Source organism: Pleurodeles waltl, chromosome 12 (genome assembly GCF_031143425.1).
Source record: "Pleurodeles waltl isolate 20211129_DDA chromosome 12, aPleWal1.hap1.20221129, whole genome shotgun sequence".
Lineage (NCBI taxonomy): Eukaryota > Metazoa > Chordata > Amphibia > Caudata > Salamandridae > Pleurodeles > Pleurodeles waltl.
This window is the reverse complement of record NC_090451.1, coordinates 50,142,715-50,286,893: the sequence shown is the minus strand read 5'-3', so window position 1 is coordinate 50,286,893 and position 144,179 is coordinate 50,142,715. Positions and strand designations below refer to the sequence as shown.

At 45.6% G+C, this 144,179-nt stretch overlaps 1 protein-coding gene and 1 long non-coding RNA gene across 2 annotated transcripts; both read left to right on the top strand.

The window, feature by feature from the left end:
* The first annotated feature begins 76,968 nt into the window (after window positions 1-76,968).
* Window positions 76,969-124,966, top strand: IL12RB1 (interleukin 12 receptor subunit beta 1). The gene is made up of 8 exons (XM_069215888.1): window positions 76,969-77,067; window positions 117,884-117,917; window positions 118,391-118,507; window positions 119,898-119,980; window positions 121,137-121,344; window positions 123,248-123,427; window positions 123,933-124,055; window positions 124,734-124,966. The coding sequence occupies exons 1-8, from the start codon at window positions 76,969-76,971 to the stop codon at window positions 124,964-124,966; spliced, it is 1,077 nt and encodes a 358-aa protein (XP_069071989.1).
* A 671-nt stretch (window positions 124,967-125,637) lies between these two features.
* LOC138268314 (uncharacterized) lies at window positions 125,638-128,894 on the top strand. The gene is made up of 3 exons (XR_011199972.1): window positions 125,638-125,777; window positions 127,137-127,233; window positions 128,811-128,894. It is a non-coding gene; the product is annotated as an uncharacterized lncRNA (long non-coding RNA).
* Window positions 128,895-144,179: the final 15,285 nt, after the last annotated feature.

The following is a 144,179-nucleotide window of genomic DNA, read 5'->3' as shown; positions in this document are numbered from 1 at the left end:
TTATGCTATGTTATGCTATACTATACTATGTTATGTTATGCTATTTTATGTTATGTTATGCTGTGTTATAATATGCTATGCTATGTTATACTATACTATGTTATGTTTATGTTATGCTATACTATGTTATGCTATGCTATGTTATGTTATGCTATGCTATACATACTATGTTATGTTATGCTATTTTATGTTATGTTATGCTGTGTTATAATATGCTATGCTATGTTATACTATGCTATGCTATACTATGTTACGTTACATGTATAGTGCTGTTTTACCATTTGTGTGGTTCTGTAGCGCAGACATGAGTGTAGTGCGGCACAGGTTATCACTCCATCTCTCCGGACTCTGGAGGCCTGTGCCCTGGTGCCACCCCCTCAAGCCACTCTGCTTTACCTGGCACCAGTAACCCCTCCAGATAACTCTGTGCAGCTGCTTCGCCCTGAACCCTTCATGAATACCTGCAGTGAGCGGGTTGGGGACTCTCTGTATAGGGCAGCAGGGAACTATGTCACAGAACGCGCAGTGGGGATGTGGCTTATGTAGAGAGTCATGGCTCGAAAGGGTTTAAGTAGTGAAGATGCAAAACCAAGTCTCTCCGGGGAGTGCCATCTAAACTGGTACCTGTACAGTGAGTAAAGTTACTTCAGGCCCCTCCCAGTGCTGTTCATCCTGTGGGTCGTGTCACAAGGGCTCGTGCAATGCACGGTATCACAAGAGGTGCTCACGCAATGAATGATATCGCAATAGGCCTCATCAACCACGTCACAGTGCAGCCATCCAGTGCATAGCATCATAACGACTCATACAATGGATGACATAAGTGCTTAGGGAATAAATGTTATCAGCCAGGCTTCAAGTAAATGTTATTTTATTTATAGTGTTTTATATAGCGTGAGCGTGACCCTTGCGAGTATCAAGCGCTTTACAAATGTTCAGCGTACTGATGGCACAAACAGCACACTCAAGCGTGAGAACAAAGCAAGACCGAATCTCCAGAGAGGTCCCCTCCAAGTCCAGACGAATAGAAGTATGAGATTTACAGCATACATTTGTTCATCAGTATCATTTTAACTTCTTTCTTGAAAGAGGTCGTTGAGGGAGTCATTCTAATTTCAGGGGTATGGAGTTCCAGATTCTAGGATCAATACCTGAGAAGGCTCGGTTGTATGTTTTCTTTTCATAGAATTTTGGTGGTTTCAACAGAAAGGTACTAGTGCTTCTGGATACTCTCAAGCCACCAGATACCTCTAGTTTTTGTGCAAGGTATACCAGGTTATTGAAGTGTAAGGCTTTATAGGTCATGCAAGCAATTGTTAAATGAATCCTCGCCTCATACGGGAGCCAGTTTAGTGATTTTTACATCAGGCGTGATGTGGTTGTTTCTTTTTGATCCTGTGATGAGCCTGGCGGCAGAGCAAAGAGTGGCCATTAGTGATGCCATCTTACTTCTGGGACGGCCGAGGAATGAACACCCATAGCCTATCCCAGGGATCACTAGAGCCTGGACAGCTGACTTGAGGTCATCAGGTGGAAGGAAGTCTTTTAATTTTCTTAGAATATTCCTGAGGAAGTTCGCTCCTTTGGTGGCTGTGCTGATCTGCTCCTGCATGTTCAAGTTCTTGCTGAGTGTTGTTCCCAGAGATCTCATTGAATCGATAATGTGAGGTACGCAGTTAAGAGCTGTTAGTTGTTTCATCCATTCTGAGATGTCCAGGGAGGGAGGACGGGGCGATAAGCAGGAATTCTGTTTTGAGAGCGTTAAGTTTGAGATGGTTATAAGTTAGACAGTTTTGGGGTTTTGTAAGGTTGTGTTGAGAGATCTAATCTCAACAGGGGAAGGGGTTTTCAGGTACAATTGGGTGTCATCAGCATACATCTGATAGAGAATGTTAGATAACTTTAACAATTTGATTAGAGGTTCCATGAACACATTGAAGAGAGAGGGTAAGAGCGTGGGCCAAAGTGGGACCCCTAACGTGACCACTGGGGCTTTGGATAAAGACTTACTTACCCTGAATTGTTGTGTTCTGTTGTGGAGAAAAGAAGTGAACAAGTTAAGGATAGAACCATCCTACGTTCAAGTAGTTCTAGTAGGCTGTCATGTTTGACCGTGTCAAAGGCTGATGAGAGGTTGAGGAAGATCAGAAGGCAAGATTCATTCCGATCCAACATGTTTAGAGCATCATCAACTATTTGTGTGAGTGCCGATTCAGTGCTGTGGCCCTGATGGAAACCTGATTGGAATTGGTCTAGGAGGTTGTATGGTACTATGTGTTTGCAAAGTTGTGTATGGATGCATTTCTCAAGGAGTTTCGCCAGTGTCGGAATGTTAGAGATTGGGTGGAAGTTGATCCACCATGGATTTTTTTTTTAAATGGGGGGTAACCTACCCCGCTTTAAGGCAGTCGGGGATCAATCCTTGAAGTACTGATGCATTAACAATCTTGGTCCAAAGAAGGAGTAAGTATATTTGATCTCACTGAAGATATTCGATGGAAGAGGGTCACTGAAGTGGTTTGAGGGTTTTAGTGTTGTAACGATTTTGAGAATGGCGCTTTCGTCAAAGATTTCGAATATGCTCCAAGACGCATTGTTTTTGTGGGCGTGCAATGAGCACCCTGGTGAGTCACCGAACAGGGGAGGGTGGGCGCTGATATGCGGTGATAAGCAGGTGCTCCCTAGCTGACTGCAAATCAGTTTCAATACTTCTTGTCTTTTCAGTGAAGAAGGAGGTAAACTCCTCACAGTTTGGTTGTGCATTAGACCCAATCGGGAAAAGGGTTTGGTTGCCTGTTGGATTGTAGCCTAAGATCAAACAATTTTTTGGACAATTCTAGATTCATCTAATTGGGTTGTAAAGAAATTTGCTTTATAACTTCTGATATGTTTGTTTTAGATGTTCTTCTGAGATCTCAGTTGTTTAAGGTGTTCTAATGTCAGTGGGAGTCTCCACGATTATTCAGCAAACCTGGGGTTATGTCTTCCTGAATTTAAGCGATCATTGAACCATGGTTTGGGTTCTCTGGTGGGCATTCGTATTCGCTGAAGAGGTGCTGTTGAGTCAGGAATATGCAGCATGGAGTTGTTCTAATGGCCAGTGAGCACATGGACGTCTGCCATATCCACGGGAGGTGTCAGGGTGTTCTTGCCGAGGGACTTCAGATCATTCATGTTCATGGTGCGCGTGCTCCTTTTCCAGCATTTGGGTTTCTTTAGTTGAGGATTTTTTGTCGTCACTAGTTCTAAAATGCAAAAGGTGATGCAGTGATGATCTGTCCAGTTGCCGATGACAGATTCCATTTAGATGGTATTACTTTTGGCAATGATAAGGTCCAAAGTCGAACCCAGGTTGTGGGCAGGACTATCGCAGATTTGAGTCAGATTGTGGTCCTAAGGCTGTTAAAAGCAGGGTTGTAGGGGTCGTTCCAGTGGAGGATGAAATCTCAGCGGAAGATCTGGGTGCAGTGATGTCCTGCGTTGATTGAGATAGTTTACATGATTTGCTCTATGAATGTGGTGTTATCTCCTGGTGGGTGGTAGAACGTGTGCAGTTTGCATATGTATTGTTGTTGCTCAAAATATGAACACATAAGTATCTGCATGAGGATAAGGCAATGGTATGAGACTGTTTCACTGAGGAAGTACTACGATGTATGCAACCAGTACCACCACCTGGTCTGCTGGACATATCTAGTCTTATGATGTCATGGTTAGGTAGAACTAGTAAGTCCAGGATAGGTGTGGAGGAGTCATTTAGCCATGTTTCGGTCAAGATAAGATTCAAGCACATGCGCAAGGATGAGGTCCGCAATGTCCGCCACGCGCATCACTGCCGACCTGTAGTTCAGTAGCATTTGTTTCAAGAATGGTTTAGTATCAGACGAGGTATATTGAGTGATGGGCACTTGCTTAAGGTTCGACAAGTTTACGGCTCTATGACTGGGTCTCGGTTCTCTGCGTGGGTTTGTAAGGATAGTTTGAATTTGATCCAAATCGACTTTTTTACCGGAGTAGGTGGAATCATATGAAAGTAGGAGGGACTGAATGTCACTGTCAGAGACATGATCATTTATTCTGAAGGGTCGAGTGCATGTGTTGGGGTTAGGGATTGTTCCCCATCTCATTTGGGAGGGAGCCGAAATAGATGAGGTCGCGTAAGCTGTGAGGTGTGATGGTACTTTAGTGCAATAGTTATTATCCAGACCATGGGTGTGACTATTCTTCACAGGAGTTTTGTTGCCCCACCGGTTGTTCACCAATTCTGAGGTGATGCGTAGTAGACTTTGTAGATCTGTCTTCAGTAGATGTAGGTTATGTGTGACCTCGTGCAGTCTGCATTCCAGAAAAGAATGAGCACAGGCGGCCTTTTTTTGCTTCAAAGAGCCATGAGGTAGGGGGGTGTGCAAGGCGTTGGAGTTAGCATGTTGTTGGCCTAGGGGCACAGCGGTGGAAGTGGAATTGACAGTGGAGTGGGGCGTGAGGGGGGGAGTTGTAGAGCATATGAAGTGGTTAGTGGGGATGCTGATGTAATATGTGGAAAGGTACAGTCCACATAGCATAGAGAGAGATCTCAGTTGGGGTGCTGGAAGTGCCATGAGTGCATTCAAAGTGTTTCCGAGTGAGTATTCAACCGCTGAAGGGATCGTTGGGGTGTTATTATTATTTCCGTGGTTGTGTGTCTCTGTGATCGCTGATCTCGAGGTGTAGTAAGTATGTGTTCTAGTAGGTACGTTTATAGAAGCGGACTCAAATTCAGAAGTTGGTGGTGTTGATTAGGCGTAGATTGTGTTGCATACCATTCTATGTATAAGTCATGTTACAATGCGTTCATCCAATAAATCATATCTCGACGGCTCATGCAATGAATGATATCACAATAGGCGCTTCTCCAGCGAATTATGTCACAATACTGCTAGCCTACAAAATCATGTCACAACAGCTCATGCAGTGAATGATATCACAATAGGTATTTCTCAGTGAATTATGTTATAATACAACTAGTGTTAGAAATTATGTCTCTAGTTGTCAAATGTGTACACCCTTTTCCAAGTAGGGACCACAATCCTTGTCAGGGTAAGTCACAACACAATCTAAATTATCCTGTGCTCACCCTCTGGTAGCTTGGCACAGAGCAAGCAGGCTTAACTTAGAAGGCAATGTGTAGAGTATTTGTGCAATAACTCATACATTAGCAGAGTGAAAAAAACACAAAAAGTACTCCACACCATAATAGGAAAATAGATCATATTTATCTGAATAAAATAAGACCAAAACAACAAGAATCTGATATGCACATGTCGAGATATCACTTTTTAAAGGTTTAAATGAGTCTCAATCCTTAAGAATCAGTGGTTGTGTCTTTGTAACACACAGTACTTGAAATGCATCAAAAATAGCAACGCACAGTGCCCGCAGAGGAGGAGATGTGTTGAAAAATAAGGTGCTGTATGGGATTTTCCGGTGCTGCACCGACAATGCTCTGTTTCTTTCCACGCTGTAAGTTGATGTGTTGATTTCCAGGAGCGCAGCCTTGGTTCCTCACTGCGTTGTGGGGATATTTTGACGTCCAGGGACGATGCGTTGAACAGCCTTGATGTTCTGGTAGAAGGAGCAGGTGCTGCATATATCCGGTTGGCAATGTGGTGAATTTTCAGCTGTGAGGCAGGCACTGCGTTGATTTCTGCAGGCGTTGCGCTGATTTTCTGACATACGGGAATTTTCTCCTTTATGGCCCTGAGACTTCAGAACAGGAGGCAAGTTCAATCCAAGCCCTTGGAAAGCACTGGAGTGCACTGGTGGGGAAGGCAGAGTCCTTCCAGCAGAGTCAGAGGTTTGCAGGCAACAGGGCAACACGCAGGGGAGCAGTCCTTCTCAACAAAGCATTCCAGATGAGTCTTTTGGGTAGCCGGCAGTCCCTCTGACAGAGTCCAGGTGTAGATCCAGAAGTGTCTGATTTGGTAGGGTCAGAGACCCATTATATATACCCAAAAATACCTTTGAAGTGGGAGAAACTTCAAAGAGTGGTTTTGAAGTACACAAGGTCCACTTTCAACCCAGTCCTGTCTGCCAGGATCCCTGTGTATGTGTGTGGGGGGGTTATCAGTCCTTTGTGTGAGGGCAGGCTACTGGCCTTTGAAGTGTAAGAGAGAGCCCCTCCACCCTTTCTGCCCAGGGAGACCCATTCAGTATGCAGCTGAATGCAGATGTGACTGTGTCCTGTGTTTATGGCTGTCTGGGTGAAATGCACAAGGGGAGCTGTCAACCAGCACAGACCAGACATGGATTTTTGACAGGCTGTAAGGCACAGATGGCAGTAAGTGCAGCGAAATGCCCACTTTCTAAAAGTGGCATTTCTAAAATACTAGCATTAAATCCAACTTTACCAGTAAGCAGGATTTCCTATTACCATTCTTCCCATACTAAACATGACAGGGCTACTCCTTTCAGGTCAGAATCTGCCACTTAAAAGTATATAAGGGCAGTTCTAATGCTGGCCTATGAGAGGAGCAGACCTAACAGTAGTGGAAAACAAATTTGTGAGTTTTCCCTAACCAGGACATGTAAAACATAATTAGTTGTCCTGCCTTTTACTTTTATAGCACCCTGCCCTATGGGTTACCTAGGTCCTACCTTAGGGGTGACTTATATGTAGAAAAAGGGGAGTTTAAGGTTTGGCAAGTCATTTTAAATGCCAAGTCGAAGTGTCAGTGAGACTGCACACACAGGCCTTGCAATGGCAGGTCTGAGACATGGTTAAGGGGCTACTTATGTAGGTGGTACAATCAGTGCTGCAGGCCCACTAGTTGCATTTCATTTACAGGCCTGGGCACATATAGTGAACTTTACTATGGACTTACAAGTAAATCAAATATGCCAATTGGTAGAAACCAATGTTACCATGTTTAGGGGAGAGAGTGCACGCACTTTAGCACTGGTCAGCAGGGGTAAAGTGCGCAGAGTCCTAAAACCAGCAAAAACAGGGTCAGAAAAATGGAGGGAGACAGGCAAAAAGTTGGTGGATGAGCACCCTAAGGCTGTTAGATCTAACAGCTAGTCTAGTAAATCATGTCACAGGGCTCATGCCGTGAATGATATCATAAAAGGCGTTTCGCCAGTGAATAATGTCACAATGCAGCTAGTTTAGTAATTCATGTCATGATGGCTCATGCAGTGAATGATAACACAATAGGCACTTCTCCAGTGAATGATGTTACAAAACAGCGAGTTTAGTAAATCATGTCACAAGGGTTCAAGCAGTGAATGAAATCACAACAGATAGTTCTCCCGTGTATGACGTCACAATATGGCTAGTCTAGTTAATCATGTCTCAAGGACTCATGCAGTGAATGATATCACAATAGGTGCTTCTCCAGTGAATGATGTCACAAAACGGCTAGTCTATTAAATCATGTCACAACGGCTCATCCAGCGAATTATATCACAATAGGTGCTTCTCCAGTGAATGATGTCACAATCTGGCTAGTCTAGTAAATCATTTCACAAAGGCTCATGCAGTGAATGATATCACAATAGGTGCTTCTCCAGTGAGTGGTATCACAACAGGCTCTTCTCCAGTAAACAATGTCACAATACAGCTAGTCTAGTAAATTATGTCACAAGGGCTCATGCAGTGAATGATATCACAATAGGCGCTCATCCACTGAATCATGTCACAATAGGTGCTTCTCTAGTGAATGATGTCACAATACGGCAAGTCTAGTAAATCAATGCACAAGGGCTCATGCAGTGTTGACATCACAAAAGGTGCTCCTCCAGTGAGTGGTATCACACCAGGCTATTCTACAGTGGATGATGTAACAATACTGCTAGTGGAAACAAGTTGTTTCTGTTATCATCTAGTCTCATGATTGCATGTTATAATATCAAACTATTATCCAATGGAGTTCCGGTTGGAATGATCACTAATAGAAGGTAAAATAAAGTACAGAGCAGCAGGCACTGGAGAAAGCTACAGCTGGAGACTAGCTAGGCCAAAAACTGGCAACGCAGGCATGGTGGGACAAGGATAGCTCTCAGCACAGGATGCCCTATGCAACAGCCTGTGTGCCCTATGCCAAGACACTGCCCTGTCAGGACGATGCTCGAGATGCTTGTTGCAGAGCAGGAAAAGTTGTGCCTTCTGGCCATCTCCTTGGTTCTTGCTCCTCGTGTTCTCGAGCTTGTCGATGATTGTACTACTGAAGATCAACCCTGATGATTCTACTACTGAAGATCGATCCCGATGATTGTACTACTGAAGATCGATCCCGATGATTCTACTACTGAAGTTTGATCCCGATAATTTTACTACTGAAGATCGATCCCGATGATTCTACTACTGAAGATCGATCCCGATGATTCTACTACTGAAGATCGATCCCGATGATTCTACTACTGAAGATCGATCCCGATGATTCTACTACTGAAGGTCAATCCCGATGATTGTACTACTGAAGATCGATCCCGATGATTCTACTACTGAAGATCCCGATGATTCTACTACTGAAGATCGATCCGGAAGATTGTACTACTGAAGATCGATCCCGATGATTCTACTACTGAAGATCCCGATGATTCTACTACTGAAGATCGATCCGGAAGATTGTACTACTGAAGATCGATCCCGATGATTCTATTACTGAAGATCAATCCCGATGATTGTACTACGGAAGATCGATCCTGATGATTGTACTACGGAAGATCGATCCTGATGATTGTACTACTGAAGATCGAGCCCGATGATTGTACTACTGAAGATCGATCCCGATGATTCTACTACTGAAGATCGATCCTGATGATTCTACTACTGAAGATCAATCCCCATGATTGTACTACTGAAGATCGATCCCGATGATTCTACTACTGAAGATCCCGATGATTCAACTACTGAAGATCGATCCGGAAGAACATTGAGGAGAGACTATTGAGGGACAAAATATCAAAGAGAAGTATAGATTTACTATTCTTAACTCCACATCTAGTTTCCTTGATGACATTTAGGAGCCGACATTGTGAGTTCAATATATGCTCTAGTCGATACTAAAACTTTGATAGTATGGAAGAACACTTCACAATGTAACTAGTGATGCTCATGACTTGTTTAGTGAACCCAAGCACAAGAAAACATTTTTCATTTTGATGATGGGAAGGAACAACTCAGAGTTTATAAGCTGGGGATGTTGACTTTCAGAGGTAGCGGGGAGTTATCGTGGGGAGATAGGGATTGCCACACAAACTCTATAAGAGGTCTTTGTTCAACATGGACTTACAAACTTTATTTACATCAGGCCATGATTTTCATTAGATTTCAATAAACACAAGGAATGCAAGTCTTTTTATTTTAAAACAATCAGAGATGGAAAAGAACAGTCGCAGCTCGCACTGCATGGAAGGGGCGGGCGGCGCGGCAGGGAGGTTGAGGGGGGCTCTGGTAGGAATAAAAATGAAATTTAAATAAATAAACAAACAAACACCTCCTCCGTCCCGCCGTGCCGCTCCTCTACTCTCCTCCGTTGCTGGAGGCAGGCAGGCACAGGCTCCCAGCCTGCCCTGCGGCCAATCCTGATGCTGCTCAGAGCAGCGTAAGGATTGGCTGGGAGCGCCCAGCCAGGGCGCTCCCAGGCAGACTGGGAGCCTGTGCAGGCTCTCTCCAGCCCGGCAACTGTGTTGCTGGGCTGGTGAGAGCCTACTGCGCATGTGTGTTTGGCCGGCCGAGACGACTGACCAAACACACATGCGCTCTGAGGGGGAGTGCTGTGCACTCCCCCTGACTCCTCGTCACCCTGTGGCCCCGCCCCTTTATAAGGAAATTATAATAAACACTGTTTATTATTGTTTCCTTGTAAAGGTTTGCACCTGCCGCTGCTGGTGGGGGGCGACGCACCTCGGCCCAAATGGAGGAACCGCTCCTGGAAAAGTGAAAAGCACAACAAGATAGAAAGAAGGTGGAAATTTCATCAGAACTAAAACAGGTGATGAAGGGGACAACAGAGTTTAATTAAAACCATTTACCCCTTTTCCGCTTCTGAGACTCACGTCACAGATTCTGTATTTATGCACAGAACACGCTATGAAGCCAATTCCCTGCGGAATCTGTAAGTGTGGGAAGTAGTACTACAGGAGGGGTCTTTTATGTACTCATAACTCCGAAACGTCCAACCTCCTACTAGTAACAGTGCAACGAAGGCCTAGTCCTTTTTTGTACTAACTGTGTATGAATATTCCCTGAATAGTCCCATTTTATTCCCATTTTAGATGTTTTAGTGCCAAGACCACAAGGCAGACAAGAGTATGTAAAAGAGTACTGCAGGAGTTACTTTAAATACTCCAGCACCACAGGGAAGTAATCCACAGTAGCTGGGTACAGTGCTTAATTTGTGCTTGTTGTTTCCGGTGCTGAGCACCGGCACTTATTTTTTAGGGCCGGGGCTTATTTTTCTGCCTCAAGCATTTGCTGCGAGCAAAAGACACATATGGGAAAGAGGGAGGGAGGGAAAACGAAAAAGTGTCAGAAAGGGAGAAAGCAGAAAGCTGCAAGAGTGAACTGAAGGGGCAGGGAGTGGCTTTATTTGGATTGAAGGGGCTCGACATGGTTTAAGGATTACGCCGCCTCAGTATTTCGGGTTCACGCATTTAATTGCAGCAGCCGCGTGTTTAAGAGGACTGCTTTGGGCACCGACATCTTTATATTTACAAATTAAGCACTGGCTGGGTATCTGTGTGAAGATTTATCCCAGGCTGGTGCAATGAGTACAAAGCTGTCGAAGAGGCAGCGGAAAATGGAGGTGTTTCTTTGCAAATAAGTATTGAGGAGGACTAGTGTGGAGGCTTTGAGGACAAATTAACAATGAGTACAAACAGACAAAGGTTGCAGGACAGAAGAAGTGAAAAGACTTCAGTTATATCTTGAATATGGGGAATTCAGTTTTAAAACACCCTTTAAAAAAAAAAAAATTCTTATCCAGCAATTGGACGCTGACCCTTGCCATTTGCTAATTTGCATGTCGGCTTTTTCAAGCTTTCATGCACTAAATAGGTATTTTTACAATAGGTTAGTGCCTCTAGTTTTTACATTAATTGTATTCATCATTGTGCATATGGCCTAAAGTCTAGCTATATTGTGTACCAGTGTGTCTGTTCTGTTTATACACCACAGCCTGACCCAGGAGCACACAGTGCATGGAGGAAACAGGAATAACAGGTGTGAACAATCCCTAAATAGAATCCCTAAGGCGCAGTGAAGCCCACAGGGGGAAAGAAGCTGGTGATGTATTTCTCCATCTCTTTTTATTTTACAAAATACAGGCGTAGCCTGCAGCAGGAACACCACCTGGAAATAAACCTGTGGCAACGAAAGTGTACATCATCGTGCAAACAACTTACGGACTCTGCCTGCTGGACCCTGCAGACTCCATTTTGTTTCATGCTGGGCAGTAAACAAAGCCATTGAACTCCGTAAACTTGTAATTGTGATTCTATAGCGCAAGCATAGCTAGAAAGCCACGAAGCGCTGTACTCGGAAAGTGACCATGCAAATTATGAATCATATGGACTTTTTCTTTTAGCTTCCAAACCAATTGATGAGCACTTCTGGGTTTATGGTAATTTTTCAACATTTCAGTCTTTATTTACCCATATTTATTATCTGCTTTCGTTATGGTATCTGTATTTATTTATATTTATTTTGAGATTTAAAAAAAAAAAAACTACATTTAAAAAAGCTGTTACTAGTAAATTTCCACATCCACCAAATGTGTTTACTTTAAATAGTCATATATTATAAATCTGTACACTTTTATTAAAACGTAAGCATTGCTCTATGAGAACATTTTGCACTTCTAAAGCAATTTAAGGTTCATTAACAAAACTCTTTTTTTAAAATCTACTACCTGACAAACTCTCCAGATATAAGCATTGCATTCATAAGTGTCAACATGAGGAATAACTGAAAAATACACCTGTTTTCAATTTTTACCCATATTTAGAAATAAATATAGTTAGGGAGGTGGGTGTTTTGCAGTCTCTGTTTAACTATAATAAATCGGAATAAAGACATCCGTGAGAGCTTTAATCATGTTCTTTCTATGCAAAACTTTATGCACAGAGGACCCGGTAAAGAGACGGCATTAGTTACCACGAATTTACAACAGGGTCAAAGCAAATGTTTCAAGTTACAAACAAGGGCATTAAGAGAAACAGTTAGGAGAAAAAGGAAAAATATTAATTGAAAAAATGTATTAAACAGAAAGAGACACTTAGATCAGGGAGACTCCGTGTAGAATAGGCATATGAAATAGTCCATTCTGCACTGCAATGCAAGCTCTCCATCGGAGGCGGATTGATACACAAAACAGCCAACAGCATGAGGTGAACGGGTCACACTAGAGCCTGCAGAGCAGCTGTGCTGCCAAGCCAGGGTTAAAATGTAAACACAGACTGCAGCAGCGAGTAATGAGGGTAGAAACGAGCAGCGCAGACAGGAACAGAGCCCAGACCTTTCCTGTGATACTCACTTCTCCAGTAGAGGGCGAACACGCACCTGCTGTAAGAGAAACAGAGGTAGGGTGGGGAGCCTGTGACGAAGAAGAGGCAGACCTAGGGTAAAGTCAGAGCCTGTGATGAATGAGGCAGAAGCAGGGTAAAGTCAGAGCCTGTGATGAATGAGACAGAAGCAGGGTAAAGTCAGAGCCTGTGAGGTCTAAGGGAAGAAGCAGGGTAAAGTCAGAGCCTGTGATGTCTAAGGGAAGAAGTAGGGTAAAGTCAGAGCCTGTGTTGCCTAAAGGAAGAAGTAGGGTAACGTCAGAGCCTATGATGTCTAGGGAAGGGGCAGGGTAAAGTCAGAGCCTGTGATGCCTAAGGGAAGAAGTAGGGTAAAGTCAGAGCCTGTGATGTCTAAGGGAAGAAGTAGGGTAAAGTCAGAGCCTGTGATGAATGAGACAGAAGCAGGGTAAAGTCAGAGCCTGTGAGGTCTAAGGGAAGAAGCAGGGGAAAGTCAGAGCCTGTGATGTCTAAGGGGTGAAGCATGGTAAAGTCAGAGCCTGTGATGTCTAAAGGAAGAAGTAGGGTATAGTCAGATCCTGTGATGTCTAGGGAAGGAGCAGGGTAAAGTCAGAGCCTGTGATGCCTAAGGGAAGAAGTAGGGTAAAGTCAGAGCCTGTGTTGCCTAAGGGAAGAAGTAGGGTAAAGTCATAGCCTGTAATGTCTAAGGGAAGAAGTAGGGTAAAGTCAGAGCCTGCGATGAATGAGACAGAAGCAGGGTAAAGTCAGAGCCTGTGATGTCTAGTGGGAGAAGCAGGGTAAAGTCAGAGCCTGTGATGTCTAAGGGGTGAAGCATGGTAAAGTCAGAGCCTGTGATGTCTAAAGGAAGAAGCAGGGTAAAGTCAGAGCCTGTGATGTCTAGGGGGAGAAGAAGGGTGAGAAGCAGGGTAAAGTCAGAGCCTGTGACAGAAGCAGGGTAAGGTCAGAGCCTGTGATACAGCGAGTGGAAGAGGTCCTGGGCCAAGAGCCCTGGATGGGTGGAGTGAGAAGGGAGACAGAGGGCATGTGATGAAGGGAGGAAGGAGGGAGTGCCGATGGTAACAGGAGGGCTAGAAGCAGGGGGAGAGAGGAAGAGACAGAGGCAGTCAGGAGCCAAGGGACAAGAGACCGGAAGGGACAGAGGCAGTCAGGAGCCAAGGGATGAAGGAGGGAGAGACAGAGACAGCCAGGAACCAAGAGACAGGGGGCAGGAAGAAACAGTCATGAACAAAGGGACAGGAGAGACAGAGAACATCATGAACTAAGGGACAAGAGATAGGAAGAGACAGCGACAGTCATGAACCAAGCGACAAGAGACAGTCGTGAACCAAGGGACAAGAGAAAGGAAGAGACATTGACATGAACCAAGAGACAGGAGAGAGATGGGAATAGGGGCATGAACCAAGGGACAAGAGACAGGAAGAGACAGAGACAGTCATGAGCCAAGGGACAGGACACAGGAAGAGACAGAGACAGTCATGAACCAAGGGACAAGAGACAGGAAGAGACAGAGACAGTCATGAAACAAGAGACAGGAGAGAGCAAGGGTCACGGGCAGTCAGGAGCCAAGGGACAAGAGACAGGAAGAGACAGCGGCAGTCAGGAGCCAAGGGACAAGAGACAGGAAGAGACAGAGGCAGTCAGGAGCCAAGGGACAAGAGACAGGAAGAGTCAGAGGCAGTCATGAACCAAGAGACAGGAGGCAGGAAGAGACAGTCATGAACAAAGGGATAGGAGACACAGGAAGAGACCGAGACAGCCAGGAACCAAGGGATGAAGGAGGGAGAGACAGAGACAGTCATGAACCACAAGACGGGACAGAGAGAGAAAGAGAGAGAGAGAGAGAGAGTAGTGAACCAAGGGACGGGAGAGAGGAAGAGACAGAGGCAGTCAGGAGCCAAGGGACAAGAGACCGGAAGGGACAGAGGCAGTCAGGAGCCAAGGGATGACGGAGGGAATGACAGAGATAGTCATGAACTACAAGAGGGGAGAGAGCGAGAAAGAGAGAGAGAGTACTGAACCAAGGGACGGGAGAGAGGAAGAGACAGAGGCAGCCAGGAACCAGGAGACAAGAGGCACGAAGAGACAGTCATGAACAAAGGGACAGGAGACACAGGAAGAGACAGAGACCACCATGAACCAAGGGACAAGATACAGGAAGAGTCAGAGACAGTCATGAACCAAGTGACAAGAGACAGTCGTGAACCAAGGGACAAGAGACAGGAAGAGACATTGACATGAACTAAGAGACAGGCGAGAGATGCGGATAAGGGTATGAACCAAGGGACAAGAGACAGGAAGAGACAGAGACAGTCATGAACCAAGGGACAAGAGACAGGGAGAGACAGAGACAGTCATGAACCAAAGGACAGGCCACAGGAAGAGACAGTCATGAACCAAGAGACAGGAGAGAGCGAGGGTCACGGGCAGTCAGGAACCAAGAGACAGGAAGAGATAGAGGCAGTCAGGAGCCAAGGGACAAGAGACAGGAAGAGACAGAGGCAGTCAGGAGCCCAAGGACAAGAGACAGGAAGTGACAGAGACAGTAGAAAGCTAGAGTCGGAGGCAGTCAAGAACCAAGGGACAAGGCAAAGGAAGAGACAGACAGTCATGAACCAAGAGGCAGGAGAGAGAGGGACAGACGGAGCCAGTCATGAACCAAGAGACAGGTGAGAGAGAGCAAGTCATGAATCAAGGTAGGGGAGAGAGGAAAAGACAGCCATGAACCAAGGGAGAAGAGACGAATCCAGTCAGGAACCAAGAGACAGGAGGCAAGAAGAGACAGTCATGAACCAAGGGACAAAAGATGGGAAGAGACGGATCCATTCAGGAACCAAGAGACTGGAGGCAGGAAGAGACAGTCATGAACAATAGACAGGAGACACAGGAAGCGACAGAGACTATCATGAACCAAGGGATAGGAGAGAAGAGAAGACCGAGACAGTTGTGAACCGAGAGACAGGGGAGAGAGAGGGACAGACAGGTCCAATCATGAACCAAGAGACAAGAGAGAGACGGTAAGACAGAGCCAGTGATGAAGGAAGAGAGAGGAGAGAGAGAGAGTCGTGAATCAAGGGAGGGGAGAGAGGAAGAGACAGTCATGAACCAAGGGAGAAGAGGGATCAAGTCATGAACCAAGGGACAAGAGAGAGGAAGAGACAGAGACAGTCATGAACCAAGGGACAAGAGACAGGGAGAGACAGAGACAGCCATGAACCTAAGGGCGTGAGAAGGGGGGCTGACACCCCGAGTGTGTTTCACTCAGCAGGGCAGGGTGGCAGTGGTTAAACAGGGGTGCGTGACCTGTCGGCGCGGTTTGCCCTCACCCCGCAGCGCTGCTCTCTCTTTCTGTTGTCTTTGGACCCCTCAGAGGGCCTTATCTCGGAGCCATTTCATTTCACTAATTAGTTCTGCATTCAAGCTTGTCTGAGAGGGGAGCGGGGCTCTGTTATCTCTCTGTTGACACCGAGATATCCTGAATATCGATCCCGTGGCTGTCCCTGCCGCCTGTCCTAACCGAGAGGAACCGCAACCAATCCTGTCACACTCTAAACTGAAGGCAGCTCAGCGATCGAGGCTCCTCTCGCCACATGAGCCTCGACTCATCCAGTGAAGGGCTCTTGAACCTTCGATTAGAGCTTTCCCGCTCCACGGGGAGTGGGCGGAGAACCCACGTCAGATAACGGAGATGATTCAAATATGAGTGAATTTAATAATCAGACAAAAACAAATTGTTACAGATTACAAGCTCTCGTCTGCACAGAGCTTCCCGGAAGGGACTGCGAACGTGGACGTGAAGGGAGAGCGCCGAGAGGAGGATGTTTTTTTTCTTTCTTGTTTTATTCATTTGGGGGCGTTTCTTTGTGCAGGAACAGCGTCAATGGTGCAGTAGGTGCAGTGACACCGATTCCAGTGGAGTAAAAAGTCCCCTGCGCCCAAAATGTAGCTGCTTTTTATTACCAAACCAGGGACATTTTTCTTGCTTGTTGCATTACAGGCAAAGCAGCATTGCAGCACATGGATGCTGTCAGTGCCAGGTACTCTGCGTTTGTATTACTGAAAGCCCCTGCAGTGCCTAACGTCTTCATGTGTAAATAGTGGTTTTGGTGCAGAGAGGGCAAAAATGTCACAGAGGGCACCAATTTGTAGACCTTTTCTTAATTTTTTTAAGTTATATCTACACGAGGTGGCCTCCAAAGGACAGGTGATGCTATAGAAAGCCTCTAGTTAAATATTACCTTAAAGTTACTATAAGTCATGGTTCTCAGTTTTTTATGCCAGAAGACTGAGAGACCAAGTAAGCCCTGTTGAGACCTGAGTTGGTGAAATGCTTGTCGCACAAATATCTCAACAGCCAACGCTGACGTCTTGAGATTAGGAACGGGCCAGGAGCTAATACCCGAAAAAGAATGTATGTAAAACCACGCATGTTCTGTTTTTTAACATGCCAGTTCTGTCTCTGCTTACATTTAAGGGCATTTAAGATTATATGACAAAACTTTAAAATGTTTTCGCCATGTTTTCCACTCTGTTAGAGATGGGGTCTCTAGTTGGCAGTAGGTTTGCACCCTGTCCAAGTAGGGACCCTCACTCTAGTCAGGATAAGGGAGATACCCGCTCAGATAACCCCTGCTCACCCCCTTGGTAGCTTGGCACGAGCAGTCAGGCTTATCTCAGAAGCAATGTGTAAAGCATTTGCACATAACACACAGTAATAAGTGAAAACACTACAAAAGGACACCACACCAGTTTTACAAATATAGCCAACATTTATCTTTAAAACAAGACCAAATACGATAAACATCCAACATACAGTAATAAAAATATGAATTCTGCAAGATTTACTCAAAAGTACAGTTCCTTGAAGTCGATAGCTCCACCTGGGTCTATCATGGCTTGTGATCAACAAAACCAACAGTTTCAGCCGGCTGTGGTGTCGCGGGCCAGCTACAGTGTCAGGAAGAACCGCAAACAGTACCTTGGATTTGTGGGGCGTCGTGATCCTCACGGTGAGCTCCGGAGAGCGGCATCGCAGATGTTGCAGTGTCGGGTCGGGTGTCGGTGCAGGAGACGTCGGGCCCTTGAGGTCACACGCGTTGCAGATCGAACTCCAGGCTGATGAAGACAGGTGCGCCGGCGTGGATGGCGTCGTGGGCTGCGGTGCAAAGAGGGACGATGCGATGTGCGGTGCCCACAGGTCACGGTGCAGGCAGAGGCTCAGTGACTGTGTCCAGCGTCATCAGTGACACCAGGGCTGCGGTGTGAAGTGGGGCAGTGCAATCTGTGGTGTCCAAAGGGCATGGTGCAGGCAGCATCGTCGTCGTAGTTGCAGAAGCGCTGTCATCGGTAGTCACAAGCCGGCAGTGCGAGACGGGATGGTGCTTCGTGACCCTCACGAGCGGTGTTCACAGGCCACAGTGCAGGCAGGGATGCCTGGTGACAACACCGGAGTCAACGGTACTGGTGTCATTGGACCAGGGCCACGGTGTGGGATGGGACGGTGCTTCGTGCTCCTCATGAGCGGTATCAACTGGCCTCGGTGCAGGCAGCGGCGCCGGTGTCAGCAGGAGCGTTGTCGTCTGGGATGCCCAGGCTGCAGCGTGAGCAGGCAATGCCGGAGTACGGGCCAACAGGTCACGGTGCGAGCAGCAGCTCGGTGAAGTTGTCTGAGGATGGTGTCGGTGAGACCAGGGTTACGGTGCGAAGCGGGGCAATGCGACTCCGTGTGGCGTCGGCAGGTCACGGTGCAGGCCAGCAGCTTCGTTGGCGGCGTTGCAGTGGTTTCCCCTCTTGACCAGCACAAAACGCACAGTTCCCAGTGCTGCAGCTCGAGGAAACTGAAGTCTGGTGTCCCTGAGACTTCCAACAGGAGGCAAGCTCTATTCCAAGCCTTTGGAGAATATTCTCAAGCAGGACACACAGCAAAGTTCACCCTTTGCACTCTTTTCAGGCAGAAGCAGCAACTGCAGGCCAGTCCCACAGAGCAACACAGCAAAGGGACAGCACTCCTCCTCCTACACTTCCACTCTTCTCCTGGGCAGAGGTTCCTCTTAATTCCAGAAAGATTCTAAAAGTCTGGGGTCTTGAGCGTCAAGATGGCGGCTGCACCTTAAAGGTGCTCCGGACCCCTCCGTCATCCGCTCAGGAAAAGTGCACGAATTGGCCCTACCCGGAGGAGGGATGAGACGGCGGAGGATCGGGGCAACCTCCGGAGCAGAGGAGTCGTGGTCCGGTGTTCGAGGACCCGGGAAGAGCGGAGATCGGACGGAGCGTCCCACAAGCAAAATGGCGGGCGCTCAGAACGCATAACCGCCGCCGGTGAAGCGGCGGCGGTCGGAGGTGATCGGCCTGAGGGGGAAAAGCCAAAGACGGCGCACTGGTCCGACGATGCTGGGCAGGCTGGGGGGGAGAAAGGAGACCCTCGGCTTCTGATGCCTCGCGCCCAACTGACAGGTGCGTAGAAGACAGAAGCAGTGGAGCCAAGAAGCCTCGGCTAGGGAGGGCCCGCTCCCCCGTGGACGGCGGGAAGTGGCGCTGAACCAGAGGGACTGAGACAGGCCTGGAGTTCCCGGGAATGCTGAGAGCGCCCTGAAGGACGAAGGCGGATAACGGGGACCTTCTCATCGCTTCCTCCTCGTCCCCTTCGTGACGGTGAGCGGCCCCCCCCCCCCTTTTTTTCGAGATATACTGGGGAGGACGCCGGGGCCTAGGGACAAGGGGAGAGTGAATTATCGTTTCCTCCCCCCCCTCCCTTCGTGACTAACAATCCTCAGTCACAAGGAAATAAGGAACTGAGAGGTGGACAAGGCGATGAATAGAGCCTTTCGGTAAGGCTGACATAAAGAAAGACTGAGGCCCATGTGACGGATAGATGAATTAGGACACACCAACAAAAGTGAGCACAAGGGCAGAAATGGGCACCCCGGTAGAAACCGAGGAATAAGCGGCAAGGAAATATCCCGCAAGCTGGCCCAACAAGGTAGTTAAATGGGCAGAGATAGGCAAACCCGCCCGCCGCGGCGCAAACACGCATTGACCAATTTGCCACGGGGCCCAACGGAGCCTCGAAAGAGGACCGAAAGACCGGAAATGGTGACGGGAAACAAACCGGGAACAGTGATCTGGCAGCTATTCTTCAAGCAATACATTCCTCCCAAGAGGCGGTGGAGGGCAAAATGGGGGAAGTGAGGGTGGACGTGACCCTGGTGCGCCAAGACCTTCGCAATGCTACAGCGAGGATTGCAGAAACAGAGTCCAGGATCTCTACGGTGGAGGACGAGCTGGCGACCCTCAAAGCACAAGTATCAACTCTAACAACCCGGACAGCGGAACTATATCGAAGGGCAGAGGATGCTGAAAATAGATACCGCTGCAACAACCTCAGAATCGTGGGACTGTCCGAAAACACCGCCGCGTCCTCTCTGGCCATATTCCTGGAGGACTGGTTCTGGTCCTGGCTGCCCCGGGACCTTCTGACACCCTGATTTGCGATCGAACGTGCCCATCGGGCCCTACAAGCCAAACCCCCACCAGGCTCTCCACCAAGGCCAGTGATCCTTGGACCTCTTCAACTTCAGAGACAGAGATGCGATACTCCAGGCGGCAAGAACAAAAGGAGAACTGCATTGTGATGGATCCAAAGTTATGGTGTTTCCAGATTATACCAAGACGTTCAAATGCAACGCCGTTCGTTTATAGAAATAAAACAAAAACTAAGGGCAATGGAAGTGCCGTACCGTCTTCTCTTCCTGGCTAAGCTAAGGGTGGTTCTCGGCAACAAGACCCACTTCTTTGAATCCCCAGATCAGGCCTGGAGGTGGCTGACCGAAGAGGTCCCGATGGGTCCCAATGAGGGAGAACGACGGCTGGCACTCTCGGGTCAGCAAAGGAGCATCCGGCAGCGACAGCCCCGGAAGTCTCGCCAAAGAACTCGTTCCAGGAGGCGCAGGGAGGGGGGGGAGACGATCTCGGGTTCCCCTCGAGGATCCGCTGAGGAATCAACCCAAAGGCAGGGGGTAGAAGTGAGACCGAGAGACAAAGAAATGAACCAGACCCCCCCGGATCCTGGAGAACAGCTCCCCGGAACAGTGGACGAATCGGATCTCTAACAGAGTCCAGTAATCTGAGTCCTCCTCCGGAGAGAGAGGAAAGATAGACCTGAAAGGCCAGAGACCAAGGAGATGGTCATCGAGCTTGGAGTCAAGCATTACAAAACTTAAGCACTTCTTAATCCGCAAAAATGGAGGGGTCCACCATAGCTCAGACACTAGCAGTTAGCAGCTCGTTATGTTTGGGAACGGGCTGTTGGTATTGGGCGACAGATGCTTCTGGGGGGAAGTATGGGGTGGGATGGGAGTTGCTGGACTTGTTTGGTTCTATCCAGACAACAGGCTGTTGTTATTGTTCGGAATAGTTAATGTAGGTCTAGGGTCTCCAATACCGGCAGGGAACAATAGTAATAGGACATTCAAACACAGACACACTAGGAAGGATCCAGGGGAGAAACTGCGGGGTCGGGACAGGGATGGAGGAGAGGGAAGGAAGGGGGATGACTCACATAATATCGTGGAACGTCAACGGGCTCCTTGACAAGATTAAGAGATCAGCAGTACTCACATACATTCATAGACACAATCCTAACATACTTCTGATGCAGGAAACACACCTCTTGGGGAATCACTGCCCCTTCTTAGCCCGCAAGGGATTTGACAGGGTATTCCATGCAGGGTTTACAAGAGGCTCAAGGGGGGTTGCTGTACTGCTACATCACTCCCTACCCCTGGTGGTGAGACAAGAATGGAGAGACCCGCTAGGGAGGTACGTGGCAATCTCAGGCTTGATAGAAGGCCAGATAATGATTATTTTAAGCGCTTATGCCCCGCCAAACTTGATACGTAAAACTCTAGGTGATTTGACAAGGTTATTAGCAGAACTACCCCCCGGGAAAACGGTAATAGGGGGCGATTTCAATGCAGTCCCAAACCCAGATCTAGATACAAGCGGGGGACCTTCGGCTCATAGACAGGCATTGTCTGCTAGTCTGGAAGGGTGGAGGGCATCAACAGGGCTCTGCGATGTATGGAAGGCATGGCACCCGAGAAGCAAACAATTCACGCATAGGTCGGCAGCCCACGGCACACAGTCCAGAATAGACTTGGTATTTGTGTCAGTCAGGGATTGTGGGCACCTCACCCACATCGAGATCCTACCGCGTGGGATCTATGACCACGCGCCGGTTCGGCTTAGGATGGGCCTGGCTGACCCGCTGATCCGCCCCATATGGAGATTAAACGCATGGCATTTGCAAGATGAAGAAGTGGTAGATAGTTTAAGGGTGTCGTTGCGCGACTACTTCAACACTAATGAGGGCTCAGTGAGATCACCAGGAATCCTATGGGCTGCAAGTAAGATAGTAATGAGAGGGATAGCCAAGGGCCTGATCCGTGCTCGAGAACACGCCCGAAACTCCAGAATCACACAACTGGAGGCTCGTGCCACTCTTCTTGAGAGAGAACAGGAATCTCACTCAGACGAACAAATAACCAGAAACCTCTTGTTGATTCAGGAAGAAATACGCAGTCTATCCCTAGAAACGGCAAAACACATGTGGCGCGCCTCCACGGCTCGAGTATACGGTTGGGGTAATAAAACAGGGAAACTACTGTATTGGTTGGTTTCCCAACAACAAGCTCCCCGAATCGTCCCTGAGATAGACAGTGAACGGGGGGAACGAGTGGTGGAGCTCCAGGAGGTGGCCGAAACATTCGCCCAATATTATAAGAACCTATACCGAGCCACAAGTACAGAGGTTAGGGACTCCCCAGACGGGTCCCTGACAGACTCGTCACTCCCGGTTCTGCCTACGGTAGACATACGTGGAGGAACAGTTCACGGAAGCGGAAATTAACGAGGCCATAGCGGCAATGGGGGTGGGGAAAACTCCAGGGCCTGATGAGTTTCCCCCAGAATACTATAAAAGATTCAAAGAGGAGCTGGTCCCCCATCTAATGAATCTCTATACTGAGGTGGACCAAAAGGGCTTCTTCCCGGACGGTCTAGACATTGCCACCATTGTTGTGTTGCCTAAGACCCAACCCCCCTCCCTCTCCTGCGCAGACTACAGACCCATATCTCTCATTAATAGTGAAATAAAAATCTATGCCACAATGTTGGCCTCCCGCCTCAAAAGGGTGATGCCCTTACTGGTGCACCCAGATCAATGCGGCTTCATGACCGGACGTAGCACGCGCCACTGTATACGAAGGCTCCAAGTGGCTCTTGCAGGGCGACACCGCTTACCCCAGCAACTAGCTCTCCTATTCATCGATTTTGAAAAGGCATTTGACTCAGTGAACTGGGAATTCCTTTTCGAGGTACTCCGGCGGGCCAGCTTTGGGCCACGGTTTCGTAGACTGGTCCAGGCCCTGTATACCAGACCCATGGCGCGGGTGCGGGTCAATGGAGTCTTGTCCTCGGCCTTTCCGATACAGCGGGGAACGAGACAGGGCTGCCCCCTCTCCCCTCTCCTCTTTGCTCTGGCCATTGAGCCCTTGGCGGGAATGTTGAGAGATGATCCGATTTACCAGGGATGGAGATGGGGCCCCTCTTATGAAGATCGAGTGGCCTTATACGCGGACGATGTCCTGCTATGCATGGCGGACCCGGGAGTGACCGGACCCCGAAGCTTCCAGTTACTGCGACACTTCGAAGAAACCTCGGGGCTCAAAATGAACCCGTCCAAATCGGTGCTGGTCCCCTTGACGCAGTCGAGAGACTGCTTTGACTGTGCAGGAGGCGGTTCCACTGCGTCGGTTACGTTTTAAATACTTGGGGATATGGGTCGCACTGCTCCCTGAGTTGTCCTGGTCCCTGAATTTAAACCCACTGATGTCTTGTATACGGGAAGACCTTGGGCATTGGCATTCTCTACCTCTGAATATTCTGGGCCGTATTGCCCTGTACAAGATGATGATCCTACCTCGCCTCTTATATGTGGTCCAGAACTTACCATTTAGCATTCCACGCTTGTGGTTTAAAAAACTGGACGGAATCACCACCCCCTTCACTTGGGGGGGAACGAGACATAAAGTAGCAACCTGGAACTGCCGAAGAGACATACATGACGGGGGGTTGGGCATGGTTGACCCCTACCTGTACTACCTGGCAACACAGCTCCTGGTGGTGCATGACTGGTTCAACTGAGGCTGGTCAGATCCAGCATATCAGGTAGAATTAGACGCCCTAGGATATCCCCATATCCTAGATGTGTTATATGGGGCCCCAATCCCCATGAATCTGGAGCCCATCACCAGAGCGGTAGTTTTGGCATGGAGAGCGGGTCTAAGGCATACTGGCTGGAGCAAAGTGGTCACTCGGCAAACACCGTTGTGGCATGGCAGATGGCTGAGAGAGAGTTGGAGGGGTTCAGGAATTGGGACACACTGGGAATATCCCTGGTTGGGGACGTATGGAAAGGAAGCTTGATGAAGTCCTTTGATGAAATGCAGCAAGAATTCCAACTATCCCCGAAACAATTCTTTAAATATCTCCAGCTCCGACATGCCCTCACTAGGCACTTGAAAGAACTATCCCATATACCAGAGTTCAACCTGGTTGAAGCCAAAACACTAATGGGCAACCTGGGGAGGAAGGGGGTCTCTCAAATCTATAGAATGCTGATCACAAACACTCCAGGGGATCTAGATCATCTCAGGAAAGGGTGGGAGAAATGGGTGGGTCCACTTGAAGAGGAAGACTGGGTGGAAGCACTGATGGCCCCCCGAACGCTGGTAGTGTAGACGAGGTTAAGGGTGACTCAATTCTTCTTCCTTCACAAAGCATATCTGACTCCAAACAGATTGTACAAAATGGGTGCCCTTGGCTCTAGTCGGTGCCCAAGATGCAAAGAGGACAAAGCTGACTTCTATCATATGATTTGGTCCTGCCCAATGATTCAGAGGTTCTGGAAGGGGATAAACCAGGAGCTGAATAAAGCCTTGGGATCACCACAGGTACTGACTCCTAAAACAATACTATTGGGGATGATGAGTGATATGGAGGGATCTAGAACAGATAAAACATTGGTTGGAACGTCGACTGCGGTAGCAAAGAGAGATATAGCAGCCGCTTGGATGAGCACCAAAGGTCCTTCCCTTCAGATATGGAGGAAGGGGGTGGACTGGTGTGCAGCCCAAGAAAAAGTGGTGTATGAATCAAGGGGATGCCCTCACAAGTATGAAAGAATATGGGGGAAATGGGTGGGACTCCTAAGCTAAGATAAGGGGCTTAGAACAAATGTATACCCTTGTTATTCTTACCTTGTTTCTACCCTGGCAAACTGTGACGAAGTGACTTCTTACAGATGTTTGAAACATTGAAATGTCAGACCAGAATATATTGTCCAACCGGTGTGAAAGAGATCAAGTTTTGCTAGGTATTTGTTTTCCTTATTTGTACCTTTTCAAAACAATACAAATTTGATTATAAAAAAAAAAAAAAAAAGTCTGGGGTCCTGGGCTTCCTCTTATACACTTTTTTTGCCTTTGAAGTTGGCAAACTTCAAAGCAAAGTCTTGCATGTTTGCCAGATCCTTCCTTGTCCAGACCAGGCCCCAGACGCACACCAGGGGGTCGGAGATGGCATTGTGTGAGGGCAGGCACAGTCCATCCAGGTGTGAATGACCACTCCTCCATCCCCTCTAGGCTAGTCAGGATATGCACGCTATTCCCCACCCCCTTTGTGTCACTCTCTAGAGAGGTGCAAAACAGCCCAACTGTCAAACTGACCCAGACAGACAATCCACAAACAGGCAGAGTCACAGAATGGTTTAAGGAAGAAAATGCATACTTTCTAAAAGTGGCAGTTTCAAACAGACAATTAAAAAAAAAAAAAACTTCAATAAAAGATGTATTTTTAAATTGTGAGTTCAGAGACCCTAAACTCCATATTTTATCTACTCTCAAAGGGAATCTGAACTTTAGGCATATTTAAACTGAGCCCCCATGTTAACCTATGAGAGAGATAGGCCTTGCACAGTGAAAACCTATTTTGGCAGTATTTCACTGTTGGGACAAATAAAAACACACTAGTATATGTCCTACCTTGAACATACACTGCACCCTGCCCCTGGGGCTACCTATGGCGTACCTTAGGGGTGCCTGACATGTAGTAAAAGGGAAGGTTTAGGCTTGGCAAGTGGGTACACTTGCCAAGTCGAATTGGCAGTTTAAAGCTGCACACACAGACACTGCAGTGGCAGGTCTGAGGCATGTTTAAAGGGCTACTTATGTGGGTGGCATAATCAGTGCTTCAGGCCCACTAGTAGCTTTTGATTTACAGGCCCCTGGCACCTCTAGTGCACTTTACCAGGGACTCAGATCTGCCAAGTATGGGTCAACCAATCAAAAGTACAATTTACACAGAGAGCATATGCACTTTAGCACTGTTTAGCAGTGGTAAAGTGTCCAGAGTCCTAAAGCCAACAAACGCTGGTCAGAAAAATTAGGAGGAAGTAGGCAAAAAGATTGGGTTATGATCCTGCAAAAAGGGCCAGGTGCAACACACTTTTATTAGGTTTTTTTAATTTTGCAAAGGACTGACCTCTGTGTCCTGAACAAACACAGTTCCTCAATCCCTAGCGCTTAGATTGCGGCCCTGTGTTTCTAGTGCAAGAACCACATTCAGTCTTGGTTGCCTCAAGGGATACTCTGCTGCGTGATGCCAGGGTGTGATGCCACACTCTGTGTGTGTTGTTGCTCACAGCTGCCCACACACTCCTCCTTCAGCACACAGTAGCACATGCATGGTTTTATTTGAAAGCCCCACAAGTCGATCAGTCCCGTCATTTGGTGTTTGACAGTCATGTGTGCTTTCTTGGCTTCAGCAGTGTGGTCAAAACTTCTTTGTGCCGGTGTGTTCTGGTGGCTGGTAACACCACTTATTTCTAGGCATCAGCACTGGTGCCAGCCAAGCAAACGATTGTGGTTTCTTCCTTTTAGTGGTTAGCAGAGCGGAGAAGAAAGCTTGTTTGAAAATCCGAACTCATGATAAATCTTTTGTGCCTAGGTGCCTTGCATTTCCATTCTTGTTGTTATTAGTACGATAGTTACTGAAAGGCACTGGCATTCAGCAGTGCTGGCATTGGGCAGGGGATGGCAGAGTTGGGCTTATGCTCTAGGTAACATGCACATGGACATCAATTCACCAAGATGCCAGTCCTAGCCGAAGTAATTCAGGCATTGTACCCATCATTTTCCTGTATCCTTCAGTGCAATGCCCCAGGTGGGACATGTATGCCCAGACTTGCGTACCATGCTCACTGTGCCACTGGAACCAAGCTGCACCTGAATAAAGAGGCTTAAATAGTTTGAAACCGGTCTGGGCTTCTTCTTCAGAGGAGACATGGCCTAACAGGTAAGGGTGGATTGTTCGTTTTGGACTGGGACCAAGGCTTATTTGCATATGGTGGTGTCCTGGCATGGCATGGTGGGCAAGCACATGATGGATAGGCATGTGGCATGGAGTAGTTATCAGTGACTGAGATTAATCAAACCTTCCATCTGTCCCTTTTTTGTACGTGTCTTTTTTGTATACTTCAGTGGGGGCAGAAGTGATACCACACACCCTTTAACCAAGAAAATAACACAGGGTGTTTCTCTGGTCCATCCTCACTGGTTCAACAACCCACAGGACTGTTGGATTCTACTTACTTTCTGCAACCTTAGGTAGGAGGTGCACTGCCCTGGGTGAACAGTGACAAGCCAGGGGTAGCAATTGCAGTGCCCTGGGTGGGGGTAGCAATTGCAGTGCCCTGGGTGGGCAGTGACAAGCCAGGGGTAGCAAGTGCAGTGCCATGTGTAGGCAGTGACAAGCCAGGGGTAGCAAGTGCAGTGTCATGAATAGGAAGTGACACTCCGGGGCAGCAGGTGCAGTGTCATGGGTAGGCAGTGACATCCCAGTGGTAGCAGGTGCAGTGCCTTGTGTAGGCATTGACATGCCAGGGGTAGCAGGTGCAGTGCCATAGGTAGGCATTGACAAGCCAAGGGTAGCAGGTGCAGTGTCATGGGTGGGCGGTGACAAGCTAGGGGTAGCAGGTGCAGTACCATGGGTAGGCAGTGACACTCCAGGGGTAGCAGGTGCAGTACCATGAGTAGGCATTGACACTCCAGGGGTAGCAGGTGCAGTGACATGTGTAGGCATTGACACACCAGGGCCAGCAGGTGTAGTGCCATGGGTAGGCAGTGAAACACCAGGGGCAGCAGGTGCAGGGCCTTGGGTAGGCAGTGACACTTCAGGGGTAGCAGGTGCAGTGACATGTGTAGGCATTGACACACCAGGGGCAGTAGGTGTAGTGTCATGGGTCGGCAGTGAAACATCAGGGGTAGCAGGTGCAGGGCCCTTGGTAGGTAGTGACACTCCACTGGTAGCAGGTGCAGTGCCATTGGTAGGCATTGACACACCAGTGGTAGCAGGTGCAGTGCCAAGGGTAGGTAGTGTCACTCCAGGGGTAGCAGGTGCAGTGACATGTGTAGGCATTGACACACCAGGGGCAGCAGGTGTAGTGTCATGGGTAGGCAGTGAAACATCAGGGGTAGCAGGTAGTGACACTCCACTGGTAGCAGGTGCAGTGCCATTGGTAGGCAATGACACACCAGGGGTAGCAGGTGCAGGGCCCTGGGTAGGCAGTGACACTCCACAGGTAGCAGGTGCAGTGCCATGTGTAGGTAGTGACACATCGGGGTAGCAGATGCAGTGCGCTGGGTGGGCAGTGACAAGCAGGTGTAGCAAGTGCAGTCCCATGTGTGGGCAGGAACAAGCTAGGGGTAGCAGGTGCAGTGTCCTGGGTGGGCAGTGACAAGCCAAGCATAGCAGGTGCAGTGCCATGGGTGGACAGTGACAAGCCAGAGTTAGCAAGTGCAGTGACATGGGTTTGCGGTGACAAGTCAAGGGTAGCAAATGCATTGTCAAGGATGGGTAGCGACAAGGCAAGGGTAGCAAGTGCATTGCCATTGGTGGGTATTGGCAAGGCAAGGGTAGCAAGTGCAGTGCCATGGGCAGGTAGTGCCAATTCAAGGGTAGCAGGTGCAGTGCCGTGCCATGAGTAGGCAGTGACCAGCTAGGGGCAGCAAGTGAAGTGCCATGGGTAGGCAGTAATAAGTTAGAGGTGGCAATGGAAGACCAATGAGTAAGCAATGACATTCCAAGGGTAGCAGGTGCAGTGCCATGGGTAGGCAGTGACACTCCAGGGGCAGCAGGCGCAGTGCCATGGGTAGGCAGTGACACTTCAGGGATAGCAGGCGCAGTGCCATGGGTAGGCAGTGATACTTCAGGGATAGCAGGTGCAGTGCCATGGATAAGCAGTGACACTCCTGGGACAGCAGGTGCAGTGTGCCATGTGTAGGCAGGGACACACCAGGGGCAGCAGGGGCAGTGCCATGGGTGGGCAGTGACATGCCAGGGGCAGCAGGCGCAGTGCCATGTGTAGGCAGTGACACTCCAGGGATAGCAGGTGCAGTCCCATGGGTAGGCAGTGACACTTCAGGGATAGCAGGGGCAGTGACATGGGTAGGCAGTGACACTCCAGGGACAGCAGGTGCAGTGTGCCATGGGTAGGCAGTAACACTCCAGGGGTAGCAGGTGCAGTGCCTTGGGTAGGCAGTGACACTCCAGGGATAGCAGGCGCAGTGCCCTGCGTAGGCAGTGACACTCCAGGATAGCAGGTGCAGTGTGCCATGGGTAGGCAGTGACACTCCAGGGGTAGCAGGTGCAGTGCCATAGGTGGGCAGTGGCACTCCAGGGATAGCAGGTGCAGTGCCTTGGGTGGGCAGTGACACTCCAGGGGTAGCAGGTGCAGTGCCTTGGGTAGGCAGTGACACTCCAGGGGTAGCAGGTGCAGTGTGCCATGGGTAGGCAGTGACACTCCAGGGGTAGCAGGTGCAGTGCCATAGGTGGGCAGTGGCACTCCAGGGACATCAGGTGCAGTGCCATTGGTAGGCAGTGACACTCCAGGGGTAGCAGGTGCAGTGTGCCATGGGTAGGCAGTGACACGCCAGGGGCAGGAGGTGCCTTGCCATTGGTTGGCAGTGACATTCCAGGGTTAGCAATGTCACTGCCACTGTACCAAAGAGCCTTCAGCTGTGTAATTTCCGGTTTATTTACTCATCGAGAATTTGGGTTCCACTGTGTGTGCTGCCCATGTTGTTGTATAGAAGGAGTGGGCTCCACTGGGCAGAAGGCCTGGTGTTGTGTTCTGTGTGGAAGGTGTACACCCAGTGCTTAATTTGAGCTAGGGGCTTCCAATGCTCGGCACCGGCACTTAATTAGCAACACCGGTACTTGTAATAGTCTGCCCCATGGTGGTGGTGTCTGGCTAATTTAGAGATCACCACAACAACAGTTAATTAATTCCGTATACATTAAAAATGACTAATAGCTGCCGCCCAAGTCATGTTTATAGCTTTGGGGCCAGGAATAGTCTGAATAGTCACACTTGTGTGAGTGTAATGATTAGTAGTTGTGTTGGCTGTGTCACTGGTAGCACTGCCAAGGGCAGTGTCTGGTGGAAGCTGCGGGCCTTGGCACTTATTGTTTTTACAAATTAAGCACTGTCAAGCCTCTGGGAGGGCAGTGCATTTAATATGTGCGGAGACTGCCAGCTCCACAAGGTGGGAAGCCTGTTGTTCTCTGTTGTGTGGGGAGTGCACACCCCTCTGGGAGGGCTGTCCACTTGCTGTATGGAGAGTGCATGCCCCACAGAGTGGGAAGCCTGTTCTGTGTTGTGTGGGGTTGCACATCCCTCTAGAGGGCTGTCCAGTTGCTGTATGGAGAGTGCATGCCCCACAGAGTGGGAAGCCTGTTCTGTGTTGTGTGGGGTTGCACATCCCTCTAGAGGGCTGTCCAGTTGCTGTATGGAGAGACGGAGGCCTGCTGTCTGTGTTGTGTGGGGAGTGCACACCCCTCTGGGAGGGCTGTCCAGTTGCTGTATGGAGAGACGGAGGCCTGCTGTCTGTGTTGTGTGGGGCGTGAGGACTTCACAGGGTTGAATGACCTTTCTGTTGCTCCAGGACTGCCCTGAATGTGAATGTGTGGATATCTCGGGGCTGCTTGGGGCACCCCTGCAGGGTGCCAGCGGGGATTACCAAGCTGAGCAGAAATGAAAGGGAGGCGCCATAAATATTCAGAACCCAGTCCTGTTGGAGAAGGGCCTTTCCGGTGCTGCCCGGAAGCACTGGTGACCTCATCTGTTTATTTTCACTTCGAATACAGACCACAAAGAAGGATGCTCTGTCCTTTGGGGGGCAGAGGCGGAAACACCTCACTAGCCAGAGAAATCCAAATGTAGTTTTGGGAAAGGTAACAAAGAGCCCCGCAGATTCCTGTGTTACGTCACCAAGGTGATTGGAATTAAGAGTTTTCAGAAAAAAAAGTCCCCTTTCCACATACGGAAAACAGATATGTTAATAAAACGGGCGTGCATGGACCACACGTGCATCAGGTTATACATGGTGCAATGCGAATGAGGAATAACATCGGTCCAAGCACAATTTCATTTTTACAACTTGAAAAAAAATGGTTCCAGGTGAGTGCCTGTATGTAACTTTTGGCCTGATTTAGAGTTTGGCTGACAGTGTACACTGTTACATATGCAACGGGGTACCCCTAAAGCCTCGGTAGGCCCACCTCATTTAGAGACCAGAGGACCTCAGGCATCCTACTTACAGAGCCCGCATTGGGTCTCTCTAGGGCAGACGTCCTCCTATGACCCTATGAAGTGGGAGCTGGGGGAGGGACATTATTATACTGTCAATGTCCCTTAGGGTGGACTGTGTAGTGCCTTCATTTCTCCTGTCCATCACCGCTAACAAAAACCTGGTGGGGAGGAACCAGAAAAAGCAATATTGAACCACATACCCTGGAAGAAATTCTCAGTGCGTGGAAGTGATTTGTTTTTTGTATTTCAGAAAAAAAACTCCCACTTTTAGGAGTTAGTTTCGACAAAACAAAAAATAAAAAAAAGCTTGGTGGATGCCCTTTAAAACATATAGCGGCCGTCCTCCAAACTTTTAGTTTGTGTCTCTACATTTCCCACCACTGGCATCTCCCTCCCCTTGTGTTTTTAGGGTCGATGCGTTTGCGCATGCGGATCACTTGCGAGAAGCTGTAGTAGTTAGAAAAGGGCTCAGAGCCCCGCCCATGTCACGTCAGTGTCTTTCAATGGTTCGTGGGCTTGCCTTTTAAAACCTGCTTGCTTTCATTAGTGAAAGGCATGCATACGTCATGCCTTTTCCGGTGGTTAGCCCTCTTCGAGCGCAGCGACCAAGTACTGAAAACAGACGAGGCTTGCTGTTTTCCGTCCCGTTTGTGGACTACTTTTTCTTTTTTTCACAGTGCGATCTTGCTTGTTTAGCAGCGCAATCGCGCTAGTTTTTTTTCTCCATTTAATGAGGCAAGAAAAGTCCGGTTGGGAGTTTACAACTGCTAATAGCTCTAACTCTGAGAAATGCGAGACCCGTTGCATTGCAAATGCTTGTTTCCACTTTTTGTCCATCGTAGGTGTCTTCCTGAGTCAGTATTTGTGCACCTCGCCATCCCAAAGTCAGTGTCTTGCTATCCCAGTGTTAATGTCTTCCTGTTCTCAGAGGCACTGTCTCCCTGTCACACGGTGTGTGTTTCTCTGACTCCCAAAATCAGTGCCTCCTTGGCCAGTTGATGTGTGTAGCTCTCACATGTAGGTGTATTCTAGTCTCAATGCAAGCAGCTCAGTGTCTCCTGCACTAATATTTGGTTCTCCCACTCCCAATGTTCATATTATGTCTGCCATGGTTGGTGTCTCCTTGCACCGGTGTGCTGGTCTCTCTGTGTCTTATTGCCAGGGCCACTGGAACTATGCACCAGGGGTGGACCAAATTATGTGGCAGCGTTGACTAAAGTATGCAGCAAGAAAAGGCAAATTATGCGCCACAATGCTGCAAATGTTGCATTAATATTACCTCATTATTTTAGCATGTGTACACATATTGACACTATCTGGGCAAAGGTTCCACCTCATTAGTACCTCTTAGACACCCAAATATAGAAATAAGTAACAGAAAGGTGGTGTGAAGGGCCTTTCACTGCGCAGCAACATGTGTTCCCGTGTTTGTAGTGACTTGTCATCCGTGTGAGCTACAAACAATATTTTTGCTGAAATCTGCAAATTATGCAGATAATGGATTTTGTGGCAATTAAAGCTAATCCAGAATTATGCGGAAATGCAGCAGCCACAAAATCGCATAACTCCTGTGGCCCTGATCATAGGCTTTGTGTCCCTCCAAATGTTAGTGTCTTCCACAGTCGGTGTCGCCCTATCCCAGTGTTTCTGCGTCTCTCATTAACCCATAATCAGTCTCTCCTGGTGTTATTTCATGTCTCCTGTAAAGGGTCCCATCGCCCATGTCTCACCTTGCTTTTTCAGTCTTCCTCTTACCAGGTATTTTTCTCCCTGCAAACTGTGACTACTGTTAATACAGAGAGGAACTAAGACACATGGATACAGAGTAATGTGCCCAGGATCACACGATTTGGTTAAGTGCATATAGCATACAAAAATGTTATCACACAAACGGTATATGACCTATTGTACTGTGATTATTTTGCTGTGTACAGCTTCTATTGTCGATAAGGATATTTGTTTTGCTAAAAAAAAAATTGTATCCAAAAAATAAAGCAGGGTCGCTGGGGTTGAAACTCAGGTTCCTGTACTCAATAAGTAAGAACCGGAGTCACATCCCATCCTGTGGATGACACACCACGCAAATCATGGTCCTGAATGAAGAAAAAAAAACTTTGAAACTGTTAACAGAATCCAGAGATACCAACAGTGGTTTACAAAGTATTTCGACTACAACATCTAAATGTAGGCATCTTATTGGCTATGTAAAAAAGTAAAGGTGTATGTAGTCAGCGCGCATGATGAATGGGCAGTGTATTTCAAAGACAGTTGCCTCTATTTTTTCTTTTCCTTGTGTTTTTGCATTGTTGGCTTTTTTGTTTCTTTTTTCATATACTTTTATTTCCTTAAGAAAGTCTTGTGCTATTTGGACTAGTGACTAAAGCACCTTAGATTATTACATGCATTGCTTAGGTTAATGCATGCATTGCACCACTTTGTAACCCCTTGCACCACATTATGCCTGCGCCAGACATAATGTATGCTAAGGGGGCGTTCCGACTCAAGGAGGCCCGAAAAAATGGTGCAGTGAAGTTTACACCATTTCACTGCGCCATTTTTTCCATTATTTTAAACGTCTGCTCAGCGCAGGCATTAAAATGAAGCACCCATTTTAATCAGTAGGCCTCCCTGTGCGTTGCTGCAGTAGCGTCAACATTTTTTAGGCTAATGCAGCAAAGCTCCACAAGAGCATAAAAAATGTTGACACTATTGCCCTAACGACTGCCATGGTGTGCCGCATTATAAATACGACGTAACTATGGTGTTGTTTGGTAGGACAGGGGCGACGCAGGAAAAGTGACGCATCGGGACCGATGTGCAAACATTCTTGTAAATATGCCCCATAGTGCTTAATTTGTAAAAAAAGAATGAGTGCCGGTGCCCAAAGCTCTGATGAGAAGCCCACAGGCGGCACTATAAAATGTCAGTGCACTGAATGCCAAGGCTGTGTAGTCTTGAATCCACCTCACTCCTCTTTAATCCACCACCAAACACCCTCTGCCCCTTCATCTCTCTCTTGCAGGTTCCTGCTTTCTCCCCTTGTGACTGTTTTCCATCTGTCTCTTCTTCTTTCAACTGTGTGTGTTGTTCTGTCTCTTGTTCTCGTGAAATGTCTGATGAGGAAAAATAAGTGGCAGTCCCCAAAAATTAGTGCTGGTGCCACCCCACCGGTAACCACCGGCTCAAATTAAGCACTTATAACACAGCAGAGCATGTAGAGGAGTGTGAACAATTACACAATACGAACCAACGCAGCCTAACAACACAAAACTCAGAACAACACCTAACATATAGCCTAGGATAAAATTACAGGACACAAATCACACCCAGTAACGTAGCACTACACCTGAGTCATATACAATAGTCAAGGATACTGGAATTATGCAGTTGTGCAGGCACTGTTTTTTCCCCGCATAGTTATGGATTTACCGCTTTGCCAAATAATTAATTATTTGCTGTATAACCTGCAGATTTCAACAACAAAAAATGTTTCTAGGTCAAACGGATCAAACCTTACTAAAAGTGCTGCAATATGTTTTCGTGCACAGTGGAAGGCCCCTGGTAAAGGCTAACTGGCCATCTTTCAGTTGCTTATTTTTGTATTTGGCTCTTAAACTGGTACTACTGAGGTGAAACATTTGCCCAGACGGTATTACCATGTGTAAAAAATGACAAAATATTGAAGTAATACTATTAAAAAATGTGCCACGGTATGCCGCATAATTTCCATTTTATTGCTGAATAATTTAGTCACCCCTACCACATAAGTCGTACACCCCCCCCCCCCCCCCCCCCCCCGCCCCATAACTCCATTGGTCCGGACAATAGGGCAGCAGAACACAAACATACCTAACACAGACAACCACTTGGAATGAAAAAAAACGAGCTGACCTGTGACACAAATTAGTACATGACAGCTCGCAACACCATTGCCTGTAACCTACTGTCGGAACCGCACAACTCCAAACGCGACCTGTTGGTTTGTGTTATGCCCCTCCCACATTCCCTCCAAGGTTACGAGGTACTCACCTGAAGCCCCCGCCGCCTCAGGATGCTGCATTCATCCATCGCCGCCTCTCGCAGCCTCCTCAGTCCTGGTGCAGAAAGCGCCTCGTGCACGCTGGAGCGATGCACGGTGCTCACTCCGAAGACCAGCGCTCATTCCCTGCCCGGTACTCACTGAGGTGCCTCCTTGTTATCCCTACACAGTACTCACTGAAGGGGCGGGCTTACTTTCCGCTCATGCACGGTTCTTACACTAGGTGTCTCCTTCCCGCTCATGCACGGTTCTCACTACAGCCTTGCACGAGGGCTCACGGTGGTGCCCATCTCCAGCCCCGCACGGCGCCCGCTCCAGCCCCGCTCCCTTTGCCAGCTCGCACGGACAGCAGCAGTCCCTGCCTGTGCCCCTGGATTGGCAGCAGGCAGTCAGCTGACGTGCCCCATTAATGAGCAGGCAGCGCCTGCAGCCTGGCACTGGGTGGGCGCTGGAGCTGGCGGACGGGTCCGCGGACGTGCGTGTCTGGCACCAAGGTCTGCTGTGAACGGACAGCAGGGCGTGCGTGACGCAGACATCCCGTCCTATCCTGCGGCGAATGCACGTGGGCCGTTCACTGTATCAGAGCGCCTTAAATCAGGAATAACCTTTCAAGCGCTAGGAAGCTCCGCACATCAACAATTGTGCGTCTTCTTTTTTAATGATAGGTGCCCGTGGTAGTAGAGAGCTGTTACCACACAGAGCCAAGAGCTGGGTGCATGTCACAATATTGTGATGGAAATATCGACCTACAAAAATATTCCATCAGCAATACCCAGGACAACCATTTGCTAAATAAAAATAGGGACGTATACATTGACTATTCTTTAATGCACATCTCTTACTTTGATGAGTTACTATTCTTAGCTCCACATCTACGTACCTTCATGATAAAGCGCTAGCCGAGATTGTGAATGTGCCTTTTTTGTAGGTTGGTATTACATCCACAGTTTTGTGATCCCGTCCAACAAAAAAGTTAATAGCCACTGTCCGGGGTTGAGTTCTAGTGGACATGGTCTGATCAAAACAGGAAGTGTCTTCTAGGAGCTTTGCACATACAAGGCCAATGCCACTTAGAGGACATCAGAAGTTGCTACCAGTGACTATTTTTCGATGGCTCCTTTGTAAAGAGCTGGTGGAGCACGCGTTGACCGTCTCAATATCACATTCAAGTTTGTAGCAATCATTAAATCCTATTTAACAACTGGACGCATTGTGTAGGTGAGCACTGAGCACAACGGACCAGGTTAGGTGGCGTAGACGTAAAACCCAGAGATCTTTCCTCGTCTTTAGTGATGCAAGATCAACGCAACTCATCTGAGGCATGCAGCCATGATCAACTAGACATGGATCGATGACTAATCCGGTAGAGATGGTGTTAGGACCATTAATCAGTTTCACAGAAGAAGCTGATGGGTCCATGGCAGAGTGGACATAGTAGGTACATCCAGGAGGCTGGAGACAAATCTGTGAGGGTGGGGTGGGTTGAGATGACATCCATTCCTAAAGAGGATAACAGGTGGCAAGGTATGAACCATAAAAATCCCTCAGTCCGTGCATAGTCTCTGAAATCAGGCTCAGCGTCTTACATCCAAAGCATGTCCATTTCAACAAATCTGTAAACTTCGTACTTGTATAGCGCACTACTCACCCGTTAGGGTCACAAGGCACTGTACGCATACCACTGTGGAACCCCCTCCTGGCTTTTCCCTGTGAGGTGCCCACTCCCAGGCAACCTCCAAGGTGAAGCCAGGCATCCCAGCGCTGTTGGGGCCGTTGTGGAGATTAAGCAAGCTATTGCCCAGAGTTACAAAGTGGGACCCATGAATTAGATTAGGCACCAATGTGAGAATTATCAGGTCCGAGGAAATTGAGTCCAAGACCCGCAGAGGCAGGAATTGAACCCTGGTCCCAGGCCAGATTTCTGCATCAGAGTCTGCCACTCTAACCATTGAGCCACACTTCTCCACAATACTGCAGTTGCCCAATTCTGAGCACACCATCTTGTGGAACTCTTACTCATAGGTGCAGTCAGCTAGCGTGGGGAGCACTTATAGAAGGCCAAGGGTGTAGCTTCAGGGGGTGTTTGGGATGTTACCCCACATTAATAAACCTGTGATCTAGTAAATAGTTGGATACAGGTGTTTTAAATCAGGTATGGTGTTGTTGGAAATCCTGAAGCTCCCACTCCGCTAATCTTACAGACCAAACCAAGCTACGCCCCTGTAGAAGGCAATGCATTCTTTAGAAGAGAAGCATGGAAGGTAGGTGACACCACTCAGCTAACTGGTAATTGTAATTAGGATTGCAGGACAAAATGTATGAATCATAACAGAAGGAATTGATAGAAACTTAGTTTTAGGGCCTGATTATGACTTTGGCGGATGGGATACTCCGACACAAAGGATATATCCTATAGAACTTGTAAAATGGTGGGCGGGATATCCGTCATGTTTGGGACACAGTATCCCATCTGCCAAGGTTGTAATCAGGCCCTTAGTGTCTTCCTAATGCTGCTGCACTTGATCTCACACTCCATTTAGTCTTTTTACTCTGCTATTGTCTGCAGAAAATGATGCTGATGGAGACAACATGGGAAATACACAGGGCTGCTCAGCAGACAATCACTTGAAAGGTGAGAAGACGATAATGGATGAGAGTTGTTGCATGCATATTCACCCATGTATCTTAATGATGTATTATATAACACAGAAAGTATTTTTTCAGTGTTTGATTGGATCTTTCCATCTGCCCACTGGCCTGTGGATTATGCATTGAAAAATTAAAAATGTATGTCAAGAGGCTCTCTTGTCAATATTTAACAGTAAACTAATTTCTCTGGCATTGAATGTAGTGTAAGAAAATGTGTATGTGATGCAACTTCATGAATCAAAAGCACATAGTTTGTTAGCTGTGCATTTAAACTTTCATGTGAACAAGGGAACAAACTAGAAGAAATATTTAATGATGGCAAATTGAATCAATTTTCTGTATAAAGAAGGGCATGTGGTTATGGAATTCATTGGAGAAGATCAAATAGTACTAGTAGTGAATATACACTCATCTGACGAACTTAGTGAGTGTTCAATCCCTTACATTCTACTTCTCTTTGAATATACTTTGCTGTCTCTCATTGACTACATCCACAAAAAAATCTGTCACTATGTGTTAAGTTTTGGTACATGGCTATCCTATCACTACTATTGGTATCAGAAAACCCTTAGAGTAAATAATCCTCTGGTGTAGTAAAATCACAATGCGATGCATCTTCAGTGTAAACAACCATGATGTCCTTCGTGCTCAAACATCAAAAGTGGCTAAATCATAGGTTTAGCATCCATTGCAGTTGTTATGGAACAAGCTGAATTTCTTTTTGATTTTATTTACCATTTGAAAGGAACAAAATGTCACCACCGAAAACACTGAATGGTTTACCTACTGCAAGAAAATGCTTGATCAAGGGTAGGAACCTTTGTTTTTTAAGCTACAGTTTTGTAAAATTACTGGTAAATGTGACAGAGGTAATTCATTTGGAATCAATCACAGTATTTTCTGTAATTTCACATTAAATTGGATGGACGTATGCAGTTTGGATGAAAGGAAACTCTGGGAAACATTTACTAAGATATTGTTGTTTTTCCTAGTTGAATGTGAGCATGTTCTTTCACCAGAGTTTGGGTACAGTGAAACCAACCATTCACACAAAATGGTATACCACATACTAAGAACAACACAGATATTTTGCATGGCTACAATTTTGTAATTACCCATGCTATTTTATTGTATTGTTTTGTATACGCATTTTTAGTGACCCATGCCCATTTCAAGGCACAAAGATCTTCTCAGTGGATGGGTGGTCGGATGTTTGATGGGTTGTACTTGGTTTGTAGTGCAGATCTATAGTGTGGTGTGTGTGAGAAGAGTTGGTTGTCATGTGAAATAGGAGTAAATCAAAGAGAGGTGAGAGACACAGTTGCATGTGCTGATCCCAGCCACCACTGTGCGGGCTGCTGTATTTGTGGAGACAGTCAGCGTCTGGCACTAGCTCCTTACGGCTCATCCAGGTCTGTAAGATCTTGGTTAATTCTAGGTGATCATGGACATTTCTTTTATTTGCTGGTGCAAAGGTCCATAGGTCTATGGGGAATGGCTATAGGTTTGGCTCTTTTCTGAATGGTATAGGCCTTTAAAATCTGTTTGTACAAAATGATCACGTGGAACAAGAAGGCGCACATCCTTCTGAGAGCAGGGCATCACATCTTTACCAGGTTGCTGGTAGGTGGGTCATGCCCATAGGGTTTGCAGTTACATAGCTTCATCTCCTGAGAAAGGAACAGTTGATACTCTCGGTTTAGCTGCACGCTCTCCAATAACCTTCCATTCCTACTGTATAAGAATCGAACAAGTGACCTGAAGATGAAAGGAGAGGAGACCCTGGTGTTAATACAGCCGCCGATTGTGAGACTGGTGAACAGCAGGAGAGGGCAATGGAGAGAGAGGAACTGTAGGCCAGGAGATACTCAATCCTGAGAAGGTCCAGGAACCGAAGGAACCAAGCCTAATGAGCAACAGATACCAACCACCACGGCTCACGTGGTAAAATTACCAGAAGCCCACCAAGGAGCAAGCAACTCCTGCCTATGCAAGGTCTGAAGGCCCCACAAGCAAGAAAGGTTAAGGAGAAGATACATTCTTTAGGGGGTCTTCATGCATAATATATGTCCAGAGGAAGTATGTGCAGGGGAGTCTAAGTTTGTGTTAAGAAATGTTTTGCACATACATAAGACCATATTAAACCACTCAGCGATGCATATAAAGTTGACATTAAGCGCTATTTGGAAATGACGATGTGGTGAACAAGAGCCTTGAACTACACAATGCCAGGGTTTGAAGAGGGAGCTATAGAGCGCTTTAAAACGCTGTGGTTCTATATAGATCCCTGAAGAAGGGGCCTGCACTAGGTTCCTAGGAGAACCAGAAGATGAACCAGTCAGTGATTCCCCCTTGGATTTTTTGAATGTGAGCTAAACTCGTGGCTCAGAGTTAACCCTGCATGAAAGCCTCATTTACAACATGGGTTTGTAATTTACCATACCTAGAGGCAGCTGTATAATGACGTAGGCATCTCGGAGGGGCCCAGGTGGAGGTAGGTGTGGGAGGAGTGTCCAAGAAGGGCCACTTTTCAAAAGTTCATAGTCTCTGGGTGGCCACTTAGATCGTTAGCATTTATAGTGGTGGTGGAACAATTTTCAAAGTGAGGGTGCTGACGTCCGTGTTACGTCAATGAAGTCATAGGAGTTTTGAAAAATCCAGGAGCTAAACACACCAGAGCAAATGAGTCAAGAGAAAGGAGGTCGAGGAGTGAGTGTCCTGTGGTGCACTTTGGGGTGTTTGGACAAAATATCGGACACACAGATATCATGGGACAGAATATCGTGTCAAAAATATATCGAGCAAAACAATACCACGAAGGTAATTTTCTATGGCCTAACTAAACTATATATAAGTCCACAAATACGTACCTTGACGACATATATATATGTCTTAAAGATACGTAGAAGGGGAGTTTAGAATAGTAAATCTATCCTTACCTATTTGCACTTACCTTCTTGACAGTCTTATCCTCGATGTTTTTGATACGATATTCTGTTCATACGATATTTGTGTTTCTGATATTCTGTCACTGATCCGCACACTGGAGGAGACTGACCCAGGTATATGGCTGAAGCAGTGCTTAGTTTGTGCTTGTGGTTTTCGGTGAGGGCACTTATTCTTGAGGGCCGGCAGTTATTATTCTCATTGAAGCATTTACTGCGAGCGAAAGACACATATGGGAAAGACGGAGGAAGAGAAAAACGAAAAAGCGTCACAATGGGAGAAAGCAGAAAACTGCAAGAGTGAGCTGGAGGGGCAGTGAGTGGCTGTAAATGGATTAAAGAGGCCCAAGATGGCTTCAGGATTCCTCTGCCGCAGTATTCTCTGCTTTCACATTTAATGCAGCAGCCGCGTGTTTAAGAGGAGGGCTTTGGGCACCGGCACGCTTTTATTTACAAATTAAGCAGTGGACTGTAGCAGGGTGCCCTGAGGTAGTGGTTCTGCAGAGAGCACATTTCCATTGAAATGGACTCTTGAAATGGCCTCTACATGTGCGTCAGTCATGCAGCTTTACTGCCGAACATATGTGGTGCGCAAACCATAACGCGGAAATCGGATTTCTGAACATATTTACCACGCAAGTAAAGTGTCTTGGATTGTTTTAATGCTCTGAACAGTTTTGTTTCGACCACATTCCAAAATAACAAAAAAACACGATGTCCCACGTTGTTAATTTTCTATCTGTTGATATGTTGTGAAATACCTGGGAGGTTCTTTACAATAATTCAAAAATGTAAAATGCGGTTGCTTCCCCCTGTTGCAACCCGTCGCCAGGGGTTCGCTCAGTTGCTGCTATCAGTCCCAAACCAACCCTCGATGCGTGACGGGCGCGCTCACCTCAGGCCGCCTTTAGGCGCTTTCTTCTACCGCGTGCACCACTTCCGTGTTGTCTTCCAGACGGAAGAGGAGCAGGTCACACATTTACTCGCGGCTTGTTGGGCAGGGCCCGCTCTGACCTGCTAATCTGCGGTTACCTGGCCTGGTTCGGCAACATCGGAGTGATCGCCTCATACCAGGCGCCCCTAGCAGCCAGGCACCCAGCGCTTGCTGTGCGGAGAAGGACTCGTCTAAACACCCACCTCTGACCGAAAGAATCAACATTCAATTTACGCATTCATCCAGGGAATGCTTTTATTCTCCTCCAAGAAACCAATCAACGTATTTATCCATGTGTCCTTCTAGCCACAGAGCTATCTATTTGAGAGTCTCTCTCTCCATCCAGTCATTTAACCCCACCCACTCATTCATCCTTCCATCCATTCATCCATCCATCCAACCAACCAACCAGCCAACCAATCCTTCCGTCCCAGGACCCGCCCACACATCCATCCACTATTTAACCCTGCAAAGGAACACCTTTTGCAGCCACCCGTCTCTATAGCCACCCACTCTATTTGCCATCTCTCTTACCACCCAAATCTCCACCCGGCCATCTTGGCAATAAGCAATGTATTTCTCCGAGCATCACTTTCACAGGGATCTTTCTGTCCAGTCAATGTTCTCGTCTGTCACCCAACTTTTCTCCACTAGCCGGCTCTCTACACATCAAACTCTCATCCATTTAGCGGTCCAGTCATCCATCTATTCATCTCCCTCTCTTCTCCACCTCGCCCTCTCTCACGCTAAGAATTCGATACAAATGTGACCCCTGCACTGTGCACTTGAGGGTGGTATGAAAGAGGCATGGGAAGTGTGGCAGTACAGGGGTAGCATGGCTTGGCACCTACTCCCTGGGTCTGATCTTTGGAGATGAGATAGCTCGGCTTCTGTCAGCCTCTGTGCATGCTGCTGCATGCATGGACTGCTTTCTTTAGTTGGCAGTGGTTGGTTCTTATTTGGCACTACTAATATTTTAATATAAAATCAGTTCTCTTCCTAGTACTTGAATTGTGCTGAAGATGGTCTCCTTGGAGCACGAGATGGCCTCACTGGAACTGATGAAGGCCGGCTTGGAGCTTACGGGGCCTCTCTGGAGCTCAGCATGGCCTCCATGGAGCTGAAGGTGGCCGCTCTGGAAGTGAAGATGGCCCCCTTGGAGCTGAAAAGGGTCTCTTTGGAGCTGAAGGTGCCCCTGTGGAGCTGAAGGTGCCTCCATGGAGCTGAAGGTGTCTCTGTGGCGCTGAAGATGGCCTACCTCGACCTTAAGAAATCTGCTCTGGAGCGGAAGATGGCCTCCGTGGCACTGAATATGCCTCCTTGGAACTGAAAATGTCTTCTTTGGAGCTAAAGATGTTCTCTTTAGAGCTGAAGATGACCTCCCAGGGGTTTATACGTGTGGAGCTGTTGTAGATCTGCTGGTAGGGCTTCCTTATGGGCTATGTTCCACCCACTGATTTTGTCACTAGTTTGGTACAAGGACACATCAAGCAGACGTCTGTGCGAGGGCAGTGACTGGGCAAGTGACAGTGTAGGGAACACAAAGAGCTTGCGTAGAGTGTGAACAGGAGTGGGCGAAGCCTAAAAGTTATAGACTAGGTCACCGTCCCTTAACCTTGGGATGGAGCGAGAATTGGACAACCATGACTTTTGGTCGATGCAAGCACTGTACGAGCTCACACACCACCAAGGTGGCCCGGCAGGGTGATTTTTACCACCTTCTGGGGTCTCTGGGAAGGGTCCACAAACAGACACCATTGCAGCGCTAACATTTCTGTATAGAAAAGCCCTCCAATTATAGATTGATTGCTATATTTGGGTCTCAAAGATGTGAGAATATCCCTCCAATGGGCTGAGGAGTAATCATTGAAATAAGATTTATAATAAAAGAAGGATCTTTACAAACACCAATTTCGGCTGCAATTATTATCAGCCATTATAGGGCCCGATTTAGAGTTTGATGGGGCGGGTACTCCATCGTAACAGCAGTAGAGTACCCTCTTCACCAAACTCTCAGGTTGCTAACTCACTTTATGGCTGTGTGGGCCGACAGTATGATAACGAAAAAGCCTACTCTGGGTCTACCACTTACGTCCTCATACGATGGCCCAACAGGGTATGGGCTCTCAGCAGTAAGTCATCTGATCGACCACCCAATTTATAGAGGGTGTTTGCATGTTTTTTTTTTAGTTTCCATCACAGCCAGGTAACAAAATGAGCCCCGCACCTAGGGAGAATACTCCCATTGTGAAGGGCCATTGGTTATCCATTTTTGTAAAACGAACCTCCACTTTGGGAGGTTGTTTTTGAAAAATGTAAAATTACTAAAAGTTTGGTGTAAGCCTCCATCACCAATCACTGATGCGTACCAAATTTTACAACGGCTTTGAATGAACTGTTGTGATGGTGATTCGTAGAAAACATTAGTGTTCGGCACCGGTCAGCATAAACTCCTAGCTTGGAGGGTGGAGTAAAGGCAGGGTGGTGGGTGTAAACATCTCTGTTCACTAAGTGCTAAACCTGGGCCCATGTTTTTTTAGGTCGAGCGCACAAGCACTCTGGCCTGCTGTAATTGATCTGTGGGCTTTTAACCACGCCCACCGCACGCCTATCACTATCACTCGTTTGTGGGCTTGCCTTTCAAATCTCCTTTGTTATTGGTAAATGCTTTACGTTTGTCCCTCCTTGGGGCAGTTTTGTTACAGCCGTGGCTGTCGACCCAGATACATGAATAATTGCACGTTTGCCAATACGATTGACTGCTAGCGAACTCCTTTTTCTTTTTGTGTTTCTCCTTCACGTTCACGCTCATGGCAGCCGTGGCACTTTGAATCGTCTCGCTTATGTCAACTGTTTTATTTTTCATTTTCAATTTACGTGGCAAGAAAAGTCCGGTTAGGAATTTACAACGCTAACAGCTCTAACTCGAGCAAATGCGAGACCCATTGCATTGCTAATGCTTGTTATAATATAGGTAAACAGATTGCAGTCTAGGTGAAGAGACAAACTGCTTGTTACTTGAAAACATTATCAGAATGTCATAGGCCAGAAAATGCACCCACACCCAATATAATCCTGGGCATTCTAGGGCTATAATACTACTTCCTGTGATGTCACTACATCCTCTAATCAGGGCACCTACTTGCTTTTATAGGACTTTTGTATATCTGTGTACATGAGTACATAAATGTACTTCAAAACATTGCAGAGTATATTTCGTCCCCATACTAAAATATTTTAAAACATTGCAGAATGCATCCCAATCTTGGGCTCAAATGAGCTAAAACGTAGACAATAGACATAGAAGCAAGGTTATTTTCCACAGGCGCGCTATTCAAGAATGGGCAATTTCTTGGCCTGAGGGGGCCGCCCCCTGTGAAAGGGCGCCATCACCCCAAGAATGGCGGGATTGTGGAGCAGCTGTTGGGGCGCCGTGCTGCGCCTTTCAAGGGTCTCTCGAGTGTGACCATGGCAGTCGGGAGGGCACGTGGCGGTGAGCCCTGTGCCTGTCGGTCTGTGGAGGAACTGGGACGGGCGAAGAAGAGGCCCTTTGTCCGGCTCACGTGCTCCGTCCGCGTGCCCCCCAGCTCAGTGTTCTAGGAGTCTGCGCATCCGGGCACTTCTGTGGACAAAGATGGAGAAAAATACCCACTGTGTTATTAAAGTGGCCGTGTCGTGTTTAACACACCGCAGCACCCGAGCGTGACTAACATCTGGAAAATGTTCCCCACTTGAACACAAAAAACGCAGGTGAATCAAAGCCAACAAAGAAAGAAAGTGCAGGGCGAAAGAGATCTTTTAATGTGAGACGTGACCAGGACCGTTTCTACGGTGGGCCAGGCCCACCCACATATGACCTTTGGCCTTCCCAGTAACAGCAAAATAAGCCACAGAGAAAGCACCTGTTAAGTGGTTCCTCCATGTTGGCAAATGTGTTTTTTACACTTTTGTTTAATTATCAGTCAAGGGTTCAAGTGAAATCCGTAGAATACATTTTATAGTGCACTGTTTTAATAACAGCTGTTTTCCTTGTGTACTGATAAGGAGGTAAGTACCACCTTTAGGTGATTTTCTCTATTTTTCTTCTGTCCGAGAGGAAGCGCTGGGCATGCCTGTGAAAAGGAAACAGCCCAGGGACCTTAGCTCATGTCTGAGACAAGCTGCAGTGGGAGGTGTGCGCTGGGGAAGAGGAGTCAGGGGTTTACCTCCCAATGATGCACCAGGTGCAGTGGCACCAGAGCCCAGGTTGTAGGCCACCTCCAGAATTGTCGGAAATTGGGCACACATTGGCCCACCCAAACGCATCCTTGGCCCATCCAGACATTAATTCCTGGAACCGGGCCTGGGCATGACATTGAAATTAGTTACTGACACTATGTGCGAGACAGATAACGAACAGGGGCGTAGCTTGGCCAGTACGATTGGGGGGTGTGAGCTTCATATTTTCCAACTATCACACTGGCACATAACGTTAAAATGCTTTATACGTCAAGCAGGGTGCACAAGGCAGGCTTAAGGGGAAGTGGAAAGGGAGCGGAATGCATATTAGTAGGAGTACTCAGTGAGAGACAGCACATTATTTTTATGAAATAACAACCATTTTTTAAGTCTTTCCAAGCAGAGAGAGGGAGAGAGTGCGTGTTAGGGAAACTACTTTTCAACCCTCCTCAGAGTGACACAAAGAAAACACAAACACCAGGCAAGGCTCCGGAACAGATGAAATGTTTGTGGAGGTACCAATGTTTATTGGCAGGCCAAGGCAGAAGGCAGACGCACATCCCAGTGTTACGTCTTACAAGCTGGCATCTTCTGCCCTGAAGCATATAAGTCAGGCAGTCATATATGTTAATAAGTGCTGTCACAGCAAAACCCCAAAAGGGGACATAGTCCAAACATGGGCACGCACATACAAAATAAATGCTGCATATACAAAACTTCAAGCCCACAGAGTAAAATTATACATAATGCAGTGTGGGAATGAACAAGTGAACATACAACAGGTGGACCCTAAAGAAAAGGGGGCTGAGTTGCTGACTGTCTGAACTTAAAGGGTGTGACCTGCTAAACTTAACAAGGTGGCTTGGAGAGGTTTGTTTGCACAGCTGGCATAAGTGTCAGAGAGGTGAGCAGGGAAGTCTTGGGGCAGTGCTAAAATAGTAATGTGGATGAGTGGAGCCCACCTGTGAATGAGAGGAGCAAGCATCTTAGTAAGAGAAAAGAATAAATAGCGTACTGGGACTCAGATAATGGTGGAGAGAATTGGAACTAAAGTATCATATCTATAGGTACATACATGTGTATATATATATATATATACATATATATATATATATATATATATATATATATATATATATATATATATATATATGTGTGTGTGTGTGTGTGTGTGTGTGTGTGTTTATATATATATATATATATATTTTCTTTTTCTTCAACAATGTGTGTGAGTTTTTTTGTCTGTGTGTAAAAATCCCAGGTGAAATCCGACAGACACCTCACTGTATCCAACTGACTGAAAACACCTGTACCCAACTATTTATCACAAAATACATTAATGAGGTGGGTGGAACACTCCTAAACACCTCCAACCTAGGCCCATAACAATGGACCACAGTCGAGCCTGAATGCGTCCCTCCTGAGGCAAGATACCTGCCGCAAGTCTATGGCAGGGTGGCAATATAAGAGCCACCAGCAGGCCAACATGCACCTTTAAAGGCCCAAACTTGGGGTGTGTGAAATTTGTGTTATTTTCTTTTGTGTAAATATGAGATGTTTTAGGAAACATTATGTGAAATATAAATCCAACATTTTTTGGTACATTTCAGTGCAAAATGCGTCCATGCGTTCATTTTGGACTTGAGGAAACATTTTGTGGTAAAAAAAAAAGAAGCGCTGTGAACAATGGCCACTGGGATTGTGGTTGTTTACATTGCTCCCATGCTCTCACTATAGGCTTTTTGTTTAAAGCTCTTTAATTACTCGAACATGGCGTAAATTTGGGAATTTAGTGTAAGTGGCATAACTCGAAATGCCAGAAATCATGCAAAGTTACATTGGAATCATAAAAAGTTCACCCAGACCTGAAGCACACCTACTTCATTGTCATCTTGAGCACAAATGTTAATCCAGAGAGATGTGGTTTGTACGTTCATCATCTTTTGTCTTCAGAACTTCCTCACTATACTGTTTTGAACCATCAGCTCACGAGGACGGGTAGTGGGAAAGTGACTACACAGTGCGCCCACCATACAAGAAAGGTTAATCGATTTTATGGAACACTGAAAAGTAAAATATCTAACAGATGTGAAGAACCAGGAGTTAAATGGCCTGATGCCCTGACCCTAATGTCAGTGATTAAGATTTATATGATTTTAGAATATTGCAAATGTCTGATTCATTGTATTGGAAATATGATCACCAGCTCGACCGAAACAAGTGATCGATGTACCAAGACCGCGTTTTCCTCCAGGTTCTGGGTAAATGCACACAGGACCTCAAACCTTCTTGTTGCTGGCTGTGTTCCAATGTGTCCACACGCTCAACTGGGGGTGTCCCCATAATTCCTGCCCTTTTTATAGTGAGGGGAGTAATGCACTCCCACAGGCACTTCTTATCTGAGTGCAATACTTACCCAACTTGTGCCAAGTTGAGTAACTGATTGTGCCCTTGCCCGTTCTAGAAGTTTTGCCAAACCCTTCCATTCACTAAACTTCACTGTCCATGGACTCTTTTATGAGGAAGAGAACTGCAGCATTTGCAGGAGACACGGTAAGTGCCACATGACTATTCGTCACTGTCTAGACACTGTTCCATTCCTGATCTTCACCCAAGCTGACATTCCCAGAACTACCTTTCCTTCTGGAGTGCTGTTCAACAGCTTTGGTGTTGCTTGCCAAACCCAGACTTACTATGTTTGTGGCTACCCAAAGACTGGTCTGGTTTATGCTATCCCAGGTATGCGGTACCCACCATTAGACAATACACCACAGCCCCTTCTGCCACGCGCAGAAGGGAGAAATGAGTCCCTTCTTTGACTGTGTGACGCTACACCATCTTAGTAGCAAGCTACAGCTCATTCTTCAAAGAGATTTGACAAGTTACTGGAAGAAGTGGCCAATCCGACTGCAAACGTTGTCGAGCTGTTGAAAACCAATAAGTGGTATTAGGAACTTTAAGTTTACAGAACAGGGTGGCTCTCGACTTCATTAGTGGTTAATGGGGGAGTCTGAGCCCTTACTGGTGTTGAATGCTGTACTTATGTTTCTGTCAACTTTATTGTTTTAGAAACATTTCAACAGAATACGGGAAGGTGTCAAAGACTTGTACGCAATGGACAACAGGTTTGAGTGGTGGGGACTTTAATCCAGATGGCAAAGCATGTGGCGGTTGGGTATGAAATACTGAGGGCTGTCTTGGTTGTTGCTGTGGGCCTTCTGATAGTACACATTTGTATCAACGTTTATATTGCTTCTATAAAAGCTCTTGTAGGCAAAGGAGCTTCCCCAATTTGCACCTTAATGGCTTATGATGACAAGGATGAAGACTGACCATCAGTTATGTTGTGTTTTGTGCGCTCATAAACATAATGGGCACATTTCAGTGGTTTTACATGTTTGAGCCAGAAACATAACTCATCTTTTGAGATGTTTTTGCAGTGAATTTATAAATGTATGTATCATACTGCAGAGCTTTACCACTGTTGCCGCTACTAGCATTATGCGGCATTGAGGACCAAATTATGCAGCAAGAGTTTATAATATGTACAACCAAAAATGCATATTTTCTGGCAGTGTTATTTTCAAGCCTTTGGGCTAAATGCAACATTTCATGTTAAATCTGCAATTCATCGAAAGTATGTGGCAATTTATGTGGAAAATGTGGGAAACCCATAACCATGCACTAACCGCTGGAACTATAGAGTTACGTTATTCCTCTGGGCCCTACCATTATCCATTGTTTGATCAACAATTTATTCATGAAATGGAACAAAATGAACATTCAAATATAACTAGTTGCAATTGTTAGTTGTCGTTTGAAAAAAACCCTGCTTTTTAATGTAACTACCCAGAAATAACCATGTAATATAAAATGAAAACAGGAAGATGTTATATGGTCCAAGCTCACAGAAATGTGTTGTGTGTCTGATTGTCTTTGGTGTGGCCAAAGTTGTTGTATAGTGACATGCTGTTTAGTTGTCTAGAAAAATATATGGGCAAAACGCAATGGCCAGACTTAGGTGCCACAATCCCTGGTGGCTAAATTAATGTTTCCAGCCGGTATCTCCACACCGAAATAAGTCTATTACAAGTTGTTAGCCCTAGAATGAGAAAAAACATGGGGGCATATTTATACTATGTTTGCGCTGAATTTGTGTCATTTGTTTTATGCAAATTCAGTGCAAACTTAACTCCATATTTATATTTTGACACTAGACACGTCTAGCGTCAAAATATTTGAGTTAGCACCATTTTTTGGATTCGTGCACCTACCTTGCGTCAATGAGATGCAAGGTAGGCGTTCCCATCTAAAAAATGGTGCTAGCCGCATAGCCCCATATTTATCCCCTGTGCTAAAATGATGCACAGGTGGGAGGAGGGGCTCAATAACGGTGCAAAGCTTGCTTTGTACCATTATTTAACGCCTGGGTCAGACCAGGCGTTAGGGGACCTGTGGACCCATTTCCATTGTAAAACACCATGGAATGGGCCTACAGGTGCCCACCCCAAATCTCAGGAACGCCCCCAACCCACACCAGAGGGACACCAGAGGTTGGGGGACCCCATCCCTGATAAGTAGGGCAAGTATAGGTAAGTAGTAAAAAAAAAAACAATTAAGTGCCATTGGGGGCCCTTACATGGGTGCCCCTTGCATGGTACTGGGTGCAGTGGCCATACCCAGGAGACCCTGGTCTCCTGTGCTGGCCATTGGGGTGGTGGGCATGACCCCTGTCTTTTCAAAGACCGGAGTCGTGTGGTATGGAAGGTATGGAAGGTTTTGCATCAGGAAATGACGCTAGACTGGTCAGAGGCATTGTTTTTGCCTCTAACCAGCCTAGCGTAATTTTTTGAGACAAAACCCCCCACCCCGTACCGCCACCGGGGTAATTTTTTCTGACACTAGCCCACACTGAGCGCCGGCTTGTGGGATTCCATAAATTTGGCACCCGGCTGGCGCTTTGGAATGATGCAAGCTGGCGCTATACTTTTTGCCGCAAAACTGCAGCATCCCATGCCCTCCTGTGAAGTACGCGGCAGGAAACACGTATGAGGTTTTTGTGTGATCACTGAGTACACTAACCTCTGTTCTAATGTTTTTATATACGCATTTGTGATTTAATATCCTAATTAAAAATATTTTCTATTTTGATAACTGATCAGAGGCTAGTTTGTTTGACATTCTTATTTTTTTTTTGCATTTATGCGTTCATGTCATTTCATTCACAAAAGTCTTTAGCAATGAGTCTGCGGTGAACCAGTGTTTGAACATGAACTAATGAAAGCTCCTGAATTTCAGACAGAGGTGGTAGGGGCAGAGGTGGAATTATTTAGATCAGAGTTTGTCTTACTAATGCAAGGCTCTTAGTTTTCATAAAAGAGAGTAGATTTGTGCACACCGGATGATAAGACACTGCTGTCTGTAATTATAATTCGAAAGACAGCAGCCTGGCAAAGCTTTGATGCATGAATGCATGAGCTGGCAAGAAATGAAACACACTTGAGTTTATAATTCATGAAGCAGGGGACCCCCTTCACACAGCAGGCCCTCTGATGTATGTGTGTTATCATGTCAATCTTATTTGGTTCCCACGGGTGTTTTCTTCCACATGGTTTTGCTGACAGTGGAATAACAGAATTAGTTGTCAATGTACCATTGCAGGAGCACATAGAAGTCAAGATCTGGAGGTTCTGGGAATGGGGGACTGAATGCAGTGCCTGACCAAAGATCACATCCTACACTGAGAACCCACTGAGCATGGCCTAAGGTGTTAGATGAAATCCAGCCATTAGGAGGTCTGGGGATGGGACATGAGCTTTGGCGATGGCCTGTGAATGGAGCCCGATGGACATGGCTGAAGGCAAGGTCGGATTCGGAAGACGGGCCCTGGGCCAATACCTCTGGGTCACCTGTTGGCCGTTTTTTTAGGGGCTCGGTAAACTGGCCCAAGAAACGTACTTTATTCCCCAGTCCCGAGAGGTGACTTTAATGTGGCAACACTATCTTGTTCATTCCTCAGCCGTGCTGTAAATTGAGTCTGGGGGCCACGTGTTGCTCTAGCCCTTGGGGCATTCTCACCTCAGCCCCCCGCGTTGGGTGGCTGGCAGTGTCATCCCCCACAGGGCTGTCATGTTCAGGACATGGTGGGTGTGTGGAGGGTGGGCGTATAGTGTGGGGCCTCTCAGGGGGCCAGGTGATTCTGTGCATGTGGATCACTCTCACTTAAGCCCCCGCATGAAGCAGTAGTGTTCTTTTTTGACCCCTCACTTGCCAGGTCATTGCCTTGAGGCTACAGTGTGTGGGGGAGAGTGTCAGTAAGGGGAGTGGCCTCCCTAGTGGCCAGGTGTTGTCACCTTGGTCCCAGTGTCTTTTAGGCCTTGGTTGGGGAGGAGAGGGTTGTGTAAATGTGGCTGTAGCGCTATGGTTACAGCTGCAGACGTTGGAACCCAGTTTGAGTCTCAGCATCAGCTCAACATCCTCTAATTCTGGGCAAATCACTTAAGGCCTGATTTAGATTTCAATGGACGGGTTACTCAGTCACAACAGTGATGGATAATCCGTCCCCATAATATAAATCCCATAGGATATAATGAGATTTATATTTCAGCAGACATGCTATCTGTCACCGTTGTGACAGAGTAATCCGTCCGCTCAAACCTAAATCAGGCCCTTTATCTCCCCGTACCTAAAATAAAAATGAATTTGATCTTATGTAATGTACCTACTGCTCATATACATTGCTGCAATGCCTTTGGGCAAAGTTCACTCTATAAAACTACAAAAACTACAAAACAAAATCACCAGCCAGATTTCAATGAAACTAACCAGATGGTGATCCATGAAAGGGACGATCAGGGAATCTGGGCCACGGTTTTGGGAGTGCTCGGGCCTAATTGTGAACCCATCTGACCCTGGCTGAAGGCCAGGCCCTCTGGGCTCTGGGGACAGCAGCCTAGGAGCAGGAAAACTTCAAAGGCCACCACGTGTTATTAGAGCCAACTGGTCCCAACTAGAGGCTGTCTCCAGTGAGATATGGTGTGAGGGGCACCAGGCGTAAGACCTACCCAGAGCTTCCTAGAACTGGACGAAGGTCACGCCGCCTACACTTTGGGCCCATTTGGCTTTGAAATGGATGCCCCCCTCAAGGTCACCTATATGATATTCCTCTTCATACTGTATAACAATAAACACATGCTCGTTTTCCTGATTTGATAACTAGCTGAACGATTTGGCTTAAACTGATCCAATGCAATGTGATCCATCCGGTATATCTCACTGCGAATACCCTTCATAAAATATATGCCGGTGGGGCACCAGTTTGCCCCCGCTGTTCGATGAATGGTGCAGATTTTATACACATGATTTGGAACTGTGGGGAAAACATGACTATCGGCAGACTGACTGAGAGGTTGAATGTGGCAACTGGATGGGACATCATTAGGGAGCCCAAACAATGTCTTCTGGGGATGTTGTCAATCCATAAAAACGAGACATTGAGTAGGAAATTTGTAATCCTGGTCCTAGTGTTGGCAAAGAGACGACTGGCCATTTACTGGCTGTGCCCAGTAAGTGCAGACCTGGCTAACGGATATGGCTGAATGGGCAGTGGCTGAGGAAGTGCGCATGCGTAGGTGTCAGTAGGGTGAAAAAGTGGAAGACGACCTAAGAGCTTTGGCAGCTATGCCGGCGGATCTGCTTGATCCCCCAGAAAGCAGACCACCATGAGTCCTGTACCAGGGGATCGGTTTTGACTATGGGTGGATCTGGTGGGTTGGATGAAGGACCACGTGGCGTAAATGTCACCGCACTCACCTGCGGCCACACTGCGGGGGAAGCTGATCCCTTATGCCTAAAGATGATACAAGCGTGTGTGAACTCTAACCTGATGTTTCGCTTGCAGCCAATTTAATGGACATTATGATGGGTGACAACAAAATGATAGAAAGTGGGTGGGGGGGATACAGGAACTGATGTAGAGTTGTAAGAAACGAGTTACTCTCTACCTTGTACATTTTATTTATCTTTATTTTCAACTGCACTGCTTGTTCTATTGTCTTGGAAATGGCAATAAAAAGTATATAAAAAAAAAAAACTAGCTGAAGGACTTGGCCATGGCCGGCCTTGATGTCGTCACTCGTCATCACGCTTCAGTGGTGGCTGTTCCCACTTCTCCTTCATTGGCACTCGTGGCACGCGGACGGTGCACCTCAGTCCCCCCCCAGCCAACGGCTAGCAAGGATCAAACTGCACTGTTTACCGTACTCTCACTTAGGTGCAGCAACGCCTACTTGGCGGTTTCTAGCAGCCTCGTCTGTTAAACTGCACTCTGACACTTCTTAGGGTGCATAGAGCGGGCTACTCATATGCATTAATAGAAACTTGAAGGATATTGTACCAGGCTGCAGAGGGATGGGGAGGTGCAATGTTACCTAATATCCATCGTAGGTCTTGCATGGATTTTGTAGCTACTTGGGTGGATGGTCCTGAGCCTCCACTTCTATTTTTTCCAATAACTTTGACCTCTTTTTAGTAAATTTTCTTTTAACAAAATTCACTGCTTGGGACAGATCTGAGGCCTCCCCTCAGGCAATGTGTCCTTCCCTACACTTATGTGTGACAGCCTTCCTGGTGCATTTACATGTAATAAGCCGGAGTAGGGCAAAGGGTGTGGACAAAAGTTTAAATTAAAATAATTTTTCAAACCCATAGCTGTTTCCAAGGAGTCGCACCCTTAGGGTGAGCCTTTTATATCAACACACCTTTCATGGACTACATGACAGCTGCTTCTTTGGCTGACATCAGAATGTAATACAGTGAGTGTTCACAGCCAGGAAATGCACTTCAAGCTCCATTTTTTACCAGAAACAGTTTTATGTTTCAGAAAGTCGGATTACCCCTGGTTTTAAATGAGTGATATAATCTAAAAATTGCAGGAGGCTGTCAGTGCATCAGTCGTCTAATGTGGTTGAAAATCAAGTACAGTCATTGGCAAATCGACTAGGTCTGGCTTGCATTTTGAGTTACCATCTCGGATCAGTAAATTAAACAAAATGTCCTCCTCATCACTTTATTTGCGTATGCATGTGTGGTGACGCATGCATGCACTTTTGTGATAATGCAAGCATGCGCCTGTGAAATAAAATGTGGACTGGGTCACCGTTCATCATAGTGCTTTTTCAATTTTTTCCCTAAATTCTGCTTGACGTTACAGCGTCACTGATGCTTCACAGCACTGGCAAACACCACAGTCAAATCCCATAAGTCTAAAAGGCAAGACCGCTTGGCTTTGCCAATGCTTGTTTCTATTACCATGTGTGCTTGTTAGCTTTGAGTTTGTACGGTCACGCGCAGTTGGCCTATTTAAATGATTCTCGGCAGACTGTGGCCTTTGCATCATTGTGTGACTTGAAGTTCTTGAATCATAATGTGCAAAACATTTGGGGCAAACCACAGCCTGGCAGTGTGGAACCTTCTGAGCCTCAGAACTCATAAACCTACTAACTGCATCTGCAGCCCATTTCCACTTGCGAGAAAGGAGGTCTTGTAAGAAGGGCCACTCTTCATGGTTTACTCGTTAAAGATCCATGGACGATGGAGCACTTGTAGGGTTTGCTAGTAAAGATTTTCAGTGCTCCGCAAGGTTCACTGCTAAGGCAAAACTTCTTGCTAAGTAAGTTTTACTAGTGGCATTTAAAATTTTTTTTTGTGAAATATGTTTTTAGCTGATATGTTCATTGCTGCCCTTTTGAACTTTGCACAGATTTTTGAATAAGTGTGTATGCTCTAAGATTGATGTAGCATGAACCAAGCTAGGAAGCAACAAGGCACTTTACAATAAAGCCCCGGGGCACAAGTGATTTGGCCAGAGTCACACCATGTTGAGCCTAGCAGGTGAGTTTGGTAAATGGGAAATTTTTATTGAAAATATGCATTTTATTTTCTGTGTAGGGGGCATTATTTGTTTTTTTTTCTCTCACTCAGGTTTTACCTGGTGGTGACGGACACAAAAGTGCACATCACACTATCCAATCGGGAATAGGTCAGGTGGTGTAAGGCCCTTCCTCCTCCAACGCCTTCTCCATTGGGCCAACCAGGGCGCCGCCTACAGAAACCTAACATGGACCAAGGTTTTGGCAAACATGGAGCTCTGTTAATGTTTGTAATGGAGAACCCTGTCCACTGAACTCTGTATCAGGCCTCCGGCCTTAACAGTCCCCCAGACAGCTCCCACCAGACCCACACGTGACTCTCAAGACGCCCAAGGTCATCTTGCAACAGACACTAACATTGGGGACCGTTTGCAAGAGCGTCATCTCAAGTCAATGGGCACCATGCAAACCAAAGCACTAGCTCTACCAACCCCATGTAAGGGTAGCCCCTTTTCCTCTTTGTATCACCGTGCTCTACGGGGGCCAATACGACTATTGAACTTGCCCATAAAAAGCTAGCACACTCACCCTTTCTCAATGTGGCCATGGCCGCTTTGAGGAATGAGAAAATAACTTTATGTGTGCTTTAAGGAGCCTTGAAAAAGCCCTTGGCATATTTCCCAGAGCAAAACACGTCAGTGGAAACAGTTCGAAACTACGTATCAGTGCCTAATAAACAGAAACTTCAATATCCGTTGAGATTGACTCAGATTTCATTTTTTCATGTTTCCCCATCACGCTGGAAGTGCAAATTCCACAGTTGCAGGAGAAAGTAGGTCTCAGGTAGAGCCATGCATGCATCGAAAGTCCGCCAACCTCACCGTACGTCCCCACCTCAGACACGCAGTTGATCCTTATGTCTTCTGCACTTCCACGGCTGCTGACGTACTCTCCTCCATTTCCTCTCGTGGTTATCCTGTGGCTTGTGTCATGCTCATGGTGGCTTCATGCTCGGGGGATTTTTTGTGTCTTACTTTTCTGAAAAGGTTAAAACTAGCACACAGATATTCCTGTCTCACTTACCTTGTTGCATGTCACCATGAGCACCTCGGTGCGTCGCTTACCAGAAGTACAAGTGAAACGCAATGGGCTAGTTATGTTCTTACTCGAACTACCTTAAAAGGGTGAACAAGGGCTTGATGCGTGCTTTCTTACGCTGAAGATGCTCACGACAAGGGAAGGCAATCCAAGGCACTCATGATCGGAGGAAGCCCAAGCCCGGCATCTTCTGCGATGCCGACATGTGCCGCCGAGCAGCTGGGATGACGAGGTGCCTGATGCTCCTAACAGTGGTCCTCTTCCCCACGGGTAAGTGTCATTGGGCTGAAAATTGTCCTCAAACCATTGGTCTGAGCTCTGATTGGCTTGTTGGCTATGGATGTCAAATGGGACTATTTTACTATGATTGGCACAGTTAGTACATCTAGTCTTATGGACAACGAAAGTAGAGGCAGGAACACAAGTAAACATTACTTTTAAAGTCCTGTTTACTCTCTGTAGATTACACTCCTTTCTTTGGACACTCAGTAGAGTAAAGAATGTTGAGGGGACAAATGTAGTACATGTTTGGAGAAAGGGGTGGGCTTAGAAGTTGGGCTGCAGGAAAGCAGATCTTCCACAGGTAGAGGAAGGGCCTAGACATGTTCTGCAAATCACCCCATCTCTTGGCTGATTTAATCGAGTATGAGACTCATGGCCAGACGCAGTCTACATCTCAATGCGCAACTGATAGATCACTAGCACTAGTCGCAGTAAAACTAGGCTTCTAGAATGTTCTACTGGCAGGTCCGGCAGAGAGGCTGATGAGTTGACTGCAATATGTTTCAAACAACTAAGCTAGATTCAACAGCAAATTAGAGATGTCACAGGAGACAGCCCTGCCCTGGCTCCCCAAGCACAATTCACCTCGAAACTGCTCAGCATCACACACAGGACCACCTATGGAGATGTTACACAATGCATCACAAACAAAGCCACCTATGGAGATGTTACACAATGCATCACACACTAAAGCCACCTATGGAGATGTTACACAATGCACCATAGACAAAGCCACCTATGGAGATGTTACACAATGCATCACACACTAAAGCCACCTATGGAGATGTTACACAATGCACCATAGACAAAGCCACCTATGGAGATGTTACACAATGCATCACACACTAAAGCCACCTATGGAGATGTTACACAATGCACCACACACAAAGCCACTTATGGAGATGTTACAAAATCCATCACACACAAAGCCATCTATGGAGATGTTACACTATGCACCATAGACAAAGCCACCTATGGAGATGTTACACAATGCACCATAGACAAAGCCACCTATGGAGATGTTACACAATGCACCATAGACAAAGCCACCTATGGAGGTGTTACACAATGCATCACACACTAAAGCCACCTATGGAGATGTTACACAATGCACCACACACAAAGCCACTTATGGAGATGTTACAAAATCCATCACACACAAAGCCATCTATGGAGATGTTACACTATGCATCACACACAAAGCCATCTATGATGATGTTACACAATGCATCACACACAGAACCACCTATGGAGATGTCACACTATGCATCACACACAGAACCACCTATGGAGATATCACACAATACATCATACACAGAACAATGTGCAATAGCTCAAAAGATGAATGGGAATACCTACATGCCAGTATCACCTTCAAAACCTGATGCATCACCTGCAAGGAAGAAACAGCTGTAAACTCACATCCCTACTGACACATTCTCTACGTCATGAGCTCCATAGAGCCCTGGAAGTTAGGACATCACTAGCTTTGAAATAATCAAGAAGGAAAAACGGAAAGACGCGGGGACCTAGAAACAAGCCTTCTTAGTAGTTGCGTAAAGAAACTTGAGGGGGCTCCCCTGCAAAGTACATAGAGACCCACCTGGACCCAGTCATGAGCTCCTAGGCCAGGGGCCTGCTGCCTGTGCACAGTGTACTGTGCTAAGGGCCGCCCTGGAGCTCACGCCACCCTCCCCCACACGGTGAGGACCCCGGGGGCTAATGTTATGTCATTGCTTCATAAGGTAAGCACCAGCACTGTTTCGATCAATTACTACCACCCGTAGGCTCGCCCACTCACTTCCACATTTCAGAAAGTTGCATAGATATAGGAGAGGAGATTGGTTGAGGGCGCTGATTGCCAGGTAGTGAGTTTTATGTTGCTGCTCCTGGGAGTGACCAATTTTGAGTTTATGATTATTATAATCCTGTAGTTTCCAGGCTCCTGTGGCCATAAATGCAGCAGAGGTAGAGAGGGGGGGGGGTGATCACAGAATCACAGACTGGGCAGTGATCCTACTTAGAGAGGGATCACAGATGGGTCAGTGATCCCACTTAGAGAGGGATCACGGAATCACAGATGGGGCAGCGAATTCATTTATAGAGGGATCACAGGATCACCAATGGGCAGTGATCACGCTTAGCAAGGCATCACAGATTACTGATGGGCTGTGATCCAACTTAGAGAGGGATCACATGATTACTGATGGGACAGTGATCCCACTTAGAGGGGGATCCCAGAATTACTGATGGGCTTTGATCCAACATAGAGAGGGATCACAGGATCACTGAGGGACAGTGATCCTGCTCAGAGAGGGATCACAGATGGGGCAGTGATCCTACTTTGCGAGTGTTTTCATAATCAATGATGGGGCAATGATCTCACAGAATTCAGCAAGCGTTGGATTGTTCACCCACTAATAGGGAACGTGAGCTGGGTTTAGACTGTCGTGAGACAGGTTACTTTTACCCTACTGATGATGTGTTGTTGCAATAGCAATTCTTGCTCTGTTAGAGAGATCACAGGATCACTGATGGGGAGTGATCCTGATCAGAGAGGGATCGCAGGATCACTGAGGGGACTGTGGTCCTGTTTACAGAGCAGGCTGAACCTGCTGTTCGAAATGCGGACTGGAGATAGAATTACCGCTCTCTCCTTGTAGGATAATTATCAACTCTTAAGGTGAACGATGTGTTGAACTTACTTTTATTGTTTTCAATACAAAACTGCATTTATACTGTAAACCGTGGCTCTATCTTGATGGGTACAGGTATTAGGCGTAGCTGACACGTGTTTCGCTACAAGCCAGTAGGCTACTGAAATTTATCAAGGCAAAATGGCATTCTTCCAAGTATGTGCCCATAATGTAACATGCATATTAAGAGGACTGTCTAGGGAACCAGCTATTTACAATCATAATCAAAGAAGCTTGGGTCATGTTATTATTACTGCACAACTAGAAAAGAATGTTTTGGTAGGAATTGCTCATCTTCATAAATCACTTAAATGATTGTGCCATAGACAACCAACTTCCCACAGGAGGTCCTTTGGCGCAACTATTCACACATTGAAGGGTCTACAAAGTTCTACCAAGTAGGAACACAACATATGTTCTTACTTTTCTCCACTCTTTAAGCTACACAGAAACTAAACTTTGAACATGCGCTCTCCTAACCTCTCAAAAAAGTAAATACCGCCAAGCATCAGACACAATCGATGACCGCTCTAGTTCCCCTATGGAAGGTGCCTTATGATAACATGCCGCAGTGCCGTAGAAATGGCCGCTAGCGCGATACAAATGCGACCAACATAACGTTACTTATTTCAGCCACCCTGAACACATCCACAATTTCATATGCCACTGTCACAGAAGGCAGTGTAGGTATGATAAATAGTATGCCCATCCAAAAAAGACACCACTATATCAAGGACATCATTTAGAGATAGCTTCTCTACTGACCCCTGGCACTGCCTTTGTGACCCCTGGCCTCAGAGGTGGCAAAATCAGAACCAGAAACTCAGGGGTAGATCTTCCTTATGGACCTTGGTTGGAGCTCGACTTTCCTTGTTTTCTGTCAAATGTTAGTGTAATAAAGAATGGAGTACAATTAGCTGGCATATGACTCTCATTAGCAGCTGAAGTAAATAAAAAACATGTGTGTGTGTAAGCAAGTGCTTAATTTGTGTTTGTTGTTTCCCGTGTGGGTCACCAGCACTTATTTTTGAGGCCCGGCACTTAATTTTCTGCCATAAGCATTTACTGTGAGCAAAAGACACAAATGGGAAAGACAGAGGAAGAGAAAGATGGAAAAGCGTCACAAAGGGAGAAAGCAGAAAGCTGCAAGAGTGAGCTGAAGTGGCAGGGGGTGGCTGTAAATGGATTAAAGAGGCCCGAGGTGGCTTCAGGATCACACTGTCTCAAAATTTCTTGGTCGCACATTTAAATGCAGCAACCACATGTTTAAGAGGAGAGCTTTGAGTACTGGCACGTTTTTATTGACAAATTAAGCACTGGTGTAAGCATGTGTGTGTGAGTGAAAGTAAAGGTCAGATGGCATGTGATATCACTTCCGATACCCCTGGCATTTTGGTGAATTGACGTTCATGCATTATATGGGTACTTCTGAAGTACATGGAATGTTTAAAAAAAATGCACCATTTTATTCGGCCATCATATGCTCATTTATGAAGCCATTTGTGGTTCTTCATAAGATGATTTTGACTGAGACCAAAAATACACAACAGATATGACAGTATTTCCATTTTATGGAGCACTTCCGGTGAAGATGCTCCCTCCAACCACGTGAGCATCTCTTCTGCCTCTGCTGCCCAGAGGGATCCATGTCTGCTTCTAAACTCACTTGAGCGTGAGACAAAAATCGCAAGTGAGACTTTTGCAGCGGAAGATGTCACCAAGGGAGGACAGATATGAGGTGACAGCCTGCCATTTCTTGTCTGAAGCCCCACTGTCAGTGTCCTGGGCTACTATTTGCTGCGGGGGAGGCAACGCAGACAGTGGAATTCCAGGGTCCCTATTCACTGACATAAATTCAGTAGAAAACATATGTTTCTAAATTATTTGAACTTTTTTTCAGCCTGCCAGGAATTCCGAAAGAGATTTCTGGCAGGAGTAAACCCATTTACAGCGTTGGCGAGCTCTGTCGCGAGTGTGGAGATCTTCACAGCCATACATTTCACTCGCGGGGTGGGAAGTGCGCATTCTGAGGCCTGGCTTGCAATAGAAGTTTTGGGAATGTCCACATGACATGGGTTCACAGCAGAGCCACTGGAATCATGTGATTTTGCAGGTGTGGCAATTTTCACAAAATTGCAGATATGCCACATTTGCCACATAATCCACCACCTGCCGCATCATCTGCAGATTTTAACAAAAAAAATGTTTCTATCTCAAACAGTTCAATAGTTACTAAAAATGCAGCGATCCGGGTTGCTGCTCTGTGGAAGGCTCTTCGCAAAGCTGAACTGGTCACCGTTCTGTTGCTTATTACTATATTCTGGTGTTAAAATGGTACAAATGAGGTGCAACCAATGCCCAGACAGTATTACCAAGTTTAACAAGCATTTGCAATGCAATAGGTCTTGCATTTGTGAGATTTGGAGCTATTGGTGTTGTAATGTCTTTTACCTATGTGTTTTGATTTGGAGTGTAGTGGATGTATGCCAGGTGCCACAGCAAACCTCCGAGGCCTGTGGTTGCAGGAGAGAGGACACAACAAGGCCGCCATCTTGGGAGTGTTTTTGCTTCATTCCTACAGGCAGGCTGTGATACCCTGGAGATGCAACCCTTTCTAGTTAGTGTGTTTACCTAAACTTTTATAGCACCAAACAAACCACAAAGAGGCACCTTTGTGGCATTTAAACCGGAGAACAACAGGGTGAAAAGATTTAGGAGCAAAGAAAAGGGGGCAGACATATATTTCTGTGTCTTAAACTTTTAAAGGAATTATTCCTTTACAATGGCAATACCCACCTAAAGTTTAAAAACATTGACTATATACAAAGAGAATAACAGAAGAGGCAGCTTAACTGAATAGGAGGCTTCAGATGTGTGCAGATTGGTGAAACGGAGTTGAGTGGTAGATGGGCCATCAGGACCGGTTCCAGAGGGGCGACAACCGTGACCTTGGGTCAGTGTTTTAAATGGAAATACAGAACGGCTGGCACTCTGTACTCATTTAAAGCACTCCCTTGGGTTATTAGTCATATGACAGCCCTCGGCTCAGGACTGGACTCTGCAGAGCAGATACATATACCTGAATCTCCTGGGCCTTGACGATGCCTTTTGGGTGCATACATTTGTGAAATGGCTGCTGGTTTTGAAGCCAGAATTATCTCTGTTGGGGTGGCTACTCAAAATGTGAAGTATTGGTCTTGCCATCTGCACCACTCGGAGTAGATCGGGAAGCCTAGGTTTGGACGATAAAGTGTTTTTTTGCCTAGACCAGTGGTGCCCATTGAGGTCTTACAAGGCTGGTTCATTGGCATTTTCTCAGGGTATGAAAATAATTCAAATGTATGTTTTTTGGGGGAATCCAAGTCCAGAACCATGTCAGAGTTTATTGATACCCACATAAGATAATTTACATAAAAATAATGTATATGGAACTTATTTACACAGTGGTTACCCTGTAAACCTGGCATGGTTCCTGCCTGTTTGTTTTCTTATACAAAAAAGACTTCAGTCACAACAACACATTTGGGTTACATAAGTACAAGCAGTAGCTGGTCCTGGTAGCCACAGTTTGTGAAACAACAATTCTCCTGTTTAAAACATCTCCTGCCCACGGAGTCTTTACTGTTACCATCCAGGATTGACTTGAGTTTGAGGATTGAGATGTAGTCCTTGGGGTGTGTATGCATATCAACAAACACGCGGATCGTCCTATAGACACGGGGAGGCGTGGTGAAGCACTGAGAGGAACATTAGTAGAAGCAAGAGTGAGAAAAGGGCCACTTGATGGGGTCGGACAGATATTTTCTCGACATTGATTTTCCATGTACTTGGTAACCACGGCAATCAGAAATAATGCATAGAGTTTACATCAAACGATGCATGGGAACATAGCCTGGGATTGGAAGAGGGGAGAGCAGGTTAAACATTACTAGACGGTGACAGAGGATGCGTGCATCGTTATACACAGGAGTCCAGAGGGTGATGGGGAAGTCCTCTGCACCTGTGACAGCAAATGTGGGGGTATTCGAGGTGGGGCCTCTTCAAAGCAGTGCTATTTGAGTGCTGTTTTAGACAGTGCTTCCGAAAGTGGCATCTGGAAGGTCGCAGTAGCTGTGAGGGGACTGTCAAAGCCATGACACCGGTGAATTCTGAGAGGAAGGAGAGATAGAGTTTGCTCCACTTTTGTGCCCTTTTCTCTCACTCTGGCACCCTTGTGTTAGCTTCTTTGTGCTACAGGGTTAGGAAAATGGCTGCCGTGACTAACTGAACTCTATTTGAAGAGCCACAATTTACATCCAAATGCTAAATGTTTTTTGCTATCAAGCATGAGGCCGTGAAGTGCTTGGGTCTGGAGTCACGACTCAATTTCCATCATTTTGGAGACAACACCTTTCACCATCCTCTTGCCTAGAACTAACCTATATGCTTGGTTGGTGACCCTATCAAGGATGTCAAGAGCACGTGCTATCGCCTAGTGTTAAGCTCTACTCGAAGTAAGTTGGTTAATGCACCGACTGCAGAGTTCGTGACTGAACGAGTATGTCACAGCTTAATTCCTGACATAGCTTTTTCACCTCTTCATCTCTGCAATGTTGATGCAAATGAATTATAGCGATTTTGTTAAGAATAGCACCTGCTTTGCAGCGCTATGAAATGGCAGAACCTGTATTACTAAGCTCTATATAAAAAAATAAGTTATTCCCAGACTGCCTCAACACACACCAGATAAAGAATCCTAGGGGAGGGGATGTGGCATAAGGGCCAGAGCTGCTGACCTTGGAGCTGGAGAACACAGTTTGAGTCTTGGCGCTGGCTGAACATCCAGTGATTCTGGGCAAATCACTTAATCTCCCTTTCCTACCAAAAATGAATGTGTTCTTGTGTAATGTAACTGGTGCTAACATAAAGCGCTGTAATACCTTTGTATCGAGTTTGCACTATTTAAAAATGTAAAAATAAAAAATAAAGTGCCCCAATACCTTTGTGTCGAGTTCGCGCTACCTAAAACTGCAAAAAAAATAAAAATATATATATATATATATAAAGACCCCGCAGATATCGCTAAGAAACAGCAAAATGCCCGACAACAAGGAAGAGGAAGAAGCAACATACCACCATGAGCACAAGGAGGCAAGGCAAAAGAAAACAAGGGGGCAGGGGGCAAGCGATCACGGTGGCACAGGAGTTAACAAGCAACAGTGGGAGGAGGGTGATTAGGTGGTGGGACAAGCAAGAATACAGCATGGGGGAGTGCGATTTAAGCCCTATGGATGGAGCTGTAAAGTGCATGTACAGTGCCCTGAGCTCATCATTTTAGGAACATTGACTCACAGGACCAGGAAACCAAGGGAAAAAAACTCCCTCAAAGAACAGATAAACACGACAAAGCGTAATTATACGGTAGTTAGTCCCGGCTCCCAAAGAGAAAAAGGATGGACAAAGAGGCATGACTGACCACTAGCAAGCAAGGATTTTTTAATGAGACTGAAACAAACAATTGAAATGGCTTTAAGCCCACTGAAGTAAGAATACTAAAAATATACAATAGGCCGTACGCTGACGTTAGACCTCAAAATGGTGAAATACTGAAGCATTACTATTAGAAAATGTGCCACATTATGCCACATAATTTTCCTTTTCTTGATGCATAATTTTTCTCAATCCTGCCACACATCTGACCTCTTTCCGCATAATTCCAGTGGCCTTATTTAACAGTACCTCTTCTCCCCTCCCTTTCGACCTTGGAAAGGATATTACATTTACTTTCCCTTCAGGAAGGCTAGGGGAGCGGACCACCTCCAGGTTTGCTGGAGGTTTGAGGGAAGGCCGTTCTCAGGGAGAAAAATATTTCCCAATGACAAAAAGTGTGTGCGCAGGAGATCCTAATATCTCTGCATGTGATGCAATGTGTGACATCCTACTATCCCTGTGCAATGTTTTCCATGATGGAAATAGGATTCCGTAGGAAAAATCACCCGACCTTTGGAGGAGTACACCTGGTCACCTTTGCCTGAAGCAGCTTTTCCAGGCCTACTCCTAGGCATGTTGGTGAGCAGCAAAAAGTAGAAACACCATGTTCAGGAGGGGCTTTTTGGATGTATTTTTCCTACTTTTATTGGGACTCAGGTACCTGTTCTGTAGGAAAACAGCTGGTCAGCCAGTGGTCCGCTGGAGCCAGAGCCTTTCATGCAGCTGACTTTATATCCTCATCTGGATTTACAAACCAGACGTAAGGGATGGTTTATTAATATTTTGCACTGGGTGTGCATCACAAAATGACACAAACTGGTCCAACATTTTTATTTGGAATTTACTTTCCAGGGCAAAACTTGTTTTGCGCTGGTAAGTTGCTTGAAAGTAACACAAAACAGTGTTGCATTGTTTTGCACTGGGGGGAGGGGGGTGGTAGATAGGCATTCCCATACACCCACACATGGTTGTTGATGCTAAGCCCCATCTACTGACAATAATAGGATTTTGTGCCAACACAAAATGCCTCTTTGAGGCAGATGTAAAAAAAAAAAAAGAGAATTGTTTCACTTCTCCAAATATTTCTGACTTTGCACGTGTGCCACACTGTATAGCACACATCGAAAGTGGAAAACGTTTTAAAGTTTGTCCAGGCACGGAATTTGTACTGAAAGGGGAACTCTTTCAGCACAAAATCTATTCTAGACATGATGCCGACACCTTTGTACAAAGGTGCAAAGGAGCGTATGTGGCGCTACGCAGCCTGCTTGCGCTCCAACGCTAGGGATGAAGCAGAATAGTGCAATATGTAGTCAAGTACTGCTTTTTTCCTCTCAAGCAAAGCAGCACAACAACTTCAGTTGCTGCATTGCATCAGTTTTAGTAAATATACCCCCACGTTTCCTTGCTTGGACGGCACCCTATTTACCATTCCATTACATCATTTACTCCCAGCACTCCAGACACCAGCTCAGACATACAGGGGATGGAGACATACAGGATTCTATATGAATACTATTTTACAAACTACAAAATGCCTTTGTGAATGGGCTCCTACAAGTCCAAACACTCATATGTTGAGGCTCCATCCAGTTGAAGCCATTTGGTAACTGGCCAGCTGGAAGTGAACCAGGGTTTCTGCAGACCAGCAGGCCTGTGTGAAGGACGGCAACTCAAGTCACTGTGTGAGAAAATGAACTACGTCCCTTCCAGGGACATGTCAACAGGAAGCTGAGGCCACGTTCTAGACGCCAGACACTTTTTCACATCAGAGACACCGTTTTGCAGAAATGCCTCTCCAGCATGAAGTAATGAGTGGTCCTGCATGCCCCAGTGCTGTGGCCCACGGTCAGACGTCTGTCACGTCATACGTGTGACTTCATGCACATACTACAGTGTGCAACGACAGACACAGTCAGCAGACATCATTGACGCTGGCTCCACTAGGACAGAGACACCAAAAGTAAGGTAGGAGCAGTGAATGAGGGGCAGTGTGTGTCAGGACTCAATTCACAAAGAGTTTTCTAAGGAGTATATACTAAGTGCTACAAACAAAAATTCACACGGAATCTCTGTGAAGCTGGTCTAAGTCTGGAGTGATACAGGAGTAAGTCACTGCAAAATCTTTGTGAAACTGGTGTTTGTGTGCCTGTTGTGTGTACCTGAACGCAATTTTGAATCACCTTTGCAGATACACTCAAACTCTTCCCACAGAGCCCATCAGCTCTCAGGGTCTGACGCATCACACGCCACCAGCTATGCATGGCACATGGAGTAGACTCTTACTCAACCACTGGGAAGACCATTGAAGCCTCCACCTCATAATCGAGCCGGTGGCAATGCTGTAGCCTGCAGGGTGCACCAGAACCCGCGCAAAGTTCACTGACTGCACAGTGGACAGTGAACATTGCGAGGGTGCTGGCCAGGTGGGCCCCTGCACTGCCCATGCCAAGTGAATGGGCAGTGCAGGGTCCCCTTGGAGCCCCCCTCACCTGTTTTCTGCCAATCTTTTCATGGCGGTGGTACTGCCATAAAACCTCTAGCAGAGAACAAGGTTGTAATCCCCAAGGCAGCGGAACTTGCAGCTCTTCCCTGGCGGATTCGGACCGTCACCATCCTCCAGACCGCTGGGATCTGAGATCCTGGCGGAGCTGGCGGTGCCACCGCCAGGGTTGTAATGTGGCAGTCGGACCGCAGCACTGGCGATAGTCTAGGGTGCCACCGCAGGTGTGGCGCTCTATAGACCGCCACACTCATAATAGGGCCCATTGTGTGGATGCACAAAAGGTCCAAAGAAGAAGAGGATGTCTGAGCTTGGATGACCAGACTACCTCTCATTCACTGGGGTTGGAAAGTGTTCTGGTCCTAACAGAATGTAATAATCAGTATCTGTTGGAGCACCAAACTGTACCATTCAATTGGATCTGGCTAATACTAATTTAGGCACAAGGAGGTTAATGTTTTGACCAGAATCACAATTTAGGGAGGTGGAGAAGTCAAAATTAGAACTTTGGCCTACTTTTATGTGCACTAAACATAGAAAGATAGACAACAACTGTTGTTAACTACAAAATAACAAAAAAGAGACAATTAAAAAGATAAAATAATGAAGGTTTAAGGACCACATCTAATAAATATGTGGATGTGTTGTCATTAGAATAATTCGAAAGGAAATTTGTCAATGTTAGGCACCAGCAGTCTCTTCACACAAGAGATGCTGTTTTGCAGAAATTACTTTCTAAGAAGTAACTCATTGAATATCTCAGCGCTTGGGCGCTTAGTTAGTTTTTTTATGTATGATGTAATTTCATGTTATTTCTTTCTCTTCCTGTCTTTTCTTATTGTGATTTTACATTTTTCATGCCTAATCGTGTTATTTTGTAAAAAGGCTCAAATGTATATCAGCTTCTAAATAAGTATGTTTTCTAGTATTTAAAGCATCTGGGTGATCTTGGAAATTATATTTACATTTTCCTCCTTTATACTATTGTTATAGAATGCTATATTTTTGTTCGAGTGTTCTCATATATTATCACAACCACGTTTTAATGTATCATTGTTGAAACAGCTATCCCCATTTAGGATGTTTTGATGCTACTTTATACTTCTCCACCAAATATATTCTTCTAATCAGATTTATTGTGGATATGACCTAGTAAACTTATTAAATCTGGCTTATAAGGACTAGATGCTCCTGGTTGTTTCGCAGCAGACCATATCTCACAGGTACAAACTCAGGCTTATTTCTCACAGTGGTGTGACAAAATGTGAGGGGGGACTTGCATATATGCAGGAGGGGCCCCTTACATTCACATCAGTAGAGGCTGAGGGCCCCCCCTCCAGAATGGGCAAGCCTGCCCCACTGCACCGCGGCGCTGCGGGGGCCTCTGTTACACTCCTGATTTCTCAGTAACCTATGGCTGGTGTGACTCCTCCCCTTCCTACTAGGTTCCAGGAAGGGGCTGAACCAAGAGCTCACTTCCTGGATCATTCTACGTGTGAGTCAAAGGTTGCTTGCCTTACAGCGAAAAGCATGGCTGCCACGTATGGGTCTTTCAGCTGCCACATACGCCCCCTAGGGCTTCGGCACATCTGGAGGATGAGCAGTTCACGTTAGTAGGTCTGGAGGGCAAACATGAGATGTGCTAACCTGCAACTCACTGTTAACCAGAAGCAAAGGCTGTAAGGAACTCACAACCAAAAGAGACGCACAACTACACAAACTTGAACTTAAGCAAAGAATTGTTCACCTTTTTGTTCAGTAGTCTGGGGGTTTAACCCCTTTTCCTTTCTGTCCCAGATGTCCGCACACCGGGTTATATGCATGGTATATATTCTCTGATGATGATTTCAAGTGGAGACTTGTTCATGACCATAGGTTAGTCATGATGTTTTGTTACACTTTGATAGGAAGAGACAAAATAACAACTTCTTGTAAGCTTGAGCGTGCTTGCCTTGGTTTGTACAGTTGTCATTCTTGAAATTATTAGGGTGCTGTAGATACTCTCTTGAAGGAATGATGAGGAGATGCGTGCAATGTACAAGAACTTTCTCTTCACGTCACTTTGTCGGTCTGCTGTGGGTGCCTTATGGAACATTCGAAGGAGTGCATCAGAAAGACACTTCAAAGACACTACTATGTGAAGCTTACCACAACATCAAGTCTGTTATATCTACACAGCACGACCTACTCTACTACGCTGGCAATGCATGTGTAAAGTTAGGTAATAAGAGTAAGTGTTAGGGACAGGTAAAGGGCAGGGATAGGCTTAGACCAGCGTAAGTGGTTGAGCTAGTTGTACAATAATATTGCGGGTTAATTCAACTATATACAAAGCTAGTTGAGACAGTTGGTAGGTCGCGCGTGCAAGCTCTCTGTATCAGTATCAAAGGATAGATTTAAAAAATGTATCAGCTTGGGATGACTCCTGGTAACCCACATCGCTCAGCGTCCCAACTACTCCGACTGACCACGCCCATAACCTGGGAATGATCCTCGACTCCTCCTTAATAATGACCCGACAGGAAAATGCAGGTATCTCTTCCTGCTGGCACACACTCTGCCAACTACACAAAATCTTCAAATGGATCCCAGATGACTGCCACAAGATAGTCACCCACGCCCTAGTCACAAGCAAGCTTGACTACGGCAACGCACTGTACGCCGGCACCGCGACAAAGAACATCAGGAAACTGCAGCTCATCCAAAACGCCACAGCCAGACTCGTCCTGAACCTCCCCCACCAGGAACACATCTCCCAACACCTGAGACTCCTCCATTGGTTCCCAGTGGAGAAGCGAATGAACTTCAAAGTACTCACCCACACCTACAAGGCCCTTCACAACATCAGACGGGCCTACCTGAATCATCGCATCTCTTTCCATAACCCCGCAAGTCCCCTTCGATCCACCCAGTAGGCACTGGCCACCATTCCACACATCTGGAAAACCAACGCTAAAGGAAGATCTTTCATCTACCTCGCAGCCAAAATCTGGAACAACCTACCCCCGCACCTCCGACAATGCCCATCACTCACCATCTTCAGGAAGAACCTCGAGACATGACTTTTCGAATGAGGCCCAGACCCTCCACCAGCGCCTTGAGACCCTCACAGGTGAGTAGTTTTGTTTTGCAAAAACATATTGATTGATTGGGCTTTTAACCACACCCACCGCACGCCCATCACTTTCACTCGTTCGTGGGCTTGCCTTTCAAAAACCCATTGTTATCAGTGGTCAATGCTTTAGGTGTGTCCCTCCTTGGGACAGCTGTATTACCGCCGTGGCCCTCAACCCTGTTATATGGATAATTCCAATTTTGCCAATACGTTTGACTGCAAGCAAACTTATTTTTCATTTTGTGTCTCTCCTTCGCGCTCACGCTGATGGCAGCCACAGTGCTTTGAATCGGCTTGCTTATGTCAACTGTTTTACTTTTCATTTTCAATTTATGTGGCACGAAAAGTCTGTTTAGGAATTTACAACGCGTATAGCTCTAACTCGAGCAAACGTGAGACCGATTGCATTGCAAATGCTTGTTTTTATTTGGTGATAGGTGAATGTAGGGGCACTTCAGACACTAACCAATGGCAGGAAATGTTACTTCTTTCATGGAGTATGTTTTCTCAAGGAGTCTTCAGCACAGAAGGGAGTCCAACAAAAGAGGCAGGGAAAGATCATGGTATGAATATGTAAGCGCATAGAGATAGCTTCACTTGATGTGCCTACAGCTGTCTGACAAGATGAGAGGTCAAAGGCCAGATGAAAGGTCAAAGACCAGATGAGCAGAGGTTTTCTATGAAGAGTGAATTGATGGATTTGCGTTGAGCCAGGAGGTTGTAAGTGGCTTTGGGTGGGATGGAAAACCTGTATGCGCTGTAAACAATATGTTTGAATTTTGCACAGATCTACAAGCCTGTGAAGAAAATGATGGTGCAGGCGAAGGTGATAATGAATGCCAGCACAGGAGTACAGGTAGGTGCCACACAATAGGGTGTAATTAAGGGGTGGTGGTTCACAAGGAGTGAGAGAGTTTTGGTTTTCTTTGGAAACAAGGAGAAGTCTTCTTGGTTTCTTTTAATCAAATGTTATCATCTTGGTGTTTGGGGGTCATTTAAAGTTTGGGGGGGCCAGCCACCTAATCATCGAGGCAGAGGGGGCCATGCCTCTGCTAGATTCTTTGATGACCCAAACATGTCCAGGTACAATCCATTGCCCCAACATCTCTGCATTTATCCGGCTGTGTATGCCCTTCCGATTCCCCTTGGTTGGAGACATATTTCAACTTTTCTCCAGAAAAATATCCTGTAGGGAAATGATAACTGGCTATGCTTACTTTCCTGCCTCTACAAGTTTGACCTTTGGTCACAATCTGTAAGGAGATTCATGTTTTTTTCAGTTTCAGCATCATTAATGTTTAGAACATGGATTGTTGGAAACCGCAGAAGTGAATGTCACATGCACAGAATATTACAGAGCATTGAGGCACACAGAATATCACACAGATGGGGTTACTCAAAACACAGAGAGCCTCCTTCCGACTTCGGCGGTCCTTTCACAGGACTGCCGAAGCCACTGCAGGCAAAAGACCGCCAGTACTGGAGGTATGTTGCCCGCCATATTAGAAGTGTTTCTCTGAGCCAGTGGGCGAAAACTGTGTTTTCGCCCACTGACCCAGTGGAACACTCACCACAACATTGATGCCAGCTCGTGATTGAGCTGGCGGCAATGTTGTGGTGCGTCGGGAGCGGCATCACCCGTCGTGCATTTCACTGCATGCGCAATGGGGCTGTGCGTACTCCCCAGGGCAGTGCTGCCTTGGGGGATTACAACTGCCAGGGCTGCCAGGCGGCAGGCTGGCTGCAGCCTGGTGGTGTCGGCGGTTGGACCATGGTGGCTCCACCAGGGTCATAATGGGGCGGTCAGACCGCCCTGTCTGCGGCGGTCCGACTGCCATCGCGAGGCTGGCGGTCTTAAGACCACCAGCCTTGTAATGAGGCCCAGCATGTAATTTGGGATAGGACATCCCACAGCCCAGACTAGCACAAGTACTGAACCCAGAGCACAGGGTATGAAGGAAATGCAACCACTCAGAGCAAAACACGTGACTGGGCTGGATCACATGGAACATGTAATAACCTACGCTATAGAATAATGAAGAACGTGGTATATGACAGACTTTGCATTTTCCAAGCAATACATTATCACAGTGCATCAGTGAATATCACAAATGGAAACACATCACTGACATTGGACAGTGTGCTCCAATCAAAGATAGCAATTGTGTAGGTCATAACTAAATATCTATTTCTTCCAATGATCACATCTCCTAGAAATCAATAAACAAATGTTTAACAACAAATAAAAGTATGGCCAGTGGTCGGTGGAATTGTTTTCACTCATTCTGCATTTTGATCTTTCGTTTTCAAAAACTATCTGGTCGAGAACATATTTTGGTTTCCTCGCGTTTTTTTCCAAAGTTCGCGGATATGAAAAACTTTAAATTTCCTATTAACTGAACCTATTTGGTTTACATTGTTTGAGTTTTTGACAAAGCTTGGATTACACATCTCAATATAAATCTGTATACAGTGGTATTTATCTGCATGTAACATGAGAATGAAGCCAAACATGTAGCTCATGAAATGGGAGATTTGTTTTCTCTGCATGTTTTTTGACATGCATGTAAACCATATCCGGAAGCCTGCGAGTCACACTGCTGGGTAACATAGAATTATATTGATTCTGTAAAAAAAAAAAAGATTAAAAAACAGGAAAAAATGTTGAGTGGGTGCCTTGAACAGGTATCTGAAATAAGTGAGGAATCCGAATGATACCTAATTTGATTTTTTCGAGCTGATGGCATTCCGGATGAATGTGTCTGTGAAGAAAATGTTGAGCAGCGCCTAAGAACCACGGTAAATTGGAACAGAAATAGAGGTGTGTTACCTTAATATATCCATATGTGTCCAATAATGACACTCTAAAACTAGTAACAACCTTAGGAACACAAGTGTTGTGCTGAAGCTGTTTCTTCTTTCTTCAAAATAATCCCAATTGTCAGCCTGACAATAGTGATTATTTTAAAGAAAGAATAAACTCTTTGGATAAGACTCATAAGTCCAGCTGTCAGGACTTGTGAGTCTTATCCAAAGAGTTCTGAAGACAATTTACCTCACTGTACCTCACTCTCCAGAGCGCCTGCGCTGGACACAAACACCAGAGGGGGGTGGGAATGGATAAGAGAGAGAAAGATAGAGAGGGGAGATACAGAGAGAGAGAGAGAGAGAGAGAGAGAGAAGTAGAGAGCAAGAGAGAGACAGAAACAGAGAGCATGAGAGAGATAGAATGAAAGCGATAGAGAGAGTGAGCGATAAAGTGAGAGAGAGTGAATGAGTGAGAGAGAGTAAGAGAGCGATAGAGAGGGAGAGAGAGAGGGGGAGGGGGAGGGAGGGAGAAAGAGAGACCACATGCCCAAGCCTTCTTCAATGCAGCTGTCTCTGGGGTTACGTCTCTGGTCACAGTACGGGTATATTCATGGAGACTCTCAGGAGGTGAATAGACATACTAGTCGGAAACGGTACATGCAGCGTTTTAGTATTAACCAAAGCCCCCTGATATCCAGAATGCATATATAATAAGCGGTGCTTAATTTGTAAATAAAAACGAGCTGGTGTCCAAAGCCCTCCTCTTACACACGCGGCTGCTACACTTAAATGTGCGAGCATGGAATACTGAGGCAGCGCTATCCTGAAGCCATCTCCGGCATCTTTAATCCATTTACGGCCACTCCCTGCCACTTCAGCTCACTCTTGCAGCTTTCTACTTTTTTCCCTTTGTGGTGCTTTTTCGTTTTTCTCTTCCTCCTCCTTTCCCAGATGTGTCTTTTGCACACAGTGAATGCTTGAGGCAGAAAAATAAGTGCCGGCCCTCAAAAATACGTGCAGGGCTCGGCACCGAAAACCACTGGCTCAAATAAAGCACTGATAATAGGCATGACTACTCACCATATGCAGAAAGTTGGGCTACACTGAACCTAAGCCATGTGGAAGTGAAGTGGGTAAGTCTCAAATTCAGGAAAGGAATCCTGGGTAGAGAAAGTGGAGAACACAGCAGAACAAGAAAACAGAGTCCAAACAGCAAGAATCTGGCCTGACTCTTCACAGAGGGAAGTGTGAATTCCCGAAGGATAAATTGCAATTCTTTGGCTATGTGTTCTCCTCGGAGGGAGTTGCGCCAGACCCTGACAAAGGTGCAGATATCAAGAATTCTCCCCAGCCCACCAATGTGACTGAAGTCTGCAGTTTTCTGGGTGTGGTGAACTATTGCGGAAGGTTGATCAGAGACCTGACGTCCCTCACACAACCACTAAGAGACTTGTCCAAAGCCAACACGTTGTGGTCCTGGGGCCCGGCCCTTGAGGAGGCGTTCCAGGCGACTAAAGATGCCTTGTCAGCAGACACGACCCTGTGATATTTTGACCCCAGGAAGGACACCACCATAGCTGTGGATGCCAGCCCAACAAGGCTAGGAGCTGTACTCCTACAGAAACAGTGGCGTAGCCTCACATCTGATGCGATACCGCGTCCGTCAAGAGTTGACTGTTAGCAGGGAAGGATGCCTCTTCAGAGGACATCGGCTAGCGATTCCCACATGTCTGACCGACAGGGCGGTTCAACTAGCTCACGCTGGCCATCAAGGTATGGTTAAGACTAAGAGTCAGTTGAGAACTAAGGTGGGGTTCCCGATGATGGACATAAAAGGTGAAGAGCTAGTACACTCCTGCCGCAGGTGTCAGGTAACAGGAGACCCAACGTGCAGGTCCCAGTAGAAACCGAAGAACGACCCACAAGACCTTGGTTTGCAGCCAGCCTTGATTTCGGGACCCTTCCTGATGGAAAGCACATGATGGTACTGATTGACTATTTCTCTTGATATCCAGAAGTAGAGGTTGTACAGTCTTTAGCAGCGGAGGAAGTGATACCTAAGTTAGAAAAGATCATTGAAACTCATGGAGTGATACAAGAAGTAAGAACAGATAATGGTCCACCATTTCAAGGAACGCAATTTGCTGAATACCTTACATCTCTTGGCATTAAACACCGGAAAATAACGCCCCGATGGCCACAAGCTAACGGGGTGGTGGAAAGGTTCATGTGAACGCTGAACAAAGTAGCACGAATCGCTGTTGTGATGCATGAAATGCCGGAACTAGCGATGTATTCATTCCTGCGAGATTACCGTCAAACACCAAACTCTACTACTTGGGTGGCCCGAGTCACCTGTCCATGGGTCGGGTGGTCACAGGTGTTATTCCCCACCATGAGTCTTGGACTCCGGAGACAGTTGACCGAAACAAGGAGTATTTCAAAAGAAAGCATTCCAATGACCACACCAGTGTTCGGCGGCGATATCGCCTGTCAGACTTGCAAGTGGGGAATAGAGTTCTCCTAAAAGACAGATTCCCAGGCAGCAAGTTTCAAGCAAAGTATGAAGATCGCCCGTGGATTGTAACTCGGCGACATGGCTCATTAATAGTTGCTCAGAGAGGGACAGAACAAGTTGGCCGAAACATTTCTCATTTAAAAAAGTTCTGTTCCCAACCATCTACCACTGATGTAGACGTTGTCAATAACCCTGTCTTGGTCGACGGAGATGAAGTCTCAGATGATGACCTGATGAGAGGTGGGAGTGGAGGTCCTGAGTCCCCGGATCCTGAGGATAACTTAGGTGCCAGGCGTAACACTGACCTGTCGCCATCCAAGTGAACTGTGGAGGCACGGTATGAGTTGAGACGGAACCCCACCCCCTCGACTCGTTTGCGAGATTACCTTCTCTGAATGTTTCCGGTTCCAATGTAATACAGTTTGAACTATATTTGTTTTGTTTTGTGCTTTGGGAGGGATGTAGTGTTGCACCTGTGATGTAACGGTGTCGCGACCACTACCAATGGTGGATTGTTTGAGAGGGGTGTTTTATGGTGACCCCTCTAGTTTACTATTGTATGGACGTGGCCTAAGGGTCACGTGGGTTTAACTAATAATGGAGCGGCCCGCGGAGAGAGAGACCTGCTCTAGTCTCTCCGTGGGCACTTTCGAGGGACTGCAGGAAGTGGCGTGTAGGAGGCGGATTGGAGGACAGGTAAGTGGGGGTGGGATTTAGGTAAGGTTTAAAAGGGGGGTGGGAGGGAGGGTCGGCCTCTTTCCGCGCCGACCGCTGTTTAGGGGAGAGCGGAGTTTGACCACCCACCCACCCGGCATTTAAAGGGGATAGGAATGGTATGGGGACATCGGAGAGACATTGGGGGGTAGATAGAGAGGTGACGATGGATGGGGATAGAGAGTCAGTTAGGGCAGGTGGCATTGTGAAGGTGGCAGAAGATGGGGGAGAGCCAGATGCGGGCTTGTCCACCCTTCCAAGGGGAATTACAAGGAGGTGAAGGAGCAGAGTGAGGCGGTATGCTCAAAGCAAGTAGGGCATGTGACGAATAGGGGAGGGTCTAGGGGAGGAGAAGTGAAGAGAGGTTAGCCTGTCCTAAATAAATGACCTTTTGCACTATTGGAAGTGTCACTGTATGTGTGTCCCCCGAATGTTGGTGCGGCCCTTCGGGCATGGTCACAGTGCATGCCAAGTAACTGCAGCACCGGAGCCCGAGCCCACCGTGTCATGATGGAGCCGGCGTGTCCCTGAAGCCCGACCACTTCACCGTCAGCATAACTGGCAAGGAGGTCAAAGAGCCCTGAAAGGAACACCACAGCAGCATGTCTGGGCCAAAACAAGATCCAAAGTGCAAGGTCAGAGCAAGCAGCCACAGAGGTCAAAGGACCCAGGACAAGAACAGCAACAAACTAGCAGCAACTGAGCAGACCCCTAATGCCTTCGTGATGTTTAAATATTTAAATACTGCCACAGCCTGCCGTGACCAGGGAGCCCCACCCTTGACACTCCCTGCGCCCCAGCCACAGTCAGCCGGTACTGCACAGCCTTAAAGGGACAGACTTCACAGGCCTTCTAGCAGCCATCGTCAGACTTCAGACATCCCTCGCTTCCGGACAGCAGCCGCAGTTTAGTGTAACACCGAAGCTTTCCGGCTCTCTCTGCATACATTTTCATTCATATGTGAAAAAAGGGTATAGCGGTCCCAGCGTCAGCTATAGGCTCCCGTCTATGCCGTGTCTGTCGGGGGATATTAAAAGCCAGGACCTCTGCCTAGGGTGACCAGACGTCCCGGATTTCCCCGGAAAGTCCCGGTTTTTAGAAGACTTTCCCGGTGTCCCGACGCTTCCCTTACTTTTAAAGAAATGTCCCTTTTTTTGGGACAAAGGTCAGATTATGTAGGGAAGCATAAATTCAAGGTACGCTCTCCTTTAACAGACACTACAAAGTATGCAATAATTAAAGTAATTCCCTGTTACTGTCAGGCAACACAGTCCCCTGTCTGGTCCCAGCAGAGAGATGGAGTGGGGGAGCAGAGAGAGGTGGGTTGGGGGTGCAGGGTGGGAGTTCAAGCCATAGCTAATTTTATATGTGTAATTTTGTAAATGTGTGTGTATATATATATATATATATATATATAAACACACACACACCTATAGGCACACATTCACAAAGCTATGCAAAAAAAAACGGGACAGGCCAGATATAAAAGTGAGTGTAAAGTTGTTAGTCCTTCTTTTATGTCTGACCTGTCCCGGTTTTTGCTCCTCAATATCTGGTCACCCCGCCTCTGGCTCTATGACAAATTGTTCTCTTGGTTAATGCTGACATCAAGATCTTTCACACCAGAGACACGAGTAGCATTGTATTTCGGAGCCAGCATGACGGCATAAGCAGTGTGCCAAAACCTGTACGCGCGGAAGCCACGGAGCAAGGGGGAATATGACGGCACGGACAGTTACATATTTTAGGACCAAGCTACAATGTAAGATCTGCTTTTCATGAAAATGTCATTGAAAATGGAGGTCCTATAAGATTTTTGTTTTTAAGAACATATTCTGCAGAAACAAAATGAGAGGCGCACCCCAAAACTTTCCCACTCAGTCCTTGAGCAGGTCAGGCAGCTCAGCATCCCTTTTTCCCAGTGGCGTAACAAAGGTCCCCGCAGCCACCAACGGTGCTGTGTGTGTGTGTGTGTGTGGGGGGGGGGGGGGGGGCGGTGGCGAGCTCCAGGTGTGCCCCACAGCACAGTGTACTATGCAGGGGCGGCAGGCTCCTTTCTGGGTCCAGAGGGGAGGGCGCCCCCTTTGCAAGGGGGACCCACACGTTTGTTACGCCACCGCCTTTTCTTCAGCAATCCTATATCTCATTAGTTATAGGCCTAAAAGGGGCACGATGCACTAACAGTTCGTAGGAAGTCACCCTGAATGACCTTTGACCCCTACCCGTTATATAGTGAGAAATGACATCACAGGAAGTGGCAGTACTGATGATGCATCACACACTATGGCATAGAAATGGTCAGTGGTATTTGGAACCAATTTACACACAAAAATCAGTATAATACTAACATATCCAACGAAAGTACACCCACATATTTCACAGGAACAGACCTAGCAACAAAATTCTTCAGATTAATATGCTTGCTATAACCCCACTGACATTTAAGGTGTGTAACATGTCTTTCCTTCACCCTGGCTTTTCCCACCAGATTTGTCTGTTTTTTATTCAATATTTAAACAGTCAGAGACACCCATTTCACCATTGTCACATGCGGTTTCTTAATATGAAGAGAGTTTTCATCTATAAGAGAGTGAAGCTACCCTGCTACAACTTAGCTCAGTTCCCCACTTCCCCTTCACCCTGTAGAATAAGGTATTAATCAATCAATCAGTTTTTGCAGCGTGCAACTACTCCCCGTGAGGGTCTCAAGGCTCTGGGTGGGAGCCAGGGGGATGGACAGAGCCTCATCCGAAGAGCCACGTCTTGAGGTTCTTCCTGAAGATGGTGAGCGATGGGCTGTGTCGGAGGTGCAGGGGGAGGTCGTTCCAGCTCTTTACTGCAGTGTAGGTAAAGGACCTTCCTCCGGGCGGTGGTTTTCCATATGCGTGGGACGGTGGCCAGTGCCTGCTGGGCCGGGTGGACGGATCTGGGGGGTTGTGGAAGGGGACGCTGTGATTTAGGTAGGCCGGTCCGATGTTGTGAATGGCTTTGTAGGTGTGGGTGAGTATCCTGAAGATGATTTGTTTCTCCCCCCCGGAGCCAGTGGAGGGTCCTCAGCTGCTGCAAAATATGTTCCTGGCGAGGGAGGTTAAGGAGGAGTCTGGCGGCGGCGTTTTGGATGAGTTGCAGTTTTCTGATTTGTTTTGCTGTGGTGCCGGCGTAGAGTGCGTTGCCGTAGTTGAGCTCGCTTGTGACTAAGGCGAGGGTGACTGTCCTGCGGTAGTCTACTGGGATCCATTTGAAAATCTTTTGGAGTTGGCCTCATCCGGGTTTTCAGTGAGGGATATGATGAGTTGTGTGTCATCGACGTATGACGTATGACACGATGGAGGTATAAATAGGGCCAATGGAATTTTGCAATTCTGCAGTGATTTTTGCATTAGAATGTATTTACAGCATTTGCCACATCATCCATTATCTGAGGCATAATCTGCAGATTTGAGCAAAACAAGTTTCTACCTCAAACGGATCAAAAGTTACAAAAAATACAGCTGCTTGAGTTCCTGAGCACCAGAACGCTTTTTGTAAAGTTGGGCTGGTCATCTTTAAGCTGTTTCTCATTGTGTATGGCTGCTAAATTATTACTAATAAGGTACAACTTTATTACTTGGTGCAAAATTGTCAAAATAATGAAGTAAGACTATCATAAAATGTGCTGCACTCCGCCGCATAATTTGCTCTTTTTGCCGCATAATTTGTTCAACTCTGCCACATAATTCCGGTGGCCCTGTGTATAAATAGAGCTCCACGTATGCAACTACAGCAATGTAAAATTCCTTCCCGGCCTTACACTCTACCCCTCGCTTGCGGGCTTGTGTAATTTCATACTCCTTAGTAGGCCTGGGCTATGCATGTATTATTTTTTTTACCTATGTGCATGACGTTGGATGTTAAAGAGTAAACATCTGTGCGAGTGAAACGGTGTCAAACCAGATGCCACAATGTTGTAAAAGCAGGCGGTCGGGTGAGGGGGTGCAGAACTTCCCTGTGCCTCCCCCACCACATCCTTTTTGGCACACAAACTTGAATTTTCTCTCTGCTCTCTCTGTTCTATGCATAGCGCTTGGTTACTCCATAGCTAAGTTAGCACTATGTAGGTTCCAACACATACGTAGATACAAAGGCAACACATGCCTGCCCTAGTAACAGATGTAATTTAGGTAAACATTCAGGGAGGCCTGCTCTAAATCCTGGTAACTCATACTGAAATACTGATGTGGTGCTCAGCGCCTCACTGGCTCTTTCATGTTATGTTAACTGTCATTCTACAGGGCGTCTGTGCCACAAGTGTGCTTCAAAGCACAGTAGGTTTGTAAGGTTGGGCTGTGAGTGCCTGCAAACAGGCCATGCACTCGCATTAAGTGCTGGTACAGAAACACTTGCGATAAATAATACTGAAACTTTAAATACAGAATACAAAATATCACCTAAGGGTGGAGTACAAAGAAACAATGTAATTGACAGCAAGTTGTACAGATGGGCAAGGTAGTGCTTAATTTGTAAATAAGAACGTGCCGGTGCTCAAAGCTCTCCTCTGAAACACGCGGCTGCTGCAATTAAATGTGCGAACACGTAATACTGAGGCAGCGTAATCCTGAAGCCATCTCAGGTCTCTTTATTCTATTTACAGCCCCACCCTGCCCCTTCAGCTCACTCATGCAGCTTTCTGCTTTCTCCCATTGTGACGCTTTTTCGTTTTTCTCTTCCTCCGTCTTTCCCTTATGTGCCTTTTGCTCGCAGTAAATGCTTTTTTTTTTTTAAAGATGTTTTTATTGAGTCAAATACAAGAACATTAAATTAACATTGCCAGGACAGAGATATGCAGTTGTGAACATATATGCATAAGGAACATTGGACTTATAAATGCATATTAAACATGTAAATGAATTAGGCATATACAGCAATATAGTATCAAAGACTCCAAGTTTGAATAAAGAAAGAAGAAAGAGAGAGGGAGAGGGAGAAGAGCTATAGGGATAGAAAAGGGAATCAAGTGATAGCCATGTGGAGCGAGAGGTAATAGACATTAGTTACAGCGAATATAAGATGAAATAAGTATATATAAGAAAAAAACCAGGAAATATATTGACATTTTTAAAAAAGAGGCGAAGAATACATTTCCTTCGCAGTGCGTGAGAGATAGTTACTTAATGGCAACCATAGCTGATGACGTTTGAAGAAAGTTCCTGTTGAATCAAGCTTGGAGCTGTCAAGCCTATGATGATAACATACAGAATTCCACCACTGTCTGAGAGTAATGTTCTCCAAAGATTTCCAGTTAGAAGTAATAATAGAGATTGCAATAGAAAGCAAAAGGTCCACCAATTTTTCAAGAGGCCTGAATGAACTCCAGATATCGTGTATGCCTCCCAAAAACAGTAATTCATATGACATTGGTAAGGAGATCTGAGCTATTGCTGAAATGCGAGACCATATTGAGGACCAAAAAGTAGATAGGGATGGACAGGAAAAAAACATGTGAAAGTCAGTACCCTGATGAGTGTGGCAGCGCCAACAATTGTCATTATGTGCAAGTGTGAGTTTGTAAAGGCGTACAGGAGTGTAGAAAAGTCTATTAAAAAAAAAATATAGGGTCTGTGTGAGGCTTGCAGTGCGTGCAGTGGAATGTATCTTATACCATATTCTATCTCATAAAGAAGTTGGCCAAACAACACCAAGATCTGATTCCCACAATGTCTCAATAGGTGATTTGAGTCTAGGTGAAACAGACGTTCTGAAAAATTTATAAATTCCAGCTGCCCTAGGATAATTAGAAGTTACGATCGGGTGTGGAGATGATGCAAGAGTAGAATGATTATGATCTATACGTTTATTGAGGGCCTCTTGGACTAGAGTAGAAAGAATGATATATTGGGATTTCATGTGAATAGGGAGATTATAAATTTCTGAGAGAGTAGTAAAAGGGATGAGAGACTCTGTTAAAGAATTGATTAATGTGGGTAAGATGCGAAATAAAAAAAGGTTTCAGTAAGTTGACACGAATGGAAGATAATGCTGGGCAACCGGAATTTTGGGGGGTTAGACATAAATATAATGTGTTTATGGGAAAAGGGAGAAATAAATGTTTCTTCCAAAGAGAACCATAGCTTTTGAGGGGCATCATTGAGTGTAGATAAATAGGGATGTATTTGCTTAATGCCAAAAGATTTGTGATAAGTTAAAAAGTCAGGAAAATTAACTCCACCTTGTACTTTAGGAAGTTTTAATTTCGAGCGAGAGATTCTGGATTGTTTACCGTTTCACAGGAACTTGGATAAAATGTTATCAATTGAACTAAAAAGTAGTTTAAGTATCTTAATAGGAAGCATCATAAGGAAGAAGTTAATGATAGGGAGAAGCATCATCTTAATGGTGTGAAAGCAGCCCCACCACGTGAGATATAACGGAGACCATTTCTGTGTGAGATCTACAAGCTTTGCAGATAAGATTTCTAAATTAGTCCTTAACGTATCCTTGAGAGTAGTGCAGTACCATACCCCCAGGCATTTAATCTTAGAAGAATTCCAAGATAATCCTGCATCAAGGAATACAGAGCCAGTGCAATGAGCATTAAGTGGTAAGACCACTGTTTTGTCTATATTAAGTATATTGCCAGATACATCAGAATATAAATTGAGCTCATGCAGGAATGCAGGAAGAGAAGTGTCAGGGTGAGACATGAACAAAAGAATATCATCAGCATATGCCATACATTTGATGTGTGCATTATTAATTTGAAACCCCGTAAGTTGTTCAGACGTTTTTAATTGGTATAGAAAAGGTTCGAGAGCCAAAATAAATAGTAAATGAGATAATGGGCATCCCTGATGAGTACCCCTTTTAAGAGGGGAAAAAAGGAGATCGGATACCATTTGTTATAACCGAGGAACATGGTGAGGAATAAAGAATGGATATAAAATGTTGGAATTTAGTACCTAGTCCATGCCATTCCAATGCTTTCGACAAGAAACCCCTGTAGACCCTATGGAAGGCCTTTTCCGCATCCAATGATAAAGCTGCCAGAGGAATCTTAAGTTTAGATGCCTTGTTAATAATATTTAAAAAAGTACAGGAATTATCTGCTACATTTCTATTAGGGATAAAATCAGATTGATGAGAATCAATAAGGTCAGGTATATATGGGAGTAAACGGAGAGCTAAAACTTTGGCATAGAGTTTACAATCAGTATTAATTAAAGATATGGGTCTATAATTTTTACAGTCAGTCGCATCCCTATCTTTTTTGGGAATAAGACAAATCATGGGCTCCGTAAATGAGCCAGATGCAGAACCTGACATTATAAAGTGATGAAGTAAGTGAAAGAGTGTGGGGAAGAGAGACTTAGCAAACTGAATAAAGAATTCTACTGTGAAGCCATCTGGGCCTGGAGCCTTACCCTTGGGGAGAGATTGTAAAGCTGTATATAGTTCGGTAAGTTGTAGGGGTTGGTCTAAAGATGAGAGGTCAGTCTGCAATGGGTCCCTTGGCTTGAGATTAGAGAAATATTGGTTGAGAGACTCAACTGTTGTTAAATATCGAGCTAGAAGAGAACCAGCTTTATTGTTACCACCATAATATCTGGCATTTATTTTCAGGAGGGTGCCGCATGCTTGTTCAGTGGTATATTGGTTAAACTCCATTTTAGCTGAGACTAGTGCTTCAAGATGTGATTTACTAGTTTTGTGAGTATAGTATTCATGTTCTAGGGACTTTATATTTTCAAGGATGGAAGTTGATTTTTGTTGAGCAGACTTTTTTTTGAGTGAGCGTAACTTATGATGAAACCCCTAGAGGCTGCTTTGAATGCATCCCACACAAAATGAAATGATAGTTGATCACTATTGTTGATGTGGAAGTATTCTTCTATAAACTTACTATAGGAAGCAATAAAAGTAGCATCTGAAAGTAGAGAGTTATTAAACCTCCATGAAGATGTTTTAGAACCATTAAGAAAAAGATCAAGGTCAGTAATCACAGGTGCGTGATCTGAGATCAAAATAGCACAGATTTCAGAGTTTACCTTATGTTGCAATAAACCTTTACTCAGAAAGATATAATCAAGCCTAGAATGGGAATGGTGGGTAGGAGAATAAAAAGAGTATTCCAAGAGGTCGGGATTGCATACTCTCCAGGAATCAGAGAGAGAATGCTGTAAAATAAAGTTTTTAAAAGCTTTGTGGGAGGCATGTGGAATGAAAAGTGATGTGGAACGTCTGTCCAAAAATGGATCGAGAATTTAATTCTATTAGTAAATTGTTTGAGGAATGTTCAGAGACAATATGTGAAAGATTCTTCCAAAGATTTGGATCCGGATGGGTGGGGCCGTATATATTTAGGATAGTAAGAGAAATATTGTCAATTGTAAATGTAACAAGTACCCAGCAACCTTCTGTATCTTGATGCTGTGAAATTATGGTGGGTTTGAGAGATTTATGACAGAGTATAATTACCCCATTTTTGTTTGTGGTGGAAGGGGAGTAGAAAATGCCCCCCACCCATTGTTTTTTAAGCTTAATTGCATCAGAGTCGTTGAGGTGAGTCTCTTGCAACAAAGCAATGTGGCATTTCAAACGAGATAGGTGAGATAAGACACGCTGACGTTTAATGGGGTGTTTAAGCCCCTTAACATTCCAAGTAACAGTTCTAAGTTACATGACAAGAAGATTTAATAAACAACTGCTGTAACAAGGAAAAAACTAGGCATATCAATTTTGAAAAAGCAAAGAAATGGGAAATAAACAAGATAGTAAAGAAAAAGAAAAGGAGGAAGATGACCTCCAGAAGTTGTATATACATGGATGTGGCAATACAGGGATTAAAGTCCAAGAAAGCTAAAGAACACAAGATAGAAAGTGAATATCCCGAAAGGTAGAGGGACAGCGGAAAACCTGAAAAGACAGGCAAGAGTAGCTTCAGCACAAGAAAAGTGATATTAGATATTAAAACATATGAAGGCGTGTTTCATGGAATTAAAAAAAAACATACAAACGAAAAATGTACCATTCAGGAGACCAAATAACGTAATAACTACAGTAAAGGAGTGTGACATGAAGAACAATAAAAATCAAAGCTTACCAGTGGAACGTGTAGGAGAACAATTTGGATGGTGAGAAAGGGATACGGTTGGGAAAGGAACATGAGGATTGCACAAAGAACACTATCTAAAAAAGAAAATAAGAAGATGCAGAGAAGAAAAACCATGGATATAAATACTAAACATAACCATTACTACTAAACTGTCTAGAAAAAAAGAAAAAAAAGAAAGGACATTAAAGACAAATTAAATTATATCTTCAAGTAATTGCAGATGCTCCTAGTTCCATTGCTTCTGTTTTGTGTTGGTTAATAAAAGTTTGTAGTGCTGAAGGTTCCTCAAATGAGTAAGATTTGTCCTGGAATGTAATTTTGAAAAGGCATGGGTGAAGAAGGCCATATCGAATATTCAAGGATTTGAGTTGTGGAGGTAAGTCCAAAAACTGTTTGCGACGTGCAGCTGTAGCAGGAGAGAAGTCTTGTGTGAAAAACACTTTATGACCTGACCATAGCAAAGAGCCCATCTTTTTGGCTTCCAAGAGTATTTGCATCAAGTCAGTAAATTGGAGAAAGAGAATAATAATTCCTCTAGGATGTGCACGAGGGCCAGTTGAAGTCTGTGGACCTAAACGATGTGCCCATTGGATAGAGAAGGGAGAGGTAGGAGGCAAGCGAAGAATTGAAGGTATTGCTGTTTGAAGGAATGCAATCATGTTATAGCCTTCCGAACCTTAACCTTCTGGAATCCCAAAAAGGCGAAGATTATTTCTCCTATTTCTGTTTTCTAAGTTTTCAGTAAGCCTTTTAAGTTGAGCTATGTCCTTGGAGATCTGAGGATTGACAGTGTTACAATCTTCAAGGTTACTGACTCTCTGTTCCAGAGTACAAAGTCGTTGTTCGTGTTGGGACCATTGCTCCTCAATACGTTGCAAAGAGGCATTAGTGTCCATCATAAAGGGCTTTAGTGCACGCAATTCCTCCATGACATCATCTAGAGTAAGATGTGTAGGTGATTTTGAGGGAGAATCAAGGTCTTTTTTGGGCGCTTGACGGAGGAGGTGTTAGATGGTTTTTTCGCAATTGCGCCAGCAGCATGAGATGAAGAGGCGATATCCTTTAAAGAGACTGTAGCACTATCCATTGTTAAAGCTGATGGTAGAGAAGATTTAGTTATATGTGTGCGCACCACTCAAAGAGGATTATTAGACTTGGAGGAAGATGATGACTGGCTACTCTTAGAATTATGTGGTCTCCCCATAAAAGCCAGCAGCAATTTGGTAATATGAAGCCAGCAATGTGAGATGTTGATGAAATTATATTACGATGAGAAGCTGCTGCGAGAAGTTTCCAACAACAGAGCAAAATATAATAAAAAATATATAAAAAGAAAATCCTAAATTATTCTCTCATAACAGGCATGACAGAATACCACAAGAGCAAAGTACTTTACTGCGCATAGTCAAACAATTGGTGACTAGTTTTAAGGGAACCTTCTGAAAAGTAAAAATCCACTCGGTCAAAGGAAAGCATTTACCATATTATGAAGAGCAATTTGAAAGAGCTCCTTGACAACAAGAGCTGCCAGTGAATACTAAAAGTTGAAAACCTCAGCTAAATGTGTTTGAAGAGAGAGGTCAAAAGTTCAGCTGGCTGTCAGAAGGTAATAAATATTCTATTGCAGAGGAAATTAGATTTGTAGAATCACATCCAGGCAAGCAGTTAAAAGTCAAATAGAAACATCTCTGTGAAAGTTTAGGTTTGTGCAGAGGCTTATGGAGTGACAAATGACGCAGATAAATAATTACCTCAGGCCCTCACTTGAAGACTCTGAAATGACTTCAAAACTAGATGTCTCTGTAAGATAAAGGCATATTTATGCAACGGCAGAGCTCCGGTGCTCAAAAATGCTGAAGAAATTAATCATTTTGATGTGAAAACATCTCCTTCTTTCCAGCAGCGGCCATGACCTCCAGCCATGCCCCCAGTAAATGCTTAAGACAGGAAAATAAGTGCCGGCCCTCGAAACAACAAGCACAAATGAAGCACTGGGGCAAGCGCAGAAGCTCTATAAGAAGTAGGTGGGCTGACTGGCAAGGAACTCTCCTGCTTACACCTGTCAGGGGACCGCCCACCAGGGCCGGACGACGAATTAAAATCAGCCATGGCAAAAATGTCCAAACCAGCCCCGCTCCCTTCCGTCTCTCGAAACTCTCTCCGTGAATGTCGAGTCACCAAGACACAGGGGTAGAAGAAGTGATCGCAAACACTTTCTGACCTCAATGACATCAGAGAAAGTCACAACATGTGACATTTGACCCTAAATCCCAAGAAAAGAAAAAATGGCACACGACCTTTATCCTTATGAAACTATAATAATTGGCATCATTGAAGCCTAGTGTATATCTCAAACATAAAAAGTATAGCTAAATCACAGGAGAAGCACAACAAAAAGAGATTTTAAAAAACAATAGTGGTCAGGCACCCTATTCTAATTCATAGGGACGAAAAATGACATGTGAACTGTGATGTTGGTTTGATTTACTCCTTTTTAGGTCGAGCGCACAATCGCTTAGACCTGTTTTAAGTATTGTGGGCTTTTAACCGCGCCCACTGCACACCTATCACACTCACTCGTTCATGGGCTTGCCTTTCAAAAATCCTTTTTTATCATTGGAAAATGCTTTATGTTTGTCCCGCCTTGGGGAGGTTTTGTTGCAGCCTTCGACACCGGCCCTGTTACATGGATAATTGCACTCTTGCTGATACGTTTGACTGTGAGCGAACTTCTTTATCCTTTTGTGTTGCTCCTTCGCACTTACGCCTATGGCGGCTGTGGCACTTTGAATCGGCTTGCTTATGTCAACTGTTTTACTTTTTATTTTCAATTTATGTGTCAAGAAAAGTCCAGTTAGGAACTTACAACACTAATAGCTCTAACTCGAGCAAATGCGAGACCCATCGCTTTGCAAATGCTTGTTATTGTTAATAAGATTGCACATCATTTCTTGTAAGGCACTATCGTACTTGCAGAGCACAGAAGTGACGGTTCTGCTCAGAAACATATTTTTTCACATATTCACAATAGACTGTGACAACAGTTTTAAACAAGCATTTGCAATGAAATAGGTCTTGCATTAGCTTGAGTTAGAGCTATTGGTGTTGTAAATTCATAACTGGACTTTTCTTGTCACATAAACTGATCAACTCTGCCGCATAATTTTGTGTTTTCTTGCCACATAATTACAGTGGCCCTGCATATAACTAAAGCACTTCCATGTACCGTTCTTCCTTCAATACAATCCTCCCCCATCCGATTTCTCACAGGCTACCATTGATTTGACATCACTTACTAAATGCGTGCTGCAAACTATCTACTTACGCATCATGAGGGGCTCGCATCCTGGTACACGGATGGGCTTAAGAAGAAGCAGCAGAGAAAGGGTTAACAATTCCACGGCATCACAAGCCAGCGAGCTCCAATATAAACAGAACCGTTCTCCAACCTCCACACCAAAGCAAATCAATGGTGCACTCTAGAGAGGAGCATGCTTATTCTCACAAAAGTGGTATATGCTCTATACTTTATCATGCATGTCGCATGTACAATACGTCTTTTAAAAACCGAGAATGCACAAAATGGCGTCCAGTGCTTGAGTAGGCAACCTACATATGAAAGGTAAAAACAATAACAGGCGATGCACAGGAAAAGACGTAAGGACAGCAAGCTGTCGAAAAATATTTAATAACAGGGAATGTTTTCCAAATAGAAATATTACATTCCCCGGTGAGAGCGCCCAAAAACACTGCACACTCCAGCCAACCTCCTAGAGTGCATAACACACACACAAGATGCTGACTTGTGTGTCGCTCCAAGTGTCTTGGTTCGTGTGCAATGTTAGCGGTCCTGCTTTTTCAGTCACTAGCACCGCGTGTACCTGGACAAGTATGCACATACTTCTTGTAGCAGAAAAGGTGAAACTACAAGTCCCAGCATGCTTGGCTGAAGATCAGGATTGCTCTAAAGGAAATGAAAGACGAAAGCTATGTTTCAGCCAATGTTTTTTTATTCACCTGCCAACAAGCTCAGAAAGAAACTCAGCAATTCATTTGCTGTGCTTCTGTGTGTTTCGGATCCCTCAAAAGTTGTCATGAGCACATTTCAGAAAAGCTCTGTATTTGTGTGGACCATGATTTATGCCAAATTAGCAGCCTTAGCTTGTGTAATACGGACTATTGACCATCATCGGTAGTAGCAATGTAGTATAGAATCCACCCCTCCCCCCAAGTTGGAGATTAAAAGTTAGTACAGTTTAGGCAGCAAAGTGTCCCTTAATTTCCTCCACTGAGAAACGGCTGTCAGCCATGGTAAACCGCACACACCGTCTCTAAAATGGAAACTTTATTTGCGGGTGACAAGAAGAAGTAGGGGGCTTGTTAGAAATAGGGTCTCTAGTTGGCAGTCGATTTGCACCCTGTCCAAGTAGGGACCCTCACTCTAGTCAGGATAAGGGAGATACCCGCTCAGATAACCCCTGCTCACCCCTTTGGTAGCTTGGCACGAGCAGTCAGGCTTATCTCAGAAGCAATGTGTAAAGCATTTGCACATAACACACAGTAATAAGTGAAAGCACTACAAAAGGACACCACACCAGTTTTAGAAAAATAGCCAATGTTTATCTATATAAAACAAGACCAAATACGATAAAAATCCAATATACAGTAAGAAAAATATGAATTCTGCAAGAGTTACTCAAAACTACAGTTCCTTGAAGTCGATAGCTCCACCTGGGGCTATCACGGCATCGTGCTCAACAAAACCAACAGTTTAGGCCGGCCGTAGCGCTGCCGGCCAGCTATGGTGTCGGGGACACCCGCAAACAGTACCTTGGATTTGCAGGGAGTTGCGATCCTCGCGGCGAGCTCCGGAGAGCGGCGTCACTGATGTCGCGGTGTCGGTTCCGGAGTCGGTTCCGGAGTCGTCGGGCCCTTGAGGTCACACGCGTTGCAGATCGAACTCCAGGCTGATGAAGTCAGGTGTGCCGGCGTAAATGGCGTTGGGGCTGCGGTACGAAGCGGGATGATGCGCCGTGCGGTGCCCACACGTCACGGTGCAGGCAGCGGCTCGGTGATGGCGTCCAGTGGCGTCGGTGAGACCAGGGCTGCGGTGTAAAGCGGGGCGGTGCGACGTGCAGTGTCCACAGGTCATGGTGCAGGCAGCGGCGTAGTCGTTGCTGAAGCGTTATCGTCGGTAGGCCCAAGCCAGAGGTGCGGGACGGGACGGTGCTTCGTGACCCTCACGCGCCGTGTCCACAGGCCATGGTGCAGGCAGGATGCCTGGTGACGCCACAGGAGTCGATGGTGCTGGCGTCGGTGGACCGGGACTGCGGTGCGGGATGGGACGGTACTTCGTGTACCTCGCGAGCGGTGTCCACAAGCCACAGTGCAGGCAGCGGCGCCAGTGTCAGCAGGAGCGGCGTTGTTGGGGATGCCTAGGCTGCAGTGTGAGTAGGTGATGCCGGAGTGTGGGGCCCATAGGTCGCGGTGCGAGCAGAGGCTTGGTGAAGTAGTCCGATGACAGCGCCGGTGAGACCAGGATCGCGGTGCGAAGCGTGGCAGTGCGACTCCATGTGGCGTCAGCAGGTCACGGTGCAGGCCAGCGGCATCATTGGCGGCGTTGCAGTGGTTTCTCCTCTTGAACAGCACAAAACACACAGTTCCCAGGGCTGCAAGTTGAGGAAACTGACGTCTTTGGTGTCCCTGAGACTTCCAATAGGAGGCAAGCTCTACTCCAAGCCCTTGGAGAATTTTCTCAAGCAGGACACACAGCAAAGTTCACCCTCTGCACTCTTTTCAGGGAGAAGCAGCAACTGCAGGCCAGTCCAGCAAAGCAACACAGCAAAGGGACAGTACTCCTCCTCCAGCTCTTCAGCTCTTCTCCTGGGCAGAGGTTCCTCTTGATTCCAGAAAGATTCTAAAAGTCTGGGGTTTTGGGTCTTCTTCTTATACTCAATTCTGCCTTTGAAGTTGGCAAACTTCAAAGCAAAGTCTCAAGTGTTTGCAAGATCCTTCCTTGTCCAGGCCAGGCCCCAGACGCACACCAGTGGGTCGGAGACTGCATTGTGTGAGGGCAAGCACAGTCCTTTCAGGTGTGAACGACCACTCCTCCTCTCCCCTCCAGCACAGATGGCTAATCAAGATATGCAGGCTACACCCCAGCCCCTTTGTGTCACTGTCTAGAGGAGAGGTGTGAACAGCCCAGCTGTCAAACTGACCCAGACAGGGAATCCACAAACAGGCAGAGTCACAGAATGGATTAAGCAAGAAAAAAATGCCTATTTTCCAAAAGTGGTATTTTCAAACAGACAATTTAAAAACAAACTTCACTAAAAGATGTCTTTTTAAATTGTGAGTTCAGAGACCCTAAGCTCCACATTTTTATCTACTCTCAAAGGGAATCTGCGCTTTAAGGATATTAAAGGCAGCTCCCATGTTAACCTATGAGAGGGATAGGCCTTGCACAGTGAAAACCGAATTTTGCAGTATTTCACTGTTAGGACATATAAAACACACTAGTATATGTCCTAACTTAAACATACACTTCACCCCACCGCTGGGGCTACCTAGGGCCTAACTTAGGGGCGCCTTACATATAGTAAAAGGGAAGGTTGAGGCCTGGCAAGTGGGTACACTTGCCAAGTCAAATTGGCAGTTTGAAACTGCACACACAGACACTGCAGTGGCAGGTCTGAGTCATGTTTACAGGGCTATGACTGTGGGTGGCACAACCAGTGCTGCAGGCCCACTAGTAGCATTTGATTTACAGGCCCTGGGCACCTCTAGTGCACTTTACTCGGGACTTACCAGTAAATCTAATATGCCACTCATGGATAAATCAATCAACTGCACAATTTCTATAGGGAGCAATTTCACTCTAGCACTGATTATCAGTGGTGAAGTGCGCAGAGACATTAAACCAACAAAAACAGACCTGAAAAAATAGGAGGAAGAAGGCAAAAGGTTTGAGGATAACCCTGCAAAAAGGGCCAGTTCCAAAAGGGCTCCATTTCCTCGCACTGACAAATCTACATGGAGGCTGATAGTCCTCTTTATTAAATGGAATTTTTAAAAACATCTGGACACATCACAATTAATTGGGGTTAGTGTGTGGTTGTGTTTAAAACATCCAGCCCAACAGTACAGCATTTACACTAACATCAATGAAAAAGCGATCTTCCCTTGCTATCTGCACTGGATCGCAGGCAGGCACACTCCAAGGAAGGGCGGGAGCCAGGCAGCTGAGAGAGGGTGCAGAGAGCCCACAAAGTCCAAATGTGGCCAAGATAACAGCCTGATTTATAGCCTTGTTTACAGCTAAGCTAAACTCAGAGATAGAATGCTCTGCAAATGAAGCATGAGCAGGAAGTGAAGTAAAATAAAAGTCCCCTACAGACCAGATAAACAGGACAAAGCGTAGTTGGTCGATGCTCCCGCACAGAAAAAGGAGGGACAAAAAAGCATGACTGACCACCAGCAAGCAAGGATTTTTAAATGACACTTAAAGTAAAGAATGAAACAGCTTTAAGCCAACAGTGAGTATATTAAAAGTATACACAAGGTCCAACGCTAAGCTTGACCTAAAAATTGTGTATTTTTAATTTGTTTACTTTTATTTTGCATTATAACAAGTTTGCATTCCATTTAAAGTGTAGTCTCTCAGTGAGACCTGCAAGACGTAAACGTTCACCAGGGCACTGTTTATCTTCTGTGCCTGGTGCTGCTTTTGCCACCTTGAACCCAGGAGTCATAAAATTAGTCCTATGGGTCGCAAAAGGCAAGGCAGGAGTCGTAGCTGCGACAGCTGGCATCTCCTAAATGGTGTCCATGTCTCTGCCTCCTTTTCTCTTTCTCGTCCCTGTCCTCTCTCTCACTCTCCTACAGCCTCCCTTCTCCCACTCTGTGTCTGCTGAAATTACTTGGGAAAGCTGGAGAAAGTGGTAATGTCAACAAAGCTCCCCTGCCTTAAAAAACAGCCTCCAGTGGTTCTTGACAACTGGAAAAAGGCAAAGTGGAAAAAACGGTCAGTCCAGTCCTACCGCTTATCCAATCTATAAGTCGCAAATGTTTTACTGAAAGTGCATGAACCGTATTTTTAATGTACTTTTGGCAAAACAGAATGATGCGTGGGTCGCCATGTTGTTTTGGAATTATGTTGTAGTTGGAGGGCCAAATTATGCGGCAGTTTAAACTAAATTATGCGACGTAGTGTGACACATTGTATGTTAGTATTACTTCATTTCTTTGTTATTTTTAGGTCAAGCGCACAAGCGCTTTGACCTGCTGTAATCTATCTGTGGGCTTTTAACCACACCCACTGCACACCCTTCACTATCACTTGTTCATGGGCTTGCCTTTCAGAAATCCTTTGCTATCATTGGTAAATGCTTTGTGTTTGTCCCTCCTTGGAGCGGCTTTGTTATTGCCTTGGCCATCGACCATGTTATCTGGATAATTGCATGATTGACGTTATGTTTGATCACAAGCAAACTTATTTTTCCTTTTGTATCTCTCTCCTTCACGCTCATTGCGGCCATGGCACCTTGGAATCAGCTCGCTTATGTCAACTGTTTTACTTTTCATTTTCAATTTTTGTGGCAAGAAAAGTCCAGTTAGGAGTTTACACTGTTAATAGCTCTAACTCGACCCATTGCATTGCAAATGCTTGTTAAATTTGTTAACACTGGCGGGTGTTGGTTGCATCTCAGAAGAACCAGGGCAACACAAAAACATAGCAGTAGGCAACAGAAAGGTAAACCACTCAAGGTTTGCAAAGGGTCTTCAGCTGCGCACCAACATGTGTACATGCATTTTTAGAAACTGTTGAACCGTTTGGGCTAGATACGTTTTTTGTTAAAATCTGCAGATTATGCAGCAGATGGTGGATTATGTGGCAAATGAGGCAAATCTATACTTATGGGAAAAAGCCGCAGCAGCACAGTCACAAGGTTCCAGTGGATCTGGATATCTAGTCTGCCATATTACAAGTTCATTAGGGTGTAATGCACTTGTAGTAAGGCAGACGGGATATAAAATAAGTTTGTGACGGAGTAGACCATTCGCCAAACTCTAAATGAGACCTACAGTTCCTTAAAGAGCTTAGAAGTAGCAAGGGACTCCATGCTGGCACTATAAATCATCAAAAATACATAAAACATAAAACTACTGAACCTATAGAGTGAATTAGTGATAACACCAGGACTGTTGAGTTAATTCTGTTCGTGTGGGTTATTGACATGGAGGTACACATAATGTGGGGCATCTGTTGCACACTGTACTGGGTTTTTAGGCCAGCCTCGTGCTCTAGATTTAAATATCATGCATTTGTTGCAAGCAGAAATCTCACATTAGTAAAGTGAATCTGTGCAAGGTGAAAACAGTGCTTAATTTGTAACTAAAAATGTGCCAGTGCTCAAAGTTCTCCTGTTGAAATTAAATGTGCAAACACAGAATAGTGAGGCGGCCTAATCCTGAAGCCACCTCGGGCCTCTTCAATCCATTTACAGCCACTCCCTGCCCCTTCAGCTCACTCTTGCAGCTTTCTCCCTTTGTGACGCTTTTTCGTTTTTGTTTCCTCCGTCTTTCCCATATGTGTCTGTGTCTTGTAGTAAATGCTCGAGGCAGAAAAATAAGTGCCAGCCCTCAAAAATAAGAGCCAGTGCCCGCACCAGAAATCACTGGCTCAAATTAAGGACTGTGTGAAAACCAGTAATGATAAACAAAGTTTCTCACAATACTGCACCAAAAGGTAAAAGCCTACAGGAATAGTGTGCCAAGAGAACAATGTGTCCTTTTGACACACCTCACAGTCTGTATGTCACCCAGAGCACCACAGCAGGAAAAGATGTGCCTTTGTCACAGGGTGCTAAGAAATAGCCTCTCCAAAAATAAATAGTTCCCTTCTGAAATACTGGGCTAAAGGAAAAGTACCTATTACTGTGAGCCATGAACTGCAGTGATGCCACCTAATGTGCCCCTAGCTGTGCCACGAAAAATTAGTTGTGCTGCAGAAAAGCCACCTCATTATTTCACTAATAGGTTTAAGATTGTCCATCAGAACACAATTATTGTGCCACAGAACAGGAACCTCAATGTGCCAGGGAATATTCCTACGCATGATGGGGGAAAGGGACGTGTGTGGCCTTTGGCGGTGCGCAGAATGGGCTTGCAGTCTGTGCCATGTTGGATGCAGGGCCTGCCTGCAGCCATGCGCTCAGCCACCCATGAGCATTCGCCAAAGGGTGGGCACAGCAGAGGTTGACAGTAAAATTAGTTGTTAAAAAAAAATCTAGAAATTCACTGGAAAAAACACAGTTAAAAACTGAGGAGCAGATTTAGACTTTGCCGGATGGGGTGTAGTCGGTCAGAGTGACACCCATGTGATGGGAGTTTTCCACAAGGCTGTTAGAATCATTCTTTTTCCCATTCCTCGGCAGAAGGTTCTTCGTGTGGTGATAGACAGAAAAAGTACACCAAACCATCCACCCTAAATAGAGTTGGTGATGTATTGGTGCTCCTGCGACAACAGCTGCTCCGTCGGGCCACTGGTGGAAGTTTTCCATCAACAGAGCCAACTGGGGCAATGCTGATGGAAACCTTATGGTCTGCCCATCCCTAAATGAGGAAGGGGAACTGAGAGTTTGGCACACAGGATACTCTGTCTGCCAAGCTGTAAATCTGGCCATGAGTTTTGGTTTTGACTCAAACATGCACAACCACTGAAATTCTCCAGGTTTGGCTTGCAATGCACATCTGCCCACCATAGCAAACAGCATGGGGTAAGAGGCCAGCCCACTTGAGCTCAAGCCTCCCTTTACACTGACAGAATTTCCCTTGTGCGCATGTGCATATCCACATAAAACAGTCCACTTTAGTACCAAGGCTGGTGAGTCAACATATTCTTTCATTTCATGTTATTTTTTTCAAATCAAATTTCAAAATGGGTCTTTTTAAAAAAAAAATGTTCTATGCCTAATATATATATTTGCCAAAAATAATTAAAAAGCAACAGGCTAGCCATGTGCTTACCTCTTAGCTTTGTCAATGCTTTGCTGCCGCTGTTTTCATGTGCTAACTTTCAGAACTTTGCCAGGGCATCTGTGGTCGTGATTTCCTGGAAACTGTCAGATGGAACCACATGGCTTGCCATGAATGTGGTGTTCTGAGCAAGAAGTGTGTGTGGTTTTTGTTGCTCTGTATGTTAGGGCTGGTGGTGGATCTTCTAATAATCTGTGCTCTGTGGAATATCCCACATTACAATTAATGGGTGCCTCATTTGTGTCACAGTGTTAAAGTTATTGACTTTTGTACTCAAGTTCTTCTTTAGGAAGTCTACCCAGTGTGCTGAAACTTACTTCTGTTGGTGGCAGATTGCTAACTTATCTGACTAAAGGTGGTACTTTCCCGTGGCTGTCCCGTCGACGACGAATGCTAGGAAGTGGTTAGGAGTACGACGGTGATCTTCACAGGCTCGCCTGTGGCTGTAAGGTGTAGTGACTTCCTGGCTGGGCTTGAGATGCTAGGTGATTGTTCTTCTGTTAAGAAATAAAAAAAAGATTACATGCATTAAAGGGTTTCTGCGCTTGCAAACCATGTGGTTTGCTAAATCGCGGGCTTCGGACTACATTGTCCTATGTTGCAAAGTACAAACATATATTGTGATTCACAATTATCTTTTTGACACATTCTGACTCCCTGTGATTTGGAAAGAGCTGGGGCATGCAAAGTTTATCCCCACTCTATAAAAAGTGCAACAAAAGTTACAAAGACCCAGAATCACAATTGCTGTTGCAACCCAATGATGACATACCGACTTCCCAAAGGAGGGGATATTGCACGTACAAAGCGAAAGCTGTCCGCGAGGAACGGCTCCAACTTTGTGGATGCCATCACAGCGGGGGAACACGTGGGGGCACCAGGCGGGTGTTCTGATGCTCCTCCCAATGCCGATTACATTCAGGAAGAGGGGCCGCAATCAAAAAATTCAATTTTTCAAATATGAATGGAGTAATGTAGGTCAGTAGTATATTGGAGGCCTTTATTTCCATTTCACCAGCATTCAGGGAATTCATTAATGGAATTTTTGTCTCATCAATATTAATAGAGCAAATATTTTGTGAATCCAACAGAATGACATTTTTGTGTCATAACATACGTATGTATCTGTGTCAGCACAGAAATTATCTTGGTTCACAGGGCAAATGCTTTGCAGTTAAGCAGCCTGAAATTACAATATCAGGGTCTTAGCGTAGTAGTTTTAAAACTTTTTTCCAATGATTGAGTCCTGCATGAGAAGTGGGAGAGCTCACAAAAACATTTCTCAGAATATCTGAGTGGAAGGAGAGAAATACCCTCTTCCTTGGTGCTCTTCACTGTATTGTTTGCATGTTAATCAGAGAAGGAGTCCTAAATTGAAAAATACATTTAAAATTAATTTCAATAGACAATTGCAAGAGTTTTGAAAATAAAAACTTTCACCCTACCTAATAATATGTTCCAATATGTTAGCACTAGGATTGAGGGCACTGAATGGCCAGAGTAGACTATACCATCAAAGAAAGGATTAACAGTAAACATATCTAGCACAGATGCAAAATTAATGTCATAACATTCAAACTCTCTCTAAAGACACACACAACCCGAAGGCTGTCTAAGTAGATTCCCATTACATTAAAAGTCACAGAATGGAAACATTCATCTACAAATGCAAGGAGCTTGATTGCTCCATCCTCGGGGGCACAGCTAGCCCTCAGAGATGACACATTCTAAGTAAAATTAGATCCAGAGGTATCCTTCAGATTAAACAGAATATGTGTATTATGCCATAAGCATTGACATGCTGAGATCAAGCGATATCCTTCAAAGGATGTACATTTAGGCCCTCATTACCACCCTGGCGGTCGGTGTTAAAGCGGCGGTAAAACCGCCAGCAGGCCGGCGGAAAAAAAAATGGAATCACGACCATGGCGGAAACCGCCAACATAGACAGCCACTTTAACACTCCGACCGCAACGGCGGTACAAACAAACACCGCGGCGGTAACCGCCAACAGACAGGCGGAAGACAATGTACCGCCCACAGTATTACAACAGGCCAATCCGCCACCTTTTCTGGGGCGGATTCACCGCAAACAAAAACACGGCGGAAACAGGACTTGGAAGGGAAAACGCTCACCTGTACACACCCCACGAGGAACCAGGACGCCATGGAGCCAGACCTCCATGTTCTACCTGCCTTTGTCTTCCTGCTCCTCTACCAGGAGCACGAACGCCGGCGGCGAAGACCACGGTGAGTACTGCACCTACAACACAGGGGAGGAGGGAGGGAAAAGAGAGTGACACACACACGCAACACCCCCACCCACTACAACACACACACAAATACATGTTGATGCATTATAGTTACACCCCCCAAACCCTCTGGAAGAATGCAAAGACAAAAGGAAATTATTGTAACGATTGTAATCAATTATAATCCAGTACTCAAAAATATATATACACTATTAACAAATATATACACCAAGAATACAAGTCCAGGTACTGCACCATTTATAGTCCGTGGACGACTGGGCCCAAAATGCATGGGCGAGGCCCACACTCGATACCCGATCAAAACAGAGAGAACACTGCTGGGGCATCAGATAGAAATACAACAGGCACCTCAGGGGGAAGGGAAGGGGGGGCACCTCAGCCTGATGAGTGCACGACGCCAGCTCCACGAGGGGGCTCCATGCCCACTGCTGTATCCTGTGGAGTGCAAAGCCACAGTCTCTCAAGTCTCTCCAGTGGGTTGTTTGCCCACTGTTCCATCCTGGGGGGTGCAAAGACGCCACAGTCTCACAAGTGGATAACAGTCTCCACTGGTTCTGAAGGGGGCTGGGTGCGCAGAGTGCTTCATCCTGCTCGTGGCTGCCTCAGTAGCGGCGGTGCTTGCGGCGCTCATTGGCCTGCGGTGCTGGTGGGTGGCTCAGTGAGCGTGATGCTGGCGGCGGTGTCCTTGGCAGCGGTGCTGGTGGCGGCGGTGTCCTTGGCAGCGGTGCTGGTGGCGGCGGTGGCGGCGGTGTCCTTGGCAGCGGTGCTGGTGGCGGCTGTGTTCTTGGCAGCGGTGCTGCTGGCGGCGGTGTCCTTGGCATCGGTGCTGCTGGCGGCGGTGGCGGCGGTGTCCTTGGCAGCGGTGCTGGTGGCGGCGGTGTCCTGGGCAGCAGTGCTGGTGGCGGCGGTGTCCTTGGCAGCGCTACTGCTGGCGGCGGTGTCCTTGGCAGCGCTACTGCTGGTGGCGGTGGCGGCGGTGTCCGTGGCAGCGGTGCTGGTGGCGGCGGTGTCCTGGGCAGCAGTGCTGCTGACGGCGGTGTCCTGGGCAGCGGTGCTGGTGGCGGCGGTGTCCTGGGCAGCGGTGCTGGTGGCGGCGGTGTCCTGGGCAGCGGTGCTGGTGGCGGTGGGGTCCTTGGCAGCAGTGCTGGTGGCGGCGGTGGTGGCGGTGTCCTTGGCAGCGGTGCTGGTGGCGGCTGTGTCCTTGGCAGCGGTGCTGCTGGCGGTGGTGTCCTTGGCAGCGGTGCTGCTGGCGGCGGTGGCGGCGGTGTCCTTGGCAGCGGTGCTGGTGGCAGCGGTGTCCTGGGCAGCGGTGCTGGTGGCGGCGGTGTCCTTGGCAGTGCTACTGCTGGCGGCGGTGTCCTTGGCAGCAGTGCTGCTGGTGGCGGTGGTGGTGGTGTCCGTGGCAGCGGTGCTGGTGGCGGCGGTGTCCTGGGCAGCAGTGCTGCTGGCGGCGGTGTCCTGGGCAGCGGTGCTGGTGGCGGCGGTGTCCTGGGCAGCGGTGCTGGTGGCGGCGGTGTCCTGGGCAGCGGTGCTGGTGGCGGTGGGGTCCTTGGCAGCGGTGCTGGTGGCGGCGGTGGCGGCGGTGTCCTTGGCAGCAGTGCTGGTGGCGGCTGTGTCCTTGGCAGCGGTGCTGCTGGCGGTGGTGTCCTTGGCAGCGGTGCTGCTGGCGGCGGTGGCGGCGGTGTCCTTGGCAGCGGTGCTGGTGGCAGCGGTGTCCTGGGCAGCGGTGCTGGTGGCGGCGGTGTCCTTGGCAGCGCTACTGCTGGCGGCGGTGTCCTTGGCAGCAGTGCTGCTGGTGGCGGTGGTGGCGGTGTCCGTGGCAGCGGTGCTGGTGGCGGCGGTGTCCTGGGCAGCAGTGCTGGTGGCGGCGGTGTCCTGGGCAGCGGTGCTGGTGGCGGCGGTGTCCTGGGCAGCGGTGCTGGTGGCGGCGGTGTCCTGGGCAGCGGTGCTGGTGGCGGTGGGGTCCTTGGCAGCGGTGCTGGTGGTGGCGGGGTCCTTGGCAGCGGTATCCTGGGAAGCGGTGCTGCTGGCGGCGGTGTCCTTGGCAGCGATGCTGGTGGCGGCGGTGTCCTTGGCAGCAGTGCTGGTGGCGACGGTGTCCTGGGCAGCAGTGCTGCTGACGGCGGTGTCCTTGGCAGCGGTGCTGGTGGCGGTCTTTTCCGCCGTGCAGGTTGGCAGCGACTTCCCTTTCTCTCTGTGCCCCTTCTCCACCTTGGATGGTGGCGCAGCTGTCTTCCCACTCCCAACTGTAGTCCAGGGAGAGCCCTTGGTTGCAGGTGTTTTGCCCTTCTCCCTCCGGGCAGTGGCCAACTTCTTATGCTTCTGAGGTGGGGGACTGTCCGTGCTCTGGCTCCTTGGCACACTGGCTGCCCTGCTGCTTGGCACACTCTAGAAGCCGGTTACTGCTGGCACCACTGTTCCCGCTGATGTGGTGGCTGAGGTGCTTGGTTGGGGCCTGGAAAGGCGGGCCCTAGGGGACTGAAGGGGTGGGGGAGGTGAGAGGAAGAGGTCAAGGTTGGACAGGAAATGTTTTTTAGACATGCTGGGACGGGTAGATGGAGGGGATTTGGGAGTGGAGGAAGAGGTAGTGGTTGTAGGAGGTGTATGTTTGCTGACTTTGGGTGAAGGTGCATGGGCTGGAGGCTGTCGTGAGGTGGATGGCTGTTGGGTGGGTGTGTGGCTGCATTTGTGTACCTTGGGAGGTGGGCTCACAGACACACTGGGAGAGGACACAGGGGACTTGAGCATGGTAGTGGGGGTGGTGACTGCACGTGAGCGGGGTGTGGTGGTGGGTGTGCTGGTGATGGACATAGTGGCTGAGGATGTAGTGCATGCAGGTGTGAGTGGAGACGAGATAGGGAGGGAGGAGGGAGATGAGGAGGAGGGGGACACAGTGGAGGTAGTGGATGATGATATGTCTGCATGGGTATGATGCTTGTGTGAGTGCCTGTGGGATGTGTGGTGCTTAGGTTTGCCTGAGCCACCCTTGTGTGTTGAGGTGTGTGCATGCTGGTCTGATGGTGTGCTTGGGATAGGCTGAGGTACAGGGGTTTGGGTCTGGGTGGAGGAAGTTGGAGGGGGGAGGCTGGACACAGGGACAATGGCTGCCATCAGTGTTGAGGCCAGAGTCTGAAAAGCTCGCTGTTGGGCTGCCTGTCAAGAATGAATGCCCTCCAGGTATTCATTCGTCTGTTGCAACTGCCTCTCTACACCCTGGATGGCATTCAGAATGGTAGACTGCCCAACAGTGAGGTATCTGAGGAGGTCAATGGCCTCCTCACCGAGGGCAGCAGGGCTGACAGGGGCAGAGGCTGAGGTGCCTGGGGCGAAGGAGATGCCCACCCTCCTGGGTGAGCGGCCACGGGGCACACGCTGAGGTGCTGCTGGGTGGGCGGTGCTGCTAGGGGGGGTGGCGGCTGTACCTGTAGATGCGGGGGGCACAGAGGGCCCCACCACCGCAAGGGAGCTCGCATCAGAGGAGGAGTCCGTGTCGCTGGTCTCAGCTCCTGTCCCCGCCGTGGAGCTCCCCTCGCCCTCCATCCCACTGGTCCCTTCAGACTCCGTTGTCTCACCCTCCAGGGCCATGTGGGATGCAGCTCCCTCCTGCTCCGGTGCCACTGCTCCTCCGCCTGATGATGCTCTTGCACACAAGAACAGGGAGACCAACAAAAGGGGGGGGGAAGACAGAAGAAAGACATGTTGAGTGCCTGAAATACCGCTACCGTTGGCGGACACTACAGACACAGAAGACCTCTGCACTACGCTGTGCACTTAGAGCTCCCTAATTAATCCCAGGGACATGGGGTGGAAGGCCTATGCCCGATTGCTGCACACATGGAAGTCACACAAGCCTGACTAGGTGTAGTTGGCTCTAAACACTGGTGGGGTGGGGTGCCACATGGCCTGCCTTACAAAGGGACCTTGCCTACTACACTCGCCTGGCCTAGGGGAACCCACAGCCCACCTCCCCCACCCAGACACCTCGTAATGCGCGCAGAGTCAGATGGATGTGACTGTACTCACCCCCTTGCGGCTGCTGTGATGCCCTCAGGCGCCCATCCAACTCCGGATATACCACCGCCTGGATCCGGAACATCAGGGGGGGTCATGGTGTGACGGGCACCCTTCCTACGTTGGGAGGCCATCCCCAGCTGGGCCTCCGCCGTCTTCTTGCTCCAGCGGTGCATAAGGCCTCCCATCTTTTTTGGAAGTGGGTGCTGTGTCTGTGGTGGACCCCAAGGGTCCGGACTTCCTTGACGATGTCACGCCAAATATCCTTCTTCTGGTGGGCGCTGACCTACAGAAATAGTACAGGGGAAAAGGAGAAGATATAACCATCCGGACCGTCATAGTCATTGGCCCGCGTTCCTACCCTTGCTTTGATGCACATGCACTCACCGTCGTTTCTTGCACGCCTCATTCTCCCCCACCCCATCTTCCATCCACACCACTCCACACAGGCATTGCCAATACAGCATGCTCACAGTGTACTTACCTGTTTGTCTGGAGGACCGTAGATTAGCGTGTACTAGGGGAGGACCCCATCCACTAGTTTCTCCAACTCCTCCGTGCTGAAGGCATGGGCCCTTTCCCCAGACACACGAGCCATTGTCTCTTCCAGACTGAGGTCACAGCAGCACTTGCAGTGTAGGTCCTCTCCTGTCGAAGATCAGGTATCAAGCGAGTGAACAGAGAGAAAATGGTGCTCACGTCCATGGTGGTGCGTACCGTCACCTCCGGTGTAAATCGTCATTGGCTTCTAGGACCCATAGGGTCCAATGTTAACCAATGCAGGATTGCACTGGGGTCTTCGACCGCCTACCGCGACGGTGTACAAGGCCAGCGCAGTTATCTCATATCCCCCTGTCCCACTTTAGAGGACAGGCAGCTGCCATTTCAGGGGGCCACACGGCATTATTTTTAAATGCGTCACACATATCTAGGCCTTGCATACACATTAAGACAGGGACATAGCGGATTGAAAAATGTGTGCAATAAAGTTGTGTTTTCGTACCTCAGTGTTGGCTGACCCTCTGCTCGCTGTTCTCCTCCATAGAGCACGTCCGCTGGGGCAGGTGAGGAGATGGAGGCATCCTCCGGTGTACAGATTGCTGGTGGACCTGTCGACAATGGAAGAGCGACATGTAATTGTCACCTACAGACTGGACCGTGCCACAATCCAGGAACTGTGTGCCCAGTTGGAGCCGGACCTGATGTCAGCTATCCGCCATCCCACAGGTATCCCCCCTCTAGTGCAGGGGATGTCAGTACTCCATTTCCTGTCAAGTGGGTCTTTTCAGACGACAGTGGCCATAGCATCAGGGATGTCCCAGCCTATTTTCTCCAACGTGTTGTCCAGGGTGTTGTCTGCCCTGCTGAAACACATGCGCAGCTACATCGTTTTCCCTCAGGTCGAGGATTTGCCTACAGTGAAAGGTGACTTCTATGCCCTGGGACATATCCCCAACATCATTGGTGCCATTGATGGGACACATGTGGCCTTGGTCCCCCCCCCGCAGGAGTGAACAGGTGTATAGAAACCGGAAGAGTTAGCATTCAATGAATGTGCAGATGGTGTGTTTGGCCGACCAGTACATCTCCCATGTGAATGCCATGTTTCCTGGCTCAGTGCATGACGCTTACATCCTGCGGAATAGCAGCATCCCTTATGTGATGGGGCAACTCCAGAGGCACCGTGTGTGGCTATTAGGTGAGGACATGGAGCCTATACAGTGTGACTAGGTGTCTCGGTCTGGGGTTGTCCCTATGGGTTCGTGTCCCTCGACATTTGCAGGTGACTGGTTACCCCACCCTGTCATGGCTTCTGACCCCAGTGAGGAATCCCAGGACAAGGGCAGAGGAACGCTACAATGAGGTCCATGGGCAAACTAGGAGGGTTATAGAGAGGACCTTCTGCCTCCTGAAGGCCAGGTTCCGGTGCCCCCATATGACAGGTGGTTCCCTATTCTACTCACCAAAGAAGGTGTGCCAGATCATCGTGGCCTGCTGTATGCTTCACAACTTGGCTTTGCAACGGCAGGTGCCTTTTCTGCAGGAGGATGGTCCAGATGGAGGTCTTGTGGCAGCTGTGGAGCTTGTGGACAGTGAAGACGAGGAAGCAGAAGAACAGGACATCGACAACAGCAACATGGTGATTCATCAATACTTCCAGTGAGACACACGTAAGAAGACATCACTGCCTGCTACATCTGATACCCTTGTTCTACCTCTCATCTGTCTGTCACTTTCACCCAGTGTATGGACCCTGAGTTGTCACTTTCCCTTTCGATTTCACAGATGTGGGTCCCACTGTGTGACATCTGCTTTGTTTCCTCATGGACTAGAGCTGTGTGACATAGGTATGTTGACAATACAATGGATATTGCATTTTCCTCAGTTATTGCAAATACACATTTTCGAAAGCACAGACTGACTCCAGATAGTTTTGTGATTTAAGGGTGTTTATTTAAGGGCTGCTAAATAATGGAGGGGGTTGTAAAATGGTCAGGGGTAATGGTGGAGGAATGTCCATGGCAGAGTCCAGTCTATTAGTCTCACAGGTGCATTGTCCAAAGGGGCATAGGAAGTGGAGCTGGGGCAGTTGATGGATGGACAGGGTGACAAAGTGGGACAAAAGGATGACAATCAGGGTGGTCTCATTTCTTGGTGGGGGTCTTGGCATTGTTCTCTGTCTTTGTCCTGGATCTCAGGGACCGCTTGCGGGGTGGTTCTCCCTCTGCAGGGGGTAGGGTGGTGGTGTCGTGGTCCACTAGTGCCAGCGGAGGTGGTGGGCAGTTCATCGTCCGGGCTAGTGTCAGGGGCCCCTTGTTGTGCCACAGTGTCCCTCCTGGTGTTCATGAGTTCCTTCAGCACCCCTACAATGGTGCACAGGGTGGTATTGATGGTTTTCAGTTCCTCCCTGAACCCCAAATAGTGTTCCTCCTGCAGCCACTGGGTCTCCTGAAACTTGGCCAGTACCGTTGCCATTGTCTCTTGGGAATGGTGGTAGGCTCCCATGATGTTGGAGAGGGCCTCGTGGATAGTGGGTTCCCTGGGCCTGTCCTCCCCCTGTCGCACAGCAGCCCTCCCAGTTCCCCTGTGTTCCTGGGCCTCCGTCCCCTGGACTGTGTGCCCACTGCCCCCAGGTCCCAGCTGTTGTTGGGGTGGTGGGTTAGCCTGGGTTCCCTGTAGTGGTGGACACACTGCTGCTTGACGTGTCCTGGTTACAGAGGTATGGGCCCACTGGGTGGGTGCTGTGCTGGTGTTTCCAGAGGGGGGAGGCTCTGTGGTGGCCTGTGACTGTGTCAGGGGAACCGACTGTCCCGAGGTCCCAGATCGGCCGGGCTGGTCATCTAGATCCAGTTGGACAGAGCTGCTGTCATCACTGTGGGCCTCTTCTGTGGGGGGAGTGGACATGTCTGGAACCTCCTGTCCGGTGACGTTGGGTAGGGGTCCTGCAGGGGTGTAAAGGCATGATTATTGCATCTGTGTGTGCCATGGTGTGCAATGGGTGGGTGACCCTGTACCCCAGTGCTTGCATTCTTGTGTATAACCTTGTGTGATAATTGTTTAGGGGTGTGTGTGGGTATGTGCATTGGCCATGCATTGGTGATGGGTGTCCATGCTTTGGTGTTGCATTCAGGGCTTTGTGTTGGGATGTGTGGTTTGTGATAGTGGGACATATGTGAGAAGTTGGAGTGATGGGGGTGAGGGCGAGGGTGGGGGTATGTGATAGCATGCAGGTAGGGTGGGGGATGAAGTAGTTAAAGATTTGACTTACCAGAGTCCATTCCTCCTGCTACTCCTGCGAGGCCCTCAGGATACAGTATAGTGAAGACCTGCTCCTCCCATGTTGTTAGTTGTGGGGGAGGAGGTAGGGGTCCCCCGGCAGTCCTCTGAACCGCGATGTGGTGTCTTGAGACCACGGAACGTACCTTCCCCCATAGGTCGTTCCACCTCTTCCTGATGTCATCCTGTGTTCTTGGGTGTTGTCCCACTGCATTGACCCTGTCCATGATTCTGCGCCATAGCTCCATCTTCCTAGCTATGGAGGTGTGCTGGACCTGTGATCCGAATAGCTGTGGCTCTACCCGGATGATTTCCTCCACCATGACCCTGAGCTCCTCCTCAGAAAACCTGGGGTGTCTTTGCGGTGCCATGGGGTGGTGTGGGTGATGTGTGAGGTGGTGTGTGTTGTGATGTGTGGGGTGATGTTTAGGGGTATGTGGTGTTTTGTGCGTGGATGTGTATGTGTGATGGTGTTGTGTGCCTCTGTATGGTGGGGTTGTCTTTGCTGTGCTGTCTCTCTGGCCTTCGTCTAAATTTCTGGTCGTAAGGGTTTGTGGGTGATGTGGGTGTGTGTTTTCTATTGTATTGGATGTGTGGGAGTGGTGGGTGTATGTGTATCAGGTGTGTGTATTTCGAATTGTCCAATGTGGTTGTGTTTTGTAAATGTGTGTGTATTTTGAGCGCGGCGGTGTGTACCGCCAATGGAATACTGCGGTTGAAAGACTGCCACGTGGATTCGTGGGTCGTGATAGTGTGGGCGTATTCCTGTTGGCGTGACGGTGGAGGTTTTGTTATCGCCAGTTTATCACTGACCTTTGGTGTGGCGGACTTGTGTGGGTGTCTGGATTTTGGCGGATTCCGAGCTGTGGGTCGTAAAAGCTGTGGCAGAATTCCATGGCGGTGTGTTGGCGGTCTTCTGCACGACGGTAAACAGCATTTACCGCCAATGTTGTAATGACCCCCTTAATATGTTAGGTGATTAACAGTTACACATTGAAACCCAGAGATATGCCTAAGATTACAGTTTACAACTGTTTTTATGTGTATATTATTAGCATTTGAAAACTGATATGTTCACATATCCCTGAAATTATGACAATTAATTTGTTGGTATTAGCTTTTGTAGGCCTAGATTCAGAGATATCCCTCAGGGTATATGGATTGTATGACATATGCATTTACAGGTGTAGATTCAGAGAAATCCCCCCCTGATAACCACAATTCCTCTTATCCTTTCACAGTAAATAGCAAAAATATGTAAAATGAACATGTGTATTTCTGGATATGGAGCTTAGTTCACGTGCAATAGTTAGTGTACACGTATATGTATCACAAGTAAAGATACTAACACAGTTAAGAAAATGAGTTAAACCTTTTTTAAGCAAATACGTGTATTAGGACTTTGGCAAGCCAATCTGTTTCACAGGAATATTATGTACAACATTAAAAAATAACTGTTCTACTAATCAGTAGATGTGTAATTTTTTTAGAAAAGAACCAGCTCAGAAGCATAGATTTTTGAGGATGTTTTACTTTATTTTGCAGATTTTGAAATAGGTGGTCCTACAAATTTAAGCTGTTACCTTGCTCCTGACCACCATATTGCAGTCTGTACTTGGAAAGATGCTGCATCACCAACCCGTGCAACCTATCGTTTGTACTACAGGTAAGTAGCTAAATCCAGTGCGTAAAGGTACATCAGTGTTTGAAAAAGCAGAATGGTACCTTGTGATGGATTTTGTGATAGATTTCAACATAGGAGAATGTGACCAAAGATCAGCGAAATATTACCTATTCGGGCCAACTGTTCAATAATATTAATTGTGATGTAGTTTTAGCAATACTGCCAGAAGGACAAAATGATAGTTTACTGTCTACTCACCCAACCAAAGGGTTATTGAATAACGTTTGCTCAATTTGTTCCAACTCTTAATGTGAAGTGAGTATTCTGCGTTCAGCATCAACAATCATGAGAATTTCCTCTACTATTGGGCATTTATAGGGATGGTGCGTTGTCTATGAGCTTGCTGCGACTCTTGTCTAATCATGAGAATTTCCTTTAACTCTGAGTAAGAGCAGGTGGTTTGTGGTGGTAAAAGGACTGGCTTCATCTATTGGTGAAACCCAAAATACCTAATTAGTGACATCTGAGTAACTTTAAAAATCCTTTAAACCCAAGAATTCATCTATAAATTTAGGATTTGAATATTCTTCAAATAAATGACACAACCTAAAATTCACAGCAAATAAATGATTTATAGATAGAAAGCCATTCAATCACTGGAGAATGTAAGAAATGGCGTTTAGGATTTAAATTCTGACAACAATTGTAGAGATTATGATCTGTATTAATTGACAATATCACCTGTAAAATTGACTTTCTTCAAATCACTTGCATGATGGACCTGCCATTCTGACTCAATTCTAATCATTACACAGGACAAACAAGTCTGAAAGTTTTTGGAACATTTCCTGGCATTTGCACTCAGACTACTGTTTTAATGTTTTTTTTATTTTCAGTGAGAGCGATAATCCAAGTCACACGGACAGTTTCTCAGCAGGAAGCTCTATGCGGTGTAGTATTGAAAAGGAACACATATTTGTAAAAACATTCATTACCGTGTGGGTTGAATCGTGTATGAGCGGATGCTGTTATTCATCGGATAACATCACGCTGCGGCTCAATGAATCTGGTACGTCTGCCTGGGATATTTACAATCATATTTTTGACGTGAGATTCTTGTTGCTCATTCATTCTTGCTGTGCGTTTTTTGTCACTAATTACTACTGTTGAAAATGTTTAATATTGAATACAACTGAGTTGTTACGTAAAGCACGTATGCTTAGGGCACATTATATAGGCATGCACCAGTGAAGTAAACATAGCCGTGTTAATAATACTGTTACAAGCGGCCACTCCATCACAAAAAAACAAACAGTTTTTGGAAGGTTTTTAATGAGCAGCTGATTCCTCTAGCAATGCCTTTACAAGAAGGAGTATCAGAAAACAGAATCCTTCCGGCTTTAACTTCAAAAGGTCGAAAAGGATGAAAATCCAGTCTGGCTTTCCTGGGATCTGATCCTATGATGATGATGATGATGATGATGATGAAGATATTACTATTACTACTACTACTACTACTAGTACTACTAGGACTACTACTACTACTACTACTGCTAGTAATACTACTACTGCTAGTAGTTGTACCACTACTACTAGGACTACTACTACTACCACCATGACTACTAGCACTACTACTGCTAGTACTACTACTACTGGTGCTACTAGTAATACTACTACTGCTAGTAGTAGTACTGCTACTATCATTACTACTAGCAGTACTACTACTAGTACCACCACGACTACTAGTACTACTACTACTGCTGCTAGTACTACTACTACTGCTAGTAGTAGTACCACTACTACTATTACTACTACTACCACTATTACTACTACTAATAATAAGAATAATACAAATAATTATAATAAGAATGATAGGAATATTAATGGTAAACTGGGCATTTTACTGAACTGGGAGGCATCTACCCACAGACTTGGTATAATAATTGAATATATTTCTCTAGTTGGGAATCCTGCCTCTTTCATCAGGTCGCACATTTTTCACATTTGCTATTTCCCTAAAGTGAATTACACACAATGCGCATCTCATTTAACCAGCCACGTACGCATTTCAGAGGGGAGTTGGTTGAAACTAAAGATTTGAAAACTTTTTTTTCCCCACAATTATGAGGATTTGAGAAGCTTTCTTAATACACAATTCAATTACAATTCCTGAAAAGATGTTGAGTGACTAATGATGTGAGGAGCAAAGAGATTCTAACTGGACCTTACTGAGTGCAGTGAGTTGCTATTGATTCTAATCTAAGTTTTTTTCCATATTTGTGAGACAAATAATTGGTAAATTTAGTTCAACATATTTTTGGGGTTTTACAAATTTCAAGAACTATCCAGTCACTTTATTGTTTTCAGTATAGCTTCAGTTAGTTTTTGAAATTCAACTCTAAGCAGCCGCCATCTCTTTTTCTCCTGGATATTCTTTGAGATGCATCAGGTGTTACTTATGTTGAAGTGCTATGCCCATGGCACTTTGTTTCTTTATGTGATTGCATTGGCAGATGCGCACCACATAAAGCAATAAAAGATCATGTGACTCTCTTCCACTTGAAATGTGTTGGAAGATAGCAAGCAGGGAGAACCAAGAGGGCTGCTAGGCGTCAACTTTCAGCTTTTAAAGTTTACAAAAGTGACACAATATGGTTTGGAAAAAAAAATGACTGGATCATTCTAGTATATTGTATTATGGTGCATTTAATGCCTAAAACCTGTTGGTTGGAACTCTCTTAGGGAAATAAAACTATCTTAACTACATAAAAACTTTGGTAAATTAGGTGCTTAGAAGGCTTACCTGCAAAGTGTCTTAGAACCGTGGTGGTCACGAGTTGTCAACATGGGAGGGATCGGAGGGGCATGATGTGTCCATACTTTTATAATTTAAGAAAAAACGTTTCCTTACTTTTTGTGCAACGATGACCGCCCCGGGACAATTAATTCTGAGAGTTGAAATGCTTCAGCAGATGTGTACGGCAGCAAGTTTCCTAAGCTGTGAAACCGAAGGAGGGGCAGACAGCTAAACAAGCCTTCTTGCTATGGTGCCTGCTGCCTGAAAGAAATGTAAATGTACGCAACCGGTCAATCTGCAAATGTAAGGGATGATCACGTGAAGCTTCCCGATGACTCAGATGTATTCTCTCTGAGTGTTATTGCAAGGGGGTTATCAGCTGAGCTGTGAAGTGTGCGCTTTTATTGGACAATTATAAAAATGCACTGTGCAAGCCTGGGTATTCCTAAAAATATATTTTGGAGGCACTTTATCTTAAACCTTTGTGTGCATTTTGTAGAAACTTTTTGAATACTGTATGTAACCCATGTTTAAAGTAATTACTTACATAATCACAGTGCTTTCCGTCGCAGACTAGGACTTTGTAGCACTAAATATACCCAAGTCACTATGCTCCACTGCATCAACCAGGATTCAATTCTGCGGCTCTCTGGGTCCAGTTAGAGACCTCTGCCATGCATTAATTAATTAGCATTTGCCACTGATTAATTCAACTTGCATTTAGTTTTTTATTTAAGTGAGCCTTATTTTGTATGTAGTTACTTGAAGGTGAAATACCAAAAAAAGTGACACAATAATTAGTTTTTTTGGCCACACCTTTGACCCCGCCCACATGCCTACTCATCCCACCCCACACAGCATCACAGTTCCCATACGTTTTGTAATGCACTTCAACCACTGGTGGTCACTAGGTGCCTTTGCCATGTGAAAGTCTACTCGAGATGGGATCCCTTGAAATCTTGTCCTCCGCACCAGGCTGGCGGCGACCCTTTCCAGCTTTGAAGAAGCAGGTCACAGTGATGCTCCACTGATTTTTGTCATTTCAGTGAGATACGAAGCTCCGACTAATCTGAGCGTTTCCAAGCTGAACGGCACTTTGACGATGACATGGGAGCGGCGGAAGCACCACTTTTTCTTAAAAAGAGCACGATACCGAGAAGACGGCGGTGTTAGATGGACAGAAGTAAGACTGATAGCAAACTTGTCAAAAAGACCATGCAAATCTGCTCTCTTCTGTTCTCTCCTCCCCATACCTCTTTTGTCCTGTTCCTTCCTTTGTTTCTGGGTTCCCACATATGTCTTTACAGCCTCGCGGCCTGACTTAGAGTTTGGCGGACGGGTTACTCCGTGACATACGTGACGGATATCCATTCCTCCGTATTACAATCTTTATAGGCTATAATGGGATTGTAATACAGCAGACGGGATATCCGTCACGTTTGTTACGGAATAACCTATCTGCAAAATTCTAAATCAGGCCCTCAGGTTTCCATTGTTCTGAAGAAGGTAATCTGAGTACCATCCACTGAGGTATTATTTCCATCTGTTATTTACATCAGCCAGTAACTGGCACAACATAAACACAGGTTAATGGGAGTTTGCTCTCTCTCTCTCTTCTTCGTCTTTTACTCTATGTTCTCTTTCTTTGTGTGTTCTTCTCAGTGTTTTGTTTCTCTCGCTCCGCAGCCCTTCGTTTCTTTCCTCTATATCTACTCCCTTTCCCTGCTACCTCTTCCCACCAAGTCCCACGTCCCCCGCCTCTTTCTTTTTGTTCCTTCTGTGCCTCAGTCTAAATCCTCATATTTACTTTTCCTTATGCTGAACATTTTTCTGTTTTTTGTTCCCCTCTGTTGGAAATGGCCCTTTTTGCAGGGTTATCCCCAAACGTTTTGCCTTCTTCCTCCTATTTTTTTAGGTCTGTTTTTGATGGTTAATTGTCTCTGCGCACTTTACCACTGCCAATCAGCGCTAAAGTGCAAGTGCTCCCTTTAGAAATTGTAGTGTTGATTGGTTTATCCATGACTGGCATATTTGATTCACTAGTAAAGTGCACTAGAGGTGACCAAGGGCCTGTAAATCAAATGCTACTAGTGGGCCTGCAGCACTGGTTGTGCCACCCATATTAGTATCCCTGTCAACATGACTCAGACCTGCCACTGCAAGTGTCTGTCTGTGCAGCTTGAAACTGCCAATTCGACTTGGCAAGTGTACCCACTTGCCAGGCCTCAACCTTCCCTTTTACTACATGTCAGGCACCCCTAAGTTAGTCCCTAGGTAGCCCCATGGGCAGGGTGCAGTGTATGTTTAAGATAGGACATATATAAGTGTGTTTTATACGTCCTAACAGTGAAGTACTGCCAAATTCGGTTTTCACTGTGCAAGGTCTATCTCTCTCATAAGTTAACATGGGGGCTGCCTTTAAATATCATTAAAGCGCAGATTCCCTTTGAGAGCAGATAAAAAGATGGAGTTTAGGGTCTCTGAACTCACAATTTAAAAATACAGCTTTTAGTGTAGTTGGTTTTTAAATTGTCTGTTTGAAAATGCCACTTTTAGAAAGTAGGCATTTTCTTGCTTATACCATTCTGTGACTCTGCCTGTTTGTGGATTGTCTGTCTGGGTCAGTTTGACAGTTGGGCTGTTCACACCTCTCCTCTAGACAGTGACACAAAGCGGGTTGGGGTGTAGCCTGCATATCTTGATTAGCCATCTGTGATGGAGGGGAGGGAGGAGTGGTCACTCCCACCTGAAAGGACTGTGCCTGCCCTCACACAATGCTGTCTCCGACCCCCTAGTGAGTGTCTGGGGCCTGGCCTGGACAAGGAAGGATCTTGCAAACACTTGAGACTTTGCTTTGAAGTTTGGCAACTTCAAAGGCAGAACTGGGTATAATAAGAAGACACAAAACCCCAGACTTTTAGAATCATTCTGGAATCAAGAGGAACCTCTGGCCAGGAGAAGAGCTGAAGAGCTGAAGGAGGAGTACTGTCACTTCGCTGTGTTGCTTTGCTGGACTGGCCTGCAGTTGCTGCTTCTGCCTGGAAAGAGAGCAAAGGGTGAACTTTGCTGTGTGTCCTGCTTGAGAAAATTCTCCAAGGGCTTGGAGTAGAGCTTGCCTCCTGTTGGAAGTCTCAGGGACAGCAAAGACTTCAGTTTCCTCGACCTGCAGCACTGGGAACTGTGTGTTTTGTGCTGTTCAAGAGGAGAAACCACTGTGAAGCCGCCAATGACGCCGCTGGCCTGCACTGTGACCTGCCGATGCCACACGGAGTCGCATTGCCCCGCTTCGCACCATGACCCTGGTCTTCCCGACGCCGTCATCGGACTACTTCACGAGCCGCTGCTCGTACCGTGACCTGTGGGCCCCGCACTCCGGCATCGCCTGCTCACACCGCAGCCTGGGCATCCCCAACTACGATGCTCCTGCTGACACCGGCGCCGCTGCCTGCACCGTTGTCTGTGAACACTGCTCGTGAGGTACATGACGCACCGTCCCATCCCGCACCGCAGCCCCGGTCCACCGACACCAGCACCATCGACTCCTGTGTCGTCATCAGGCATCCTGCCTGCACCATGGCCTGTGGATACCCCTTGTGAGGGTCACAAAGCACAGTCTCGTCCCGCACCGCTGGCTTGGGCCTATCGACGACAGCGCTTCAGCAACGACGCGGCCGATGCCTGCACCGTGACCTGTGGACACCGCATGTCGCACGCTCCGCTTCACACCGCAGCCCTGGTCTCACCGACACCGCTGGATGCCGCCACCGAGCAGCTGCCTGCACTGTGACCTGTGGGCACCGCACGTCGCATTGTCCCGCTTAGCACCGCAGCCCCAACACCATCCACGCCGGTGCACCTGACTTCATCAGCCTGGAGTTCGATCTGCAACGCGTGTGACCTCAAGGGCCCGACGACTCCGGAACCGACACCGCGACATCAGTGACGCCCCTCTCCAGAGCTCACCGCGAGGATCACGACGGCCTACAAATCCAAGGTACTGTTTGCGGGTCTTTCCGACACCGCAGCTGGCCCTCAATGCCGCCATCGGCCTGAACTGTTGGTTTTGTTGATCACGACGCCATGATAGCCCCAGGTGGAGCTATCGACTTCAAGGAACTGTAGTTTTGAGTAAATCTTGCAGCATTCATATTTTTCTTACTGTACGTTGGTTTTTTATCGTATTTGGTCTTGTTTTATATAGATAAATTTTGGCTATTTTTCTAAAACTGGTGTGGTGTCCTTTTGTAGTGTTTTCACTTATTACTGTGTGTTATGTGCAAGTGCTTTACACATTGCTTCTGAGATAAGTCTGACTGCTCATGCCAAGCTACCAAGGGGGTGAGCAGGGGTTATCTGAGTGGGTATCTCCCTTATCCTGACTAGAGTGAGGCTCCCTATTTGGACAGGGTGCAAACCGACTGCCAGCTAGAGACCCCATTTCTAACACCCTTCTTTTCTCTATAATCCCTGTGATTGTTAAACCTTTTGGGATTCATCTTTCTTCTCTCTTTCTTCATTTTCCTTCCTTTCAAGACACAATGTCCACTTATTCGGGTCCACAGGGTTTTGGAAATGGCTTGTCTTTGAGGCTCAGAATAGGATATTCAGAAGACCTACCATATTTTTTGCACCACCACTATAACAGAGTTTCTAGCCAGTGTAGCCAATGTATTTTCATTCTTCTTTTTGTGTAAAAATGTCTGTTGGTTTCCTTAAATCTTGACGTGTCTTTTCGTGATTCTTGCTTTTCATTGCTTGCGTCTCGCGGTTCAGGTAAGACAATGGATCTCGCAGCCCACACTGGGCCTGGACCCACACCTGTGTTTTACACCCTTCTCTTTGTTAATTCTCTTTCACAATATACCAAGGGCCTGATTACACAAATATTGGACTAGGGCAAAGGTTGTTTTGCTGATCGCCTGATCAGGAAGAGAGCACATGATCTTTTCAACAGAACACATCACAGAAGAAGTTTGCGCCAGCTCAAAACAAATCCTTAAAACAAGATATACTGAATTAGCACAGTTTTTTTCTAGCGTTAAATAATAATGGTGCAGACAAATCTATTTTCCTTGATGTTTAAAATGTGCAAGAGGAAACTAATACCCTGATTTAAAGTCTAGCGGATGGGTTACTCTGTCGACCGTTGTGGATATCCTGTTCCCGATGTTACAAGGGCCCCATGCTATCATGCAGTTGTTGTATGACAGACGGACATGCACCATATTTGTGATGGAGTATTCTTTCCGCCAAACTCTAAATCATGCCCTAAGTGTGAGGCAATGTCAGGGTCCTCCATTGTAGCCAATAAAACCAACGAGGAATTAAACGACCTTTCGAGAAGGAGCTCGGGTTTACCTTCCAATCAGAACGGCATCCTAGATCTGCCAGACCAATGGGGTGACCCCGCCCTCCCACCACTTAGACCAGTGGTCTTCAAACTGTTTAATGCAGCGCCCCCCAGTTGAAAAATAAAAATCCTTGGGCCCCCCCTCAGAATTTTTCACAATTATTTTAGAAAGATGGCAATGTTTAAATAGGTCTAAACCTATTTAAACATTGCAGTTAAGTACTGTTACCTTTCTAAAACTGCAATAACATGCTTCTGCTGAAAACAAAGGCATGTTATCTGTATAATATTTCTTTTGGCCAGAGTTTGGCGCCCCCCTGGGATCACTTGAGGCCCCCCAAGTGCGGCCCGCCCCCCAGTTTGAAGACCTCTGACTTAGACAGTAGCTGGAAGCTTCCCCTGCTCTCTAGAGGCAACCTGAGTTTATCTGATTGGTCAGTTTCTATCCTCTTGTCAGCCAATGAACACCTTTGTTATATGCCCCCTAACCAGCAGCCAGTCCTACTTTAAGACTCGAGTAGCTACTAGGTGGTATTAGCAAGTGACAGCATAGGTAGTCATGAAAAGTGAAAGCGATGCCTTGAGAAGCAAACAGTGGGTCTAAAACACACACGCCGCTATAGCTGACAGTTGAATTTGGCACGCCTTCTCAGCACTATTCCATATTTAAAGCAGTGATTATTTTCATACAGATGTATTTGCTAAATGCTTGTGCAGCCAAATGCAAGAAAAAAGAATGTGGAATATTGACTGAGGAGAGTCAGCCTTTATACTGTTGCAGTGTTTATGATTCTTGCAGTCAACATAAGTGCTATCAGTAATGATAAATTCTCCATTTCAGGTGGATTGTATGTCCCAAGACATCAATGAACTTGGTAAGTTTTAACTTTGACTAAAAAAATATAAACCCAAGAGTATTAACTCTGATATAAAATAAAACGCAGACCATTATGCTGTAAATAGCGCCATCATGAATTTTACCAACAAAAGCTTTGTGAGCAGTGTGTGAGGAGGACCACAGAACAGTATAGCAAGAAACTTTAAAGATATTATTTAGAGATGGGAGGTAGCGTAAACCCTTTCAATTTTGGAGGCTGTTCTATGTCTGAATGGGGATTCACGGGTTGAATTTCCCGAATATAGGGATAACTGATAGTATGTTGGGGGATATTTTGCTAGAGATACCCCCCCATCCCGGTGTTTGAGTTTTCAGTGCCACCCAATTCTTCCTCTAACCCTACGTCTGTGGTTTGCCAGGTCTGCAACCACTGCTTAGTTTGGATTTCTCTTTAGCAAAGTTTCCTTCTTGAGTTGTGCAATGCAACATTCCATGATTTATTCTTCGCAGAAACATGTCGAATAAGATTTGAGAAAAACTTCCCTTTCGAAATCCAGGTGAAGCACAAACGTGCAGACATAAAAAACCTTTGGAGCGAGTGGAGCAAATCTGTCAAGATTCCTGCTGGTAAGATACCTTTTTCTAAACCTGGAAATAACATACAAGCAATTTCTGGTGTCTAGGGGCCCACTTCCAATTCTTAAAGAAACACTGTGCATTGATAGAACCTGTTGTTAGTAGTGTACATTCCATTCATGTTTTGCCATGAAACTGAAAACGTTTATAGACTTAATAAAAATATATAAAACGCATACAATTCTAATGTTAGTGATAGTGATGTTCAGCTTAGATTGCAATAAAAATGCAAGAAAAGTATTTAAGATTTTTTTTGTAAAACAAAAAGTTACATAAAATAATTAGGTTTAGAAATGTGTTTAAATAGTCAGATTTTGTATGAAAAAGTTAAATGGAATTTAAAAATGGAACACCCCTGAGCATGACTTGCTTGTTTAATATACATTAGTATTTTTAATGAAAAATTCAATAAAATGATTTACAGTAAACATGTAATTTAACTTTAAAAGAAAAACAGGGAAAAGGTTCTTCACATAGAAAATGGATGGATGTGGGGAAAAGATGCCATTTGAGAACCTAGTGAAAATTATTTTGTTAATGAAGGCATTCTCGTCTCATATGACACATACCTAGAAATAGAGTTTCACCTGCCTCACTCACTATTCCGCTTACTGCCAATGTTTCCTGTTCACCTCAGAACTATAATTTCAAATACAGGTTTGCAAATATTGTGATCTATTTGCCTTTTCAAATGTACTCCCAACTAACCATTAACCCAAACCATTAAAATATGTTTCAATAACTATTGTATTCAGTGAATAGGCAGATATTGTATAGTTGCTAAATGAGAAAGTGATATGAACAGATTCCCTAAACCACCCAATGGAATACTCAGCCGGTGGACAGAAGTCATTAACTGGACCCCATTAATTACTTCATTCCACTGGCTGAGTATTCGCCCCATGGATGTTGGAAACGCCAGCGCATGGATACACACTCTACCAGGTATTGCTATTGTGGCAAGATCGGAACTATCAGATTTGGTTAGAATGAAAATGGGACTCAAGGCACTTTATTCACTGTCTACGGCTCTTAAATTGGTCTGTCGTTGGCAGACAGAATCCTAATTAGGACTCTCGTGAATGGCTAAGGGAATGATTTAGATCTTGGCGGATGGAATATTCCGTTACAAGTGTAACGGATATCCCGTCCACCGTATTACACTCTCCATAGGATTAAATGGGATCGTAATACGGAGGACGGGATGTCCGTCACATTTGTGAGGGAGTATTCCCCTCCACCAGGATCTAAATCAGGCCCTCAGTGAACTCATCTTCTCATCCACTCAACCTTGTTTTTAATGTTTCTAAGTACCATAACATTTTGGCCAAAGAACTGATGTGTCCCAATTATATCTAACCGCAATGACTTTCTTTTATAGAAATAGTTGTTGGCCCAGAGCTAAATTACACTGTGGGGAATCCGAGCCAGAGTGGGCACCGGAAACTGGACCTCCATTGGAAGGTAAGGAGTTTCAGTTGAAAACCCCGTGTGGTGCTCTTAGGAACAAGTGGAGATGTGGGAAATGCATCTACAAAGGTCACACAAGCAATCACATAGTGGTGGCCTCGGGTGATGGTAGCTGGGATTAAGCCTGGTTGGGGGCGTTGGCTCTGCTAATGTCTAAATGAACATTTTTGGATTATGCAAAACTTCAATGGACAACGTTATTGTTTTGCTATAATTACTACCTTCTACAACCACATTTATCAAACTTCTACATTCTCTCCCTTTTTTTAACTCACCCTGTTCCTTCTTTCCATGCACCATCACTTGGTGGTCTAATACGCAGTTCCTCACATCACCATCCGCCTTGCTCAGCGTAATATCTGTTCAACCCAGCAGCCAGCAGTTAGCCTGGGTACAGCATACTCTTTCTTTCCTTGTTCTACAGCAGTATTAAAATTGTTAACCCTGATAGTGAGTGGGAAGCAAATACACCACGTATATGGGAACAAAATAAGTATTTACACCCATCTCTCACATCATTTTGTTATTGAAGTGGAAAGTTAGAGAACAACTTTTTAATCTGTTTTTTTTTTGTATGGTGGGAAGTAGCATTTATGCCATTTCTATGGGCTGGAGATGGACTGTGATCATTAAGAAGAAAATAAATTCATTATTTACGCAGCGTCTTCCCATTCCCCATATACAACAATTTATCTAGAATTTACACTGAAGTTAAGATAGAAGCTGGCAGTGTTGTTTTGCCAAGTTAAATAGACATTCTCCTACTCTGTCTGCATGTTTCTTCCTTTTAGAGCTTGATGGGGTAAAGGGAGTGTCTACATGAAACTAGGCAAGGTTTCTGCCAAGTACAGAGTTTGCCACTACAATACAATTTACTAAATTTCAGCTAAAAACCTTAACTTTTCTGCCCACCAATGGGAATCGTTCACCTAATGTTTCTTGGCAGATTTCGGTCATTTGATAATATTCTTTAAAATAAAAGGGAATGCGCCTATTAACTTTTATAAAGTTATTTCATAAAAAGAAATATATAGCAATACATCTATTTCAAGTGCTGATGATGTTTGTCATGTCCAGTTTCAATATCAGGATCATCAATTATACTTGATAAGGTAATTCAATTTGTAAAAACTAAACATTTATCTTGCAGGAGGCTGAAAGGGAAAAAGGTGACGTCGAGTACACCATCTCTGTCAAAATGGTTGCCTGTCCGTGTGAGGAAAACATATGGGAGCTCCGTGGAACAAGCCTTAGTGTGAACATATCAGAGACATCATATAATGTATCAATTTTTGCTAGAAACAGGGCAGGCTCAAGCCCAATGAACTTTTACATCATTGAGTCCCACCAAGAAACAGGTTTGTCCAGACTTGTCTTATTCTGAGCTGATAATGGAACCTGAAGAGGGGACTTGTGTAGTCATATAGCTGATTGTATATACTATATATGTATTTATCAGTGATGCAATATTCACATTCCATTGGTTGTTCCAGTAAAAGGTTTTGTTATATACTTTTACCTGAGCATAACATGAAATGCCTCCATTTCTTTATCACTTGGTCACCTATTCTCATGTTGGTGGACACACCACAAAACAGCTTTGCTGTAACGGTACGGCGACACGACAGTCCCGAACCTAGCCCCCAAATACCATAAAATATTTCTCTGTGGTAGGATAGCATGTCTGCCAGGATTGTGGATCCACTTCTCGCCGGTGGTCATCTCTCCGTTCGGTCCTGATGTGTACTCCGAAATGGTTCACAATCATGTTAAAGGCGAAAGAAGATCATGAAAAGCCCAAATCTCTATAAGCACCCATATGTTAAGAAGAGTGACCCCCGACAGAACACTGGTCGTATATTTACAATGTGGCGACCACAACATCCGCACACAGCTGTCTGCATATACGCACTCCTCTTCTCGTCTACTCATCTTTAACTTGCACGCCTCTGGTCTCTTTCAGGATCCCTCCACTGATGTTCCCCCCTTGTATTTTCCTAAAGTCCCTTTTCTGTCTCACTTGCTCTTGATCCTGGACATGACATTCTTTGTTGACGCCTTGACATCCTGCCCTTCCTGCTCAATGTAAATGTTTCCTCTTCCTCCAGCTAGATTCTCATTACAGTTTATTCACCACACTTCACCCCCAACACCAGTGCAGCATCATTTAGCAGGAATAATTAAATTTAATTAGGTTGCTGCTGTGATGCTTTGACCAAAGTAGGGTCTTAATGGAATCTGCTGGAAGGTAGCCTGAAAGGTGGAGGAGATGAGGTCTGTAGTTTGGAAGATATTAATATGTTTTCTCAGTTTATTGCCCTCTGTTATGTTCAGACCACTGATCTTACAGGCCGAAGCCTCAAAGGACAACTATGCATAGGAATATAGATTATGACATAATGCTGGGGCCCACATTTCTCCACTTTTAGAAGGAAACTTTATACCAGTTTCTATATTACCCCACTATGTACCAGACCAGTGATGTACCGATGTCCACAGAGTCTTCAGTGTGCGGCAATATATCCACACCACTACTATTATTTACTCAAGTTTTGAACCACAGTTTGAATTCCTCTATACACATTGACTCCCAGTAATTCTCACCCAAAGCAGACCGCACATGGCCCCAGTACGTAAAGCTCCAGACATATGTGTGCATTCACGTTGCCTCCAAGAGTTACTCATCCGTACCGACATAATCCTAGTATAAACAGTATCATTGCCATGCCACTTTCTACATTTTCCCCATTGTGTTAAGTAGCCATTGCCATTCCACTTACAACCCTGCCATTGCCTCCTACCAGCTGCCAGTGAAAAAGAAAAGAAGAGCGAGTGTGGTAAAGTTGTTTCTACTCCACTGTTTCTACATGTTCTACACATATATTTGTGAAGGTTGCAGCTACCCATGAGAACAAGAGCCCTGGACCATCCATCTTCCAAGGGAGGCTTGGGGAATGTTGGCAGGACAGGAGGTAGTTCAGGGCCGCTGGTGGGGCACGGTGGAGCAGGACTGCTCAGTGTGCTGCATCATTGGCATTGGAAAGCTGTCGGCACAACCACCTGGTGAGTGGGTGGATGGTTTGCATAGTCATCATAGGCCTTGGTGGATTGAGTAAGATTCCACAATAAATCTACTTCTTCTACTAGGATTTATTCCCCAGTCGCATCTACGCTCTGCGAGGTTAGATCTACGTGTTATATTTGGATCTTGAGCTATTATTACAACTGTGATATTTTCTTCTCTTTCCCCTCAATTTCTAGGACCGCCTTTTCGGGACATCAGTCTTTCTGGTACAGACACTGTCCAGGTGTTGTGGTGGGAGCCGAAGAAAAAAAGCTCTTCCTACTGTGTTGAATGGCATCCGGTGTCTGAGGAAAATATCCAACATTTGTGCAGTATAAAAAAGTTTGAGGTCAAAAACTTCACGCACAAAGGCCGAGGTAATACCACTACTACAATCCCGCCTCCCAGAACTGTGGCAAAGTAGCCAAACAACAACAAGTTATAGTTTTATCCTAGAACACCTGAGGGACTAGGTGGTCACAACAACTGTGGGTGATCTGGACCTCACAGGGAAAACATACAGGTGATAGTTAAGCTTAGGCGCAGCAGAGGAATACTTTAGACACACCCCTGTACACCTTAGGGGTCTCCTCAGGCACGGTTTAGATGATGGAGACCAATGAAAGTACGTAAAGGAATAACATTTGTAGCACAATATTAAAATGGACCACAAGGTGGTCTTGTTGGTGCTGTCGGCCATGTTCCTATCGTGCGTAGACGTGCTTCTATATATGTGCTGTAATTATTACTATTTTGTGATTTGCAATCAGAAAACAGAAGAGGATGCCAAAAAATAAAGCTGAGTAACCGGTGAACACTTGGAAAGAACTATAGAACAACAGGAAGAACGTTGACAATTATACTAGGCTTTTTGTATTTCAGTTGATCCAACGACATGTTACCGGATCGCGGTTTACCAATATCACACACCACCAAGCACCTGGAACATGAACGAAGAAGGCAAAAAAATATGGAAAACTCTTGGATCCACCTACTATTATAAGCGTAAGACTAACACTAAGATATATCAGGCTTAAATTAGTTCAAGAGCTATATCCCTGAATCAGGAGCGTAGTGTCAAGTGCAGCGGTGAGGCTGTGGGACTAGGCCTACCATAAAATTAGACGTATCTCTGAAGAGCAAAGTTAGTCTCATACTTTGATAAAATAACTTCAGATTCCCTGTTCTTAGTTAAATTAATAGTTGACAAAACAGGACATAGCAAAGTGTTCTTTGTCTCACGCACAGCTTTTTGCTGCCTCAGCCCAAGTTATTCATTACTTACGTCAGATAAACATACAAGGGAATGTAATTATTTCTGTCCCCCACTATTTAAATCCTTGACAAATGTCACTGTTACTCTGTCAGGAGTATCATGAGAACTACATCCCAATCTCGGGTACCTTCTTTGATCTGATTCAATTTGCACATTTTTCTATTTCACTTTGCATCAGTGATCTTAGAAATAACATAATCCTCAGTGTGAAGTAACATACCTAAATCTTCCAGGGCTTTATAGAAATCTGCCCATTGTAGGAAGAAAACACCCCAGAAACATTTTCAGCCCAATTGAGATAAATTTAAATGTACTTGGCGTTTGAAACTTGGCGTGCTGCATTGGTTATAATTCATGTAAAAGATATATTCAATAATTGATAATCTTTCACCTTGCTTTACCACTAGCTTCCCAAAACGATGTTCCAAGGAACGTCTCTGTGACAGGCATAAGAGAACACTCTGCTATTGTGATATGGGACAACGTCCTCATCGGTGAATGCCATGGTGTTTTGCAGAAATACAACATCACGATCTACCCTTCTCAGTCGAAAGACTCATCAAAAGGTAGTCAGTTTGCAATTGTTCGATTACATACATACACAGATAAATCTTCCCCATATATCTTAAACAAAAACTAATGCTTTACAATAAAGGACATACTGAGCAGTGAGATTTGCATAGGTGTAAAATATAGTTGACAATTTGCAGACAATTCTATGACACAGTCATAAGAAGGTGAGACACTCAAGCTTTCTCATACTTTTCATTATTAACAAAAGTCTTTTTTGCACTCTCCTACTAAATCACTTCATAGACTTGAAAACATAACAATGACATACTTGAGCACAGCAATTTTAAGGTGAATTATTTAATAAAAAATACAAACATTCAGCTCTTGCGTAAACTTTCACAAAACAGTGGCGTAGACTTGATTTCCTGCATTCAGTAATAATGGCATTCTAGTGTTTACATGTCTGTATGTGTCACTCCCACATGATGCCTCACTGTTTCCCCTTTATCTCCAGAGCTTGGTTCTGCTTGTTTTTTCAAGCTGAATTACACCATTTCCATTCCTGGTGGGGGGTAAATTGCCAACATGATTTTGGTAACAAGACAACCAAGTTCTTTACCTTTATCTGAGGCCATGGTAGCATCTCGTTCTAGCTCTGGGGTGACCGGTGACCCCAGCTGTACCCCAGTTGTATGCCGGGTTGTTTTTCCCACCTCTTTTTCACTTCTAACACCCATGATGTTCATAATTACACGAAAGTTTGGTTTTAAGGCATTTTCTTTGTCATTTTACAGGTGAGGTTGCCATGATCTCAAGGACAGTTCACAACTTCTCCAATCTCTCAGCTGGGATAGAATATACTGTTGAGATCAAGGGTGAAACAGAGTTTGGGGAAGAAACTGGAATCGCTCAAATATCTTTCAGGACCCTAAAACCAGGTAAAATGGAACATTACCATATGTCAGGAGATATAAAATTAAGATTGAAATAACTCCTGATTGTTTGCGAGAGTAATCCTAGACCACAGGTAGAAGAAACCATCTATGTGGGAGAATGATATCTCCCAGTAAGCAGGTGCCTCTGAAATTCCAATGGGTTTGGGGCAGAGAGAGTCACTTATATTCCTGAGATGCAAAAAGTCGGTGAAGAGGATTAAGACATGTTTCCTTTCTTCTTGGGGGGCCATAAATAAAAGCACCTGCATTGGGGTAGTGTAATTGGTAGACACACTCTTACGTTACAACACCACCTTTTTACATGTTTTGGCTTTATTCCAAAGATAAAGAAAGTTCAAGGGAACTTCATCAGGTCAACAATCTTCCCAAAGTGGACAAAAACACTCATTTTTTGTGGGGCCCTATAAAAACCTGTTTATTTAATTGGCATACACACTCTTCTATTTCATATCCATATAAAAGCAGAGATTTCAGGCAAAGCTTCATTTTTAAAAACTTTTTGCAGTCCAGTATTAGGCCTGTCCCAGTTATGATCATACACCAATCTTTTCCAGTTCTTTTAGGGTTGGCACTCAAATTGGGGTCCTGTATGGTGTCAACAGTTGTTGGCAACATATCCCTTCCAATTGGGGTATGATTATGCAGGATATTTTAACCTTCATGCCTACAGAAATTGGGAATACACTAACTCCACAATGTGAAACTTGAAATGCAGGCGGTGTATGGTTCTGCAAAACCTGTGTCCAATTGTGAATTCACTAGCTTAGTTTCTATTTGCATCTATATATAATGCAACAAACATACTTAGCTCAAGTAAGGAACCTTCAATTGTCACAATTTCTTTACCATCCAGGATCTTCAGCTCAGCCTTTTCCCTGTTGACTAACTTTTCAGACCAAACCTTTGTTTGCTTTTTTTGGTACATTCGAAGTAGAAAGAAAGTTAAGCACAATGATAAAAGGCTATGATCACATTCGGTGAACTTCTGAACAGGCTGAAGCAACAGAGGTTATTAAACTAACAATATTTCAGCTACCGGTTATCAACGTGTAATGAAAATAACAGGCTGATCTGCTAATTAGGTTTATTTCATTGTTGCATCAATTTTGCATTTTCTAAAATGGGCCATTTTGTTGAACTATAGAGTCATTTTTGATGGCAAATCACTAGAAAACTACACAAAACGAGGTTATTGGTTAACAATGATTTAATAAAAAAAAGATATAAATATCAAATTGAAAGTTAATACAAAATTAAATTGCAAAAAAAAGAAATTCCCCATGGACAGATAATGTCCAACTCAACCATAAGTTTCACAACCTGCTTCTTTCTCATTGGTAGATGAAGCTGCAGCTGCTTGGAAGTTGCCGGTGATTTGTATCGGTATTTTACTCGGCGTATTTACCACCGGCGGACTCTGTTTCATTGCTGTAAAAAGGTAAGATAATATCAAAGACCATTTACCTGGCTCACACGTGAACTGAATTACCTAAGGCCAATCAAATAAAATGTTATTGTTACCTTAACCAATTGGAATCATTTTATTGATCTTAGAGGATGAAAATCTCACAATTTATTACCAGTGTCTCACAGAGTAATCTTGAATGGGTTTTGCAGACAGAGCTTAATGGAACCATGGCACATTCTATACTGAATTTACATATTTCTCAGACATTGAGTTCAGTCCACCTCCATAAACTGGTGTTTTCACTTTTGACAGCCAAAAAAAAAAAAATAGCAGGTGTGTGAATCTGGGCCCACAAGAAGGGAATACTATCGCACAAACCCTCTGAGTAATTGGATACTCTGGGTAGAATTCAGAATCAATTTACATTTCTGCCTTTTCAAACTAGACTGTTATTAAGGTAGTGTTATACCAAGTTGGCAGAATTATTTTCCTCCTTCTTTGGGATTTTTTAATAAAACATGTTGCTAACTTTGGACACTTCATGTACTTGTGAAGCCTTATAAACTGGGTATGAAATCCTATAAAAAGTAGTTATTGAATAGGAGAAAACCTCTTCAAACATTACTTTCGGACAGAAGATTAATTTGCTGGCAATGTGATGAGCAATTTCAAGAAGTTGGACAGCAGTCAATATTAAACATCTCAGTCGGAATTTTAATTTTGAACACACCTGTGTTAAACCCAGTATGTTCCAATAATGTCTCAGTTATTGCTGTTCTCAGAAGCACCAATTGTGCAGGCTGTAGGCCACAACAAACCTTTAGAATTCATGACCTGAATTGGTGGTAGTCGTCAAGTAGAGGGAACCTGGGTACTCTAGGAGTAGGTGAAAGAGCTATAATGCACTATTGATACGGACAATAGTGACACCAGTTATTACAATGCTTTGAGACTTATAAATAGATTTAGTAAGTGCATGTTAATCGGATTATATCACACTCGTGGGTCCGTCACTTCTTTTACAGATGGGGGAGCCACCAGGTTTCTGGCACTGGAGACTCTGGGGGGACCCGACGCTTCATCAGCGGGCGCCAGCTTCACTGCATCAGGATCCCGCCCCGTTTAGGGCGGGACTTCCAATAATGATTTTTTTTTGCCCCAGTCTAGACCCGGCTAGATGAAAGTAGAAATGTACATAACTGTAACCTAAGTGCAGATAGAAAACCTCCTGCAAGTCAGTGACATTTCTTTTCTGTTTTGCAAAAAAAACAACAACAAAAAACAATTTGGGGTTTGGTCTGAAAAGCCAAAAAAATGCATATCATGCCACTGAGCTCTCAGTGTGACTGGAGGGCTGTCTCACGTGATTACCCTATTGCGGCTATATACGAAAGGCATTGTTAGTATTGTATTTTTTATTATAATGATATTGGTTATATTATTATTATAATAAATAATATTAATAGTTTAAATAGTTCAATAAAGTTCAATTTGACAGAAGCATAAATTGTATGATCTAGACCCCTACAACCACACCTCTCTCTCTCTGTATGTCTCTTTTCATGGTGTTTGTCTAAAAAGTTATCATGGTAAATTTATTTTTCCAGATTTAAGAAAATATTATGTCCTGAGGTGCCGACTCCCGTGGGTAGCGTAGCAGTAAAATTCTCCCAAGACGAGATGCGACAGGTAAACGTTTGCACCATTTTTCAGTGGCAACCATTTCATTTGTTTGCAGGGTTTGCATTCTTTTATCAAGCATTACACTTGAGATATCATGGGCCCAATTGAGAGTTTGGGGGACAGGAAACTTCTCAGTAAATGCAGCCAAGTACCCTGAGAGACAACCTAGTGGTACGGAACAGAAATAAAATTAAATATAACCCGTACCATGGGAGAAATTCCCATGGTGTCCAGGCCAATAGGTTTTTGCTTTTGCAGAAACAAACTTCAGCTTTGGAAGATTGTTTTGAAAAATAAAAGTTTGCTGAGCGGCCTGAAATATGATTCAGAAAACTTTCAGTGCCTTCAGAGGAGCCTTAGTGGCACCATCTATAGTAAGCCTGAGTGAGGATATACAGAATACATTAGAAGGGAAGGCCTATCTTATTGGCAGACCAATTCTAACTGGCGGTCCAAACTGGAGTGAAACATAACTGTGTTTTGGTCAATGTAGCCGAGATGATTGAATGCATCTTCCACGGAGAGGCAAATCAGCCATTCATCATACTGGGTTGGATATAACACAGCCACTGACTGAGGCACCGGTATCACTTCATTTCACAGTCTTGGAAATAAGGTAGCTAAATTAAATCTGCCCTGGTATGCGGAATGCGGAAAACAATTTATTGTAACAAGTTGATGAACACTCATATTTTTGTGTCCTTCAGGTTTGTGACCACAAAGAATTACTATATCCTACAAGATCTTCTGCCGGAGAGACTGTGGTGGGGCCACTCATCGTAGTGCCCAACAGGATCTCAGAAGTGTCTTTTGGGGATAGGCACCTGGTTGATTCAGAAGGTTCTTATACTGCAGCGAGCAAGGAGGGTGAAATGGGAAAAGGGGAAAACCTTGTAAACACCGGCCTGGTGTCTGAAAGTCTCGCTGAGCCGGAGGACCTGCTTTCCAGATACAAAACTCAGCAAGTTGTCCAGGGTTCACGGCCAATCTCATTATGTGAGACAGACCCTGATGCAGACGACCTCCCTTTCTCCTACCAGAGGCAAATGGTGCTGGCATCTGGGGAGGAGTTTCAGGAAGGTGACGAGGAGCTAGTGGACCTCATCAGTGTTCGAGCCGAAGCGAATATCGACGAGCAAACAATTCTGCACCTTCTCGACATTAAGGGTCTCTTTATTGCAGGGTCGGACAATTTCAAACCAGAAAACAAACTCAATGAGCAAAAAAATCTTTCAGAATTTGAGCAAGTTGAACCTGCTGTGTGATCCCTGAGCAAAAGGAGTCAGAATCTGCCAAATTTGGATGACTCTAGGATTGTGGAAAAGATTGGAGATCTGTGCGTCTTTCATTCAGTCTAAGTTGACTGTAAGCTGTTCGCGGAAGACTGCTGGAGTTACTGGCGCTCAGTATGAACGGTCCATTCCAGTGCAGACTCCATAACTGAAGGTATTATCGCAAAAGGATTTATTCTTTTGGAGAATCTAAATCACTGATTGTCAATACCAGGTGTATGGTTTAAGCCAGTGGCGAAGCAACTGAACCTTGCTGGATCATCTACTCTTGCCAAGGAAGAAATTTATGACTTAGAATCCATTTTACCACCTATGGGAATTGTGTAAGTCAAAACCTATTGTCATTTAGCGAGACAATGGAATTCTGGATATGAATTATTGATCCACAAGACACTGAAGTCAGCATTTGTTGTAGCAGTTGTGCGGAGGTTTCTCAGCTACCATGTTGATAAAATTGTCCATTTACTGCTTTTCTACGTATAAATGTCTTTGTGTCACTGTATGTACACTAGTAAGGATGATTGTCACACTTAAGGGTAGATGTACTCAGTGGTCACTACAATCAGGAAATGGGCTCTCAGTCACCACGCTAACTTAAGGGGTATACACTAATCTAAGAACAGGATGCATTACACCCCAATATAGCTCCAACGATGTCCTCAGAGCCTGCATTGCCTAGGAGTATTCGGTAGTTGTGAACATCTTCAATATGCATTAGTCAACATCCATGACCCGTTAGAAACAAACACAAAAATAAATTGACCATCTTTCGGGCAACTGGCTCAAAAGACTGTTCTAGCAAAGGGACCAATTATGCCAACAAACTAGGTCTGCCAGCTTGTATTCTGGCCACTGTTCCTTACGTACTTGTCACACTTGCTGTGCTCAGGCGACACAGAACATATACTAGAACAACGTTCTATGGTGCATAGAAGAACATGAAACAAAAGACTAACCTAACACGTCTTTCCACTTTAAGAATGTTCCATGTAAGCTACCAATACACATGGACACACTGAGAAATTAATAGATGACTAAAAACTTCATAGAACAGTACAAATATAAAGGCCCTGATTATGACTTTGGCGGCTGGAAAGGCCCGTCCGCCGAAGTTCCGACACCAGTGTGGCAGTTTCCCCACCTGGCCATTATGAGTTTCCCGCTGGGTCAGTGAGCGGACACTCAGTTTCTGTCCGCTGGCCCAGCGGGAAATGGCCTACAGCATTGTCTATGGCTTGTAATAGAGCCAGAGGCTATGCTGTAGTGCATAGGGTGCACCAGCACCCGTCGCAATGTTCACTGTCTGCAATGTGGTGTTACCGCCATGGAATCACTGGCGGAAAAGGGGGTCGTAATCCCCAGGGCAGCGCTGCTTGCACCTTTGCCCTGGTGGATTAGGACCACCAGGACTTCCCGGCCGACGTTAACTAGTAATCTGGTGTGCTGGCGGTCCGACTACTCTGCTACTGCTGCGGTCATAATATGGTGCTCGGCTGCCAAATTGGCAGCGGTCCGACCGCCACCGCGCCCACAGCGTGTCCCAAAAAGATTTATCAAATATTCACAACACATTGTACTCCGAATCCATCCTCTCTCACACCCAGGGAGATAGCAACACAATCCTACCAGAAAGTACCTTAAAGCCAGGAAATGGAAGGATCCGGGGCTCTTTTAACCCAACTCACTCAGGAATCCAAAATCTCACAAGTACAAAAAAGATTACTTTTACACCCTTGATTGCTTGAACCCTTGATTGCTTGCACCCTGACAAATACACCAGGACATGCGAACTTGGCTTTTGAAAATTGCACTTATGGCGTAAAAAAATACACTTTTAACTGTAAAAGTAGAGGGCCACAATGCAGAAAAACCTGTGCAAAAGAGGGAAAAAGAGGATGTGCAATTACCGCCACGGTACTCGCCAGTAGACTTTGATGCTAGCTTGTTGGAATGCAGCCACAACTCAGGTTTTTTAGTTTAAGGTTTATTGTCACCAAGGGCTGCATACCAAGCAGACACTGAAAATCTCAATGGGGCTTTACCGCCGCGGTCAGAATGCCCCCGGAAGCACCGCCAGCCTGTTGGCGGTGCTTCCGCGGTCATTGGCCCTGGCGGTCCATGAACGCCAGGGTCGGAATGACCCCCTGAGTGTATTCAATCTGGAGTCCGCCTGGATGGGTTGACTATCTAGATTAATTCGATATATATGAATTGTATCCAGATTCTTGTGGGGATAAGTGAACTGTAAACAAATTCATCTGGAATACGTGAACTGTGTCCAGATTCATCCAGAATAGTTTAACTTTATCTGGATTCATTTGGGATGTGTGAATTGTATCCAGGTTCCTCTGGGATAATTAAACTGTAAACAAATTCACCTGGAAAATGTGAACTGTATCTGGATTCATTCAGGATATGTGAATTGTATCCAGATTTGTCTGGAATAAGTGAATTGTAAACAAATTCACTTGGAATATGTGAACTGTGTCTGGGTGCATCCAGAATAGCTTAAGTGTATCTAGATTTGTTTGGGATATGCGAATTGTATCCAGATTCCTCTGGGATAGGTGAACTGCAAAACAAATTCATCTGAAATTATTGAAATTGTATCTGGATTAATTCGGGATATGTGAATTGTATGCAGATTCCTCTGGGATAAATGAACTGTAAACAAATTCACCTGGAATATGTCAAGTGTATCTGGATTCAGCTATGAAAGGTTTGTATAGAGATTCATTTGGAATATGTGAGATGTATCTCGAATGCCTCTGGGATTAATGAAATGTAAGCAAATGTATCTGGAGTAAGTGAAATGTATCCATTTTCAACTAAGATGGGTTAACTGTATCTGAGGTCATTTGGGACATGTGAATTGTTTCTAGACTCCTTAGGGGTAAGTGAACTGTAAACAAATTCATAAGGAATTATTGAACTGTATCTGAAGTCAGTCGGTATAAGTAAACTGCAAACACATTCCTCCGGAGTCTGCAAACTGCATTTGGATTCAGCCGGGATAGGTTTACTGGATCTTGATTCTTTTGGGATTTGTAAATCGTATCCATATTTCTCTGAGATAGGTGAACAGTACACTAAGTCAACTAGAATAGGCGAGCTGTATCCGGATCCTTGAAGGATAAGTTAACTGTGTCATTCAGGAGAAGTGAATTGTATTGGATTCCTTCGGAATAAGTGAACTGTAAACAAATATATCTGAAAAACGTGACCTGCATCTGGATCCAACCAGGATAGATTAACTGGATCTAGGTTCATTCAGGATAAGCGAAGTGTATCTGGATTTATCTGGGATTAGTAAACTGAATTACGTTTTGGCCTAGGGCAGGGTTCTGCAAAGTCGGCCCTGGAGAGCCGGGTCCATGCCAGAAATTTAGCATATCCACATGTAGAAAAATTTTGATTTCTGAAACATCTTTTTTCTAAATGTGGATATGCTAAAAACCTGGCATGGACCCGGCTCTCCGGGACCGACTTTGCAGAACCCTGGCGTAGGGTAATATTTTCTGGGCACTACGGCGGATACCTGTAGTGATGGTGAACAAGCAATTAGCAAGAGCCGAAGCGTGTGTTGTTTTTCGTCACTGATGTTAGGATCATTATTTCTTGTGCTGTGGATGTGTGATTGGTGTTTCTGTGAACCTAAAGATGAAATGTTCTTTTTAAAAACACCCATGCTTATCCTGCATAAAGACGTGGGAAACCAAGCGCTTTGTGTTTGAAGACTTTTGGATTTTCCACAGAGTGATCTGGGGGAAGAGGTGGGTCCTGAGTTGTTTACTGAGGGGTAGGTGGTGGAATTGCTTTTACGGTGTGCAATTTGCTTTGTCCAGGGTTCTACTGCCTGGTGGGTGGAAGCAGGGGTGGTTACTTGCTGGGGTGTGGGTACAGGGTTCCTCACAAACATTATACATGTGCAGAAAACCTCTGGGGTGTAAAGGAAAAGTTGCAGAACTTTCCAGAGAAGTAAAAACACACAAATCTAGAAAGAGGTGGATTCTTGGAGAGGACACCTTTGCAAAAATATGCTACACCATGAATTGGAATTTTGGGATGAAAGTCATATGGGTTCTTTCTATTTGTAGAGACCACCTGTAAGAAGAACTGCCAGGAACTAGAACTCATTTTCAACTGTTTATAGTTTGAGAGGATTTCCTCGTGTTCTATGTTTGATGTGTTTTCAATGGTTTTCAATGCCTGTTTAACATACTTAAAACTGAGACAACCAAGCGCTTTGTACATGAAAGCTTTTGAATTCCATCCAGTTGTGACCAGGAGACTTTTGTGAAGGGCATTCCACTGCATGGCAATAAATGTTGCAGCGTTTTTAGTAACTTTTCGTCTGTTAGCGCTACACTTTTTTTGGGTAAAATACGCAAACTATGCCGCAGATGAAGGATTATGTTCCAAATGCGGCAAATCCATAATATTGCGGAAAATTCCATAGCCACAGAATCACATAAATCCAGAGGCCCTCATCTTACTCCAACAGTCAGCACTCCATCTTACCTACTTACATTCCAAACACACCACGGAGGACCCCACAGTTCCAGGCACGGATTTAGGAATGGAAAGCCGATATGGCCACCGCTGGTTGCCCGTCTGCAGGAATATCGTGCACCCTTTCGAATACTTGTGAGTCGAGCCCCATCTCTTGGAGTCTGCTGGATAATTTAAGAAGTTCCGGGGTCTTGAGAGAGAACCAGTAGAATCCATGGGGCAATGCCACCATTATCCAAAGCCATCCCAATGCCACCTGGTCTTTCAGCTACAATAGTTTCAGTTCCATGGCACGATGGAGGCCCACAAAATCCCCAAACAGATGCAGGTTCCAGAAACCTGGAGGGTGGGCAGTAAACATCTATATAGAGTTATTGCACGGGATGCCCTATATCAGTGGTTGCCAGCCTGTGGTCAAGGGTCCCCTGTGGGTCCGCGAAGCCTCCTTAGGGGTCCGCGGCTGCTTAGAAAATGTAACGATATTGACAGATTAGGTCTCCAGCTTTCACTAATGAATCATTGGGGGGGTCCCCAGATTCCAATAATGATTCAGTGGGGGTCCCCGGGTTCCAGTACTGATAAAGTGGGGGTCCACAGAAGACAAAAGGTTGGGAACCACTGCCCTATAACATGCTTTGCCAGGTCTTTTTTTAGGTTGTCTGGTGCCCACCCAAAAGACATGGCCCACAGTTCATAAAAATACAGAATTCAATGAAAGAGGGCGAAACGACCCTTGAGTCCCTCCAACAATGGATACCCTTGTCTATGATAAAAAGAAAGTATTTTGCAATCAGACATGAAGCCGTCTCCTACTTCCTGTGTGGGAGACATTATTTCCTGTGGTTTGAATTAAAAGCACAACCCCCTCAAGCATTGCTCTCGCCTTCCGTTCGAGCCTGTTTATACACACCGCCCTCCCAAGGCCCAGCATGCAGTGCGCCGGCGCGGCGCGTGCACATTGACACAGTTTTCACAGAAGTGAGAGCCTTCTGGCCTTGACTGCCTCTAAACCTTCCACCGAGAGTTCACCTGACAACCGGAAATGAAAGACAAAACTGAAAGACTTGTCTGTCACCCTCAGGGGCCCTGTGACGTGGCATAGTCATATTCAATGGGGAAGGAAGTGGAACACATTTTGTGTGAAGTGAATTGTAAATTACACTATTCGAAACAAACTTTAAATTGGAAGGACCGCAAAAATTAATCAAATGTTTTTTTAAAAAAAGTTATTAATTAACAGTGCAGTTGCGTCTTTAAAATGACAGTTCTTTAAATAAATCTGCATTATTGAAAAATAGATTCGGAAAAAAGCATACTTTTGTTACTAAAGCTGGGTCAAAAAAAAATAACCATTCGTGACTGACAATTCTTAGCCTCATTTGGCAATATTAATTATTAGCCTTGGATTCTGAAAACTATTTCCATTTTCTGCATGATCAATGATGAAGACACAGTGCTTAATTTGTGCTTGTTTCCGGTGCGGAGTTCCGGCACTTATTTTTGAGGGCCGGCTCTTATCATTCTGCCTCAAGCGTTTGCTGCGAGCAAAAGACACATATGGGAAAGACAGAAGAAGGGAAAAACTAAAAAGCGTCACCAAGGGAGAAAGCAGAAAGCTGCAAGAGTGATCTGAAGGGGTAGGGAGTGGCTGTAAATGGATTAAAGAGGCCCGAGATGGCTTCAGGATTTCACCATATTCCGTGTTCCCACATTTAATTGTAGCAGCCGCAGGTTTAAGAGGAGGACTTTGAGCACCGGCACCTTTTTATTTACAAATTAAGCACTGTGAAGACATAATTGCCGAGCCCTAATTATGTTATCCTGAGCCATTGTGCATTTGTATATTTCACCAATAACAAGCATTGGCACGGTCATTAGATCTGGTGTTAGCCGTCAGAATTTTGGTTTTGTCATGGATTTTGTACGACTTTATTAAAGGGGAAGCTGCTGGGCACTCAACAATATTAAAGAAAACATTGGTTAAAAGCAAATTGTGTTTTGGTTTTTAAAAAAACAGACATTGCCACAATAGCGTCTAACATTAACAGGAACTACTTGCTGTGCGGATGTGCTCATTGTGATAGGGCAGCATTTCGCCATTCACAGTGACGCTAGCCAATGGTTGAACTGGGCTGACCCATTGCCCAGTGCTGTATGATGTGGTGAGTGGAAGAAAAATGTGAATGGCACAACAAGAGACCAATGGATGAGGAGAGCTGCGTTTTTTAATTGATCACATTTACAGTCAGAGGGCCATTTTGGTCAATGTGAGTGTTTCTCTATTGGAGATGTGTAACGGCAGGCTGTGGGTAGGTTGTTGAAGGTGACATCAATAGACAAGGTTACTTCTGCGGGTGGGTCTGATGGCCTTAATAATACTTCAATATTCCCTACAATCTCTAAGGGTCAACTGTGTTCACATTTTCTCAGTTTGAACTATTGCTCAGTGCAAAGCAACATGTAATTTTGGTTGAGACATTCACTGCAGTTTTTGTAGTAGTGTGTGAATGCACAATTCTGAATCAAAGCCTCCCTACTGCAATTACTCAGCCTTGTCATGCTATATGCTGCTGCATTTTGTTGATGTGGTGTCGAAACGTGTCGAGAGACTGATCACTATGGTTAGATAATGTTAGTTGGTGAGATACCTATCACGTGGAAACCAGAGACATCTGACATACTTATAGAAACACGGTCAACAGGATCCACGCATTAGTTTATACTAGACAGACATCACATCTGAAAATTGCCTCTCTGAGGTGACAGCAGAAGCAACTCCTCCACCACAGATAAAAACAGGATGTCAAACTTCCTCAGATTATCACCCTCTAAACCCCAATTACTATGTAAATGTTTGTATTTTCTAATCTCAGTTTCTTCACTCATGAATGTAGAAAAATACACAGACATGATATCAGATTGACTCAATCAGAGATCATCTTTTCAAATAGTTTTAGTCAGTGATTTAATCAAATGCATTGTGCAAGTTGTACTGTTGATGTACGCCTACTGAGCACATTGGACTGCACAATCAGATTACAATAGCTGTAAAATGAAAGATCATTGTTGGAACATGCAGGGGGGCTGATGCCAATGCTTCATATGGTCCCCCACTCTTCGGGAACAATATAGGGGCTGTACAAGGAGGAAAAGCTGTACATACATTTTAAAATAATTCTTTTATTGAAGATAATCAATGATATTTTGAGTAGACACAATGAAAAAAACATCCTCTGTAATGCACAATAGAAATGTTGCAATTCCTTTTTATAATCTGCATATAACACAGCCCTCCACAGGCCTTAATCAAGTAACTGAAACCCAGATTTAAAGTATTAGCTGAAGCTGCGCCTATATTAGAAAATAATAATTTTTTGTTTTTAAGGATTCATTGAAAAAGTTCAGAACATTACCATGACATGTGTGTGTATATATATATATATATGGATAATACAACCACTGACAGACTTCACTCCTGCGTGGGTCTTTTGGAGATGAAATGTACCTATTTTATCACTCATGTTGTCATAGGTAGCTGGCCACCTAGATGTCAGATGAGTGACCACAAGATCAGATCAGCCTCATACTTGGAACATACTGGCATGTTATTGGAAATGACTGATTTCATATTGGAGAACAATGTGTTTATTCAGGAGGGAGAATGGTTTAAGCAGGTTCAAGGAGTAGCGATGGGTTCACGATTTTCACCATCGTATGCTAATATATATAGGGGCCTTTTTGAAAAGACACACATCTGGCTAAATGGTCCCCCTAATTTAACTGAACATATCTTCTTTTGGGGAGGGTATATTGACGATTTACTAATGATCTGGACAGGAGTTGAATCATTGTTGGTAGAATTTGTCAATTACATTAATATAAATGATTTCAATGTAAAAATGACATATGAATATAATAAGGATTGAATACAATTCTTGGATCTGGAAATATTGATTGAAAATAACCATGTCCATTCAAAAATATATATCGTAAACCCACTGCCTGCAACGCATTACTTCATGCTGAGAGCTCTCACCCTAACACTCAAATAAATGCTATTCCATTTGGAGAGATGGTTTGGATAAAAAGGAACTGTAGTAAACCAGATCTCTGTGAATTACAATTAGATAATTTAATTAGATTTATCAAAAGGGGATATCCGAAGCAAGTAATAAGGACAGCTAGGAATAAGATCAATAAATTGCTGTGATGAGCTCTCTTAAAAAATCGTAATAAGTGGAAAAAAAATCCAACATCACAGAGACCAATATCCTTCTGTACACCTTACAGCCAGAACAGGCAGGACATTTACAAACTCCTCTCTAGACATTGGAATGCTTTACATACCGATGGTACTCTAAAATAAGTATTACCTCCTAAACCCAAAATGATTCACAAAAAGGGTACTACCATCAGGGATTTAGTTTGTAAGAGTTTCTTACCACCAGTCAGAGATAAATTGGAAACATGGCTACCAGCAAAGCCAATTGGCTTTTATAACTGCAGCAAATGCAACATGTGTAGCATAGCCCTGCATAAAACTCTTACTTTCAAATTTATTGGTAGCAAAACATACAAGATCCAGACCTTGATCAATTGCAACACCAAATATGTGGTTTACATATCGGTGTGCGATTGTGGTAAAATCTATGTAGGAAGTACCATCAGATCTTTAAAGGAGAGGGTTCAGGAACATATGCGTGCTCTAAGGAATAATGATCCTTCATCACCTGTTGTCCGTCATGTCAACAAAGAACATCCTACGATAGAGGTTCCAAAAATCAAATATATGGGCATTAGCCAGACTCCGATACATCCTAGAGGTGGTAATCGTGAGATTGAACTTAGAAAGAATGAGGCCAGGCGGATAATCAGACTTAAGACCACAGAACTGGGTATGAATCTGGATCATGAAATGCATACATTTTTATAACTAAATCATGAAAGAGAATGTATGATCATTTGTTGTATGTTTTGTTGTCTAGAAGAATGTTTTGGAATGATGATCAATTACTTGATAAGAAAATATTGAAAATACTTGTCTTTGTGAGGATAAGATTTCAGAACTAACAAATCTAATTACACACTAAATTAGTATAATCTCTGCATGTTCTCTGCTCTCTTGTTTCACTTTTTCTGTTTACTATCCTTTAGGTAAACTAGCGGGTCAGAATGGGAATCTATTTTTGGATAATTTTCATTATGCATATTTTCTTGATCCCTATTTATTGGATAATACGTGAGTGGCCACTATTAAAAGATGGATCCTCATAATATGTACTTATATTTTGCACTGTGTACCAGATACTATCTGATGCTAGTGGCCAATCCTCCGTCAAGGCTATTGCTGTTTGTCCTTTCTGTTTGAACATTGATCCATCTTCAAAATGGCCTCCGTATCGGAGAGTTAATACTTATTAGTGTGTTTCGAACGCTTGTCAGAGTGACTTTGTTTTTTGTTTAAAGAAGTCCAATACGAAATGGCTGCCGCATACTGATTGACCGTTAAAACAAAGTTTGGAATAAGAAATATCCAAGTGAATGTTTTGAACGGTAGTTAGCATTATTTTGACTGGTTGTTGGTCTATTATAAAATGGCTGCCATTTATGGGCCTATTTTTCAAGTAAGTGCGGAGGCAATTTGGTATTGTTTAAATAATAGGTTGTGTTATTATTCTTTAGTCACTGGTCTACAAGTTGCGTGATTGTTTTTGGCAGCAGCAGCCGGCTCTCCCCCAAGGCGTCACCCTCGCCCACTACACATTTCTGCATGGCGCCACTTTCACTTCTTCACCTCCAAGGAAGCCCCCTCTCCCGCTGCTGTAGTGCTCATCAATCCGCAGCAGTCGCCGGCTTCACTATCTCCACAGGCCCTCCTTCCAAGTCTGCGTCCATGACCCGCAGCCTGGCCCGCGGTGATCTCTCTGCTGGTGTCTGTGCGCTCGGCGCTCCACCCCTGAGGACAGTGTCTATGCCCCACCCACCACTCCGTATGGCAGGCTGCAGCCGCATGCTGCGGTCCGGCTACAACCGCAGTCATCATCTCACTGCGCCGTCGGCATGCGACTCAATGTCCGCATGCCCCAAGAAACCTTGGTTCCAACCATCTGGAGATCCGGGTGAGGTTATTGCAGCAGGATATTGGTTGGGCCAGGAGCGGAGCAGGGTGCTAAGCGTCTGCTCCAGTCGCCATCTTGGCCACGCCTCCTAGGGAATTATTTAACACACTGGATAGGTTGAGATCTGTAGAATGAAGGCCGATGCTGGCTAGCATCTACGCTCAGATCCTGGGCAAAGACTGAAATTGACTGACCGTCCAGTACTGCCTTCTTTTTAAGTCCATGAATCAAAACCTATGGGGCCTATTCACAAAGGTGAATTTACACATGTAGATTTACTCAATTGTAAGCTTACTACTGCACCTAGTAGAAACGTACTCTTTTTTGTTATTTACTATTAATGAGTGTCACTTTACTACTAGGGGCAGACATCTGTCTCCACCTCCTCAAAATAAGGGTGAAGCCTGCTAGAACTGAATTTATGAGTGTAAGGTTTCTACTATTAACTTTTAACACATCGGCGGGCTCTCTGCCACGTAGCAGAGACCTCCCTAGGGCAAAGAGAAAAATAATAAAGTTTAATAATCATTAGAAAAATAAAAATACTTTAATGTAAATAAAAATGAAAAATACTGGTTATCAATCTAGAACTACAATCAATCAAGGCTGTGAATACAGGGGGAGATGGGTGTGGGGGTGACAAGTCATTACTGGCAACAAAGCAGGTTCAGTTGCGTACACGCCAGAAGGAAGGAAGCAGAAGTGTGATGTTACAACAAATATAGTACACATATTTACGTGTTATGTCAAATATAGTGCACATATTTACATGTTACAACAAATATAGTATCATATTTACATGTTACAAAGATAGTACACATATTTACATGTAATGACAAATATAGTATGCATATTTAGAGAGGGGTTAACTGTATAGAGACCATGGGGGTCATTATGTCCCGGGCGGTCGGCATAAATATGGAGGAAAGTACTGCCAACAGGCTTGCGGTACTTTTCGCCAATGTACCACAACGACCGCTGGGCTGAAGACTTCACTGTCCAGCGCGGCGGCCGTCACTTGCCCACCTGTGGGATTATGACCCCGCCAACTGCCATGGTTTTCGTGGCATCCTTACTGACACGAAAACCATGGCGGTAGGCACTATCAGTGACAGGGAATCCCTTCTCCATCACTGATAGGGGTCTTCCCCACTCCACTCCCCCTCCCCCTCCCCAGGTTCCCCCCCAACCCCACTCCCTCTCCAGAAACCACCTTCATACACGTCCCTCCCTTCACACACGCACACATGCATACACACACCCATTCCAACATTCATCCATGCATGCATACATCCATTCACACACACATCCACACACACTTAAATACATACACCCACACACGCATTCACACAACTCAACATACACGCACTCATACATCCATACATGCACACACACACAACACGCAACACACACCTGCATACACGCATGCACAGACATACACACACACAAAACACCCCTCACCCCTCTCCCCTGTTGGTGCGCCCGACTTACCTGTAGTCAGGGGGTCCTCCGGCAGGAGACGGGACGGGGCGCTGCTCCCAGCAGCAGCATCCGCCAGCAGAGTGCCGCCAGGCCGTATTATTCTCATAATACGGCTGGTGGTGGTCTACTGGCGTGGCGCTGCTCCCGGCAGCAGCGCCACCTTACCGACATCCACTGACATGGCCACAGCTGGATTTCCACCATCCTTCTGGCGGAAATCCGGTTGTGGTCATAATCCGGTGGATGGCTGGTGGCTGCAGCGATTGTCCTTTGGCGGCCGTCGCCATGGCGGTAGGTGGTATTTACCGCCTGGGTCAACATGAGCCCCTACATCTGTAACACTCAGGGGTACTCACAAGGGTTATGTTACACCTGTGAGTACACTAAACATGTAACTTTATTCTTACACATTTGAGTAACTTTACTACTTTTGGCTAGGAAACATTTAAGAGCGTAAATGTACTCAAAAGTGTAGATTTATATGTCTCCTGATTTCAGGGTGTGGAGCCTAATTTGTGAGAGTATGTTACTACTCTCAAAAAGCACGAGCAGTAAGCCCAGCTCCACAAATGCTCAATCACTTGTGCTGGAACAGCCTCCCATAGAAGGCAACAGCTGGGCAGGAACTTAAAAAAAGAGTCCCTTCCGAAATAGGAGGCGCTCTGAAATACACCACACTCATCCCACAATCACCAGCTCTTTGACTAGTTATATGAATTGACACACAGAGTGCATTACCCAATGAACATCAAAGGTCAGTGGAGGCCCCGCCTCTCCCCCCTGACAGATGGCTGCACTTGGAGATCCTGTCTGCTTGCAGGGGATCTCTGAACCTACGTTGGAGCTCCTGAGTGGGCACCATTTTATTTTTTGGCTCCCGCTTGGCACTGCTGTTTGTTTTCAAAAACAAACTCCCGAAGCGAGAATTGGTTTGTGAGCAACACACAATAAATGGTCTTGATGAGCAGGAAAGTTTCTGCCTGAGTGTAGGGAGCATAAATAACAAGAAAAATTGAAAGGCAGATGTCATGACATTGTGTGACTTTCTCCATAAAAAATGCCTGCCCTGGAAGTGACATACCTATATAGTGGTTTCTTGGCGAAAAAGTCCAGAGGAAGTCACGCCACCTGAAATATGACGCGCTAGCTCTGTCTATAACCTGGCCACCCAAGGGTGGACAGGCCACCAGGTTAAGGCCTTATGCTGGAGCCATTCTGTGTTCTACTGGTGCAAACCCTGCAGATCCCCTATCTATTAAAAGGGTGTGGTAATCAGCAGCAGCTGTTGCACACCTCATCGGGAGGGGCAGGTGGGGGGGGATAGCCGGGGATGGGGGTGGAATAAAAAAATAAAAAATAAAAAACCTACTTCTTGCTGTCACAGTTGCCTCCTGCCACCTTGCTTCTCTTCTTCTGGTGTCCCAGCATTCACTGGGACACCAGCACAGGCTCCCCAGCAACCCTGGCTCTGCTTTCATGCTAAACCTAGCATGAAAGCAGCGTCAGGATTGGTCTGAGGGGCTTGGACTGCCACTCAGACACTGCCCTGGGGTCTGTGCAGTTTCTCCAGCTCTGCTGCTCAACACAGCCTGGTTGGAGAAACATAAATGCACATGTGTTTGGCCATCCTGAGACAGCCAGCCAAACAGACATGCGCACTTAGGTGCACTCTCCCCTTCTCCCCCCTATGCCCAGCCCGCCCCTCCGTTCACATGCTTCTGGCTGAGCCAGCATTTGAAAGAAAAAACAATAAAGATATATCGTTGTATCTCAGCCAGGTGGGGCCTGGTAATCACGAGTCTGGTGGGCTAGGCCATCCTCCATTTTATAATGCAAAGTACAGTAATACTACTGTATTTCAAAAGTTTGACATCTAAATTCGAATTTT

What these genes read in the sequence shown, in the direction of transcription:
- IL12RB1 (XM_069215888.1), top strand. Translation starts at nt 76,969, where the DNA reads ATGGAGCGGCCCGCGGAGAGAGAGACCTGCTCTAGTCTCTCCGTGGGC. An exon ending in AACTGGACCTCCATTGGAAG is followed by an intron (nt 119,981 to 121,136) that starts GTAAGGAGTTTC and finishes TTTATCTTGCAG; the next exon opens with GAGGCTGAAAGGGAAAAAGG. An exon ending in ATCCACCTACTATTATAAGC is followed by an intron (nt 124,056 to 124,733) that starts GTAAGACTAACA and finishes CTTTACCACTAG; the next exon opens with CTTCCCAAAACGATGTTCCA.